Here is a 142,858-nt window from a genome sequence, read left to right as displayed (position 1 = left end):
TGCAGGGTTTTTATCATAAATGGGTGTTGAATTTTGTCAAAAGCTTTCTTTGCATCTATTGAGATGATCATATGGTTTTTCTCCTTCAGTTTGTTAATATGGTTTATCACATTGATAGATTTGCATATATTGAAGAATCCTTGCGTTCCTGGAATAAACCCCACTTGATCATGGTGTATGATCCTTTTAATGTGCTGTTGGATTCTGTTTGCTAGTATTCTGTTGAGGATTTTTGCATCTATGTTCATCAGTGATATTGGCCTGTAGTTTTCTTTCTTTGTGACATCCTTGCCTGGTTTTGGTATCAAGGTGATGGTGGCCTCGTAGAAGGAGTTTGGGAGTGGTCCTCCCTCTGCTATATTTTGGAAGAGTTTGAGAAGGATAGGTGTTAGCTCTTCTCTAAATGTTTGATAGAATTCGCCTGTGAAGCCATCTGGTCCTGGGCTTTTCTTTGTTGGAAGATTTTTAATCAGAGTTTCAATTTCAGTGCTTGTGATTGGTCTGTTCATATTTTCTATTTCTTCCTGATTCAGTCTTGGCAGGTTGTGCATTTCTAAGAATTTGTCCATTTCTTCCAGATTGTCCATTTTATTGGCATAGAGTTGCTTGTAGTAATCTCTCATGATCTCTTTTATTTCTGCAGTGTCAGTTGTTACCTCTCCTTTTTCATTTCTAATTCTATTGATTTGAGTCTTATCCCTTTTTTTCTTGATGAGTCTGGCTAGTGGTTTATCTATTTTGTTTATCTTCTCAAAGAACCAGCTTTTAGTTTTATTGATCTTTGCTATTGTTTCCTTCATTTCTTTTTCATTTATTTCTGATCTGATTTTTATGATTTCTTTCCTTCTGCTAGCTTTGGGGTTTTTTTGTTCTTCTTTCTCTAATTGCTTGAGGTGCAAGGTTAGGTTGTTTATTCGAGATGTTTCCTGCTTCTTAAGGTGGGCTTGTATTGCTATAAACTTCCCCCTTAGAACTGCTTTTGCTGCATCCCACAGGTTTTGGGTCGTTGTGTCTCCATTGTCATTTGTTTCTAGGTATTTTTTGAGTTCCTCTTTGATTTCTTCAGTGATCACTTCATTATTAAGTAGTGTATTGTTTAGCCTCCATGTGTTTGTATTTTTTACAGATCTTTTCCTGTAATTGATATCTAGTCTCATGGCGTTGTGGTCAGAAAAGATACTTGATACAATTTCAATTTTCTTAAATTTACCAAGGCTTGATTTGTGACCCAAGATATGATCTATCCTGGAGAATGTTCCATGAGCACTTGAGAAAAATGTGTATTCTCTTGTTTTTGGATGGAATGTCCTATAAATATCAATGAAGTCCATCTCGTTTAATGTATCATTTAAAGCTTGTGTTTCCTTATTTATTTTCATTTTGGATGATCTGTCCATTGGTGAAAGTGGGGTGTTAAAGTCCCCTACTATGAATGTGTTACTGTCGATTTCCCCTTTTATGGTTGTCAGTATTTGCCTTATGTATTGAGGTGCACCTATGTTGGGTGCATAAATATTTACAATTGTCATATCTTCCTCTTGGATCGATCCCTTGATCATTTTGTAGTGTCCTTCTTTGTCTCTTCTAATAGTCTTTGTTTTAAAGTCTATTTTGTCTGATATGAGAATTGCTACTCCAGCTTTCTTTTGGTTTCCATTTGCATGAAATACCTTTTTCCATCCCCTTACTTTCAGTCTGTATGTGTCTCTAGGTCTGAAGTGGGTCTCTTGTAGACAGCAAATATATGGGTCTTGTTTTTGTATCCATTCAGCCAATCTGTGTCTTTTGGTGGGAGCATTTAGTCCATTTACATTTAAGGTAATTATCGATATGTGTGTTCCTATTCCCATTTTCTTAATTGTCTTGGGTTCGTTATTGTAGGTCCTTTCCTTCTTTTGTGTTTCTTGCCTAGAGAAGTTCCTTTAGCAGTTGTTGTAGAGCTGGTTTGGTGGTGCTGAACTCTCTCAGCTTTTGCTTGTCTGTAAAGGTTTTAATTTCTCCATCAAATCTGAATGAGATCTTTGCTGGGTAGAGTAATCTTGGTTGCAGGTTTTTCTCCTTCAACACTTTCAATATGTCCTGCCACTCCCTTCTGGCTTGCAGAGTTTCTGCTGAAAGATCAGCTGTTAACCTTATGGGGATTCCCTTGTGTGTTATTTGTTGTTTTTCCCTTGCTGCTTTTAATATGTTTTCTTTGTATTTAATTTTTGACAGTTTGATTAATATGTGTCTTGGCGTATTTCTCCTTATATTTATCTTGTATGGGACTCTCTGTGCTTCCTGGACTTGATTAACTATTTCCTTTCCCATGTTAGGGAAGTTTTCAACTATAATCTCTTCAAATATTTTCTCAGTCCCTTTCTTTTTCTCTTCTTCTTCTGGAACCCCTATAATTCGAATGTTGGTGCGTTTAATGTTGTCCCAGAGGTCTCTGAGACTGTCCTCAGTTCTTTTCATTCTTTTTTCTTTATTCTGCTCTGCAGTAGTTATTTCCACTATTTTATCTTCCAGGTCACTTATCCGTTCTTCTGCCTCAGTTATTCTGCTATTGATCCCATCTAGAGTACTTTTAATTTCATTTATTGTGTTGTTCATCATTGCTTGTTTCATCTTTAGTTCTTCTAGGTCCTTGTTAACTGATTCTTGCAATTTGTCCATTCTATTGTCCATTCTATCTCCAAGATTTCGGATCAACCTTACTATCATTATTCTGAATTCTTTTTCAGGTAGACTGCCTATTTCCTCTTCATTTGTTAGGCCTGGTGGGTTTTTATCTTGCTCCTTCATCTGCTGTGTGTTTTTCTGTCTTTTCATTTTGCTTATCTTACTGTGTTTGGGGTCTCCTTTTTTTTTTTTGCAGGCTGAAGGTTCGTAGTTCCTGTTGTTTTTTGTGTCTGTCCCCAGTGGCTAATGTTGGTTCAGTGGGTTGTGTAGGCTTCCTGGTGGAGGGTACTAGTGCCTGTGTTCTGGTGTATGAGGCTGGATCTTGTCTTTCTGGTGGGCAGGTCCACGTCTGGTGGTGTGTTTTGGGGTGTCTGTAGACTTATTATGATTTTGGGCAGCCTCTCTGCTAATGGGTGGGGTTGTGTTCCTGTCTTGCTAGTTGTTTGGCATAGGATGTCCAGCACTGTAGCTTGCTGGTCGTTGAGTGAAGCTGGGTGCTGGCGTTGAGATGGAGATCTCTCGGAGGTTTTTGCTGTTTGATATTATGTGCAGCTGGGAGGCCTCTTGTGGACCAGTGTCGTGAAGTTGGCTCTCCCACCTCAGAGGCACAGCACTGAGTCCTGGCTGCAGCACCAAGAGCCTTTCATCCACACAGCTCCTTAATTTGGGATGATTCGTTGTCTATTCAGGTATTCCACAGATGCAGGGTACATCAAGTTGATTGTGGAGCTTTAATCCGCTGCTTCTGAGGCTGCTGGGAGAGATTTCCCTTTCTCTTCTTTGTTCTCACAGTTCCCAGGGGCTCAGCTTTGGATTTGGCCCCGCCTGTGCGTGTAGGTCGCCGGAGGGCGTCTGTTCTTTGCTCAGACAGGACGGGGTTAAAGGAGCCGCTGATTCGGAGGCTCTGGCTCACCCAGGCCGGGGGGTAGGGAGGGTCACGGAGTGCGGGGCGGGCCTGCAGCGGCAGAGGCCGGCGTGACGCTGCAGCCTGAGGCGCGCCGTGCGCTCTCCCGGGGGAGCCGTCCCCGGATCCCGGGACCCCGGCAGCGGCGGGCTGCACAGGCTCCCCGGAAGGGCGCGTGGCTAGTGACCTGCGCTCGCACACAGGCCTCCTGGCGGCGGCAGCAGCGGCCTTAGCGTCCCATGTCCGTCTCTGGGCTCCGCACTCCCAGCCGCGGCTCACGCCCGTCCCCGGAGCTCTCCCAAGCAGCGTTCCCAATCCCCGCTCCTCGTGCACCAGGAAACAAAGAGGGACGTAGAAGTCTCTTGCCTCTTCTGCAGGTCCAGACCCCCCCCCCGCGGACTCTCTCCCGGCCAGCTGCGGCGCACCAATGCCCTGCAGGCTGTGCTCACGCCGCCAACCTCAGTCCTCTCCCGGCACTCCGACAAAAGCCGGAGCCTCAGCTCCCAGTCCCGCCCGCCCCGGCGGGCGAGCAGACAAGCCTCTCGGCTGGTGAGTGCCGGTCGGCCCGATCCTCTGCGCTGGAATCTGTGCGCTTTGCCCTCCGCACCCCTGTTGCTGTGCTCTCCTCCGCGGCTCCCAAGCTCCCCCACTCCGCCTCCCGAAGTCTCCACCCGCGAAGGGGCTTCCTAGTGTGTGGACACTTTTCCTCCTTCACAGCTCTCTCCCGCTGGTACAGGACCCGTCCCTATCCTTTTGTCTCTGTTTAGTTTTTTCTTTTGCCCTAACCAGGTACGTGGGGGGTTCCTTGACTTTTGGGAGGTCTGAGGTCTTCTGCCAGCGTTCAGTAGGTGCTCCGTAGGAGTTGTTCCACGCGTAGATGTATTTCTGGTGTATCTGTGGAGAGGAAGGTGATCTCCGCTTCTTACTCTTCTGCCATCTTCCCCAGTTTTAGTTGTTAGGAATTTTTTAATGCAAATGATTTTAAACTCAGCTCAAATGGCTTAAGCAACCCACTCAGCGTGACTTTCAGTGAAGTTTGTTGATTTAGCAGCTCAGACATCATCACCAAGAACACTTGGTGCCTGGTCTTCTTTCCATCTCTTAGCTCTGCCTCCCATGGGGTCAGCCTTATCATCAGACTCCAGATGGCAGACACACCCCACATATACACAACAGCTTAAACTTTACTCTTATGGCAAAATGGCTGCTTCAATTCCAGGTCCCACATCCTTATCCTAAATTATCTATGGCAAAGAAAATACCAGTTCCCATAGCACATACCCTGGTCCTGGGACCTTTCTTTGTCCTAAAATGAGTCAACTGACTAAACCCAAATTAATAACTGTAACCAGGGGGAAGACTACACAGGTTGGCGTGGACCCATCAGAGCCTACTTTTTGAACTGTGTGTGGGATCAGTCCCACCCCAAAACCACACAGAAAGGGGATATGTTCAGGGCATATCAGAGGGAGAAGGAGAGGAGAGAGGAATGGTTATTCGAATGACAAACAACAAATTTCCACCACACCTGTCCTCCACACCTGAGTTCCTCTAGATAAAGGAATTCTTCCAGCAAGTCCACAGTTTCCAGAGCTATTCCAGAACTACATTTTACAAAACCACATGTCTCATTTTACTCCTTCAACTTAAGAGAAAAAAAATCCATAAAATCACAGCATATTTTATTCAACAAGTGCCCCAGAATCAGAGTCATGGTACCCGGGGTGTCCTCCTGGGTTGGCACAGGAGTGGGTTTTGTAGCAACAGCCATCACTGACGCAACACCATGTCACAGCCGTTTCGGGATGCATGTTCACTGGGCTGCAACCACTGCTAATCAAGCTTGGAGATTTAGTTACTGGCATTAGACACAGGGATGCGAGACAAAAGCCAGGCTAAGGGACAATATCCACAGATTGGCATGTGGATCATTTTCACTCAGTTTCCCTCCGTGGATGGATCAAAGTACTCTAAGCACAGCAATCAACCAGGAGAAAATTCCAAAACCTGCATCTGTCCATCCAGCTCCCAGCCTGGAGACAAGGTAAAAGACACCAAGGGAATTCCCAGCTTCCAGTAATATATAAAGCAACGAGATAAAAATGAGTGAACCACCATCTGCAGCCAATGTTACTGTTGTAACATTGAATGTTAGATTCAATAGAATTCAAATAGAATGTTACTGTTGTAACATCCCAAGTGCAAGGCAGTTAACCAACAGCAGTCTGCTGTACTCAAAACACGCCTGGGATTGGAGTTTGTAGACTTATATTTTACCAATTATTTTGCTACTTGGGTAATTCACTTGGTGTCTCTGAGACTCAATTTCCTCCTCTGTAAAATGGGAGCACTTTAATGAAGCTGATACATTTTGAAGTAGCTGTGTAATTCACAATTACCCCACCTAACTCTCCCCGATTTATAGAGGTGCCATTTTGTAAATGCTTCCCCAGCAGCTGTTTTCTATGAAAGTTACAGGTGATCGGACCAGGAGTAAAATCTGGCCAATACTGGGCCAAATACATTACTCTTCCTCATAATATTTAGAATTGGGCCCAAAAGGGAACGATTAAACTCCTTCAGAGTGGTGGGGCCAGTAATGCGGAACCTCATACTATTAGCAACCAGAGTCCACTTGTACTGACCAGCAGAGGAAGACGATCTATGCAAAAAGATTAAAAAGTAGACACACAAAGGGGCTGAGAGGGGACCATGAGACTACTTTCCAGGCCCTTCCAGCTATAGCCCTGCTCAAGAGTTCCATGGCAAATCCCATAATCTTAAATCAATCCTCCTAAATCCCCTTTTCTTCTTTAAGACATTTAAGTTGGTTTCTATTACTTGCAAGAAAATAGTTTTAATGAACTCATAATGTCTATCTCACTGGGTGGCTGTGAGAATTAAATGAGATAATAATGCCTTGTAAATGGAAGGTACTTACAAAAACTGGTAAGGACAATAAATACAGTGACTGACAAAGACACAGACCTGGACAAGTGTCCTGTTTTGCTAATGAAAAACAAATTATTTTGGAGAGAGGAATTTCTTGATATGGAAGGATGTTTAAGATGTATCATTACTCAATACTCTGTAATAACCTATATGGGAAAAGAATCTGAAAAAGAATAGATATATGTATACATATAACTAAATCACTTTGCTGTACACGTGGAACTAACACAACATTGTAAATCAAATATACTCCAATATAAAATTTTTTTAAATAAAATAAAATAAAAAGATGTATCAGTAAGCAGGTGATCAGGTTACCAACATAGACATTATTTATATCAGACGTTGGCAAAATTTTAGGGTAAAGGGGCAGACAGTAACTACTTTATGCTTTGGGGGCTGTACAATTCCTGTCACTACACTACTGTTACATCTAGGAAGCAGCCATAAATAGTATGCAAACAACTGAGTGTGGCTGTGTCCAAAAAGATTTTTTCATGGATGCTGAAATGTGAATTTCATATAACTTCACATGTCACAAAATAATATTCTGTTGATTTTTTTCAACCATTAAAAAATAAAGTGTAAAATATATTCTTTGTGCACTGTACATACACAAAAACACACACGACTTTGAAAGTCCTACTTCAATAAAAACAAAAATAAACAAATGGGACCTAATTAAACGCAAAAAAGCTCTTGCACATCAAAGGAAACAGTAAACAAAACGAAAAGACAACCCTCAGAATGGGAGAAAGTATTTGTGAACGATGTGACCAATAAGAGATTAGTCTCTAAAATTTACAAACAGCTCATGCAGCTCAATATCAAAAAAACAACCCAAACAAAAAATGGGCAGAAGACTTAGACATTTCTCCAAAGAAGACATACAAATGGCCAAGAGGGACATGAAAAGATGCTCAACATCACCAATTATTACAGAAATGCAAATGAAAACTAAAGTGAGATATCACCTTACACCAGTCAGCATAGCCATCATCAAAAAGTCTACAAACACAGCTTCCAGGAAGATGGCGGAAGCATAAGATGGGGAGATCACCTTCCTCCCCACAGATACACCAGAAATACATCTACACGTGGAACAACTCCTACAGAACACCCACTGAACGCTGGCAGAAGACCTCAGACCTCCCAAAAGGCAAGAAACCCCCCACGTACCTGGGTAGGCAAAAGAAAAAAGAAAGAACAAAGACAAAAGAATAGGGACGGGACCTGCACCAGTGGGAGGGAGCTGTGAAGGAGGAAAGGTTTCCACACACTAGGAAGCCCCTTCGCGGGCGGAGACTGCGGGTGGCGGAGGGGGAAGCTTCGGAGCCATGGAGGAGACCACAGCAACAGGGGCGCGGGGCGCAAAGCGGGGAGATTCCCGCACAGAGGATCGGTGCCGACCAGTACTAACCAGCCCAAGAGGCTTGTCTGCTCACCCGCCGGGGCAGGCAGGGCTGGAAGCTGAGGCTCGGGCTTCGGTTGGATCCCAGGGAGAGGACTGGGGTTGGCGGCGTGAACACAGCCTGCAGGGGGTTAGTGCGCCACTGCTGGCCGGGAGGGAGTCCAGGGAAAAGTCTGGAACTGCCGAAGAGGCAAGAGACTTTTTCTTCTTCTTTGTTTCCTGGTGCTCGAGGAGAGGGGATTAAGAACGCTGCTTAAAGGAGCTCCAGAGACTGGCACGAGCTGTGGCTAAAAGCGCGGACCCCAGAGACAGGCATGAGACGCTAAGGCTGCTGCTGCCACCAACAAGAAGCCTGTGTACGACCACAGGTCACTCTCCACACACCTCTTCCGGGGAGCCTGTGCAGTCCGCCACTGCCAGGGTCCCGGGATCCAGGGTCAACTCCCCCGGTAGAACACAAGGCGCGCCTCAGGCTGGTGCAACGTCACGCCGGCCTCTGCCACCGCAGGATCGCCCCGCACTCCGTGCCCCTCCCTCCCCCTGGCCTGAGTGAGCCAGAGCCCCCGAATCAGCGGCTCCTTTAACCCCATCCTGTCTGAGCGAAGAACAGACGCCCTCCAGCGACCTAAAAGCAGAGGCGGGGCCAAATCCAAAGCTGAGCCGCTGGGGCCTGTGAGAACAAAGAAGAGAAAGGGAAATCTCTCCCAGCAGCCTCAGAAGCAGCGGATTAAATCTCCACAATCTACCTGAAGTACCCTGCATCTGTGGAATACATGAATACACAACGAATCATCCCAAAATGAGGAGGTGGACTTTGGGAGCAACGATAAATATACTTTTTTTCCCTTTTTCTCTTTTTGTGAGTGTGTATCTGTATGCTTCTGTGTGAGATTTTGTCTATATAGCTTTGCTTCCACCATTTGTCCTACGTTTCTATCCGTCTGTTTTTTTTCTCTTAATAATTATTTTTCTATTTTAATAACTTTATTATATTTTATCTTACTTTATTTTATTTTACTTTATCTTCTTTCTTTCTTTTTTCCTTCCTTTCTCCCTCCCTCCCTCCCTCCTTTCTTTCTTTCTACTTCTACTAATTCTTTCTACTTTTTCTCCCTTTTATTCTGAGCCATGTGGATGAAAGGCTCTTGGTGCTGCAGCCAGGAGTCAGTGCTGTGCCTCTGAGGTGGGAGAGCCAACTTCAGGACACTGGTCAACAAGAGACCTCCCAGCTCCACATAATATCAAATGGTGAAAATCTCCCAGAGACCTCCATCTCAACACCAGCACCCAGCTTCACTCAACGACCAGCAAGCTACAGTGCTGGACACCCTATGCCAAACAACTAGCAAGACAGGAACAAAACCTCAACCATTAGCAGAGACGCTGCCTAAAATCATAGTAAGTCCACAGACACCCCTAAACACACCACCAGACGTGGACCTGCCCACCAGAAACACAAGATCCAGCCTCATCCACCAAAACACAAGCACTAGTTCCCTCCACCAGGAAGCCTATACAACCCACTGAACCAACTTTAGCCACTGGGGACAGACACAAAAAACAACGGGAACTGCGAACCTGCAGCCTGAAAAAAGGAGACGACAAACACAGTAAGAAAAGCAAAATGAGAAGACAGAAAAACACACATCAGATGAAGGAGCAAGATAAAAACCCACCAGACCTAACAAATGAAGAGGAAATAGGAAGTCTACCTGAAAAAGAATTCAGAATAATGATAGTAAAGATGATCCAAAATCTTGGAAATAGAATAGACAAAATGCAAGAAACATTTAACAAGGACCTAAAAGAAGTAAAGATGAAACAAACAACAATGAACAACACAATAAACGAAATGAAAAATACTCTAGAAGGGATCAATAGCAGAATAACTGAGGCAGAAGAACAGGTAAGTGACCTGGAAGATAAAATAGTGGAAATAACTACTGCACAGCAGAATAAAGAAAAAAGAATGAGAAGAACTGAGGACAGTTTCAGAGACATCTGGGACAACATTAAACTCACGAACATTCGAATTATAGGGGTCCCAGAAGAAGAAGAGAAAAAGAAAGGGACTAAGAAAATATTTGAAGAGATTATAGTTGAAAATTTCCCTAATATGGGAAAGGAAATAGTTATTCAAGTCCAGGAAGCACAGAGAGTCCCTTACAGGATAAATCCAAGGAGAAATACACCAAGACACATATTAATCAAGCTGTCAAAAATTAAATACAAAGAAAACATATTAAAAGCAGCAAGGGAAAAACAACAAATAACACACAAGGGAATCCCCATAAGGTTAACAGCTGATCTTTCAGCAGAAACTCTGCAAGCCACAAGGGAGTGGCAGGACATATTTAAAGTGATGAAGGAGAAAAACCTGCAACCAAGATTACTCTACCCAGCAAGGATCTCATTCAGATTTGATGGAGAAATTAAAACCTTTACAGACAAGCAAAAGCTGAGAGAGTTCAGCACCACCAAACCACCACTACAACAACTGCTAAAGGAACTTCTCCAGGCAAGAAACACAAGAAAAGGAAAAGACCTACAATAACGAACACAAAACAATTAAGAAAATGGGAATAGGACCATACATATCGATAATTACCTTAAATGTAAATGGATTAAATGCTCCCTCCAAAAGACACAAATTGGCTGAATGGATACAAAAACAAGACCCATATATCTGCTGTGTACAATAGACCCACTTCAGACCTAGAGACACATACAGAATGAAAGTAAGGGGATGGAAAAAGATATTTCATGCAAATGGAAACCAAAAGAAAGCTGGAGTAGCAACTTTCATATCAGACAAAATAGACTTAAAAATAAAGACTATTAGAAGAGACAAAGAAGGACACTACATAATGATCAAGGGATCGATCCAAGAAGATATAACAATTGTAAATATTTATGCACCCAACACAGGAGCACCTCAATACATAAGGCAAATACTAACAGCCATAAAAGCGGAAACTGACAGTAACATATTCATAGTAGGGGACTTTAACACCCCACTTTCACCCATGGACAGATCATCCAAAATGAAAATAAATAAGGAAACACAAGCTTTAAATGATTCATTAAACAAGATGGACTTGACTGATATTTATAGGACATTCCATCCAAAAACAACAGAATACACATTTTTCTCAAGTGCTCATGGAACATTCTCCAGGATAGATCATATCTTGGGTCACAAATCTAGCCTTGGTAAATTTAAGAACATTGAAATTGTATCAAGTATCATTTCCGACCACAGTGCTATGAGAGTAGATATCAACTGCAGGAAAACATCTGTAAAAAATACAAACACATGGAGGCTAAACAATACACTACTTAATAACGAAGTGATAACTGAAGAAATCAAAGAGGAAAACAAAAAACACCTAGAAACAAATGACAATGAAGACACGACGACCCAAAATCTATGGGATGCAGCAAAAGCAGTTCTAAGAGGGAAGTTTATAGCAATACAATCCTACCTTAAGAAACAGGAAACATCTCAAATAAACAACCTAACCTTGCACCTAAAGCAATTAGAGAAAGAAGATCAGAAAAACCCCAAAGTTAGCAGAAGGAAAGAAATCATAAAAATCAGATCAGAAATAAATGAAAAAGAAATGAAGGAAACGATAGCAAAGATCAATAAAACTAAAAGCTGGTTCTTTGAGAAGATAAACAAAATTGATAAACCATTAGCCAGACTCATCAAGAAAAAGAGGGAGAAGACTCAAATGAATAGAATTAGAAATGAAAACAGAGAAGTAACAACTGACACTGCAGAAATACAAAAGAACATGAGAGATTACTACAAGCAACTCTATGCCAATAAAATGGACAACTTGGAAGAAATGGACAAATTCTTAGAAATGCACAACCTGCCAAGACTGAATCAGGAAGAAATAGAAAATATGAACAGACCAGTCACAAGCACTGAAATTGAAACTGTGATTAAAAATCTTCCAACAAACAAAAGCCCAGGACCAGACGGCTTCACAGGCGAATTTTATCAAACATTTAGAGAAGAGCTAACACCTATCCTTCTCAAACTCTTCCAAAATATAGCAGAGGAGGAACACTCCCAAATTCCTTCTACGAGGCCACCATCACCTTGATACCAAAACCAGACACGGATGTCACAAAGAAAGAAAACTACAGGCCAATATCACTGATGAACATAGATGCAAAGATCCTCAACAGAACACTAGCAAACAGAAACCAACAGCACATTAAAAGGATCATACACCATGATCAAGTGGGGTTTATTCCAGGAACGCAAGGATTCTTCAATATACGCATATCAATCAACATGATACACCATATTAACAAATTGAAGGAGAAAAACCATATGATCATCTAAATAGAGGCAGAAAAAGCTTTCGACAAAATTCAACACCGATTTATGATTAATACCCTGCAGAAAGTAGGCATAGAGGGAACTTTCCTCAACATAATAAAGCCCGTATATGACAAACCCACAGCCAACATCATCCTCAATGGTGAAAAACTGAAAGCATTTCCTCTAAGATCAGGAACAAGACAAGGTTGCCCACTCCCACCACACTCATTCAACATAGTTTTGGAAGTTGTAGCCACAGCAATCAGAGAAGAAAAGGAAATAAAATGAATCCAAATCGGAAAAGAAGAAGTAAAGCTGTCACTCTTTGCAGATGACATGATACTATACATAGAGAATCCTAAAGATGCTACCAGAAAACTACTAGAGCTAATCAATGAATTTGGTAAAGTAGCAGGATACAAAATTAATGCACAGAAATCTCTGGCATTCCTATACACTAATGATGAAAAATCTGAAAGTGAAATCAAGAAAACACTCCCATTTACCATTGCAACAAAAAGAATAAAATATCTAGGAATAAACCTACCTAACAAGACAAAAGCCCTGTTGCAGAAAATTATAAGACACTGATGAAAGAAATTAAAGATGATACAAATAGATGGAGAGATATACCATGTTCTTGGACTGGAAGAATCAGCATTGTGAAAATGACTCTACTACCCAAAGCCATCTACAGATTCAATGCAATCCTTATCAAACTACCACTGGCATTTTTCACAGAACTAGAACAAAAAATTTCACAATTTGTATGGAAACACAAAAGACCCCGAATAGCCAAAGCAATCTTGAGCACGAAAAACGGAGCTGGAGGAATCAGGCTCCCTGACTTCAGACTATACTACAAAGCTACAGTAATCAAGATAGTATGGTAATGGCACAAAAACAGAAAGATAGATCAATGGAACAGGATAGAAAGCCCAGAGACAAACCCACACACATATGGTCACCTTATCTTTGATAAAGGAGGGAGGAATGTACAGTGGAGAAAGGACAGCCTCTTCAATGAGGGGTGCTGGGAAAACTGGACAGGTATATGTAAAAGTATGAGATTAGATCACTCCGTAACACCATACACAAAAATAAGCTCAAAATGGATTAAAGACCTAAATGTAAGGCCAGAAACTATCAAACTCTTAGAGGAAAATATAGGCAGGACACTCTACGACATAAATCACAGCAAGATCCTGTTTGACCCACTTCCTAGACAAATGGAAATAAAAAGAAAAATAAACACATGGGACCTAATGAAACTTAAAAGCTTTTGCACAGCAAAGGAAAACATAAACAAGACCAAAAGACAACCCTCAGAATGGGAGAAAATATTTGCAAATGAAGCAACTGACAAAGGATTAATCTCCAAAATTTACATGCAGCTCATGCAGCTTAATACCAAAACAACAAACAACCCAATCCAAAAATGGGCAGAAGACTTAAATAGACATTTCTCCAAAGAAGATATACAGATTGCCAACAAACACATGAAAGAATGCTCAAAATCACTAATTATTAGAGAAATGCAAATCAAAAGTACAATGAGCTATCATCTCACACCAGTCAGAATGGCCATCATCAGAAAATCTAGAAGCAATAAATGCTGGAGAGGGTGTGGAGAAAAGGGAACCCTCTTGCACTGTTGGTGGGAATGTAAATTGATACAGCGACTGTGGAAAACAGTATGGAGGTTCGTTAAAAAAGTACAAATAGAACTACCATATCACCCAGCAATCCCACTACTGGGCATATACCCTGAGAAAACCGTAATTCAAAAAGAGTCATGTACCAAAATGTTCATTGCAGCTCTATTTACAGTAGGCAGGGCATGGAAGCAACCTAAGTGTCCATCATCGGATGAATGGATAAAGAAGATGTGGCACATATATACAATGGAATATTACTCAGCCATTAAAAGAAACGAAATTGAGCTATTTGTAATGAGGTGGATAGACCTAGAGTCTGTCATACAGAGTGAAGTAAGTCAGAAAGAGAGAGACAAATACCATATGCTAACACATATATATGGAATTTAAGGGGAAAAAATGTCATGAAGAACCTCGGGGTAAGACAGGAATAAAGACACAGACCTAGTAGAGAATGGACTTTAGGATATGGGGAGGGGGAAGGGTAAGCTGTGACAAAGCGAGAGAGAGGCATGGACATATATACACTACCAAGCGTAAAATAGATAGGTAGTGGGAAGCAGCCGCATAGCACAGGGAGATCATCTTGGTGCTTTGTGACCGCCTGGAGGGGTGGGAATAGAGAGGGTGGGAGGGAGGGAGATGCAAGAGAGAAGAGATATGGAAACATATGTGTATATATATATATATAACTGATTCATTTTGTTGTAAAGCAGAAGCTAACACACCATTGTAAAGCAATTATACTCCTATAAAGATGTTAAAAAAAAAGTCTACAAACAATAAAAGCTGGAGAGGGTGTAGAGAAAAGACAACCCTCTTAAACTGTTGGTGGGAATATAAATTAGTCCAGTTACTATGGAGAACAGTACGGAGGTTCCTTAAGAAACCAAAAATACGGCTTCCCTGGCAGCGCACTGGTTGAGAGTCCACCTGCCAATGCAGGGGACATGGGATCGTGCCCCGGTCCAAGAAGATCCCACATGCTGCGGAGCAGCTAGGCCCGTGAGCCATGGCCGCTGAGCCTGCGCGTCTGGAGCCTGTGGTCCGCAACGGGACCTCTTACAACAGTAAGAGGCCTGCGTACCACAAAAAAAAAAAAAAAAAAAAAAAAAACTAAAAATAGAGGTTCCACATGATCCAGCAATGCTACTCCTGGACATATATCCAGAGAAAACCATAATTCGAAAAGATACACGCACCCCAATGTTCACTGCAGCACTATTTATAAGAGCTAGGACATGGCAGCAACCTGAACGTCCATCGACAGGGGAATGGATAAAGAAGATGCGGTACATATATACAATGGAATATTACCCAGCCATTAAAAAGAATTAATTAACGCCATTTGCAGCAACATGGATGGACCTGGAGATTATCATACTGAGTGAAATAAGTCAGACAGAGAAACACAAATATCATATGATAGCCCTTACATGCAGAATCTACAAAAAACCAAAATGATACAAATGAACTTATTTACAAAACAGGAAGAGATGCACAGACTTAGATAACAAATTTATGGTTACCAGGAGGGAAGGAGTGGGGAGAGATAGATGGAGAGTTTGGGACTGACATGTACACACTGCTATATTTAAAACAGATAAACAACAAGAACTTACTGTATAGCACAGGGAGCTCTGCTCAGTATTGTGTAATAGCCTATATGGGAAAAGAATTTGAAAAAGAATAGATACATGTATATGTATAACTTAATCATTTTGCTGTACACCTGAATCTAACACATCATTGTTTTTTGGTTTTTTGGGGGGGTTTTTTGGCTGTGTTAGGTCTTCACTGCTGCACGTGGGCTTTCTCTAGTTGCGGCAAGTGGGGGCTCCTCTTCATTGAGGTGCACAGGCTTCTCATTGCAGTGGCTTGTCTTATTGCAGATCATGGGCTCTAGGCACACGGGCTTCAGTAGTTGCAGCACACAGGCTCAGTAGTTGCAGCACGCGAACCCTAGAGCACATGGGCTTCAGTAGTTGCGCCACACGGGCTCTAGGGCACTCGGGCTTCAGTAGTTGTGGCACGTGGGCTCAGTAGTTGTGGCTCACGGGCTCTAGAGTGCAGGCTCAGTAGTTGTGGCACATGGGCTTAGTTGCTCCGCATCATGTGGGATCTTCCCGGACCAGGGCTCGAACCCGTGTCCCCTGCATTGGCAGATTCTTAACCACTGTGCCACAAGGGAAGTCCTAACACAACATTGTTAATCAACTATGCTCCAATATAAAATAAAAATTTAAAATAAAAGAAAGTACTACTTCAAGCTCTTAATAGAAAAAATGTTAACAGAATTTATTTTAAAGTGTTGAGTTTCAGGATTACTTATTTTCTTCTTTGTGATCACCTATATTTTCTATTTTTCTAGGATGGTCATACATTACTTATAAAATTAGTTTTAATTAAAAAATTTTTAAATGGAAAACAGAGTCATAAGATATAGTTCATGAAACATAGGTAAAGAAAGAGGCATGAGAATGGCAGGATTGGAGGCCCCTGGAGCCCTAGCACTCTCCCTGGGAGCTAGGCTGGATGCATGTCTCACCGTGAACCCTGATTACACTGCTGGGACAAAGCAGAGAATCCTGTCTGAAAGGAGCCTCCCACATCATCACAGAGTCACCTTACCAACCACACCAGCCTCAGCTATCCCGGCCTCCAGTTCTAGAAGTTATAGTAAGAACCCCACAGCCTCGAATCATAGTGGTTTCCAGAAGGAACAAAGCAAAAATTAATGGCATCACTCCTTCTTTTTGGTCCCAGATGACTGATAAGTAGTTGGTTTTGCTTATAGAAGGGAGATCTAGGGACCATCCACCTAAACTCTCAGCCCGGCCTGAATGCCTCCACATAGCAACCCTTCCCAGTTCTCAACTAGCCTCTGCCAATATGAACATCAAATGTTCAGAGGAAGCCAACATCTGTGCTTCACCTCCTATGTGCCAGGCACTGGGCTAGTCGCTAGTCAAAGGATGTGCTCCCTTCACCTAGAGCTGCAGGTCATGTTTTCTATGCCAGTGCTATTAGCCTTCTGTTTAATATATTTAACATAAAAGTAGCAAAAATAGTAATGGTGCTGTACTCCTGGTACCCACTATCTCATTTTAAATCTTCACTGTACCTGTGATGCATAATCACCCCAGTTGAGAAACTTAGGCTCAGAAAGGTGACCCTCAAGATCACCCAGCCAGTGACTGGCAAAGTCAGGATTCAATCACAGGACTGACTCCAAAGTGACCAAGCATATAAAGCATGTCCAGGGGCTTTGCATGCAGTTACTACTTGGAAACCTGTTGGAAATGCAGACTTTCAATCCCAACCCCCAGACCTGCTGATTCTGATTTTACATTTTGACACAATCCCCAGGTGAGTCTTGTTTCCCATAAAGTCACTGTCCTAAGAAATTTATTCTTAGGAAAAGAATAAATTCAAAGTAGAGATTCAAAGGAAAGGGAAGAAGGAAACAAGATGTATTATGCGTCCATGGGCCAGACATTGTGCCACTTTCATAAAATTCTTTTCCTTTTAATCACACAGTGACCCTGATTTCATACCCATTATACTTATAGCTCAAGGAAATTAAATCACTTGCCCAACATCCTCAGCCAGTGCAGGGCAGAGCCAGATTTGACCCCAAGGACCCCAACTCTGCTCTGTCTGCCTTTTTACTTTGTGTTGGGGTCTAAAGGGAGGTGAAGGACCATGTAGCCAACTTGCAAGAGGCTCGGTTAACCTTTGGGATTTGAGTTTACTGCTAATGTTGGAAAGAGGGTGATTTTCTAATAAGCTACTTTTAGGTGACAATCTCCCCCAGAAATGAGGTTTTGTCTTTTAACTTCTGTTAAATTGGGACGTGTAGTTTCCTTACAAAATGTGTCACAAAAATGCTAAAATGGAAGCCTTTGGAATTGACAAGTTCCTCATCTCTAATAAAAGTGGAAGCAGAAATTAGTCTCAGGGCAACGCCTAAGCCCACTGTCAGAGAAATGGATGGCTGCTAATGAACACTGAGGAATGTTGCATCTTCTCAGAACAAAGAAAGACCAAACAGTTATTCAAACCAAGTCAGAAAAAAAAAATAGGACTTGAGGGATGTTTTAGATCAATTGTTGTCCCTGATTCAAAAGATAAGGGGTAACTAAAACTACACAGAAGGAACAGAAAAGGCTGCCACAGGTCAGCAGAGGACAGAGTCCAGGAACGACAGCCTACACACGCTACACCACCCCCACTCCCCACCATACATCCTGTCTTCTTTTTGCCTGTTTTTGTTCAAGGCTGTATGTATTCCTTTCATCTCAAAAAGTGCCTGGCACATAGTAAACACCCAATAAATGGCTGGTGAAAAAAATAAACGAATGAATGATATGAAGGAGTGATTATTACATGTATCATATGTTGCCCCGGAAAATCTGAGGCATTCTCTTGGGGTATCTCCAAAGAATTCTGGGGGTCATGGGAGGTGGGGAGAATAGACCTGCAGCTCTCCCTCCCCACCTGCTCCCATCCAACAAGTACACCTTTGTTTTATATGTTGGGCTTCTAAATAAGATTTGACCAAAAAAAGAGTCTCATTACTAAAAGAGAAAAAATAAAAATTTCACAAACCCTGGTACAATAAAAACATATTAATCAAAAAAGAAAAAGATTCTAAGTCTTCTTATCATTATTAGCCATGTGACCTTGAACAAGTTGCTTAACTTTTCTGAGCCCCAGTTTCATCCTTTATAAAATAGTTTGATGAGTTTAGTTAGATTATTTCTAAGGTCCCTTCCAGCTCTAACATAATCTTATTTCATTTGTTTCATTACCATCCAATTTTTTTCTTTCTTCTTTGTATGTTTTCCGATCTGTTCTAATTTCTTTACAATGAGCATTTATTTTTGTTGTAGGGAGAAAAGATTTATTTTCAACCAGATAAATCAGACTAAAAAAAAAATCCCTCCCAAGTATTCCCTGCATTTGCTTTTTTTTTTTTTTTAACATCTTTATTGGGGTATAATTGCTTTACAATGGTGTGTTAGTTTCTGCTTTATAACAAAGTGCATCAGTTATATATATACATATGTCCCCATATGTCTTACCTCGTGCGTCTCCCTCCCTCCCACCTTCCCTATCCCAACCCTCTAGGTGGTCACAAACCACTGAGCTGATCTCCCTGTGCTATGCGGGCGCTTCCCACTAGCTATCTATTTTACGTTTGGTAGTGTATATATGTCTCACTTTGTCACAGCTTACCCTTCCCCCTCCCCGTATCCTCAAGTCCATTCTCTAGTAGGTCTATCTTTCTTCCCGTCTTACCCCTAGGCTCTTCATGACCGTTTTTTGTTTTTTTTTTTTTTTTAGATTCCATATATATGTGTTAGCATACGGTATTTGTTTTTCTCTTTCTGACTTATTTCACTCTGTATGACAGACTCCAGGTCTATCCACCTCACTACAAATAACTCAATTTCGTTCCTTTTTATGGCTGAGTAATATTCCATTGTATATATGTGCCACATCTTCTTTATCCATTCATCTGTTCATGGATACTTAGGTTGCTTCCATGTCCTGGCTATTGTAAATAGAGCTGCAATGAATATGCTGGTAACTGACTTTTTGAAATCTGGTTTTCTCAGGGTATATGCCCAGTAGTGGGACTGCTGGGTCGTATGGTAGTTCTATTTTTAGTTTTTTAAGGAACCTCCATACTGTTCTCCATAGTGGCTATATCAATTTACCTTCCCACCAACAGTGCAAGAGGGTTCCTTTTCTCCACACCCTCTCCAGCATTTACTGTTTCTAGATTTTTTGATGATGGCCATTCTGACGGTGTGAGATGATATCTCATTGTAGTTTTGATTTGCATTTCTCTAATGATTAATGATGTTGAGCATTCTTTCATGTGTTTGTTGGCAATCTGTATATCTTCTTTGGAGAAATGTCTATTTAGGTCTTCAGCCCATTTTTGGATTGGGTTGTTTGGTTTTTTGTTATTGAGCTGCATGAGCTGCTTGTATATTTTGGAGATTAATCCTTTGTCAGTTGCTTCATTTGCAAATAGCTTCTCCCACTCTGAGGGTTGTCTTTTTGTCTTGTTTATGTTTTCCTTTGCTGTGCAAAAGCTTTTAAGTTTCATTAGGTCCCATTTGTTTATTTTTGTTTTTATTTCCATTTCTCTAGGAGGTGGGTCAAAAAGGATCTTGCTGTGATTTATGTCCTAGAGTGTTCTGCCTATGTTTTCCTCTAAGAGTTTTATAGTGTCTGGTCTTATATTTAGGTCTTTAATCCATTTTGGGTTTATTTTTGTGTATGGTGTTAGGGAGTGTTCTAATTTCATTCTTTTACGTGTAGCTGTCCAGTTTTCCCAGCACCACTTATTGAAGAGGCTGTCTTTTCTCCACTGTATATTCTTGCCTCCTTTATCAAAGATAAGGTGACCATATGTTCATGGGTTTATCTCTGGGCTTTCTATCCTCTTCCACTGATCTGTATTTCTGTTTTTGTGCCAGTACCACACTGTCTTGATTACTGTAGCTTTGTAGTATAGTCTGAAGTCAGGGAGCCTGAGTCCTCCAGCTCCATTTTTCATTCTCAAGATTGCTTTGGCTATTCGGGTTCTTGGCGTTGAGATGGAGATCTCTGGGAGATTTTCGCCATCTGATATTATGTGGAGCTGAGAGGTCTCTTGTGGACCAGTGTCCTGAACTTGGCTCTCCCACCTCAGAGGCACAGCCCTAACACCTGGCTGGAGCACCAAGAGCCAATCATCCACACGGCTTGACAAGGCTGCCTGGCATCAGCTCCTTCTTGACCCTCCCAAGGACTGTCAGCTCCTGTTCAGTAGTGTCTTTGCCACCTTACTGTAAGCTCTACAAGGCAGATTCTATTTGGTCTTTTCACCCTGTATCGCTGGTACTTGGCATAAAGCCTGGTGCATCACAGACATCCAATAAATATCTAGAACCAAAGAGCTTTCTGACTAATAGCTTTCGATGTATATATGAATTTCAGCTCCAAAAAACACATCCTATCAGAGCCCCTGTGGATAGGTGTGTGGCACTTTGTAACTTGATCCTGCTTAAAAACTCAACCAGAGATCCATAACAGCTGGGGCCTCAAAAAACTTGGTGGCAGTCATCAGGAAAACTGTAGCTGTCTTTTTAGTATCCTCCTCAGGTTTCTCATGAGCAATGTCTGGCATCCCATTCAAGATCTGCCCTCTAGTTCCCAGCTCCAGGGCTCCGCATCCACTCAGTCCAGTCTCCACATAGAGCTTCCCCGGCTACCTGCATTTGCTTTTAACAAAAGCTAGAAGAGATGTTTTCCACGTTCTCGCCTGGGGAGAACAGAATTTAAAGTCATACTGTAAGGAGAGCTGGAGCCTTCAAAAGCAAGTGATGCTTAATCTGTTCTATTTCTGAAGCACAAATGAAACCAAACAAAAAAGGAAAATAAGCTACCGCTTCACCAGTGCCAAGTTTCCTCATGCATAAACAGAGAACTATCCAGAATATCAGCTTTCTCAGTCGGGTGGGGCAAATCCTCATGTGCTTTTGTGGAAAATTTCCCAGCAAACTGGCATCAAGGACACTGTCTACAGCTGCCTCCAGGTATGGCCAGAAAAATGCACAAAGGTAGTGAGATGCCATGAGCTATGCTGGGGCAAGTGCCTGTGTGGGAAAGTTGCCCTATCTCTGATCCCATGGAATAAATATAACTGACACCTCCCAAAATGACTACAAGACCATCCTGAGCAAAACTTCTGTAGAACAGGTTTGATTTTAGACCTCCAGTCGCCATGTTTTTGGTGTCTTCTCCTGGCCCAAGAATGCCCTTCCCCCCATCCCACCCACTGTGAATCTTAGTTCTCAGTTCTGCTTCCCCATGGATCTATCATTAATCCTCTCTCCCCCTTCCTCATTAATATCTTACTCCAGAAGGGACCGTAGCCACAATCATTCAAAAATAAAACGATGTGGCTTCCTGTCATCTCTCTCATCAGGAGCAGGGGGAGCTTCTGGGTCCATCTGAAATCTCACATCCGAACTGCCTCACTATGAAAGTACAAGACAGGACCTCTTTTTCTTCTTTAGCTACACACTCCCTCTAGCTGAGCCCACCCAATCCCCTGGTTTTAAATACCACATCTGCCTTCAATAGTAAATGGTAAAAAAAAAAAAAAAAAAGCTATGGTACATACAATGGAGTATATTCTGGGATAAAAAAGTAAATTAGCTATTAAGCCACAAATATACATGGTAGATTCTTAAATGCATATTGCTAAGTAAAAGAAGCTAGTCTGAAAAGGTTCCTACCGTATGATTTCAACTCTGTGACATTTTAGAAAGGCAAAACTAAAGAGACAGTGCAACTATCAATGGATGAGAGGGTTCAAGGGGAGGAAGGAAGAGCTGAGTTGGTGGAGCACAGGGCATTTTTAGGGCAGTGAAATTATTCTGTATGATTCTGTAATGATGGATACATGCTATTATACATTAGTAAAAAGCCATAGGACTGTAAAACACGAAGAGTAAATTATTCTAACTATGGAGTTTAATAATTATGTATCAATATTGGTTCATCAGTTGTAACTGCACTAACGTAAGATATTAGTAACAGGAGCAACCATGTGTGGAGGAGAGGCAAATGTGGAAACTCTAATTACTATATGTGCAACTTTTCTGTAAACCTAACACTTCTCTAAAAAATGAAGTCTGTTAAGAAAACTAGACTTAATAAATAAATAAATACCACAGAAGTATGGAGGACTTCTGTATCTCTCCTGGAAATCCGTATCATATAATCAAGTCTCCATTTGTCATTTCTATTTGCATATCTAATAGGAATCTTTACTACAATCAAAACAGAACTTTTTTTATTCGCCAGACAGTCTTCAGTTTTCTTCAAAGGAAATAGCATCACCACTTACTCGTTTACTCAAGCCAAAAATCTAGGAGTTATCTTTGGCTCTTTTACTTTCTTCATGCCCCACAATTCAGGTGCAGATCCAGGTAAATGTCTTGAAAAGAACCACAACAACCATTTCTTCTCCACTGCTCCTACCCTATCCTGAGTCATCATCATCTCTTGTCCAGACCGTTGCTATACCTCCCAACTGATCTCCCTGACTCCATTCTCCTTAAAATCGATTTCCCAAAGAACAGGCCGTTAAATGTTTTTTGAAACATAGATCCAAGCAAGTCACTCTCCTACTTAAAACCATCTAATGCTTCCCACACTTAGAATAAAATCCAAACTCCCTGCCCTAGCTTACAAAGCCCCACACGATCCGATGCTTGTCTTCCTCTCTGACCTCATTCTGCTCCCACTTTATCCACCACTATTCAGCAACACACACACTGGCCTATTTTCTGTACTTCCCACCCACCAATTTGGTTTCTGTTCTAAAGCCTTCAGGTGTTGCTATTCACTCTCCTGAAATATTCCTCCCCAGAACATTCCCATGGACGGCTTCCTCTTGTCATTTAGGTCTCAACAGGTAAATTTCTCTGCAGAGAAGTCCTCTTAACCACCAAACTAAAGTAGCCACCCCAGGGACTTAGCCGGTGGCACAGTGGTTAAAAATCTGCCTGCCAACACAGGGGACATGGGTTCAAGCCCTGGTCCAGGAAGATACCACATGCCGTGGAGCAACTAAGTCCATGTGCCACAACTACTGAGCCTGTGCTCTAGGGCCTGTGAGCCACAACTACTGAGCCCTTGAGCCATGACTACTGAAGCTGCATGCCTAGAGCCCATGCTCTGCAACAAGAGAAGCCACCACAATGGGAAGCCTGCACACCACAACGAAGAGCAGCCCCCGCTTGCCGCAACTAGAGAAAGCCCACACGCAGCAATGAAGACCCAATGCAGTCAAAAATAAATAAATAAAATAAATTTCTTAAAAAAAAAAAATAAAGTAGCCACGCTGTCCAGTATCATCACATCATTGTATTTTAATTATCTGCATAGCACTTATCATTGGTATTTTCTTATTTATTTGTTGGTATAAGTCTAAGATTTTTTTTCTAAGGCAAAACTCAAGAACTCTCCATTGTTCAACATAGTTCACTAATGTCCATTCAGTGTCTAGAACGCCTAGTACACAGTGGACTCTCAAGAAATATCTATTGAATGGATGCATAAATGAATAACCAAGGAGATAAAGCAAAGATTTTTACAATGAAAGGAGAGAAAACCATGAGGAAGCCTTCACAAGATGATGAAAAAATCATGGTGAGCTACCTTAGTCTTGACTCATTCCTGTCAGAGCCACATTGTTTTGGGTGGGGGGCCCCAGCAGGAAGATGCTTGGGAACCTCTTTCTCACTCAAGGGCAAGTCAAGATTTCTTCTTCTCTCTCCACATTTCTTATCATTTTATACTGACATAACATTTTGAAAGACATTCTGAAAACATAAAAAGGCAGCCCACAATACCATCATCATAGCAAAGCAATTCTTTCCACATATAAATATTTCTTTTGAGTTTTTATTCATAAGCAGATGTAGTTATCACAAAATTGCAACCGAAGAATATATACTATTTTACTGGGTTGCTTTTTAAACTCACTACTGTATCATAAACATCTGCTATGCTACTGAAGATCTGAATATTTCTGTAATATTAATAACAGCTACCATTTATTGAGAGTTTGCTATTTGCCAGGCATTGTTCAAAGCACTGGTATTATCTTGCTTTATCTGCACAATAAATTTTTAAGGTGGGTACTATTATTATTTTGTAGATTCCCCTGGTAGACAAAGCTCTTGCACATGCACATTACATGTATCAAAAACAAATTTCAGTATGAGACTGTTGATAATATTGACCGGCTACAACCCATATATCCATCAATAATGGAACACGAATAAACTAGGATGCATCAGGTCCGTGTATGCTATACTGCCACTAAAAATAATTACGCGGAAATATATAAGATGATATGGAAGAAATACTAAGAGAAAAAAGAATCAGAATGATATGTTTACTGTATGTGCAACTTATATGATCCCATTAATACTTATTTTAAAAGTATTGATCCCATTAATACTTATTTTAAAAAGCCATATGGAGCTAAGTAAAAGAAGATCGCATATTGTTTGATTCCACTTATGTGAAGTATCCAAACTACACAAATCCAATGACTGAAAATATATTAGTGGTTGTGCGAGGCTAGAGGAAGAGAGAGATGGCAAGTGACTATTAACCGCTATGGGGCTTCTTTTGGGGTGATAAAAATGATCTGGAAATAGTGGCAATGGTTATGTAACTTTGTGAAAATGCTGAAAACCACTACATTGTACACTTTAAAACAGTGGAATTTATGGCATGTGAATTGGGTTTCAATAAAGAATATATTTAAAAAGTAGCTGAAGAAAAAAGTTGTGTAATAGATAAGCATATGTATTTAAATATAAAGAAACAGGATGAAAGATGCACCCCAAAACTGCTGATAGTGATAGAAGGAAGGGCAGGTGGACATATGAAATAAGATAAAAGGAGGGGTTTCTATTCTGTCTCGTTCTACATCATTTGAATACGATTTGAATAATTTACAATGAAAATGTTTTAATTTATTACTTATTTAGTTTAAAATAATAAATTGTGCAATAAAAATAACAAAAAATTTTTAATTCAAATCACGTAAGTAAAATAGACAATGTTTGATTTTTGTTAGTCAACTCACCAAGGTATTAAGATCAACAGATATCTAAAAAACTAAAAACAGAACTAACATATGATCCAGCAATCCGACTCCTGGGCATATATCTAGAAAAAAACATAATTTGAAAAGATACATGCACCCCAATGTTCATTGCAGCACTATTTACAATAGTCAAGACATGGAAGCAACCTAAATGTCCATCGACAGAGGAATGGATAAAGAAGATGTGGTACATATATACAATGGAATATTAACCAGCCATTAAAGAAGAATGAAATAATGCCATTTGCAGCAACATGGATAGACCTGGAGATTATCATACTAGGTGAAGTAAGCCAGAGAAAGACAAATATCATATGATATCACTCATATGTGGAATCTAATTTTTAAAAAGTGATATAAATGAACTTATTTTCAAAACAGAAACAGACTCAGATTTTGAAAACAAACCTATGGTTACAAAAGGGCAAATGTGGTGGGGGAGGGATAAATTAGGAGCTGAAGATTAACATACACACACTACTATATATAAAACAGATAACAAACAAGGACCTACTGTACAGCACAGGGAACTCTACTCAATATTCCGTAGTAATATATGGGAAAAGAACCTGAAAAAGAATGACTATATGTATATGTATAATCGAATCACTAGGCTGTATACCTGACACTAACACAACATTGTAAATCAACTATACTCCAATAAAATTAATAATAAAAAAAAGATCAGCAGGTATCATATAAATGAGAGGATTTCAGAGAAATGTTTCTCCTCCTCAGTACATGTGGTCTTCAGAGGTTGAATATTTTCTTCTCCATGTTACAAAGAATGACTTTTTTGGACTCATAATGAATCTTAACATAATACTACATACACATACACACACATACACACATACACACACACACACACACACACACACACACACACACACACACACACACACCCCTACAGGTGCTGCCCCAACTCTCAAATAATCACACTGGACAGTACAGGTAAGAATAATTGAAGCTCATGTACAACAAAGAACAAACCTGACACTGCTATATTTTCTTACTTTTATTTCACCCAAGTACAAAATAAAATGCTCAAAATGCAACAGTGAGTAGTGGAAGCATTACTTACAGATTATATATGGCTGTCTACTTAGAAAAACCAACATAATCTAAAGACAAACTACTAGAAAAAAACCAGAGAGCTTAGCCATGTTGTTGATATATGATTGACCTACAAAAATCAACAGTATTTCTCAACATCAGCAATAGCCAATAGAAAATATAATAAGCAACAAACATATTAAATATCTAGGAATTCAGCTAAGCAACAAATCTCAATACCTCTCTAGAAAATAATTTTAAAATCCAATAAAGGACAAAGATGAGTGGAATAAATGGAAATTATAATAATTTTTAAAATGTAAATTTTCCCATAACTAATCTATAAATTCCCAAGAAAATTTCAACTTGAACACCTTTGAGAAAGTCATCATATTTACTCTAAAATTTACATGGAAGAAGAAAGGTCAATGCATATCTAAATCAACTATAAAACAGAAAATTAAAAAGCTGGCCACCATATATAAAGACACACAATAAAGCCATAATAGCAGAAAAATAGACCAATAGAACAGAATAAATATCTTAAAAACACAATCATGTGTATATGAACACCTCATATGAGAAAATGCAAATAAATATATTTGACAAAGTAAATATGATATAAATAAAAAGTAGAAGAGAACGGAGAGGGAAAATGAAAGGAGAATAATTTCACTGATGTTGCACAAATGTGGGATTTGACCTCCCAAATCCTTGCACTTGTAAAATTTGAAAATCTCATAAAGTTTTTATTAATTGAATTATAGGTATCAATATATCCCATATTACAAATTAAAACTGAGAAGTTATTTATTTACTTACAAATAACAATAATAAGCCTATTACACAGAAACATAAGCAACATTTTTATGAAAAACAATACTTTTCCCAAAAAATATAGTTAGAAGAGTGGCATCATTTCACATTTTTGCAAATCCCTTTAAGGTCTGGCTTAATAGAAGACACCTGAATTTTCATATGTGTTTCACACATTTCATTAGCTATCAAAGGGATAATATCATCACATATCATGTAGCCCCTGGAAAATGTTCATTTGCATTAATGACAGAGTGAGAGTGGAAAAGCAAAGTAAAGTCTTAGTATTATTATGAAAACAGTTTTGACATCACAGACCCTCTGAAAGGGTTTCAGGGGCCTCCAGTAGACCACACTTTGAGAACAACTGTTGTACAGATAAAAGGGAGGAGTCAAAGGATACATTAGAAACTGACATACCAGATAATAAAGGTTAGCTAAGAAAACAGTAGAGAAGGGCATTTAAAAAGGTATAAGTACAGAGCTTATCAACAGATACCTAATCCTAATTTTTTAAAAAAATGTTTTGTTATTAAAGACCAAAGCAAACATGTCACGTAGAGAAACAGAGAAAATTTAATAAGATGAGATAGTAATTATAATTAAAATAACATGACAGAGACCCAATATAACAAGTATATTAATAAATGTGAGTTAGCTTAACTCATCTTTTAACAGAAAAATATTTCCAAAATGACTCATAAAGAAATATCGAACCTTTGGTATACAAGAGCCACACCTGAAAAAAAAGTGATTCTGAAAGGCTAAACATATAAGGATGGATACAGGCACAACAGGCAAATGAAATCAATACGAAAGCAGTGTTTGCAATCCTGATATCAGTCAAAGTAGGATGCAAGCCCAAAACAAAAAAATATTAATGTGACAACAAGGGCACTACTAATGCTAAAAGCTGCAATTCAAAATAGAGCTATAATATTCAGAAGTGTCTATGCACCAAATAACAGAGCAATCATCTTCATAGAGCTGAAACTACAAGAGAAGCAAGTAGAAGTACACAAAAATACCCTGATAATGGACTTCAGCAAACTACTCTCATTATAACACAGGTGAAGTAGACAAAAAGTTAACAGGGCTATAGAACACCTAAACAACATTCTCAATAAAATAGATCTTATGGAAACATAGCAAACATTAAACCCTGATAACGAAATATATATTTTCCTCTCAAGCAGCACAGAACATTTACAAAATTGACCACTCAACTCTTAGGTCACAAAGAAAGCATCAGTAAGTCCTATGGAGAAGAAATATTACAAACCCACTCCCTAATTATAATGCAATAAAATAAGCAATACATTTTTCTCTTAAACAAATATTAAGTGAAAGAGGAAATACAGCTCCAAATTTCAAAAATATGATAATGAAACTACTACATATTAGAATTTATGGAATACATTCAAGCAGTAATCAGAAGAAAAAAACTGATTTATATGCTTATTGCAAACTAAAAATATATCTTTTTAGAGGGAACTCAGACATACTGAGGCCCTCCATGATATTCTGACGTTTACTCTCAAAAATTGTTTTTTAAAAGAACAGTAAAGTTAACCAAAATAAAGCACAAAGAAGAAAATAATAGATAAAAGTAAAAATTCATGTAGTAGATACCCAAAGCAATCTACAGATTCAATGCAAGCCCTATCAAACTACCAATGGCATTTTCACAGAACTAGAACAAAGCATTTCACAATTTGTATGGAAACACAAAAGACAAAGATAGCCAAAGCAATCTTGAAAAAGAAAAAAGGAGCTGGAGGAAACAGGCTCCCTGACTTCAGACTATTTACAAAGCTACAGTAATAACAACAGTATGGTACTGGCACAAAAACAGAAATATAGATCAATGGAACAGGATAGAAAACCCAGAGATAAACCCACGTACACATGGTCACCTTATATTTGATAAAGGAGGCAAGAATATATAGTGGAGAAAAGACAGCCTCTTCAATAAGTGGTGCTGGGAAAACTGGACAGCTACACGTAAAAGAATGAAATTAGAACACTCCCTAACACCATACACAAAAATAAACCCAAAATGGATTAAAGACCTAAATATAAGACCAGACACTATAAAACTCTTAGAGGAAAACATAGGCAGAACACTCTAGGACATAAATCACAGCAAGATCCTTTTTGACCCACCTCCTAGAGAAATGGAAATAAAAACAAAAATAAATGGGACCTAATGAAACTTAAAAGCTTTTGCACAGCAAAGGAAACCATAAACAAGACCAAAAGACAACCCTCAGAATGGGAGAAAATATTTGCAAATGAAGCAACTGACAAAGGATTAATCTCCAAAATATACAAGCAGCTCATGCAGCTCAATATCAAAAAACAAACAAACAACCCAATCCAAAAATGGGCAGAAGACCTAAATAGACATTTCTCCAAAGAAGATATACAGGTTGCCAACAAACACATGAAAGGATGCTCAACATCATTAATCATTAGAGAAAGGCAGATCAATACTACAATGAGGTATCACCTCACACCAGTCAGAATGGCCATCATCAAAAAATCTAGAAACAATAAATGCTGGAGAGGGTGTGGAGAAAAGGGAACACTCTTGCACTGTTGGTGGGAATGTAAATTGATACAGCCACTATGGAGAACAGTATGGAGGTTCCTTAAAAAACTAAAAATACAACTACCCTATGACCCAGCGATCCCACTACTGGGCATATACCCTGAGAAAACCATAATTCGAAAAGAGTCAGGTACCACATTGTTCATTGCAGCACTATTTACAATAGCCAGGACATGGAAGAAACCTAAGTGTCCATCAACAGATGAATGGATAAAGAAGATGTGGCAGATATATACAATGGAATATTACTCAGCCCTAAAAAGAAACGAAATTGAGTTATTTGTAGTGAGGTGGATGGACCTAGAGTCTGTCATACAGAGTGAAGTAAGTCAGAAAGAGAAAAACAAATACCGTATGCTAACACATATATATGGAATATAAAAAAAAAAAACACACAAAATTGTTCTGAAGAACCTAGGGGCAGGACAGGAATAAAGACGTAGATGTACAGAATGGACTTGAGGACACGGGGAGGGGGAAGGGTAAGCTGAGAGGAAGTGAGAGAGTGGCACTGACATATATACACTACCAAATGTAAAACAGATAGCTACTGGGATGCAGCTGCATAGCACAGGGAGATCAGCTCGGTGCTTTGTGATCACCTAGAGGGGTGGGACAGGGAGGGTGGGAGGGAGATGCAAGAGAGAGGGAATATGGGGATATATGTATACGTATAGCTGATTCACCTTGTTATACAGTAGCTACTAACACAACAATGTAAAGGAATTATACTCCAATAAAGATGTTAAAAATAAAATAAATTTAAAAGATAAAACCTTGCTGATCTTACAGACTTGTCACCCAGGACCTTTCATTACTGCCTCTGGCATCTGGAAAATGCAAATTGAGTATCATTTTTAAATAAAACAAGATGACAAATTAAAGTCCAGGCAGGTTCCTTTGCAATTACAACCTAACACTGCAACTGTTCCCAACTCCATTTTTAACATTGATTTTATCAAGCACCCTGGGTTAAACACTGCAGACAGCCTGGTTAGAGAAAGCTGTGGTTTATAGGTGCATCTGAACTGCCTCTGTTTAGGAGAAAACAGTATGTGAAAAATATTATATTGACAAATAAAATTTTCCTGACTAATGTTTTCTCTGAACAAAAGTGGAAATACAAAGGCCCCCCAAAACATTATAGTGAAAAATAATTTAAATTTTAATATTCAATAATTGCTCTTCCTACTTATGTTCTTCCTTCTCAACAACCAAGAGACATTTACTCAGCCCTCAAAATAATCTGTGATGCCCCTGAAGGCAAGGCTTACCCATTTTATATTACAAGACACTGGCAGACAAAGGCCATGCTGCTGGGAGGGAAGACCAACTCCGAGGGGCATGGGAATTCTGGGAGTTCCAGGGATTGGAGGTGGCCTACATCAGGGTTTCTCCAACTTTTCCAAAGAGGGACCTCTCCCCAGCAGAACAAGGCCCTGCAGTGTTTGAGGATGTACTAATTGCAAGTGCTTCTATCAGGCTGAGCATAAGTAATTATTATCCTTTGGTATTTCCATTATATTCAACCTAATATAACATCTGCTGCGTACAATGCAGCTTTCTAAGCAGCGTCCCAAGCAAAATGTCTTCTACGTCTCCTTTTTTAAAAATTAAGAATCCCGGGCTTCCCTGGTGGCGCAGTGGTTGAGAGTCCGCCTGCCGATGCAGGGGACACGGGTTCGTGCCCTGGTCCGGGAAGATCCCACATGCCGTGGAGCGGCTGGGCCCGTGAGCCATGGCTGCTGAGCCTGCACGTCCGGAGCCTTTGCTCCGCAACGGGAGAACCCACAGCAGTGAGAGGCCCGCATACTGCACAAAAAATAAATAAATAAATAAAAATTAAGAATCCATTCCAATCTTACCCTCTACGAAGTTATACATTTGTTTTAATAAAAATGTTTTCCCCACAAATCTTTGAGAAAAATGTTCTAAGAGGAACATTTTGCCCATCTATCTTGTGGCTTCACACCTCCCTCGCATAGACAGCCATACATTCCCGCTACAACTACATACCCTGCTTTGATTATAGCAGGTGATACCCCAGAAAGAGGTTTCAGAGGCAGATCGAGGGAAATAAATGCCTGGCTAGCACTTTGCTATTCCCCAATTCTTCTCTGCAAAATCTCTGCCTTTGATAAGGCCCAAAAACATTGTTAGCATTTATTTTTCCAGGAGGAAATGTACTCATACCACTTGATAGAACGATTAACACCTAAGGAAACAAGTTATAATACTAGTTCTAACTTCACACAGACAAAAAGACTACTTCCCATACTGGAATCGTTCTAATTGTATTCTGAGGCATAGTTTAATCCAATTTAAAACTGTAATTAAAAATCGTAGCCATCTAGTGCCTCAGATGTGACTCCAAGTTTTCCAAAGGCTTTAAATCCAATCATCAAGATACAAGAAGAACTGTACTGAACTTTTTTCCGCTGTACCTATGGATATGTTCAGAAATATTTTTTTTAAGACATGAATTAAGGCTCTAAACTTCCATGCTATATCCCCCAACTCTGAAATGTCACTTGGGAAAGAAACTTTCAGACAGTAAAGGTTTGCTGGTAGTCACCCTAATGAGTGACAGGTATGACCTTGTACATTTCTCCCCCTCCTTGCCCCAAATTCTGTTCCCATTTACAATAATGTTACGCGGGGGTAATTCATTCATTAAAATATTTCTGGCTACTTTTGTAAACCTCTTGTCCTGAGGACCAGGGGAATTTTTTTTGGACTGACTGACAAGAATGACTTTGGTTTTGACTACACTAACGACTACATCCTTAAACAAACACAAATAACAGAGGAGCTTCAGCCCAGAAAATAATTTCCCCTAAACTTCTAAAGAAACTGGCAATGGGATGATTTCAAAGTTTGGACAATTTAAGGACTTCTGAATTTAAGAAGACACCTAAACTCAAAATAGGAAAACAAAAACATACAACTGAACAGTTAGCATTTTCCTTTGTCATCGGATCTAAATGCTCATCCTGGCACCTACACAAAGAAGTAATGATTCCACCAGCAGCCTAACAGATGGCAGGCACAAAATGGCTCTAACCTTCTCTGAGAATGCCGCAGAAGAGCTCCATGAAGTTGAATTTAGCAGGATGGGGGCTGCTATTTTCTCCCCGTTACCTCCTGCACAGCATGGCTGTCCATAGCTCAGAGCACTACATCTTAAGGTCTGGAAGTACAGTTACTCAGTTTAACCCTTTCAGACAAGTAAGGGTCTTATTATGGAATCCTATTTCTGCATGGGATTCTGTTCCACCAAATACAACCCAAACTTTTGATCATAACAAAGCAGGCTGAGCATGGTGAAATATTTTTCGGCTCTCTTTTCTTCTATTAGCATTTAAGAGACAGTGGAGCACCTTTTTCTTAGACAGTGAATTATATTTTTCTTAAGGACTAGAGGCAAAACATTAGAAAAAAAGAGTTCTCATACTGCAAACTCTTTCTGCCAGCTAGCTTAAGGATAACCCCTTTTGGGAGAACAAACATTACTTCTGAAGTTGACAGAATTGCTGGCCATGGCATGAGGATCACCTGGGGAGCTTGATGCATTCCTGATGCAGAGGCTGCAGCCTAGAATCTCAGGGGGTGGGATCCAAGCATCAGTATTTCTGAAGCCCCTCAGGGGGTTCCTATTGGCAGTCGAGGAATGTAAGAAATACTGCATGTTAAAAATTAAATACTGCATTTTAAATGTCTGTCAATTGTTTCTGTAAGTTAATTTTTATTCCGAGTCCTCACCACACTGGGTTTGTCATTCTTAGGACTCTACCCCTCTATCTGCCTCAGTCTCTCCAAGGCTCATGTTAAGGTTCTGGCGTCTGCAGGATTAGCCAGAACTAGTTAGCATAACAACCCAGACATCAGGGAAACAAGACACTGATACTGCAGTCCTGAATTCAGGGACGTCCTCAGATCAGGCTGTAATAGAACAGTCTGAAAGTAAAAGACTTTTATGCCAGAAAATCCTGCACCCTGCAGTCATTGTGCACTGTGTGTGGCTCAGATGAGAAGGTGATCTCATGCAGGGCAGCTCCACCTTTCCGTATATAAGGCTGAGGCTGGAGAGAACCCGTTATCTTCCAAAAAGGGATGAGGTGCCCCCCACTAATTCAGACATGATTACACAACCGTTCAATCTGCTGGTGAGGCTCTGGGGCCATCAAGCTATACATTTTGTGCTAAGCTCTCCATTATGCTATGCCTCCTGTGCTATTTTCTGCATCCTTTAAGCAATCATGGTGTGATTTACCCAAGAGGTAAATGTGTCTGATCTTACCATCAATTGGTGCCCATTACTGCCCTCTGTCAGTACAATGAAGGTGCAAGCCTCTTGGAAACCCACTGGATCAAGTCAAAAGAGAAGACAAATCCTGCCTTTCTCTTGCATGCAGCAGGTACTCAGTAAGTGCTGGATGAACCAAGGACTCTACCCCTAAAGGCCCTCAGGCTCTAACAAAAGAAAGGCATCAATAGGGCTTGTGGACAAGGCACTCTGGAAAGCAGGCACAGAAATCCACTCGCATACATTCAAGTAAAAGGTGGACAAATAAAAGGATAAAGGCAAATCTCATGGAAACCAAGTACAGAAGGTATAGCTGAGCCTCACAAGCAGGTCAACAAGCAGTTGCTCTGTCTCTCCCTCCCCCTTTGGGACCCCATGACTTCACACCACTGTTTGTGCTTCATTTCTTCTTGCTCTGCATATCCTGGTCCTTTGCTCCATTAGCACATGGCCCATTCTGTCACCCAGTAAGAGCAGCTCCTGCTTAATTCTGGGAGAAATGTTAACGGCTCAACTTGGGGGAAGTGGGGAGCTAGCATCATCTGGCTGGTATAACACTCTTATCTGGGGCTGCTGAAAGGACTAGAATCACTACTACAAATGATAAACACAAGCTCTGCCAGGCGATGTGATACCCTCAAGAAATTAAAATTCACACATAAGTATTAGTTGTGACACCTTTATTTCAGAAGGACGGCAGGATTGAATTTCACAGGTATACAACTGATTTATAGCTCTAGATCACAGTAACGCTGAATCAAAAACACTTTATCCTGCACAGAAACTTGGCACAGAAATGTTCACTTGTAATCTACTTACGTTTCACATTATAAAACTGGACATATAAAAACACTAACACAGCTGGGGAGACAACAGCTTACAGATCTAAGTAAATCATTTGTAGCAATATCTCGGTTATCTTGAGGTCACAGATCAGACAACTGCAGTCGAGGATGAGGAAGTAAGTTAGAGGAAGTAGCAGAGCCACTAAAATAATGTCACCAAGTCAATGCAGCAACGTTCCTCCATTTCACTGCTGAAAAAAGCCTCCCAAAGACTGACTCAGCTCCTGTTTACTGTTACTTGACATACAGTATGCAATTACAGCAATTCCCAACTCCATAGAGTAAAGGAGAGCAAAGTTCCTAGAGACAGGCAGAGTGAAGGAAGAGAGAAACGACAGGGAACAGTGACGGAAAAGAAGAAACTATGAAAACCATGGCAAAACTCAAAGAGCAGAGCCATTCAGTGGAGGGGCTTTAACAAACCTAAATAGGACCTGAAAGAATTCAAAACATAAATGATGACTCTGAAATGATTTCATTATCTTCAGTAGATTCTGTTTGCAAAAGCAGGGAAATGTATACTAAATTAGGAGGAGGCTCAAGAGGGAGGCAATATGGGGATATATATATACGTAGAGCTGATTCACTTTGTTGTACAGCAGAAACTAACACAACATTGTAAAGCATTTATGCTTCAATGAAGATGTGAAAAAAAAAAAGAGCTCCGTGTAAATGGCAGAAATAGAGCAAAAAAGATGTGAAGCTTAAAAGAATAACCTTGAGTCAGCTATACCATGCACCCACGATGTCTGATAAATGGGATATTACTACACAGGTACTGCTTATAAAATACACAAAGCCATTTATATCAAAAGAATATAGCACCTTTTTATTCCCACGATTGAAACCATAAAAGCCCGTTCATGGTAAAAAGCACCTCAACCATGTAGGGATAGCCTCAGTCAGCTTCTCTGTGCATGAGAACTTTATATTATGTCCTGAGTGATCAGCTGTATTGATCAGTAGGCCCACCTGACTATAAACCCTTCTTAAATGATAGAAGACACAGAGGCCACAAACACCTCCCCTAAATCACTGTTTCTCAAAATCTGGTCTGCGAAACAGCACAACCAAGACTCCTGGTGAACTCGTTTTAAAATGCAGATCCCCGAGTCCCAAATGAAATTCCATGAATCAGAACCTGCAGTTGAGCCCTGGGAACCTGCAGTTGAGCCCACCTACCCAAGGATTTCTGGTACAAGTAGAAGCCTGGGAATCACTGTAATACATCCGCACCTTCCGTGTGTAGGTTCAGCAACCCAGTCAGGAGGAGACTGGTCAGATCTGTGAATTAACCCTTCCCACCCTTGTTCCTAATGCACCCAGTAAGGCTGTACTCCCGGGTTTGACATTTTATAGATAATCAAATTACATGTGGACTTCTAAATGTTTTATCACAGGAAGAAGATTCTGACACATAATAAAAATAAAGTTTAACAAGCCCTAACTAATTTTAAAAGGAGCATACGATTTCTAAGCCATATATGTGAAACCTGAAGTAATGGATGCCCGCGGGGGTGGGGGGTGGAAACTGAGGATAAGTGTCTGATGCAAGTTCAGAGGATTGCTTGGGAATGGGGAGGAAAATACATGTAAAAGCAGTCTTGGAGGAGAGGCAGAAAGCAGCTTACAACCAGAATAGGGAAACGCAAATCTCTTAAAAGTTGGCTGAGATGTTTAAGCTGGTCCTTAACACTCTTGAAGCAAAGGCTGGAAACTACTGGCAAACATGTTTTGTTTGGCAGGCACAATGTTTTAAACAATCCTGAATTCGTTGCCAACACATAAAAATTGGGTGATTTCTTTTTTTTAATACTATCTTTTCCTGGAAAATTGGAAATTGGAAGAACTAGAAAAACCAGCCACTTGGCAACACTGTGCTGGAGCCGGGCAGCAGCTGCCCACCTTTCACCACAGCCACGGTACTCCTGGGGTCTCCCCACTGGCCGCCAGCCTGCTGCACACATCACATCACCTGCCAGACCCCTGCAGGCATTTGCACTGGCCACGTCAGCTTCAAGGAATTAAGGCAAAAAATCAGCCTCTCTGTGCTTCACTCTAACAATAATTCTTACTACAAAGATACTTTCCTACCTTGGAGATGTGAAGAAAGGAATCAGATAATATCTGCAAATCACCCAGAACTGTAGTGTTCGCTGGCCATTGGAATCACCTAGGGAGCTTTAAAAAATACTGCTGACTGGGTTCCACCCCCAGAGAGTCTGACTTATTAGTCCCAGATGTAATAAAGTAGGCAGCAGGAGTGCAGAAAGCTCCCAGGTGGTTCTAATGGACAGTCAAGGTTGAGAACTGCTTTCACAGAATGCAAGTTGTTGAGTATGAAGGGTTACATTCATTCTTTCTTTTTTTTTTTTGGCTGTGCCAGGAGACTTGTGGGATCTCAGTTCCCCAACCAGGGATTGGACCCAGACCCTGGCAGTGAAAAGCTTGGAGTCCTAACCATCAGGCCACCAGGGAACTCCCAGAATTACGTTTATTCTAACGTCAACCTCCAAGTACAGATTTCTCGCCTCTCACCTCTGTGATAATTCACATCACCTTTTATTTGTGTAAATGCGCTCTTATTCCTAAAGCCTACCAACTGCCATTTACCAACTGGAAAAAGGTCAAAGTGTGTTCTGGTTTCTACCATTCATTTTCCCTCCAACACAACCGAAGAATGAAACACTAAGGAAATGAAGGGAAATTATCCTAAGACACAAAACTCAGGCAGCACAAACAGCTCAAATGCAATAAGAGGAGCTCACAGTGGCAGGCTTGTATTAAAGTTTAAAAAAAGATAAAGAAAAATAAATTTAAGAAAACAATTGCTTTGAAATTCATCATTCACTAAATGGAAAATTTTTCAAATATTAAAAACAATAATTTCCCCAGGACTTTCCAGTAATGGCCCAACTTGTTTTAACTTAAGAGAATGAATTCCAAATTATTGCCCCTCTTCAAGCTTTCTTTTAGGTAGCGTGCATTTACATTTTGGCTTCGGATCATGGGGAATACAAACTCCCGTCACCTAATTTTCAAACAATACTACTACATTACCTTACATTAGAAAAGTATATTTCCAAAATGGTTTCAAGTACTAATAATAGCTTCTATTTACTTCTGTGTACCAGGTAGCATGCGAGGCACTTTATCACATGATCTCCAATTGTTCCAACAGCCTCCTAAGGTTAACTCTATAATCCCATTTTATAAACCTAAAAAAGGAATCTAGGAAAGATCTTTAAGGAAGATTTTAAATTACATACGTAATCACCGAGCTGCTGCGTGGCCTGCTCAGACGCAAACCGGAGTCCTTCTGACTCCCAAACCTGTGCTTTTCATACCAAACAACCTTGTTTAACCATCACAAGTAGAAAGACCTGTGCCCAATTATCCCCATTTGCCCAATAAAAAACAGAGAGATCACATAATCTGCTCCACAGCCCAGAATGAATTAGAAGGAGCCGGTCTCCCCACTCCCCAGGTGCTTTTAAGGACCAATCACAGTTCATGTGTTATATTATAAAAGCTAGCTGACGGCAGGTATGTAGTACTGATGGGGAGAAATCAAATGCTCCTGATTTCTGAGAATCTTCAACATTACTGTGAATATGGCTTAACTTCAACACAGGTATGGTATATTCCTGTCTGTTCCAGGCCACCTAAGAATCAGGTATCAGGTTTAAGTCCTTTATTCGCCCCAGAATCCTCTCATGAATCCTATGAGCAACGACGGAGAGAACAGACAGGCAAGAGCAGCATTTTCCATGCCTCTGGCCCATCCTTGGCTGCCCCAACACCGCCACCAGGCACTCAGCAGGACATCCTGAAGAAGGGCAGACATCACCTTCTATGGGATTTTTCCTTTATTTGTAAAACCGTAGAGATTATGCCATAAGAATCAGCCAGAAGGTCTCAGCTCCACGAGAGCCGCTATCTGAGGTCGGCTCCCAGGGGGAGTGCATCATGTCATATCCCGGCAGAAAGGTTTCCTCTTCTGTAAGCTGCCAACACCGCATTCTTATACCTGTATTTCGAAAACTGTGTCTTTGGATGTGTTGTGTCCGAGAAAAGATTCTCGAGCAAAAGTAGACACAACACAGCTTCCCTGCAAGAGAAAGCAAACAGGCTTTATCACCTAATAAACATGTCTCAACAATCAGTACTTATTTGCCCTCTTTTCTGAAGCAACTCTTAAGAGTCACTTGAATTCTATCACTACGGATAATTCTTGAAGAAATTGCATTTCCGCCTCCTAATGATGTTCAAACGAAGCAAGCACCTCATTTTATTAATAAACTACCAACTGCCCAGAGGAGCTGGTTCAAAGGGGAGTTAAGATCTAGCTAAAATTAAGGTCTTACTCATTCCGATGTGAAAGAACTCTACTGTGTTTTCGAACCTCACCAATCCCGGTCTCCCAACCGCCAGCAGCAAGAACAAACAGATGTCAGAGCTACTTGTTTTCTTCAAAAATGACAGGAACTCAAAAATCTATCAGATGGATGTGTCAGCAGCAACACCCCAAGCCCACTGATTAGTGAGATTTATGCACCTCCATTTTGGCTCAGGACAAAATCCCTTTCTAAGCTTTTTAACTATCAAACGCCCACTCAGATATACAGGCCAGAGAGATCTAGGGAGCATCTTTAGTGTGAGGTGCCCTACACAATGTGGTCATGTTCTATGTGACTTTAAAGTATGCAAATTTGAAATGTGGTAGAATATAAAAATATTAAATAATGTCTCCTTAGGCACACGTGTGCAGGCCCGTTTTTTTAAAACATTAAGATGTTTTTTTAAAACATTAAGAACTGCAAAATTCCAAAGCTCAAAATTTGAGTACACTGTATACGGCACCTACGCTATTGCCACATCCCAGTGCTATCTTATCTGCTAAACAAAATGCCTATATTCCTACCCCATTCATGCACATGCATTGGAACTTTATGAAGCAATTTTAATGATCACTATTGCTGGTATCTTAACTTCCTTGTTGTGATTATTTTAATGCTTTTTTATGCCTTAAAATAATACCATCCAAGTGGTTATGTTGGCGCTAATGCAGAAAAAATAAACTCTTGCACTATTAACTTTGGAATAGAGGTTAAGATGTGATCAAATGCTACATTAAAAAAAGGCCAAACCACCACCACGAGGCCACCTGATGTTAATTTAGGCAAACTCTAATCCCAGGGAGAGACAACTTTTTCTTAAAGGACCAGACAGTAAATATTTTAGGCTTTGTAGGCTGTAAGATCTCTGTCACAGTTCTTCACTTTTCTGTTGTAGCTGGAACATAGCCAGGAACATAGGTGTTGTCTAATAAAACTTTATTTACAAATGGAGGCCACAGGCTAGATTTGGCCCCCAGGTTACAGTTGGCTGACCTCTGCTCTACAGCTATGGAGCTAATCCCCCCCACAGCCTTTTCTTTTAACGTAGCATTTTACTGCTCATAAAAGGTAGTTCCCCCATCTACAAACATTCTCCCACTTCCTGTAGATATAATTTTGAGAAAATAAAAAGTTCCATTAAAACAGGTGTATTTCAAACTTGCCAAACTTTGTAAAGTCAGTCAAGAAAATGAGCTAAAAGTAATAAGCTGGCAACAGCACTGCAGCAACAGCAATGCCTCAAAATGCTCCATATCATGTTTTTCGTGATGCTTACATAACTGTACATATGTGTCAAAACTTACCAAATCCTACATTGAAATTAGTCATTTTAACTGTGCACAGATGATACCTAAATGAAGCTGATTTTGAAAAAAGCTTCAAGTCTCAGCAATAGCCCCTAATTTGCAGTAATTATAGATCCAAGTGGTAAGAGTATACACCTCTTACTTCATGTTTGCTCCTGAGAAAACTGGTCATAAATTATGACAGTTCCAACTATGTAAATCCTTCGGGAACTCTGTTGCATTAAATGCACCTGTCCTGCACTAAACTAATAGTTATCCAGACCTCAACTATTTCACTTCAGCGAGGAGGAATTGGTTGCTTTTTAGAAACAATACAGGGTGGCACAGTGGTTAAGAATCCACTTGCCAATGCAGGGGACACAGGTTCGATACCTGGTCCGGGAAGATCCCACATGCCGTGGAGCAACTAAGCCCATGTGCCACAACTACTGAGCCTATGTGCCTCAACTATGGAAGTTTGTGCACCTAGAGCCCGTGCTCCACAACAAGAGAAGCGACAGCAATGGCAATGAGAAGCCCGGCACTGCAACCAAAGTAGAGCCCACTTGCCTCAACTAGAGAAGGCCCATGCACAGCAACGAAGACCCAACACAGCCAAAAATAAATAAAATACAATAAATTAAAATTAAGCCCTGAGTTCATGACTTAGCTCTCCACCACAGTAAAAGCAAAACAAAGAAACAAAACCATGGGTCATTTAAGACAGGAGGTAATACTTGTTTAGTTTCCTCTTTCCCATTAGCAACACTTTAAATCACAAACACAAGTTGATAATTTCAAATACAAGTTGTCGTTGAATCTCAACTCTTTTCTTTTCAGTCATCTTTGCTCCACTGTGGAGCCTGTCAACATTCAAGCAGGGGGAAGAAAAAAGGGCAAACAAGCAGAAGCAGAGATGCTAAAATCAGGGAAAGGCCCCACAAAGAAAATCATTCCTCCTCTGATTAATCTAAAGTCAATGGAATACGTGACAACACTTTCAAAACCCCAGCTATTAGCTTTCGCGGGGCTTGCGTTTCATCTGTCTCAAACTCAGAGATGAGAACTTATTTAAAGCAATCGTTCTCAAAGTGTGTTCCATGGATCAGCCTCACCAACATCACCTGGGAACTGGCTAGAAGCACAAATTCTCAGGCTCCCCTCCCTGCAGACCTAATGAATCAGAAATTCTGAGAGTGGGACTCACCAAGCTGTGTTTACCAAATTCTCCAGATGATTCTGATACTCACTAAAGTTTCCAAATCACTAATTTAAAGTCTGAAAACCAATGTACACTTGTAAGTGGAGTTTCCTCGCCCTCTCCTTTAACTTGGAGCTGACTGTAGACCCCACCCTGCAGGACAAGATGGGCTCTGTGCTCAAGTGCACAAGTACTAGTGGTGCTTGGTGAGCCCCACAGGAGGCTGGCCTGGAAAAACAGGGGGATATGGCCAAGTTCTTCTCCACAGCTCTTCCACGTACAGAGATGTGGGAGCACGCCACATTTAGATTCCATGCCAACATTTTTTGAGCACCTGCCATGTTCTGGGCTTGTGCTAAATGAAATTATCTTGCTTAGCCATTCCAATAATAAATAAATGTATTAGTATGTGTTATGTATACAGAGGCTTGATATTAATCAGAATGGAGTCAAACCCGCAAACAAGCAGAAACCTTTATAATTCTCCAATTCTCATTCACAGGCCTGGCCAGCATGCTTTGAATGCTGAGGTCCTCGTACACAAATATTCCTTGTGCTTCCCCTTTGGTTAACTGTTCTCAAACTTTATTGTATATCAAAATTAGAGACCAAGTTGCTTATACAAAACCATGTATACTCTAGTTTTAAGCCAACATAAGGAAACTTGAGGTAATTCTGAACTACCCACAACAATGTGTGCTCTACTCAAAGGTTTTACCTTCTCTCAGACGTTAAAAATCAAAGTCCAGTCAATCTTGTAAGACGCAAATCCACTATACAAATTTATTTTAGACTTTGAGTCTCTCAGATAATTTTGTTCCACCCTTTCCACCATGAAGACCATTGTCCTTGAGGCAGACAATAAAAACTTAAGGAATAAAAAAAGGAAGTAATTCCAAAATCCCCCTGCTTATCTGTTAACCCTACATCACTTGCCCTAAAAGTGCCATGTGCTACAGCACAAGTGCTATATTCTTCATCCTGTGCCGTGGCAGACATTGCTAATCAATCATAGCACTCTTACCCAGAGCTGGAGAGTTAGCTATTCTCAAGGCCTTGGAATCCTTCTCAATAGCATTTCAGGGAGCACCCCTGCCCCCAAATCGGGAGGAATATTCATGACTCGTAAAATGTCTGTATTTCACTGGCCAATCAACATGCCCCTGTCTTGTTTTCTTTTAAACAGTTGAAGCAGTTTAAAGCTGCTCCAAATACAATTTTAAACCCCTCCTTTCACTGTTCTCAGGACAATAAAATTAAGCTTCAGTTAATTCTGAACTGCAGTCTCTACAAACCTATGCCACCTTGAGGATGCTAATCATGGTGGATTGTGTTAAACAGTTTAAACAATTTGAGTGCAGTTGTAACCCAGGACGTAGTACAAAACTGCTTTGAAAATCAAAGAACCAAGTAAATAAAGGTACAGAACGGATAACAAAAACCTGTGAGGCAGCATCCCACGCATATAACGGGGAAACGTACAGCGTGAATAGCCCAGGGAGGCTGATGTATAATACTCAGGCTTATAAGCATGAAGACATGGCTTGAGTAAATCATTCTGATTTTGCTTTTGGTACTCACTGATGATTCTTTATTCAGCTAAGGGGGCACCACACTGTTCCTTTAACAGCATCTCCATTATTCTAATTCCCTATGGAGAGAAGAAAGAAAAATCAAAATGCCACATTTCAGGGACGAGCACTTTCACATTTATCACCCCCTTTCCCTTCAAGGAATCCAAGCCATGGCCATATATTCTTTTCAGAAAAGGCTCGTAGTCATACGTTACATTTTTATAAAATTCCACTCAGCAATTTCACATACATTATCTTCACATGGGCTCAGAACTACTCAGGGAAGCAGGCAGAGCAGAACTGTGAATCTTCCATTTTAAATCTAAGAAAGCCATCCAAGGGATGTGAAGAACTTCCTGAAAGTGGCCCAGTTACTGAGTGGCACTGCTAGAGCTGGAATGATCATGGTAATAGTTAATACTACAATAGTGACATTAAAAATCACAGATCACCATAACGAGTATAATGATAACGAAAAAGTCTGAAATCACTAACATGTGACACAGAGACACAAAGTGAGCAGACGATGTTGGAAAAATAATGCCGAAAGACTTGCCTGATGCAGCGTAGCCACAAACCTTGAGCTTGTAAAAAGTGCAATATCTGCGAAGTGTGCTAAAGCAAAGCATGATAAAACGAGGTATGCCTGTGCTCACTGAACACTTACAAATGTGCCAGGCTCACTGCTAAGGTCTGTATGTGCATTATCTGAGGTAGTGGGTGCAGGGTGCACCACGGAGATACCCCCAGGGCTCAGGCACTCCTCCCCCTTCTGCCAGCACCATAGACTGGCACACAGCTACCCTCAGCGAAAGGGAGATGCATTCCCTGAGGTCATGCCCCTCTGCAGAGGTGGCCCACATCTCACGGCTGGTGGGTATAGTGTAGAAAGGTCCAGCACCCGCCCACAATTCGGGACAACTCTGAACAGCATCCCATCGCCACAGTTCCCCACGGGATCAGCTGGGACCTACATCACAACTGCATCGCAGTTCAACGTCACCTTCTACCTAATCCTGCTTGCCTCGCTCCCTTACAAGAGTTGTTTCCGAGAGCCCTCTCCAGTGACCCTCCACATAAAAATGTCCATCTGAGTCTGTGTCCGAGAGCCGACTAGGACACCTTGTTTAATACACACAAAATCTATGAACAAGTACTATTCTTACCCCTGTTTTACTGATGAGAAAAACAGAAATTCAAAGAGAGTTAAGTAATTTTCCCAGCGTTATACAGCTATTAAGTTATAAAGCCAGGGAAGGAACAGACACTGAATTCTGGTTTCAAGGGCACCCCTTAACCTTGCAAGGCTCACTCCGTGACTGTATGTATCAAGCTGTTTGGACGCATCAAGTTGACTACCTACCCACCCCGGCCGGTCAAATTCTGCCCTGGAAGAAAGAGGAAGCAGATACTCCCTCTTTCCTCCTTCAAGGACAAGTTCTGTACCAGAGGCTGAACCTTCAGACGGAAAGGCAGGATTGTGATGTAATTATGAACTGGGGTGTTTAGGAACTCAAAGCTGGATTGTGGGGAATGGGACACGATGCTCTCAGGGACAGGAGTGTGGATAACAGGGAATAATAATGATCAACACTAACTTAAACTGCAGGTCCCCAGGCCCCGCACAGGAAGGCTTTGATTTCATAGGACTCAAGGAGGCCCCAGAGAGCTGTACCTTTAACAAGTACCAGCTGCTCGCCATGGTCAGGCCGGGCTGGGAGACACTGAGTGGACCTACAAGTGAAAGGCAGGGACTTCTTACCTGGGGTTTGTTCTGAGCCACGGGAGGGGGATGCACCTCGAGAAGACAATAAGATATATTGAGTACCAAAGTACACTGAACAAAATCTAACGTTTCCTTGAAGGTCCTTCAGATTCTAGCTGGCTGTCACCACAAATACTGCCACTAGCTGGAGAGGAGGAAGTATTAATTAAAGGATCTTGACAATGCCAAGGAGCACGGACTGTGGGGTGAGCCAAAACAGTAGACTGTAGGACCAGGAGCCCTGTTGTCAGAGTCAAGAGACCTGGGTTCTGGTCACAGCCCTGCCAATTATTCTGCTGGGTACCTTAGGCTAATCACTTTTACAAAGTTGTAGCTTAGACCAGAGAGCTAAGGGGCCTGGGAGGTTGACTGGATAGTGCAGGCACACACCAGAACTACTGGGGGAACCCACAAAAGCGAATACAGATTCCCAAGCCCTACCCAGACCCATTCAACCAGAACTTCGAGGGCTGGGGCACGGAATCTGCAAACATTCCTCATGTGGTTCTGAAGCACAACTAGCTCATATACTAGAATTTGTAAAAAGCAGCTGATACCACCTCTGCAAGCCTGGGAATTGAGGAAAAAATGGTCCTTAATCATTTGTGAAGATACAGTATATACTCTTGTACTCTTAGAGCTACTCACCTTTTTAAGAATTAGGGGGAAAAGGAGGGGTTGGGGGATGAAACAACCAGTGGAATGAAATTTAACTTAATTCTTAACCTAAGATCTGAATTGTGCTCACTTCTGCTCTCTCTCACTCAACCACAGAACAGTTAACAAATATTCATTGTGTACCTGCTATGCGCACTGGAGATTAAGTGAACAAACCTAAGTCCCTGCATTCATGGAACTTACAGACTAATAGATTTCATTCCCCTTGTCTCAACTTCTTTTGTTTGTTTCAACAAACCCCTGAGCAATAATTAAATGCCTTCCTTCTATTTTCAGGAAGAATAAAAATAGCCATGTTACGTCACAGTTGCAAGCTTCTTTTTGCACAGTGGGCCCATACGTCTTGTCGGTATGTCTTTAAAACCAGAAAAGCAGACTCCTTCCTTAGAAGTGAGCACAGGTGAGCTCTTCCCATCTGTCTAAATTAAGAACGCCACCATCTACTGAGCTGAGCGCTAACTGACATAAGTGAAGACGCTGGGGTTTGCCTTGGGAATTGAAAGACATTATTTATTGAATCAATTATGCTCAGACTGTGACAGTTGATTTTCTTTCCCTTTTCTCCCCCTCTCTCATACCTCTTTAGTCTTTTTAAGCAGAACAGTTAGAAACAGAAGGTGGAGAACAGGGGCAAACAGAGAGAGACCTATAAATGAATTAAAAACAAAAAACAAAAAACCTACCAGGGAGGCCAAGCCATTATTTAGTCTGTCTCTTTGGTAAGGAAGGACCAAATCAAAACCCAATTGACAGAGTCCTTTCGAATAGTTTCAATGCTTAAAATTCAACCCCTAAGAGATCAGGCTTAAAGGGGCTAAATTTACACCACTTATCACACAGTGACGCCTGAAATGCAGAACAAATATTACGTGGATCCACCTTTATAGATAGAGCTAAACTTAAAAGCTTTTTGGACTAACAAACCATAAACCAGCTTGATTTTATTATGTCCTTCCCCTCTGAGAAGTTTTTCTCCCTGTTACCAGGCCATCTTTTTGTATTTGCCAAGGTACAGACAAGGGAGTCCTCTCAGGCTCATTTCCCTGATACCAGGGCTGTGCTGGCCAGACACGTTCCCACAGAGGAGTCCCAGAGTCACGTCTTTCAGATTCAAAACACTTCACCAATTCCCCACTCCAGAAGTATCCGAAAAATAGCTGATTATTACAGAAAACGAAAAGCTTGCCTGAAGAGAAGGCAGAATAAGCTGGAACTAAATGTGGCTAGATCCAGATGCTATCTTTATTTTGTTATCAAACTGATGCTTCCTTAAGAAGCTCTGATTTACCTATGAGTCCCCAAAGAGGGCTGCATGAAGGGAGGACCTGCAGAAGCTGCTAGAAGATGAATGGTTTGAATAAGACCCAAGCCTGGTTATGAGTGTGACATACAGAGTGAGGGGAAGGTCCAAGCAGAGGAGAAGAGGGTAATATTAGACGTTATAAAAATTACAAAGTTCTTGGGGAGTTCCCTGGCCATCCAGTGGTTAGGACTCTGTGCTTCCACTGCCAGGGGCCTGGGTTCGATCCCTGGTTGCGGAACTAAGATCCCACAAGCTGTGCGGCACAGCCAAAAAAAAAAAAAAAAAAAAAAAAAATTACAAAGTTCTAAAGCACTTCTCAAAAGACACATATATAGGGAGCTCTTAACAAAAGAGAATTGCTCAGTTAGTTATCACAATGATAAAAGATTGGCCATAATTAGATGAAGAACAACGGTTTGTGTACTGAGTGTTTACCAGAAGCTAGGTACTGTGATAACCAGATTACGCACTGGAAGATCTCTCCTCCCGCCACTGAAAACAAGATTTCTTTTGGATCATGGCTTTGGAATAAGTACTGGAAACAGTATCCATGCCCACTGTGTGTGAAAGACTGCACTGCTGCTGTGAGGAGTGAGATGCATGTAAGACTCGATGCTTCTACTCAAGAGGGCATCATCGGTCTCTTGGGAGGAATTAGAGGAATGCAAAATAACTGAAAAACAACACAGCCTCTGAGAAACATTACCACGCTTGGGAAAAAAAAAAAGGTCAATGGAAGAAGGGAAGTAGAGACTGATCTTGCGTGAACGGAGGACCTGCAGAAGCTGCTAGAAGGTGAATGGTTTGTATAAGACCCAAGCCTGGTTATGAGTGTGACATACAGAGTGAGGGGAAGGTCCAAGCAGAGGGATTAACAAAAGGCATGGGGGTGGGAACATCAGTCCATGTGCAGTTAAGCGGACTGGATGCAGCAGGAGATGAGACTATTACACTTCCAATGTTTCCACTCCCCCGCAAACTCCCCACCTGCTCACACATACTCTTCCTCCCACCTTAGTTCTGCTCTTTCCTGGAAGAGACAACAGCACATAAAACATCTCACAAAAAGCCCTGTAATTATGCAACAACACTCTGAAAAGGTTTTAGGGTTGAGTCCAAGCTAGCTGTGAAACCTTGGGCACTTTACTTAAATTCTCCAACCTTCAACTGCCTCATCTTTGAATGGAGATAACATAGTAACATGGGTTTGTGCTAAGAATTTGTCAAAATAATGTCTGATCTGGTTACCACAGTACCTAGCCTCTGGTAAACACTCAGTAAATGGTTGTTCATCTAAGTCTCTTTCATGATCATCTAATCCCACTAGAATTCAAATCCCATAAGGCTAGGGGCCTCGTCGCTCTTGTTCAAGATGTAACCCCTAGGAAAACAATGCCCAGTACACAGAAGGCATGCAGTAAATGCTACTGAATGAACAAATGAATCAGTCAATCAACCCATCAATCATCAGCTTACAAGTCTACCACACTAGATGGTAAGGTGCTCGGAAACAGGGAACAGAAGTTACTTACGTTTGAATCCTTATTGTCTGGTGCAGAATCTGGCACAAAATACATGCTCATGTTGATGAATCATAAGACGGACCAACTGATACTTTTGAATGCCAGGCTGATGAGTGTGAATTTTGGAATTATAGTGCGATCTGCCCAGTAGTTGGCATCCTAGAAAGTGTGGTGAAAGGCCAGGATAACAGGGGCTGCCATGGGAAACGAGAAAAAACCAAACAAGGAAAGAATAAAGAATGAAAGATAAAAGGAAGGGAATACTGCGGAAAGAACTGACAGCAAAGCAGGGACTTAAAATGAGTCCTGAAGAATCCTGATTAGCCGAGAGGAGTTAGAAAGTGACATAATCTCAGATGCTGAAGTGTGCATTATAAAACCACTCACCTTTTGATAAAAAGGTACACATCGAGTTTACTTTAAAAATCTCACTTCCCTTTTGAATCTAAACTTTTTTCTTTCTCGGAATCTTTTCATTTACTTTATGTAGAATCATAACAGTATGAATAAATGGTAGAAAAAAGAAAATGTCGCTTCCCTGCTTCAACCCTTCAACAGTGTTCCACTGCTCTTAAAACATAAGGCTCTGTCTGATCTGCCTCTAGCCCACTTCAACCGCAGGGAGGGAAGAAGGGAGGAATCCGCATTTAGTTTTCTCATCAAAAGATAAGAGAGGGGCTCCCCTGGTGGCGCAGTGGTTAAGAGTCCGCCTGCTGATGCAGGGGACACGGGTTCGTGCCCCGGTCCGGGAAGATCCCACATGCTGTGGAGTGGCTGGGCCCATGAGCCATGGCCACTGGGCCTGCGCGTCCGGAACCTGTGCACCGCAATGGCAGAGGCCACAACAGTAAGAGGCCCACGTACGGCAAAAAAAAAAAAAAAAAAAAAAGGTAAGAGAAACACTGCTCAATGTTTCTCCAGGAAAAGATTCTTTGCCACAATAAAGTATCTTTTAATCTGATGCTGTCCAATTCTTTTATATTTAGGATTTCTCATCTATTAAACTAGGATAACACCAAACAACAGGAGTTCAAATGTACTGGCACATACTGTGTGTCAGGAACTGTGCTGAGTACTTCATCTGCACTGGCTTATTTTACCCTCCTATCTGCCTTAGAGAGTATTTTCTTCTTTTGGATGAGACCCAAGGCTCAGAGAAATTAAGCATCTGGACCAAAATCACATAATAACCAAGAGGTAGAGCCTTGATTTGACCCAAGGCAATCTGGATTAAGAATCCAGGATCCAGGATCTTACAACACTGGGGGCTGTAGGGTTTTAATGAGATTGCATGTGTGAAGACACCTAGTATGATGCTGGGTACACAGCAAGGGCTTTCCTTCCCTTCCCTATTGATTATGTTCAAAAAGCCTGATACATAAAGCAGGTATTTCAGCCCTACGCCCAAACTAAATGGCATGATTCTTAATATACAAATCAATATTTAATCGCATCTACAAATTATTTTAAATATAATGCTTTTCAAGTTAGGAATATCCTAACAGACTGTATGACTTCAATATAATTTTCCCACAGGGGCTAATAAACTATTGAGTAAGATTCACTTTTATTTTGATAAGTAACTCAAAATCTTTAGGTGTAACTGCAGAACATTAAACTGATACAGTAATTTAGATGTCTTTGCTTCACATTATAAAGCTTCCTCTCTCCTTAAGGAGAACATTTAATCTCACAGTTTGTAAAGGAAAAGAATATATTCCAAAATAATAAAATCTAAAAATTGGAAAGCACATTATATTATCTAGTCCAGACAGGAAACTCTCAGCAAAGAAATGAAAGTGGCCCATCCAAAGAAATGAAAGTGGCCCATATTTGTCCTGGGATCAAATATCACAATGGAAGATGACAAAGCCATTTCCCTATTGCCAATTTGCATATAAACCCTGATCTGACACGAACCTTTTGTTGGCTAAAAGGCATTTAGTCACTGGTCTCCCACCCTCCAGTGTGACTCAATAAGTCTATTTCCATTTTTAGTTTTTTTAAATGTGACTTGTATATAATTTCAGTTTTTCTGACTTAGACTTCATGCAAAGTATGGCTTGTTCATGTGTATCTGTTGGGTATAATTATCAGTAATTTTTTTAAACATCAAAGCCAGCCTCCCACGCAGTGCCACATCCACCCATGACATTTCTGACAACTGTGATCTTGCTTAGACACCTCCACGGATGGGATGCTTTATACTCATTCCCTCTGTCTCAGGCCTAACTTGTAAGACAATCTTCCTTACATTGAAGCAGCACTGGCTTGGTGCCTGGCACCAAAGGGTCCTAGTACCAAGTCCTGTACCAACTCTTATACTAGCAAACAAAAAAAACAACAAGGTTCCTATCAATTCCCTTTATTAGCCATTTTTTTCACTATTCATCAGATTTAAGCTCAGTCATAATTTCCCCTTGTTTCTTCCCTATTCTGAGAGAGAAAATGGTTAGCAGCATGCTTGTACATTTAATCAATGAATTGTCTCTAACAGAGTAAGTACATTCAACTGATGCCTAGACAATAAACAAATCCAATGGGTGCCCAGATAATTCTCTTTTTATCTTAAGTTCGTATATACCCTATCAGAGAGGGGACGGAGATTTAAAATCAGGTTGGGTTGACTCCAAAACAGCCTCATTATAACCGCTAAACATTTGTCTATCATGTCATAATGAAAAAATTAAGTTTTTGCCTATAATTTCCTTGCATTTTTCTTTTTAAATAATAGTAACAACTGGGACTTCCCTGGTGGTCCAGTGGGTAAGACTCCTCTCTCCCAATGCAGGGGGCCTGGGTTGGATCCCCAGGCGGGGAACTAGATCCCGCATGCCGCAACTAAGACCCGGCACAGCCAAATAAATAAATATTTTAAAAAACAGTAACAACTGATCATTTACTGTATGCCAAGTCGGCTCCTAAGCATTTTATGTATGTAACTCATTCACTCCTCACAAGTACTCTCTGAAATGGGTTCCTGTATTATCCTCATTTTACAGATGACAACAGTGAGACTCAGAAAATTAAACGGCTTGCCCAAGGTCACACAGCAGGTCAGTACAGGGTACGCTGCTTTCAGAGAGCACAAGAGCAAAAGAACATAAATGGCTCTGCTGCAAATATAATTTAAAACATTTACGTGCAGGTAATACCTACTCAAAAACATTTTATATAAAATGTTTTTTTTTTAATTCTGCTTAAAAACGGAACAAGTCTTTTTTGGGGGGAGTGCGGCAATTGTTTAAATTACGAAATATTTCAAACATATCAAGAAGTGCAAAGAGTAGAAAAACTAGTGGACTTTAACAAACATCAATGTCTTTAAAAGTAACAAAAGCTACATCCTCACCAAAGGCCAGTGACCAAGAAAATTTTTAATTATAGCCTTTAAATTCTTCTTAAACTGGGTATCAACAACTCAACTCTCAAAAACCCACCATTTTCCTTTACCAAGGAAATTCAGAAAAAAATAGTTTAGCCAGAATCTAAGAAAGCAAGCTAGACAAAGAATAAGGGGTCAAATCCCAGGCAGCAAATGGAATTCTGAGGATATTGAAAGTGACAAGGAATATCACTCCAACAAACCTGGGTTCATGAAATACAAGGCTTCTTTTCTCCTTAACAGGCAGACACCCCAGTGTCCTCCCCATCATCTGCTTGGGGCTCTACCTGGTGCCCCTAGTCTCACACAGTGTGGGCACACCAAGGGGTCCTTCAGCAAGAAATGAAGTTCTACCATAGAGTGGGGATACAGAATAAGAAATGACCACTGACAGAAGGGGTGAGAATGACCAAGAGGAACAGCTGGACACCTCGGAGAGCTCAAGGGGCATTTAATTAGCATGCTCCAGGGCGTAAGCACACAACTGAAGTTTAACTATTAGATGTACCTTCAAGAAATTAAATTAGCTTTGCAATTCAAGTTGCTCTGCCCAGAATTCTGTATTAATCCCTGGCCTTGTTGGTCAAACTAACAGCCTTAATTTTGCGCCAAGAGCCTAGCTGAATCCAAGCCCGATCCTACAACAGATTTGATCCACCAGAGATCTGTGACTAAAATACTCTTAGTCCACACAAGCTGTGGATGCAGCCCCTATCTTTCTGCTATTTCAATGCAGCCCAGCCAGAGCTGTTTCAGTTTTCAATTCTGTGTCCGCCTTAGGTTTACATGAGGTACGTGAAGATTTATGGTGGCCACGAATTCCTATTTTCTCATTGTCTCTGAATTTAGCACAACAAAGTACAAGAACGGGCCCAGAAAAGTAACAGACTGGTTGGAAATTCCATCCAGAACAGTCAGGAGAACATGGCTCCCAAATTTCCAAAGATTCCAGTCGGCTGTGAGCGTAAAAGAGCAACAGCAAAGCAAGTACAATACTGTACACTTTGAGTGTCTACTTCAAAGTCGTATGCGTACTAAGCTCTGTACACTGGCTGATGACACCGTGCAAGTAATTTAACCTCCGTGTGCCTCCACTTCCTCATCAGGGCCTGGCTCCTGGTAAGCACTCAATAAATTATAGCTACAACTATTATTACTGTAACTGGCTTTCTCCAAATTTTCTAGAAGAGTCTGCATTTACAGAAGACACGGACTGAAAACAAGCCAACATATCTATTACCAGGCACCAATACTCAGACATTTAAGAGATTTACAAATCTTTGTAATATGCGGTGTATTCAGCTCACGTGCATAGGATTTTAAAATGAAATTGGAACATCAGTACCACGTGCTTACTACCCTCTCTTGCTAATTAGTATTTTTTAAAAGCACGTGTCTGGGAATTCCCTGGCGGTTCAGTGGTTAGGACTTAGCGCTTTCACTGCCAAGGGCCCAGGTTCAATACCTGGTTGGGGAACTAAGATCCCACAAGCTGCGTGGCATGGCAAAAAAAAAATGTAAAAGTGTGTGTCTTATTTTTAAATATTTTGTTACCAGCACCTCAACCCTTGACCATCTACTTGTTACGTGAATTGTCTCTGATGGTCTTCGATCCATACTTAGCTTCAACTCCTGAATTTTTATGCAGACTTCAAGACTTTGTCAGACAAATTTAAAAATATTTTTTAACATCTTTTTCGGAGTATAATTGCTTTACAATGCTGTTAGTTTCTGCTGTATAACAAAGTGAATCACCCATATACATACACATGTCCCCACATCCCCTCCCTCTTGAGCCTCCCTCCCATCCTCCCTATCCCACCCCTCTAGGTCATCGCAAAGCACAGAGCAGATCTCCCTGTGCTATGCGGCTGCTTCCCACGAGCCAACTATTTTACATTCGGTAGTGCATGTACGTCGATGCTACTCTCACTTCGCCCCAGCTTCACCATCCCACCCCATGCCATCAAGTCCATTCTCTATGTCTACCTCTTTATCCCTGCCCTGCAACTAGGTTCATCAGTACCTTTTTTTTTTTTTTTTTTGGTTCCATATACTTGCATTAGCATATGGTATTTGTTTTTCTCTTTCTGACTTTCTTCACTCTGTATGACAGACTCTAGGTCCATCCACCTCACTACAAATAACTCAATTTCATTTCTTTTTATGGCTGAGTAATATTCCATTGTATATATGTACCATATCTTCTTTATCCATGCATCTGTCGATGGACATTTGGGTTGGTTCCATGTCCTGGCTATCGTAAATAGCGCTGCCATGAACATTGTGGTGCATGTCTCTTTTTGAATTATGGTTTTCTCAGGGTACATGTCCAGTAGTGGGATTGCTGGGTCATATGGTAGTTCTACTTTTAGTTTTTTAAGGAACCTCCATACTGTTTTCCATAGTGGTTGTATCAATTTACATTCCCACCAACAGTATAGGAGGGTTCCCTTTACATCACACCCATTCCAGCATTTATTGTTTCTAGCTATTTTGATAACGGCATTCTGATCGGTGTGAGGTGATACCTCATTGTAGTTTTGATTTGCATTTCTCTAATAATTAGTGATGTTGAGCATCTTTTCATGTGCCTCTTGGCCATCTATATGTCTTCCTCAGTGAAATGTCCATTTAGGTCTTCTGCCCATTTTTTTAACTGGATTGTTTGTTTTTTTGATATTGAGCTCCATGAGCTGTTTGTATATTTTGGAGATTAATCCTTTGTCTGTTGTTTCATTTGCAAATATTTTCTCCTATTCTGAGGGTTGTCTTTTTGTCTTAGTTATGGTTTCCTTTGCTGTACAAAAGCTTTGAAGTTTCATTAGGTCTCATTTGTTTATTTTTGTTTTTATTTCCATTTCTCTAGGAGGTGGGTCAAAACGGATCTTGCTGTGATTTATGTCCTAGAGTGTTCTGCCTACATTTTCCTCTATGAGTTTTATAGTGTCTGGCCTTACATTTAGGTCTTTAATCCATTTTGAGTTTCTTTTTGTGTATGGTGTTAGGGAGCGTTCTACTTTCATTCTTTTACATGTAGCTGTCCAGTTTTCCCAGCACCATTTATTGAAGACACTGTCTTTTCTCCATTGTATACTCTTGCCTCCTTTATCAAAAATAAGGTGACCATATGTGTGTGCGTTTATCTCTGGGTTTTCTATCCTGTTCCATTGATCTATATTTGTTTGTGTGCCAGTACCATGCTGTCTTGATTACTGTAGCTTTGTAGTCCAGGAGCCTGATTCCTCCAGCTCCGTTTTTCTTTCTCAAGATTGCTTTGGCTATTCGGGGTCTTTTGTGTTTCAATACAAATTGTGAAATTTTTTGTTCTAGTTCTGTGAAAAATGCCATTGGTAATTTGATAGGGATTGCACTGAATCTGTAGATTGCTTTGGATACTACAGTCACTTTCACAATGTTGATTCTTCCAATCCAAGAACATGGTGTATCTCTCCATCTGTTTGTATCATCTTTAATTTCTTTCATCAGTGTCTTATAGTTTTCTGCATACAGGTCTTTTGTCTCCTTAGGTAGGTTTATTCCTAAGTATTTTATTCTTTTTGTTGCAGTGGTAAATGGGAGTGTTTCCTTAATTTCTCTTTCAGATGTGCCATCATTAGTGTATAGGAATGCAAGAGATTTCTGTGCATTAATTTTGTATCTTGCAACTTTACCAAATTCATTGATTAGCTCTACTAGTTTTCTGGTAGCATCATTAGGATTCTCTATGTATAGTATCCTGTCATCTGCAAACAGTGACAGTTTTGCTTCTTTTCCGATTTGGATTCCTTTTCTTTTTCTTCTCTGATTGCTGTCACTAAAACTTCCAAAACTGTGTTGAATAACAGTGGTGAGAGTGGACAACCTTGTCTGGTTCCTGATCTTAGTGGAAATGGTTTCAGTTTTTCACCATTGAGAACGATGTTGGCTGTGGCTTCGTCATATATGACCTTTATTATGTTGAGGTACGTTCCCTCTATGCCTACGTTCTGGAGAGTTTTTTTTTTTTTTTTTAACATCTTTATTGGGGTATAATTGCTTTACAATGGTGTGTTAGTTTCTGCTTTATAACAAAGTGAATCGTCATACATAAACATATGTTCCCATATGTCTTCCCTGTTGCGTCTCCCTCCCTCCCACCCTCCCTATCCCACCCCTCCAGGCTGTCACAAAGCACCAAGCCAATATCCCTGTGCCATGCGGCTGCTTCCCACTAGCTATCTACCTTACTACGTTTGTTAGTGTGTATATGCCCATGACTCTCTCTCGCCCTGTCACAGCTCACCTTTCCCCCTCCCCATAACCTCAAGTCCGTTCTCTAGGAGGTCTGCGTCTTTATTCCTGCTTTACCCCTAGGTTCTTCATGACATTTTGTTTTCTTAAATTCCATATATATGTGTTAGCATACGGTATTTGTCTTTTTCTTTCTGACTTACTTCACTCTGTATGACAGACTCTAGGTCTATCCACCTCATTACAAATAGCTCAATTTCGTTTCTTTTTATGGCTGAGTAATATTCCATTGTATATATGTGCCACATCTTCTTTATCCATTCATCCGATGACGGGCACTTAGGTTGTTTCCATCTCCGGGCTATTGTAAATAGAGCTGCAATGAACATTTTGGTACATGACTCTTTTTGAATTTTGGTTTTCTCAGGGTATATGCCCAGTAGTGGGATTGCTGGGTCATATGGTAGTTCTATGTGTAGTTTTTTAAGGAACCTCCATACTGTTCTCCATAGTGGCTGAACCAATTCACATTCCCACCAGCAGTGCAAGAGTGTTCCCTTTTCTCCACACCCTCTCCAGCATTTATTGTTTCTAGATTTTTTGATGATGGCCATTCTGACTGGTGTGAGATGATATCTCATTGTAGTTTTGATTTGCATCTCTCTAATGATTAATGATGTTGAGCATTCTTTCATGTGTTTGTTGGCAGTCTGTATATCTTCTTTGGAGAAATGTCTATTTAGGTCTTCTGCCCATTTTTGGATTGGGTTGTTTGTTTTCTTGTTATTGAGCTGCATGAGCTGCTTGTAAATTTTGGAGATTAATCCTTTGTCGGTTGCTTCATTTGCAAATATTTTCTCCCATTCTGAGGGTTGTCTTTTGGTCCTGTTTATGGTTTCCTTTGCTGTGCAAAAGCTTTGAAGTTTCATTAGGTCCCATTTGTTTATTTTTGTTTTTATTTCCATTACTCTAGGAGGTGGGTCAGAAAGGATCTTGCTGTGATTTATGTCATAGAGTGTTCTGCCTATGTTTTACTCTAAGAGTTTGATAGTTTCTGGCCTTACATTTAGGTCTTTAATCCATTTTGAGCTTATTTTTGTGTATGGTGTTAGGGAGTGATCTAATCTCATACTTTTACATGTACCTGTCCAGTTTTCCCAGCACCACTTATTGAAGAGGCTGTCCTTTCTCCATTGTACATTACTGCCACCTTTATCAAAGATAAGGTGTCCATATATGCATGGGTTTATCTCTGGGCTTTCTATCCTGTTCCATTGATCTATCTTTCTGTTTTTGTGCCAGTACCATACCGTCTTGATAACTGTAGCTTTGTAGTATAGTCTGAAGTCAGGGAGCCTGATTCCTCCAGTTCCTTCTTTCGTTCTCAAGATTGCTTTGGCTATTCGGGGTCTTTTGTGTTTCCATACAAATTGTGAAATTTTTTGTTCTAGTTCTGTGAAAAATGCCAGTGGTAGTTTGATAGGGATTGCATTGAATCTATAGATTGCTTTGGGTAGTAGAGTCATTTTCACAATGTTGATTCTTCCAATCCAAGAACATGGTATATCTCTCCATCTATTTGTATCATCTTTAATTTCTTTCATCAGTGTCTTATAATTTTCTGCATACAGGTCTTTTGTCTCCTTAGGTAGGTTTATTCCTAGATATTTTATTCTTTTTGTTGCAATGGTAAATGGGAGTGTTTTCTTGATTTCACTTTCAGATTTTTCATCATTAGTATATAGGAATGCCAGAGATTTCTGTGTATTAATTTTGTATCCTGCCACTTTACCAAATTCATTGATTAGCTCTAGTAGTTTTCTGGTAGCATCTTTAGGGTTCTCTATGTATAGGATCATGTCATCTGCAAACAGTGACAGCTTTACTTCTTCTTTTCCGATTTGGATTCCTTTTATTTCCTTTTCTTCTCTGATTGCTGTGGCTAAAACTTCCAAAACAATGTTGAATAAGAGTGGTGAGAGTGGGCAACCTTGTCTTGTTCCTGATCTTAGTGGAAATGCTTTCAGTTTTTCACCATTGAGGATGATGTTTGCTGTGGGCTTGTCATATATGGCCTTTATTATGTTGAGGAAAGTTCCCTCTATGCCTACTTTCTGCAGGGTTTTTATCATAAATGGGTGTTGAATTTTGTCAAAAGCTTTCTCTGCATCTATTGAGATGATCATATGGTTTTTCTCCTTCAATTTGTTAATATGGTTTATCACATTGATAGATTTGCGTATATTGAAGAATCCTTGCATTCCTGGAATAAACCCCACTTGATCATGGTGTATGATCCTTTTAATGTGCTGTTGGATTCTGTTTGCTAGTATTTTGTTGAGGATTTTTGCATCTATGTTCATCAGTGATATTGGCCTGTAGTTTTCTTTCTTTGTGACATCCTTGTCTGGTTTTGGTATCAAGGTGATGGTGGCCTCGTAGAAGGAGTTTGGGAGTGGTCCTCCCTCTGCTATATTTTGGAAGAGTTTGAGAAGGATAGGTGTTAGCTCTTCTCTAAATGTTTGATAGAATTCGCCTGTAAAGCCATCTGGTCCTGGGCTTTTCTTTGTTGGAAGGTTTTTAATCACAGTTTCAATTTCAGTGCTTGTGATTGGTCTGTTCATATTTTCTATTTCTTCCTGATTCAGTCTTGGCAGGTTGTGCATTTCTAAGAATTTGTCCATTTCTTCCAGATTGTCCATTTTATTGGCATAGAGTTGCTTGTAGTAATCTCTCATGATCTCTTTTATCTCTGCAGTGTCAGTTGTTACCTCTCCTTTTTCATTTCTAATTCTATTGATTTGAGTCTTATCCCTTTTTTTCTTGATGAGTCTGGCTAGTGGTTTATCTATTTTGTTTATCTTCTCAAAGAACCAGCTTTTAGTTTTATTGATCTTTGCTATTGTTTCCTTCATTTCTTTTTCATTTATTTCTGATCTGATTTTTATGATTTCTTTCCTTCTGCTAGCTTTGGGGTTTTTTTGTTCTTCTTTCTCTAATTGCTTGAGGTGCAAGGTTAGGTTGTTTATTCGAGATGTTTCCTGCTTCTTAAGGTGGGCTTGTATTGCTATAAACTTCCCCCTTAGAACTGCTTTTGCTGCATCCCACAGGTTTTGGGTCGTTGTGTCTCCATTGTCATTTGTTTCTAGGTATTTTTTGATTTCCTCTTTGATTTCTTCAGTGATATCTTCATTATTAAGTAGTGTATTGTTTAGCCTCCATGTGTTTGTATTTTTTACAGATCTTTTCCTGTAATTGATATCTAGTCTCATGGCGTTGTGGTCAGAAAAGATACTTGATACAATTTCAATTTTCTTAAATTTACCAAGGCTTGATTTGTGACCTAAGATATGATCTATCCTGGAGAATGTTCCATGAGCACTTGAGAAAAATGTGTATTCTGTTGTTTTTGGATGGAGTGTCCTATAAATATCAATTAAGTCCATCTTGTTTAATGTATCATTTAAAGCTTGTGTTTCCTTATTTATTTTCACTTTGGATGATCTGTCCATGGGTGAAAGTGGGGTGTTTAAGTCCCCTACTATGAATGTGTTACTGTCGATTTCCCCTTTTATGGCTGTTAGTATTTGCCTTATGTATTGAGGTGCTCCTATGTTGGGTGCATAAATATTTACAATTGTTATATCTTCTTCTTGGATCGATCCCTTGATCATTATGTAGTGTCCTTCTTTGTCTCTTTTAATAGTCCTTATTTTAAAGTCTATTTTGTCTGATATGAGAATTGCTACTCCAGCTTTCTTTTGGCTTCCATTTGCATGGAATATCTTTTTCCATCCCCTTACTTTCAGTCTGTATGTGTCTCTAGGTCTGAAGTGGGTCTCTTGTAGACAGCATATATAAGGGTCTTGTTTTTGTATCCATTCAGCTAATCTGTGTCTTTTGGTGGGAGCATTTAGTCCATTTACATTTAAGGTAATTATCGATATGTATGTTCCTATTCCCATTTTCTAAATTGTTTTGGGTTCGTTATTATAGGTCTTTTCCTTCTCTTGTGTTTCTTGCCTAGAAAAGATCCTTTAGCATTTGTTGTAAAGCTGGTTTGGTGGTGCTGAACTCTCTCAGCTTTTGCTTGTCTGTAAAGGTTTTAATTTCTCCATCAAATCTGAATGAGATCCTTGCTGGGTAGAGTAGTCTTGGCTGCATGTTTTTCTCCTTCATCACTTTCAGTATGTCCTGCCACTCCCTTCTGGCTTGTAGGGTTTCTGCTGAGAGATCAGCTGTTAACCTTATGGGGATTCCCTTATGTGTTATTTGTTGTTTTTCCCTTGCTGCTTTTAATATACTTTCTTTGTATTTAATTTTTGACAGTTTGATTAATATGTGTCTTGGCGTATTTCTCCTTATATTTATCTTGTATGGGACTCTCTGTGCTTCCTGGACTTGATTAACTATTTCCTTTCCCATGTTAGGGAAGTTTTCAACTATAATCTCTTCAAATATTTTCTCAGTCCCTTTCTTTTTCTCTTCTTCTTCTGGAACCCCTATAATTCGAATGTTGGTGCGTTTAATGTTGTCCCAGAGGTCTCTGAGACTGTCCTCAGTTCTTTTCATTCTTTTTTCTTTATTCTGCTCTGCAGTAGTTATTTCCACTATTTTATCTTCCAGGTCACTTATCCGTTCTTCTGCCTCAGTTATTCTGCTATTGATCCCATCTAGAGTACTTTTAATTTCATTTATTGTGTTGTTCATCATTGCTTGTTTCATCTTTAGTTCTTCTAGGTCCTTGTTAACTGATTCTTGCATTTTGTCCAATCTATTGTCCATTCTATCTCCAAGATTTCGGATCAACCTTACTATCATTATTCTGAATTCTCTTTCAGGTAGACTGCCTATTTCCTCTTCATTTGTTAGGTCTGGTGCATTTTTATCTTGCTCCTTTATCTGCTGTGTGTTTTTCTGTCTTCTCATTTTGCTTATCTTACTGTGTTTGGGGTCTCCTTTTTGCAGGCTGCAGGTTCGTAGTTCCTCCTGTTTTTGATGTCTGTCTCCAGTGGCTAAGGTTGGTTCAGTGGGTTGTGTAGGCTTCCTAGTGGAGGGGACTAGTGCCTGTGTTGTGGTGGATGAGGCTGGATCTTGTCTCTCTAGTGGGCAGGTCCACATCTGGTGGTGTGTTTGGGGGTGTCTGTGGCCTTATTATGATTTTAGGCAGCCTCTCTGCTAAGGGGTGAGGTTGTGTTCCTGTTTTGCTAGTTGTTTGGCATAGGTTTTCCAGCACTGTGGCTTGCTGGTCGTTGAGTGAAGCTGGGTGCTGGTGTTAAGATGGAGGTCTCTGGGAGATTTTCGCCATTTGATATTATGTGGAGCTGGGAGGTCTCTTGTTGATCAGTGTCCTGAAGTTGGCTCTCCTACCTCAGAGGCAGAGCCCTGCCTCCTGGCTGGAGCACCAAAAGCTTTTCATCCACACGGCTCAGGATAAAAGGGAGAAAAAGTAGAGGGAATTAGTAGAAGTATGAGGAAAGAAAGAAGGAAAGGAGGGTAGGAAGGAAGGAAGAAAGAAAGAAAGAAGCAAAGAAGGAAAGAAGGCAAGAAGGAAAGAAAGGAGGGAGGGAGGGATGGGGGAAGGAAGGAAGGAGGGAAAGAAGGAAAAAAGACAGAAAGGAAGAAGATACAGTAAAAATAAAATAAAGTATAATAAAGTTATTGAATTAAAAAATTCTTATTTAGGAAAAAAAAAAAAGGGACGGAAAGAACCTTAGGACAAATGTTGGAAGCAAAGCTATACAGACAAAATCTTACACAGAAGCGTACACATACACCCTCACTAAAAGAGGTAAATGGGGAAAAATCCTAAATCTTGCTGTCAGAGACCACCTCCTCAATTTGGGATGATTCGTTGTCTAAAGGAGGGAAGGAAGGACGGAAAGAAAGAAAGAAAGAACGAAGGTAAAGTATAATATTGTTATTAAAATTAATTATTAAGAAAAAAAAACCATGGACGGATAGAACCCTAGGACAAATGGTGGAAGCAAGACTATACAGACAAGATCTCACACAGAAGCATACACAGACACCTTCACAAAAAGAGGAAAAGGGGAAAGAATCATAGATCTTGCTCCTAAAGTCCACTTCCTTAATTTGGGATGATCGGTTGTCTATTCAGGTATTCCATAGATGCAGGGTATATCAAGTTGATTGTGGAGCTTTAATCCGCTGCTCCTGAGGCTGCTGGGAGAGATTTCCCTTTCTCTTCTTTGTTCTTACAGCTCCCAGGGCTAAACTTTGGATTTGGCCCCGCTTCTGCGTGTAGGTCGCTGGAGGGCGTCTGTTTTTTGCTCAGACAGGATGGGGTTAAAAGAGCCGCTGATTGGGGGCTCTGGCGCACTCAGGCCGGCGGGGACGGAGGGGCACAGAGTGCGGGGCGGGCCTGCGGTGGCAAAGGCCGGCGTGACTTTGCACCAGCCTGAGGCGCGCTGTGCGCTGTCCCGGGGAAGTTGTCCCTGGATCCCGGGAACCTGGCAGTGGCGGGCTGCACAGGCTCCGCGGAAGAGGGGTGTGGAGAGTGACCTGTGCTCGCACACAGGCCCCTCGGTGGCGGCAGCAGCAGCCTTAACGTCTCCCGCCCGCCTCTGGGGTCCGCGCTTTTAGCCGCGGCTTGCGCCCGTCTCTGGATTCCGCGCTTTCAGCCGCGGCTCGCGCCCGTTCTGGAGAGTTTTTATCATAAATCGGTGTTGAATTTTGTCTAAAGCTTTTTCTGCACCTACTGAGATTATCATATGGGTTTTATCCTTCAGTTTGTTAATATGGTGTATCACATTAATTGATTTACGTATATTGAAGAATCCTTGCATTCCTGGGATAAACTCCACTTCATCCTGGTGTATGATCCTTTTAATGTGCTGTTGGATTCTGTTTGCTAGTATTCTGTTGAGGATTTCTGCATCTATATTCATCAGTGATATTGGCCTGTAGCTTTCTTTGTTTGTGACATCTTTGTCTGGTTTTAGTGTCAGGGTGATGGTGGCCTCATAGAATGAGTTGGGAGTGTTCCTCCCTCTGCTATATTTTGGAAGAATCTGAGAAGAATAGGTGTTAGCTCTTCTCTAAATGTTTGATAGAATTCGCCTGTGAAGCCACCTGGTTCTGGGCTTTTGTTTGCTGGAAGATTTTTAATTTTAATTAAAAATCTTGGTATTTACCCATTGGGGGAAAGCAGGGTGGTTTCGGAAAAAAGAAAAAAAAATCACACAATGTCAGAATTGAAAATGACCTCCTAGTCCAATCCCTGATTTTACAAAAAATGAGAGTGAAGTTGAGAATAACTAGTCCAAGCACCTAGGCCAGGAGAGTGCAGCCAAGGCAGGGCCAGAGCTCAGATTTCCTGATTCCTGGCCCCTGTGCTGCACAGTCCACTGTGCAGGGACATGGCTTCTGATCACTATGAAAATAATGACAGAGACTCATCTCAAGCTCAGGAAACCACTTTCTATCATTTCGGGAAAGAGCTTAACTTTCCAGGTTTCATCTAGTTTCATAGAAGATAATACCCCAGAATTTCAGCTGGCTGACTTAAGGGATTCCCAGAAGCTTTACCGCTGAGTATTCTATCACAACCATGATGAATTCAAATGAGCCATTGAGGGGTTTTGGATTCCTGAGTCTCACAGTCAAGGTAAAGGCATGGATTTAAACTTCGTGGAAGGAAGAAAAACTGTTATCAGTTGCAGAATACTCATTTTCACTAATATGTTTTCACTGCAAAGGTTGTATTTCTCGGGACTAAAAACTCTAGAGATAAGAGCAGGCTGAGACGAGTTGATGGGGAGTGATGGATATGCAAAAAGAGAGCAGCTACTATTACTTAACTGATCTAGAAACAAGTTGTTAAAAATCAGAATCCTGGTAATATTCTCATGGCATCTAATGAATAAACATCAAGTAAATCAATCTATCCGAGCACTCAAGAGTGGGATTAAAAAGTATTATCGACAGATTTAAATTGAAAGCTGGGAAATAAGAGGGACAGAACATATTTCATCAGTTCTTCAAGTGATTCAAGTAATGAAAAGAATCTTGAAAGAATTCACATAATCAAGCAGGAAATAGAAGTCTCTAATATATAGTCAGCAGAACATTACACTAGTGTTCTTTTTTTTTTTTTTCTTTGCGGTACGCGGGCCTCTCACTGTTGTGGCCTCTCCCATTGCGGAGCACAGGCTCCGGACGCACAGGCTCAGCAGCCATGGCTCACGGGCCCAGTCGCTCCGCGGCATGTGGGATCTTCCCGGACTGGGGCATGAACCCGTGTCCCCTGCATCGGCAGGCGGACTCTCAACCACTGTGCCACCAGGGAAGCCCTTACACTAGTGTTCCTATGTCATCTTTGTGAGTTTATTCTTTTGAATTACAGTTTTATTTGCTCTTTTCCTCTACCTTGGAATTATTACTGGGTTTTGAAATGTCCACTCTTTTTAGGGTTGTGACTGCGATGCCTATGTGGACACTATATAGTCAATTCATAGATAAGGAATTGAGCAGTTCAGGGCAACTAGCCCAAGGTAACACAATTAAAACCTTAGAGGAGGACTGAGGTCACACAACTAGTTAATGACAGAAGCATTAACTTCCACTGTCTTTGGAGTAAGAATCAGAAGGCTGGAGCTAACAACTTCATTTCTTCTTCACAACAATCCCATGAGGATGGACTAATTAGCCCTGCTTTCCTAGTGACAAATGCAAGTTCCTAAGAGGTTGTGGTTCATTCAAGTCATACAGCAAGAAAGCTGGTAATACCCAGAGCCAGCTGGTGGCGGAAGCTACAAATGGGCAGAATTCTTCTGGAAGCAAATTGGCGTTACACATCAAAGGTCTTTAAAATATGCACACTCGTTAGCCTAGGAAGTGATCAGAAATATACACAAATATTTACATTCATGGATTTACTATAATATTATCTATAATAGTGAAAAAATAGAAAACAACAATAAGAGCTATCATGCCAGTGGAATATTATGAAAGCATCAAAAATCATGTTTCCAAGGAATGTGTAATGGCACAGAAAAATGTTCACAGTATGTCCATAAATGACAAGGTCGGGCTAAATAAACAGAACAATTCCAATTTTGTTATTCAAAAAAAAAATACATATACATACATATGCAAACATACACAAGGACATATGGAAGGATCTATATCAAAATGTTAAATGTAGATACAACAAGTAATAAAATTATGGACCTAAAAAATGATTAGAAAAATAATTTTTAAAGAAACGAAACCTTACCCATACTGCTGCTATGTAAAATTTTTGTTTGGATAAATATTTAAAAGCCTATTTACTTAAAAAATATACTTCTGAGGCTTCCCTGGTGGCGCAGTGGTTGAGGGTCCGCCTGCCGATGCAGGGGACGCAGGTTTGTGCCCCCGTCCGGGAGGGTCCCACATGCCGCGGAGCGGCTGGGCCCGTGAGCCATGGCCGCTGAGCCTCCGTGTCTGGAGCCTGTGCTCCGCAACGGGAGAGGCCACAGCAGTGAGAGGCCTGCGTACAGCAAAAAAAAAAAAAAATATATATATATATATATATATATATATATATATTTCTTATTAGAGAATTTCTCTTAATACTAGTGATTATTTAAGTTTTTCTATGTGCCAGGCATATTTCATATATATGCCCTCACATAACCCTTAAAATAACCCTGTGAAAGATTATTATCACTCCATTTTAGAGGTGAGAGATTTGAGGGTCCAAGATGTGAGACGTGACATCTGGGAAATAAGAAAACCAGATCATGTACCAAGGGGCACTTCTCTAAAGCTTCACATTTGTTAAGCACACAGGCAAAACCTCGTTTCACACCGAATAATCTTTCTAAAGGCAGAACATACTAGGCTTTTAGTTCAGGAGTTGGCATGTGGAAAACGATTAATAGGATGTCTATAATTTGCTTCAAAGTATGTTAGCATGTGCAGCATAATGTTATGGTGCATGTGTTAGCTCAAGTTACACACCATGTAGTAAGTTGCCCTAATGTAGGCTTCACACTCCAGGCGGTGGCTATGAGCATTCTAATCAGCAATCTTCACTGTACAGAAACCTCAGTTATCTTCATCAGCAACCACCAGAGGCTTTGATAATTAGCATAAGTAATGTTAAAATAGTGAATTTTCACTGGCTTGCTAACTAGCATAATGGATATTAGAAATGGACTCTCATTACCTCAATTAGTAGAACTTAAGAGATGGGGATTAGCTCAAAATTCTAGAGTGACACTCATCCTTGCAATGAGGATTTGAGACTAGTTAGCAATGCCTTCACCTGCCAACTTTAGGGAAGGCACCCACAGTTTATGACTAAATAGTCCTGTAGCCAGACACTGGACAGAAGATTCTGGCTACCTGATGCTACTTGTAAAATAGCTGAATCTTGCCTTTGGAATATCATCAGCTCTGCCTGCAGAGAACGAAGCACCCAGAAGGACGGAGATGTAATCAAACTTACAGAACAGGAAGCTACTTTGGGTCTCCTTGTAAATGATTAACAAAGCATCTGTGTGTGTTGCAGAACTTTTTCATAAGCTGGTAGTGAGGTTATGAGGGTGCAGCTGACCCTCACCATTCCCAATAGGTACCAAAAAGACGTTAACAGCTGTACATACAACCTGGCATATACCCATCTGCTTAGGTCAGTACGACAGGCAATGCCGACACTGCTCCTAGTGTTCCTGACCTCTTGGTATTTATGCCCTTGTGTAACCCCTTCCCTTGACTGTGGGCTACACCTGGTGACTTGCTCCTCATGAACAGAACACAGAAAATAAAGGGATGTCACTGCTGTGATTAGGAAACAAAAAAACTATGGCTTTTGCCTTCCTTGCACCCTCTTGTCCTCCCTCTTGCTTGCTGCCATGTTGTGAGATGCCGTATAGAAAGGCCCACATGGCAAGGAACCAAGGGAGGCCGGCAGAATCCTACCAGCAACCACGTGAGCGTTTGGAACTGAATCCTCTCCATGGAGCCTTCAGATGAGATCGCAGCCCCAGCCAACAACTTGATTACATCCTTGTGCAACCATAAGGCTGAGCACCCAACTAAGTCATGCCAGACTCCTGACCCACAGAAACTGAGAGACAATGAACGTGTGCTGCTGCAAGCTGTGGAGTGTTGGGGTAGTCTGTTACACAGCAACAGAGAACTAATACAGTTAGCTTAAAAAAATGATGCAACAGATTCTTCCAATGCCCATTTGGACTACATATATAGTACCTGAATATACTACACTATATACATATAGCATATAGTGTGTATGTGTGTATATATCCGTATATCCACATACATGCATCCAGTATATATACACACACACAACATACATATATGTACACTAGTATACATATATATATACTAGTATATATACAAGAACAGTATCTTCTGTCTCAAAGAATTATCTTCCACTATTAAAATGGATTTCATAAGGCTCAAATAAGCACACACCCTATGGAAGCAGCATATTCAGATCTCTTTAGCCATAACATGTCTAGGCCAGACCTTCTTTAAAAAGATGCACAAGTTGTTTGACTTGCCCACATTGTTTCAGTGACAAATATTTCCCATGCTGTTGAATTCAATCTCTTTCTGCTTCAGCCTCCCAATCAACACAATAAGAATAATGATGGAACCAATAAGGGGGCCTTGCCAGGAGAGTGGCGGAAATAACAAATTATTTTATCACACATTGAAAATGTATTTCATAAACTTAAAAAAAAAATCTCTGTGTGAGTACATAATGAAGGCCCTGCATTTCCGCAGCATTTGTAGTCATCCCGAAGTACTCAGACAACTGGACTAAAAAAAGAACTCTTGCATGACAAGACTGTTATCACCCGTATTATCTCCTGCACCTCTCCCAGAAAAGTAAAATGTGGGATTTACAAGAACCACATGGGAGTTCACCAAATAGTTCTTTTGATTTTTGTTTGGAATTTGGGGGGTGGTAGGGGAGTGGGGGATGAACTGGTGATTGTTTTGTTTTGATCTGGAGAGACGGAGACAAAAACTACAAACGACAGTCACACCCAATGCAGTATAAAGCACGCTTTCTCAGTGGGGACAATACTGAAACCAGGTGACAATTTGTTCATGGAAGTGAAAAATATCTTGCGCTTTTTATGTATATAGCAAAGATATAATACAGTGTATAAACAGATAATTAGGATATTTATCATAATTATAGGATAATACTATAGGATATCAGTATTAACATTGGGTGGGGGGGACAATTAGGAAAAAAAGTCTACAAAGGATCCTTAGTTGGGGGGTGATAATGGAAAAAAGACTAAGCAACACTGGCCTGAGGGTTGCCTTCCCAGAATTGGGGAGCACCTGCAGAGCCATGTCTGCCCCAGGTAATATCCTGATCTCTGTTTCCTGTTCTGAGGATCCCTGAGGTTAGACTTGGCTGGCGTGGGTTACAACCAGCTCTGCTTCACAGTTGCTGGCCACTCCCCTAGGCTGCAGAAATGTGTATGAAGCCTTACATGTTTCCCAGATTTCCACCAATCTCTATTTTCCTTCAGATCTTCCTCTGTTTCCTTAGTCAGTTTTTTGAGGGCTTGCTTACCTGGAGGCATGGGTATCTGTATGTATATGGCAAAATATGTATTTGACAACTAGCATACTACTTGTCCACTGTATGAGAAAAATACACAGTAATGATACTGTCCGTTGCTGTCATGGACAAAGATAGACAGCTATCTCAAAAAGAAACTTTCAGGAAGTTTCCTTGAAAAATTAAACACAGGATTACCATATAATCCAGCAAAGAACTGAAAGCAGAGATTTAAACAGATATTTATTCACCTTTGTTCATAGTAGCAACGTTCTGTGTCAGAAAGGCCCCCGAATTGCAAGTCACCTCAAAGTGGTAAAGGGAAAAGAGAAAAGCAGTTGAACAAGCCCCCAGAGGAACAAAATCAGAAGTGATCCTGAAACAAGAGGGAAGGGGGCAGGGCACAACCTTTAAAAGAAAGACAGCCATAGGACATGACAAAAACTGGTGAGAACTAACTAGGTCCAAGATGGCAGAAGATTCGACTTGCAGTAGATTCTGAGCCTCAGGATACACTCACTGTAACACATCAGCACATTAAATGACAAACCCACAGGCGCCATGACAGTTCCAAGGCCAACCATAAAAGGTCAAAAAGTGGGCCATGGTCCAATTCCCCACTCCTTCCCCATAACAGCTGAAATACTCCTACCACTCATTAGCCTATGAAATTATCCACCCCCATAAACACTGACAAACCCCGTACCCTGGTCTCTCTCACCTTCTGAGACGGCCCACACTCTGTCTGTGGAGCGCGTTTCTCTCAAATAAATCCACTTCTTATCTATCACTTTGTCTCTCACTGAATTCTTTCTGTGACAAGAATCAAGAATCTGAGTTTCATTAAGTCCTGAGACCAGGTGTGCGATCTCAATTAAAAGACCGTGGGTTCAACGTTCATTGCAGCTCTATTTACAATAGCCAGGACATGGAAGCAACCTAACTGCCCATCGACAGATGAATGGATAAAGATGTGGCACATATATACAATGGAATATTACTCAGCCATAAAAAGAAACGAAATTGAGTTATTTGTAGTGAGGTGGATGGACCTAGAGTCTGTCATACAGAGTAAGTCAGAAAGAGAAAAACAAATACCATATGCTAACACATATATGTGGAATCTAAAAAAAAAAAAAAGGGTATGACGAACCTAGGGGCAGGACAAGAATAAAGACGCAGACGTAGAGAATGGACTTGAGGACATGGGGAGGGGGAAGGGTAAGCTGGGAAGAAGTAAGAGGGTGGCATGGACATATATACACTACCAAATGTAAAACAGATAGCTAGTGGGAAGCAGCCACATAGCACAGGGAGATCAGCTTAGTCCTTTGTGACCACCTAGAGGGGTGGACTAGGGAGGGTGGGAGGGAGATGCAAGAGGGAGGCGATATGGGGATATATGTATATGTATAACTGATTCACTTTGTTATACAGCAGAAACTAACACACCATTGTAAAGCAATTATACTCCAATAAAGATGTTAAAAAAATAAATAAATAAGAAGGCATTCCATAACATCTCAAGATTAGTCTCCTTCTCTCCCATGGTCACATAGGGCACAATTAAAATCATTAAAGTAGAATGCATATATCCAAAAAAAAAAAAAAAAAATGACCGTGGGTTCAAGTCCCAGTCTGAGTTGCACAGTTTCAATCTCACCTTGGGGGTCCACATCTAGAACTAGGTTTTAATTTATACACACAGATATATATATATGTACTTAGTGAGCACCTAGTTTTTCTTTTTCTGGGAAAAAAAACAGCTCCCACCTTCACCACTGTTACCATGACTATTAGCCTCAAGCTCTAACCTGCCCTCTTCCTGGAAGGAAGGGAAGTGTTATATTGTCTTACAGGAAACCGCCAGAACAGAAAAACAAGAGGCCACCAGAATTGGTTAGAACGAGTCAAATCCAAGAAGGTGGAAGACCTGACCTCCAGCAGACCCTGAGCCTCATTATATGCTCATGATAACAATATCATGCTGAATGACACACCTACCAGTGCCATGACAGGAAGTACCGGACCACAGAAGGAAGAAAAAGAAGTGGCACCCAGTTGCAGGAAGAACCCTGCCTTTTCCCAGAAAACCAATGCATACGCACCCACCACCACCATTAACCCTGCCTTTAAAAATCTCGCCTTGATCAACTCCCCACCCCCAGAAGTTGATTTGCGAACTAATTTCCTGCTTCTCCAGTCTCTGGCCATTGAACAAAATTTGTGCTGTTTCAGTCACAGCATCCTTTCATTATTGGCTGTCTGAATCCAAATGGAAAAAGAACCTTCGCCACCACCGAGGCAGGGGGCTTCTGCTGAGCTATGGTCCAACGATCAATCTGGTAACGTCCCCTCTAAAGAGCCTCAGGGATAAAGTTCTAAACTGAAAATAAAGTCACCTAAAACACTCTAATGATGACTTCTACAGAAACCACTTAATCAGGCTCAGCTGTGAAGGTTTATCAGGAAGTCAGGCTGATACCGGAAAACATCACCACTTGGGTAAAAGATAAAAGATACTTAAGCATGAGTGGCTCCTAAAATTGAAAAGCTAACTAATTAAACTAAGCCTCTTTAAAAAAAAAAAAAAAGTAAAGCCAGAAAAGGCAAAAGCTAGCAGGAAAAATATATTCTTCCTTCTGAGCATAAATAAGTGGGAATTCCGAGGAATCACTGGATTACTCACTTTAAAAATTTTGTCACTTAACGATTTCCAGATAAGTCACCAGAAACCAGCTGTGGACCTTGCTGTGCATTCTATTTCCTTTTTACTCATGTCCACGTTATGTACTGAGCACCGTCCTAGGTACTATGGTTGGGGGGACTGGGTGTAAGATGAATGAAACTGTCACTCTGTCATCAAGAGCCTAGTACTACTGTTAAGACCATGCCAGAAAACTTTAGGAGTATTTACCCATTCTACCACCCCTTTCCCTGGGAACTAACACCCTAACACTGATCCACGTAGTTGTGACATAGGATTAGCCATATTTACACAACCTGGCTTCACCCCTCCTGGCCATGTTTGACCTATGGAAGGCCACTGAGAGTTCCTTCCAGAGAATTTGGAAAGGAAGAAACAAGCAGTCTCTCTGTTGGCCAGAAATCTACATAACAGTACCCTTGGACTGCGGAGGCCCACGTGGCACTATACAGCCTGTGAAGCAGAGAAAGCCAGACTGCATAAGAAGAGAATAACGCCGATGTATATTCGTATGGACAAGTGCTAAAGAAGGAATACCACCTGGGTTCCTGGCAGCTCTCAGTTCCAGGGCAGACCATTCTGAAGCCTGCCAGCCTCACCACCCTTGTAGCTCTATATCAAGCTAGCCTAAGGTAGTTTCTGTTATTTGCAACCAAAGAGCCCTAATAAATACAGAGGGAGTAGGACCACAACACAAATTCATCTAAAGCACAACATGATGCTGAGTTGGCTAGCATTCTGCTTCATTCACCTGAACACATCTTGAACAGTGAGTGGCACAGTAAGTGATAAAAGATGGGGGTGTGAGTCCAGTCTCTACCCTTTGCCAGTCCTGTGACCTTGAGTAAATCCATTTAGCCCACACTCAACACAGTGCCTCCCACAAAGCGGGTACTCAAAATATATCTGCAAGAGGAAGGACTCTGGGCAAGCAGCCACCTACAGACTGGGTGCACTTACCTCTTCAAGACATTTCTCATCAATAAAATGGGAATAATAGTGTCTCTTTATGTATCTCACAGAATCAGAATGTACACAATCACTGTGTGTTTAAAAGTCACTAAAAGCTTCAGAATGATGGGCAGGTCAAACAGAGACCCACTCGGATTAAACAAACAATATTTATTTATCTAAAGCAAGGGCTGGCAAACTACAGCCCACAGGCCAAATCCAGCCACCACCTGTGTTTGTATGGTCCACAAGATAACAATGGTTTTTACAAATGAACATTGGCAACCAATTTGATGGTAGGGAATACTAATTTTTAACCCCAACTCAGGTAGATGTTATCTCCCCCCAAAAAAGAATTCCATTCTTTTAAGAATTATATGCTTAGTAGACTTTTATTGTAAAAACTATACTCAATTACTATTATTATAATTTTAATTTTGTCAATAAAAAATGTGTGCACATTTGGTTCTCTCTTGTTACAAAGCACCTATACAGTATCTTGATTTTGCCTATTGGCCCACAAAGTCTAACAAATTTACTATCTGGCTCTTTACAGAAAAACTTTGCCACTTTTAATCTAAACAATGTCCCTGGGAATTCCCTGGTGGTCCAGTGGTTAGGACTCTGACGTCCACTGCAAAGATTACAGTCCAATCCCTGGTTGGGGTACTAGGATCCTGCAAGCCACGCAGTGCACCCATAAATAAATAAATAAACAAACAATGTCCAAGAAGTCAACTCAGTCAGGGACATAGAACCAAAGTTATCTTCTCATCAGCACTATTATTTTTAGAGTGCAATTTTGCAGAAGATGGGGCTGTTTACAAATGCATATTTTGCCAGATAGCAGGGTAAACCCACAATAATGTCTGAGTAAGTGACAGTCACATCAGACCTTGCAGAAGCTCAACTATCCACTTCAAGCCCAGGCTTACACAGGCAGGGCCAGCCTGGCGATGTGCTCACCAGGGTCAGGAACACATCATCAATCTAGACAGTATGTCTATGGAGTACAGTAAAGTACCAAATATTCATCGATCACCCTCAGCCTCCCAGATTAACACACTGTGGTCGAGGTTCATTCTTGAACCTAGATCTGTAAAACAAGAACCAAGGTCTATTACCCATAAAATCTAAGGTCATAACGATAGTTCTTTAGACCAGCCATTAAGCCTGTCCCACAAAACAAAACTAGGTAACATGCATCATACCTGCGTAAACCCTGGAAATAAGTGATTATGTTCACCAACATAATTAATAACAATAATAATGACAAATAATTTTTAAATATAATAAATAAAACAAATACTAATAAAATAATTTTAAAATATTTTGGAACACCTATACTAGGCATATAAAGGTGCATAAGAAATGGACTTTCCTAGGCAAGAAAACAGGATATATGAGTCTCTTATGTAATACTATATAAAACAGATGAAAAAAAGAATAGCACTACTTAAAACACAGGGTTAACACAGGACCTTAGAACTTCAAGGTGGCCTCTGAATAACATTCATGGAAGCCTAAGCGCCCACAAGTATACAGCTTGAAAACCACAATAAAAGACAATCAGCAGCTCCAGAGCTCTGTGTCTTCTTTGTCCAGAATATCAGGACAACAATAACAGCTATTTCCAAGGTTTGCGAGCATTAAATGAATTGATGATTAAATATTCTTTTTAGTGAGTAGCACACGGTAAGCACTCCGTAAATATTAGCTATTAGTATCTTTTTTACTAAATAGCTGTCATCACATTGTATATACAGTAAATATAATTATTCATTCGGATTATTTCTCTTTATTAGACTATACGTATTCCCATATTGTCACATAGTCTTCATTGGCATGTTTTTAACTTAATGAGCCACAAATGGCACTTCAGTTTTACTTTGATTTGGATTTATGTAATAATTAGTGAGGGTAATTATCTTTGCATACATTTATTAATTGTATATTTTTCTTGTTTTGTCTGTTCATGAGCCTTGTTCAAGAACCCAGTGGGAATCTCCATGGTTTCTTAAAATTAACGTTGGTTCAAAGTGAAAAGAAGCTTACCTTCTGGGCACCCTGTCTTAAAAATGTGCTGGCAAAAGTTTCCAAAACGCAGTTGAGAAAACCAGCCCCTGTGATTGAAATCCTGCCTTTTTGAATGAACTCTGTCCTGCAAAAAACAAAAATATACATCTTTGTAACACAACGTTGTAAAGCAACTATACTCCAATAAAAATTAAAAAAAAAATATATATATATATACACACACACACACACACACACACACACGTTTGGTGTCATTGGTGTCACCTTTGGTGTCATTCTATATTTGAATATTTAAATTATAGGGATTTCCAACAGCATTATTACCACTTATAATCAACACAAAATAATATCCATAATAATTCAATAATTGCCTATTACAACAAAGATTTTATCAAAAGGAGACTTCCAGTTTATATAATATAAGCAACGTATTATATTCAAATTAAAGACTATTCATTTCAAGTTGCTAAGAAAGTAGATTTTAAAAGTTCTCATCACACACACAAACTGTAACTATGTGAGGTAATGGATGTGTTAAATAACCTTATTGTAATAATTATTTTACAATATATACATATATCAAATCATTACACTGTACATCTTAAACTCACACAATATTACATGTCACTTACATCTCAATAAAGCTGGAAAGAAGAGAAAACACATGGGTACATTATGCTGTTTATAAAAACTGCAGAAGACAGAATTTTTATTTATACCTAACAAATAATTCAATGATCAAACTGTAATAGTCAGGACAGTCAACAAACTTTAAGAATCTCTACCTGACCCAAAATAAATAAATTTAACTTATTCTAAGTAAATATATATATATATATATGTGTGTATTTATATATATATATTTCTCATTCCATGCTACAAAATGTCTTGTTAAAATTGAGTATGAGACAATAATCAGCTGTATGACCTCAGGTAAATTACTTAGATTCTCTTAACTCAGTTTCTTCCCATGAAAATTGGGAATAATTATAGTATCTTCCTTTTACAACTAGTGTCAGAAGTAAATGAATTAATACATACAACAGGAACATGAACAGTTCCTGACACAAAGTAAGGAACTTATTATATGTTAGCCACCATTACTAAAGAGAGAGAGACAGACAGAGACAGGAAAGAAGCCTGGAATGACTTCTTTAATCTTTGATTAGAAAAGGAGGTGAGACAGATTATATGTGCCACTAACCTATTTAAAGTTCTACCAATATTGGGACTTCCCTGGTGGCACAGTGGTTAAGAATCTGCCTGCCAGTGAAGGGGACACGGGTTTGAGCCCTGGTCCAGGAAGATCCCACATGCCATGGAGCAACTAAGCCTGTGTGCCACAACTACTGAGCCTACGCTCTAGAGCCCGCGAGCCACAACTACTGAAGCCCGTGTGCCACAACTACAGAAGCCCATGCACCTAGAGCCCATGCTCCATAACAAGAGAAGCCACCGCAATGAGAAGCCAGTGCACCGCAATGAAGAGTAGCCCCCACTCACTGCAACTAGAGAAAGCCCGCACACAGCAACGAAGACCCAACACAGCCAAAAATAAATAAATAAATACATTTATTAAAAATAAAAAAAGTTCTACCAATATTAATTATCTCCATTTCATAAAGCAAAGATTTGAATAACACTTGAGAGTGATGTCATAAAGATGGCAGGATAGGAAGCCCCAGGCCCTCATTCCCCCACAGAGACCCCAACTTATGGGCCAAGTTGCCTTTATGAGAAGTGCATAAACCAGCTAAGAGACTGCAGCACCCCAGGCAAGTACAAAGCCAAGCAGAGCCACATTGAAGTGAACAAAAATGTTTGCTGCATTTACCTGCCACAGTCCCCCATCCACCCAGCACAGGGCACCACAATCAGGAAAAAAACCCTGTCTCCTGGCTTCTCCTTGAAAGGAAAGAAAAGAGCAGAATGTACAGCTAACATTCTGACTTTACAGTGGGCTGTCCAAGGAACTGGTTTCTGTCTTGCCTGACTCAGAAGGCTGAAGGGAACAGCAGCATACTTTGGATGTCTAGGGGCTGCTAAGAAAAGCAAGCATGGTGGCTTGTTATAGCACCAAAGAATCTGCAGTACCACAAACAGACACCAGGGGGAGCAAGAGAATATGAGCTCTTGATAACAGGGGCAAACCTTCTAACTGGAAAATTACACACACAAGCCCCAAAGAGAAACATCCTCACAAAAGACATGAGGGCCACCCCCCCGCAAAATCTCTACCCAGGCTGATGGGTGAAGGTCTTCCCCTGCACAAAGCCAGTCTGCAGAGGTTGGGAGAGGTGGCTGTCTTTTCAAATGCCCAAGTCTCAACAAAAGATCACAAAGTAAACAAAGAAACAAGGAAACAAGGCCCAACCAAAATAACAAGATAAATCTCTGGAAACCAATCCTAAAGAAATAGAAATCTATTAATTACCTGACAAAGAATTCAAAATAACCACATGAAAGATGGTCAATGAGTTAAAAGAGAACAGAGGTAGACAACTAAATGAAATCAGGAAAATGAGGAATGAACAAAATAAGAATCTCAACAAAGAGACAGAAACTAATTTTAAGAAAAAAAAAAAAAAACAGTAATCCAGAAACGGAAGAATAAAATATAAAAACTGAAAAATTCACTAGAAGGGTTAAACACCAGATCTGATCAAGCAGCAGAAAGAATCAGTGAACTTGAAGACAAGTCATTTAAAATTACTGAGTCAGAGGAGAATGAAAAATGAAAAAGAAAAAAGAATGAAGAAAAGTTAAGATGGCCTAATGGACTTACAGGACATCATGAAGTGGTCAATGTGCACATAACGGGAGTGCCAGAAGGAGAGGAGAGAAAGAAAGAAGCAAAAAGCCTATTTGAAAAAATAATGGCAGAAAACTTCCCAAATTTGAGGAAGAAAATGGACATCCAAATTCAAGAAGCTCAATGATGCCAAAGAGGATAAATCCTAAAGAGACCCACATCAAGACTTTTATAATCAAATCATCAAGTCGCAGACAATGAGAGAGAATCTTGAAAGCAGCAAGAAAAAAAGCAACTTGTCACATACAAGGGAGCCCACATAAAATTTTCAGCGATTTCTCAGGAGAAACTTAGTAGTTCACAAAAAATTGGTATGATATATTCAAAGCGCTAAAGAAAAAAAAAACTGTAAACCAAGAATACTGTATTTGTTAAAACTATCCTTCAACAGTGAAGGTGAGCTCTTTGTTTCCTGGTACGTGAGGAGAGGGGATTAAGAGCACTGCTTAAAGGAGGTCCAGAGACGGGTGCAAGCTGCAGCTAACAGCGCAGAACCCAGAGACGGGCACGAGACGCTAAGGCTGCTGTTGCCGCCACCAAGAAGCCTGTGTGTGAGCACAGGTCACTATCCACACTCCCTTCCAGGGAGCCTGTGCAGCCCGCCACTGTCAGGGTCCCAGGATCCAGGGACAACTTCCCTGGGAGAACGCACGGCGTGCCTCAGGCTGGCGCAACGTCACACTGGCCTCTGCCGCCGCAGGCTCGCCCCACACTCCGTATCCCTCCCTCCGCCTGGCCTGAGTGAGCTGGAGCCCCTTTAACCCCGTCCTGTCTGAGCGAAGAACAGATGCCCTCCGGCAACCTACACGCAAAGGCGGGGCCAAATCCAAGGCTGAGCCCCTGTGAGCTGTACAATCAAAGAAGAGAAAGGGAAATCTCTCCCAACAGCCTCAGGAGCAGCGGATTAAATCTTCACAATCATCTTGATGTACCCTGCATCTGTGGAATTCCTGAATAGACAATGAATCATCCCACATTGAGGAGGTGGACTGTGAGAGCAAGATATACTATTTTTTCCCCTTTTCCTCTTTTTGAGAGTGTGTATGTATATGCTTCTGTGTGAGATTTTGTCTGTACAGCTTTGCTTTCAACATTTGTCCTAGGGTTTTTTCTGTCCATTTTTCTTTTGTCTTTTTTACTTTTTAAAAAACTTTTCTTAATAATTATCTTTTACTTTAATAACTTTATTTTATTTTACCTTACGTTATTTTATTTTGTTTTATCCTCTTTCTTTCTTTCTTTCTTTCTATTTTATCTCCCTTTTTTTCTGAGCCATGTGGATGAAAGGCTCTTGGTGCTGCAGCCAGGAGTCAGTGCTCTGCCTCTGAGGTTCGAGAGCCAACCTCAGGACATTGGTCCACAAGAGACCTCCCAACTCCACGTAATATCAAATGGTGAAAATCTCCCAGAGATCTGCATCTCAACACCAACACCCAGCTTCACTCAACGACCAGCAAGCTACAGTGCTGGACGTCCTATGCCAAACAACTAGCAAGACAGGAACAAAACCCCAACCATTAGCAGAGACGCTGCCTAAAATCATAGTAAGTCCACAGACACCCCAAAACACACCACCAGACGTGGACCTGCCCACCAGAAAGACAAGATCCAGCCTCAACCACCAAAACACAAGCACTAGTCCCCTCTACCAGGAAGCCTACACAACCCACTGAACCAACTTTAGCCACTGGGGACAGACACAAAACACAACGGGAACTACGAACCTGCAACCTGAAAAAAGGAGACGACAAACACAGTAAGATAAGCAAAATGAGAAGACAGAAAAACACACATCAGATGAAGGAGCAAGATAAAAACCCACCAGACCTAACAAATGAAGAGGAAATAGGAAGTCTACCTGAAAAAGAATTCAGAATCATGATAGTAAAGATGATCCAAAATCTTGGAAATAGAATAGACAAAATGCAAGAAACATTTAACAAGGACCTAGAAGAACTAAAGATGAAACAAGCAAAAATGAACAACACAATAAATGAAATTAAAAATACTCTAGATAGGATCAATAGCAGAATCACTGAGCCAGAAGAACAGATAAGTGACCTGGAAGATAAAATAGTGGAAATAACTACGGCAGAGCAGAATAAAGAAAAAAGAATGAAAAGAACTGAGGACAGTCTCAGAGATCTCTGGGAAAACATTAAACACACCAACATTCGAATTATAGGGGTTCCAGAAGAAGAAGAGAAAAAGAAAGGGACTGAGAAAATTTTTGAAGAGATTATAGTTGAAAACTTCCCTAATATGGGAAAGGAAATAGTTAATCAATTCCAGGAAGCACACAGAGTCCCATACAAGATAAATCCAAGGAGAAATACGCCAAGACACATATTAATCAAGCTGTCAAAAATTAAACAATTAAGAAAATGGGAATAGGAACATACATATCGATAATTACCTTAAATATAAAACGACTAAATGCTCCCACCAAAAGACACAGATTGGCTGAATGGATACAAAAACAAGACCCATATATATGCTGTCTACAAGAGATCCACTTCAGACCTAGGGACACATACAGACTGAAAGTAAGGGAATGGAAAAAGATATTCTATGCAAATGGAAACCAAAAGAAAGCTGGAGTAGCAATTCTCATATCAGACAAAATGCACTTTACAATAAAGACTATTAGAAGAGACAAAGAAGGACACTACATAATGATTAAGGGATTGATCCAAGAAGAATATATAACAATTGTAAATATTTATGCACCCAACATATGAGCACCTCAATACATAAGGCAAATACTAACAGCCATAAAAGCGGAAACTGACAGTAACATATTCATAGTAGGGGACTTTAACACCCCACTTTCACCAACGGACAGATCATCCAAAATGAAAATAAATAAGGAAACACAAGCCTTAAATGATACATTAAACATGATGGACTTAATTGATATTTATAGGACATTCCATCCAAAAATAACAGAATACACATTTTTCTCAAGTGCTCATGGAACATTCTACAGGATAGATCATATCTGGGTCACAAATCAAGCCTTGGTAAATTTAAGAAAATTGAAATTGTATCAAGTAACTTTTCCGACCACAACGCTATGAGACTAGATATCAATTACAGGAAAAGATCTGTAAAAAATACAAACACATGGAGGCTAAACAATACACTACTTAATAACGAAGTGATCACTGAAGAAATCAAGAAATAAAAAAATACGGAGAAACAAATGACAATGGAGACACGAGGACCCCAAACGTATGGTATGCAGCAAAAGCAGTTCTAAGAGAGAAGTTTATAGCAATACAATCCTACCTTAAGAAACAGGAAACACCTCGAATAAACAACCTAACCTTGTACCTAAACCAATTAGAGAAAGAAGAACAAAAGAACCTCAAAGTTAGCAGAAGGAAAGAAATCATAAAGATCAGATCAGAAATAAAACAGAAATGAAGGAAATGATAGCAAAGATCAATAAAACTAAAAGCTGGTTGTTTGAGAAGATAAACAAAATTGATAAACCATTAGCAAGACTCATCAAGAGAAAAAAGGAGACTCAAATCAATAGAATTAGAAATGAAAAAGGGGAAGTAAAAATTGACACTGCAGAAATACAAAGGATCGTGAAAGATTACTACAAGCAACTATATTCCAATAAAATGGACAGCCTGGAAGAAATGGACAAATTCTTAGAAACGCACAACCTGCCAAGACTAAATCAGGAACAAATAGAAAATATGAACAGACCAATCACAAGCACTGAAATTGAAACTGTGATTAAAAATCTTCCAACAAACAAAAGCCCAGAACCAGATGGCTTCACAGGCAAATTCTATCAAACATTTAGAGAAAAGCTAACTAACACCTTTCCTTCTCAAACTCTTCCAAAATATAGCAAAGGGAGGAACACTCCCAAACTCATTCTACAAGGCCACCATCACCTTGATACCAAAACCAGACAAGGATGTCACAAAGAAAGAAAACTACAGGCCAATATCACTGATGAACACAGATGCAAAAATCCTCAACAGAATACTAGCAAACAGAATCCAACAGCACATTAAAAGGATCATACACCATGATCAAGTGGGGTTTATTCCAGGAATGCAAGGATTCTTCAATATACGCAAATCAATCAATGTGATACACCATATTAACAAACTGAAGGAGAAAAACCATATGGTCATCTCAATAGATGCAGAGAAAGCTTTCGACCATATTCAACACCCATTTATGATAAAAAAAAAAAACCCTGCAGAAAGTAGGCATAGAGGGAACTTTCCTCAACATAATAAAGGCCATATATGACAAACCCACAGCCAACATCGTCCTCAATGGTGAAAAACTGAAAGCATTTCCACTAAAACCAGGAACAAAACAAGGCTGCCCACTCTCACCACTCTTATTCAACATAGTTTTGGAAGTTTTAGCCACAGCAATAAGAGAAGAAAAGGAAATAAAACGAATCCAAATCAGAAAAGAAGAAGTAAAGCTGTCACTGTTTCAGATGACATGATACTATACATAGAGAATCCTAAAGATGCTACCAGAAAACTACTAGAGCTAATCAATGAATTTGGTAAAGTAGCAGGATACAAAATTAATGCACAGAAATCTCTGGTATTCCTATACACTAATGAGGAAAAATCTGAAACTGAAATCAAGAAAACACTCCCATTTACCATTGCAACAAAAAGAATAAAATATCTAGGAATAAACCTACCTAAGGAGACAAAAGACCTGTATGCAGAAAATTATAAGACACTGATGAAAGAAGTTAAAAATGATACAAATAGATGGAGAGATATACCATGTTCTTGGATTGGAAGAACCAACATTGTGAAAATGACTCTACTACCCAAAGCAATCTACAGATTCAATGCAATCCCTATCAAACCAACACTGACATTTTTCACAGAACTAGAACAAAAACTTTCACAATTTGTAGGGAAACACAAAAGACCCCGATAGCCAAAGCAATCTTGAGTACGAAAAACGGAGCTGGAGGAATCAGGCTCCCTGACTTCAGACTATACTACAAAGCTACAGTAATCAAGACAGTATGGTACTGGCACAAAAACAGAAAGATAGATCAATGGAACAGGATAGAAAGCCCAGAGATAAACCCACACACATATGGTCACCTTATCTTTGATAAAGGAGGCAGGAATATACAGTGGAGAAAGGACAGCCTCTTCAATAAGTGGTGCTGGGAAAACTGGACAGATACATGTAAAAGTATGAGATTAGATCACTCCCTAACACCATACACAAAAATAAGCTCAAAATGGATTAAAGACCTAAATGTAAGGCCAGAAACTATCAAACTCTTAGAAGAAAACATAGGCAGAACACTCTATGACATAAATCACAGAAAGATCCTTTTTGACCCACCTCCTAGAAAAATGGAAATAAAAACAAAAATAAACAAACAGGACCTAATGAAACTTAAAAACTTTTGCACAGCAAAGGAAACCATAAACAAGACCAAAAGACAACCCTCAGAATGGGAGAAAATATTTGCAAATGAAGCAACCGACAAAGGATTAATCTCCAAAATTTACAAGCAGCTCATGCAGCTCAATAACAAAAAAACAAACAACCCAATCCAAAAATGGGCAGAAGACCTAAATAGACATTTCTCCAAAGAAGATATACAGACTGCCAACAAACACACGAAAGAATGCTCAACATCGTTAATCATTAGAGAAATGCAAATCAAAACTACAATGAGATATCATCTCACACCAGTCAGAATGGCCATCATCAAAAAATCTAGAAACAATAAATGCTGGAGAGGGTGTGGAGAAAAGGGAACACTCTTGCACTGCTGGTGGGAATGTGAATTGGTACAGCCAATATGGAGAACAGTATGGAGGTTCCTTAAAAAACTACAAATAGAACTACCATATGACCCAGGAATCCCACTACTGGGCATATACCCTGAGAAAACCATAATTCAAAAAGAGTCATGTACCAAAATGTTCATTGCAGCTCTATTCACAATAGCCCAGAGATGGAAACAACCTAAGTGTCCATCATCGGATGAATGGATAAAGAAGATGTGGCACATATATACAATGGAATATTACTCAGCCATAAAAAGAAACGAAATTGAGCTATTTGTAATGAGGTGGATGGACCCAGAGTCTGTCATACAGAGTGAAGTAAGTCAGAAAGCTAAAGACAAATACCATATGCTAACACATATATATGGAATTTAAGAAAAAAAAGTCATGAAGAACCTAGGGGTAAGACAGGAATAAAGACACAGACCTACTAGAGAATGGACTTGAGGATATGGGGAGGGGGAAGGGTAAGCTGGGACAAAGTGAGAGAGTGGCATGGACATATATACACTACCAAACGTAAAATAGATAGCTAGTGGGAAGCAGCCGCAAAGCACAGGGAGATCAGCTCGGTCCTCTGTGACCACCTAGAGGGGTGGGATAGGGAGGGTGGGAGGGAGGGAGACGCAGGAGGGCGGCAGACGCAGGAGGGAAGAGATATGGGAACATATGTATATGTATAACTGATTCACTTTGTTATAAAGCAGAAACTAACACACCACTGTAAAGCAATTATACTCCAATAAAAATGGAAAAATATAATAATGAAGATGAAATTAAGGCTTCCCAGATAAACAATGCTGAGGGAGTTCATCACCACAAGATACTGGACTTTGCCTCATTTATTCATTTGTTCAATACACACTGCCTGAGTGGCTACTATCTACTAAGCACCTTACTGGGTGCAAGAGCCCCACAGGGAAGGACAGTTTCTGTCCTCCAGGATCTCACTGACTAGTGGGAAAGACACATAGACAAGAGGGTGAATGTCACACCAGCAAATGCAGGCAAAGCATTCTACCAGAGGAAAACCACAAGGCCTCAGACAAGAAGGTGTGTGAAGGAGCAGAGAATGTCTGAAGAGCAGCCAGTTATCTGAAAATACCCAATACTTAGTAAGGGGCTTGATCAATTTTTTCCCATAAACATGACTAGAGTATAAGGTGGGTGTGGGAGATGTTAGGAGATAAGGCTGGAAGGACAGATGGAGACCAGATTGCAAATGGTATTCCCAGACTGAGGAGTTTAGACTTTACCCTGAAGGCAAGAAGGACTTCGCCCCTGAGGCCACCAAGTAACAGGTACAGATGAACAGTTACATGTGCACCATTGACTAAAAGGCTTGTTGCCATTCCTTAATGCTTTTAGATGACTTCCTCTCCCCCATTTTCGGCACAGTGCCTGCATTCAATGAGTTCAATGAGTATTTGTTAAATGGATAAATTAATATTAAATTTCTTTACAATCAAAAATATTCCGCAACAACAAAAAACTTCCCCTACCTTCTTATATCTCTAAGGAAAGGAAATGGAAGCCAAATCTCCCATAGGTGTACTTGGGTGTATTTGTACATGTATATATGAGCACATTCACTAACACTAAGAAATATATTGAGAAAACTATGAATTCAAAAAGCTGTGTTTTTGGTAAAAATAGCTACTATAACCTCTTAATTAGACCTTGTCTCTAATTCTCTAATAGCAGTAGCCTCTTCATTTAGATCATGCATATAGTGAAAGGAAGCCTTCAGAATACTTCTCTCTCCCTCACCCTCTCCTGTCTACCCTCTCCTCTCTCCCCTCTCCCCTTCCCCCCCCAACACAGTTATCTTAGCCAATATGACATAAACAGTCTAGGCAACTAGTCAGTCTAAGCAAAGCAGCTTCCACCTTGGACTTAAGCCTATTTTAAATGATTTGCTCATGTAAAACTATATCCTGGTGACACTAATCTTTCCTGTCTTTGTTCCAGATTAGTCAGAGTAGAAATTTACAGTGATTTTAATATTTCAGAATGAAAAGTTGAGCACTCTTACACTCTTAGGAGAAATGTACTCTTCAGTCTGCAAGGAAAACGTAGGTGAGGGATTAATAAAAGTCTCACATCATATTCTAACCAACATTTCTTTCTGCCACTTTTGGGAGAAGCAGGTGCTCAGAAAAGCACTCTCGGGCCTGGCCCACATATAAGAGAATAACAGGGCGGTAAAGCAGGGTCAGGCCCTTGCCATCAATGAGATGAGAGTTTATCCTACTATATTTTAAGACTGCCAGAGAAGGAACTGCTGTGCTTTCTCTCAATAACTCATTGACAAAGCACACCAGACATTTTCTACTTAAAACACATAGCTAACCTAAATCCCTCATGCTAGATAAGCCTCCATTTAAGTTCCTACACAAAACACAGCAGCTTACACAACAATTTACAGGTTTAATTTCAGCTCTTTTTTATTTTTATTTTTTAATTTCTTTGTTTATTTTTTGGGTGCATTGGGTTTTTCGTTGCTGGGTGCAGGCTTTCTCTAGTTATGGCGAGCAGGGGCTATTCTTCGTTGCACTGCGTGGGCTTCTCATTGCAGTGGCCTCTCTTGCTGCAGAGCATGGGCTCTAGGCACGCAGGCTTCAGTAGTCGTGGCACACAGGATCAGTACTTGTGGCTTGCGGGCTCCAGAGCGCAGGCTCAGCAGTTGTGGCACACGGGCCTAGCTGCTCCGCAGCATGTGGGATCCTCCCAGACCAGGGCTCGAACCCGTGTCCCCGGCATTGGCAGGCAGATTCTCAACCACTGCACCACCAGGGAAGTCCTCAGCTCTTTTTTTAAAAAAGAAAGAGAAAAAGATGGATGGATGGATGGATGGACGGACGGACAGACAGAAAAATGGACAGAGCTGAAATATGAACAGACTCTCCAGGCATGAGAATTACAGGTGTTATTTATTTACTTTGCTCTTTTTACTAGTTTCTGTAATAAAGATGTATTACTTGGCAATCACCAAAAAACATCACTAATAATCCCTGAGGATCATTTATATATAAATAAAAAGTTATTCTTTAAAAGGCCCTGTGCTACCAAGAACCATTTTCAGCAAAGGGACTTGCTAACTTTTTTTTAAATGTGTATCCTGCCACTTTTTTTAAATTTATTTTATTTTATTTTATTTATTTATTTTTGGCTACGTTGGGTCTTCATTGCTGCACATGGGCTTTCTTCTAGTTGCAGCGAGCAGGCTTCTCATTGCGGTAGCTTCTCTTTGTTGAGGAGCACGGCCTCTAAGTGTATGGGCTTCAGTAGCTGTGGTACACGGGCTCAGTAGTTGTGGCTTGAGAGATCTAGAGCACAGGATCAGTAGTTGTGGTGCACGAGCTTCGTTGCTCTGTGGCATGTGGGATCTTCCCAGACTAGGGCTCGAACCCATGTCCCCTGAATTGGCAGGTGGATTCTTTACCACTGCGCCAACAGGGAAGGCCCGGGACATGTTAACTCCGGACTTATCCTTCATTTAAAGTCTCATTAAATCACCTCTTGGCTTTCCTTTTCTCACACTATGTAATTCCATTTCTTTGTGTCTTTTTTTTTTTCCCCTCTCCCGTTGCAGAGCACAGGCTCCGGACGCACAGGCTCAGCGGCCATGGCTCACGGGCCCAGCCGCTCTGCGGCATGTGGGATCTTCCCAGACCGAGGCACGAACCCGCGTCCGCTGCATCAGCAGGCGGACTCTCAACCACTGCGCCACCAGGGAAGCCCGCCCCGTCAGCTTTCTAAGCACACCCTGATCTTGTCACTGTTCACTAAGGCACAGGGAATTAAACCCGCATGCTCAGTGGAGATTCACCCATACTGTTGCATGAACCTGTTGTTTGTTAGTTTTCATTGCTGCATACTGTTCTATTGCTTGAAAATACTCCATATTATTTATCCACTCTACTGAAGATGGACATTTAATGTGGACTCAGTTTGGGGCTACTAATAGTTCTGTAAAGTAAATATCTATAATGCATCCAGCTACATATGTGCACAAGTGTCTCTAGAGTGTCTAGTGGTCAAATATCTGGGTCACAGGACACGCACAGTTTCAACTTTTAAAAAATGCCGGGACTTCCCTGGTGGTCCAGTGGTTAAGACTCTGCACTTCCACTGCAGGGGGGCACAGGTTCGATCCCTGGTCAGGGAACTAATATCCGGCATACCATGCAGCATGGCCAAAAAAAAAAAAAGAAACCGGGGGAAAACATGCCAAATGTTTTTCTAAATGGTTGTACCTATATATTTTTTCTTCATTGAATCATTTCCAATTATAATGACTTAGCACATGGTAAGAAATCAATAATGCATTAGGGGCAGAAGGATGGAGAGAGGAGGGAGGGGAGGGGAGAAGCCAAAGAAGAGAAATTTGTGGTACATCTCAATACTTCTGTCAGGGAAATTGAACCAAATGTCTCAGAAGGTCACTTGCTAGTGTCAGTAGGGGGCAGCCTTCACCTGGCTGAGAGATAAGCCAGCACAGTATCTGGAAACGTGTTCAAAGAGGAGGCTCACTCACTCACATGGTGCCTATACCTGACTCACATCTATCGCTTTGTCCATGGGCGGACAGAATTCAACACAGAACACAATGGAATCATGACAGAGCGCACAGCTCAAAGCTAGGAACACCTTTGTGACAGTGAATGACAGCTTATACCATCAGTCTCCTACTCTGGGGTCATTTAAAAATGTGTTTCCTTCTGAATTTGGGGAAATAAAAAAGTTCAGAGGAAACATGGATCTGGAATTAATCCCCAGAGCACACAGCCACCAGCTCTGAATCCTCAAAACAGCAGTTTCCAGAAAGCAAAGCTCTTAATGAGATCCTGCCCCTGAATTAATGACTGGTTGGGTATGGCAAATCTTGCCCAATTGTTTTCACGATGGGAATTTAATTAAAGTGTCTTTGAGAAGGAAAGATGGTTCCACGGATATGCTTGTTGTGATGACATCTCAGTTCTAGTCAGGCTGTTTTCGGCATTCTCCTGTAACCACACAGAGGGGTGGCCCAAGGGACAGGCAGGGCCCAACACTGCTGCGGAGACTGCCCTGCCCATGCGTGCACTGCACCATGCCAGGACACGCGGTCCCTCCCCCCAGCTTACCAGACCCACTTACAGAACTGTGCTTCCTCAGAGACCTAATTCAATTTACAGGGTCCTCCGTCAGCGCTAAGCACTTTTTAGCCTTAACACGAACACACATAATTATACATGTCCTTCTTATATTTTATATATCTGTTTTAAATATATATATCTTTACAGGACATGATTAGGCATATGGTTCCTGGAGTCAGATGGCTTGGACTCACATCTCCTCTCTAACACGGAATGGGGACCCGCCCACGTAGGCAAGTTCCTGAAGCCCAGTCTCCTCTGTAAAACGGGGTTAATCACACCTACTCAAACTTTGTTCCAAAGGTGAATAAGGTAATAGGTGTGAAGCACTCAAGGTAATGTGCGTAAGCATTCGATACATGTTAGTTAATCATACTAACACTGGTAGTAATAATGCTATTTACCACTACCATCACTATGATTCCCATTTGCAGAAAGAAGGGCACAGTGTCTGGGAAGTTAAATGCCCACAGTACAAATCCAGCTCCAGTAAACTCCAAAGTATTTCCACTTCACTGGCATCTAGATGGCACTCAATCCCCATAAACTACTTGGCCAGGAGTCCCTTCCTCCCCATGCTGGCATTCAAGGCCCTCGGAGCTCCAGAACCCTCCATCTTTCCAGCCTTCCCTCCCTCCCTGCTATCACATGTCACACACCCAGCACAGCGGCCACAGAGACCAAACACCCTGCTGGTCTCTATAACCTTCACTCCTAAAGCCCTTTCCCTCTGAGCGGCTCTCCTTTAACCCACCCCAGGAACCACTGGGTTGCGGCCTAAATGATTAACCAGGAGCAGGAACAGGGAGTAAGTAAACGGTGGATCTCAGGAGCCTAGCAGTCCAATGTGGGTAAACATTACAGGGCAGGGTGGCTCAATCTCTTAAAACATAGCATTCATTCTCACAATCTATCTTATTAATAGCCTACCGTGCAGAAGCACTGTATTAAGTCTTTTATATACACATTTCAGTTAATTCTCACTATCTATCTTATGAGGTAGATAATGCTAACCTCATTTTACAGATGAAAAAACTGAGGTTCCGAGTGGCAAACTTGCTAAGGTCACCCAAAGTAACTGGTATGACCACTTTTTGAATTCATACAGGTAACATCAGCTCCTGTGTCCCTTCCCACAATCCTGCCTCCTAGAAATGTGCCTATTCAGTGCAAGCTTACTGGCATCCTAAGTGGTGGACAAAGCTTCAAAATACACAAGTCTGTGAACTGGTCCAACTGGAGGCTTGTCTTGGGATATCGGGCCCACCAGCACGTGCATCCCATTCAGGCTGGCTTCAAGGATGTATGTTCTACGGGGTGGCACAGGGCTCAGCTATCAGAAGGGCTACACACTCAGTTGAATGCTCCACTGTCCCTGTTTCAAAATTCTTATCTATTTATTTATTTATTTTTGCGGTACGCGGGCCTCTCACTGCTGTGGCCTCTCCCGTTGCGGAGCACAGGCTCCGGACGCGCAGGCTCAGCGGCCATGGCTCACGGGCCCAGCCACTCCATGGCATGTGGGATCTTCCAGGACTGGGACACGAACCCGTGTCCCCTGCATCGGCAGGCGGACTCTCAACCACTGCGCCACCAGGGAAGTCCTTCGCATATTTTTTAACAGGGACTCTGCATTTTCATTTTGCACTGGCTGCTGCAAATTATGTAGCTGTTCCTGATCCCATTTCAAACATAAGTCTATACAACACTGCCAACTGCCAGGTCCCTGGGAAGTTTTATGAGATGCTGAGGAATACATACTTCAGTTTAGCAATACCTAATAAAAGCCTCAAATATGTGCAAACCCTTGGACCCATAACGTCTACCTCTAACAATGGGTTCTGAGCAAAAAATCTTAGATGAGGGCATAGACTAGCCTACAAACATATTCATCACATCACTATCTATAATGCAATGCCCAATAATTAAACACACTTGAATAATTTTATCCAATAAATACATTTTTAAAAATCATTTTAAAATGACATATTCAATAAGGAAAGACAGTCCCAAATGCAATGTTAAATTGTAAAAGTCAGAATACCATGTACAGTATGATTCCGAGTCTGTCAAAATTCTGCCCAATGAGTAAATAAATTGTAGCAACTGCAGTACGCTCCTACCATGGAATGCTACGCAGCAATGGGAGAAGAACAAACTAAACTGCTGATACACACAAGATGAAGCTCCTAGACACGACGCCGAACAAAAAAACAACGACAACAAAAAACTGATACGACAGAATACATACTATACGATTCCATTCCATGTGAAGATCAACAAGAGACAAAACTAATCTATAAAGATGGATGTCAGAATACTGTTTCCTCTGGGGTCACTGCCTAGAAACAGCACTGACCTGAAGAGGGCATGAATATATTGTTTTTTCTTAAATGTATCTTGTAACTGTCCTACAATGAACATGTAATACTTGTGAAAAAAAGAGGAAACGTTCTTTTTAAACATGATAATAAAGAATACTTGGAACAAGACTCATCCAAACAGGACGTATGTGAGGGCCAGAAGGTTTTCCTACCTTCAGAAAAGAGGCTGTTGAGTCTTCCCAGAGCAGAGCAGAGAATAAAACAGAACAAGCTAGGAATTACCACTTAGATTCCTCTCAAGACGACACCTCTCTTGAGGTCAGACACGTAGGAAATGGAACAGCCTCCACCTCCAGCACAGAAAATGTCTCAAACTGTAGCTGTGAATTCAAACCAGGAAAACGAACTCAGCTGGTCAATTTTTTTCCCATCTCTTTGCTTAGCTACCAATACTAGCCTTGATTAAAAAGAGGGTGAACAGCTCCCAGGCGCTGACCTGCAACCTGATGGAGGAGGCAGACCCTTACACTGGGAGGACGGTCATCAGGCTCCTGGCTACTGTCCCAGGACCGTTAGGGTTTCTGCATGGCATCGATTCTTGGTTGGTAAAACATTCTAATTTTTAATACCCAAACTTTTTATTTACTAGAGATGGATGGAGGAAGAGAAGGAAAGGGGAGGGTGGAGGGGAGGGGAGGGAGAAAGTAGAAAGGAAAAAAAATAAGAGAAAGAGAGGAAGGAAGGAAGGAAGGAAGGGAGGGAGGGAGGGAGGAAGGAAGGGAGGAAGGGAGGGAGAGAGGGAGGAAGGAAGAGAGGAAGGAAGGGAGGGAGGGAGGGAGGAAGGAAGGGAGGAAGGGAGGGAGGGAGGGAGGGAGGAAGGGAGGGAGGAAGGGAGGGAGGGAGGGAGGGAGGGAGGAAGGGAGGAAGGAAGGAAGGGAGGAAGGAAGGAAGGGAGGAAGGGAGGAAGGGAGGGAGGGAGGGAGGGAGGGACGGAGGGAGGAAGGAAGGAAGGAAGGGAGGGAGGAAGGGAGGAAGGAAGGAAGGAAGGGAGGAAGGGAGGGAGGGAGGGAGGGAGGGAGGGAGGGAGGAAGGGAGGGAGAGAGGGAGGAAGGAAGAGAGGAAGGAAGGGAGGGAGGGAGGGAGGAAGGAAGGGAGGAAGGGAGGGAGGGAGGGAGGGAGGAAGGAAGGGAGGAAGGGAGGGAGGGAGGGAGGGAGGAAGGGAGGGAGGAAGGGAGGGAGGGAGGGAGGGAGGAAGGGAGGAAGGAAGGAAGGGAGGAAGGAAGGAAGGGAGGAAGGGAGGAAGGGAGGGAGGGAGGGAGGGAGGGAGGGACGGAGGGAGGAAGGAAGGAAGGAAGGGAGGGAGGAAGGGAGGAAGGAAGGAAGGGAGGAAGGGAGGGAGGGAGGGAGGGAGGGAGGGAAGGAAGGAAGGAAGGAAGGGAGGAAGGAAGGAAGGAAGGAAGGGAGGGAGGGAAGGAAGGAAGGAAGGGAGGAAGGAAGGGAGGAAGGAAGGAAGGAAGGGAGGGAGGGAGGGAAGGAAGGAAGGAAGGGAGGAAGGAAGGGAGGAAGGAAGGGAGGAAGGGAGGAAGGAAGGAAGGAAGGAAGGAAATTAAACTGGCTTCTCTGCTCCATAAGAGATTCCAGAAGAGTTAATCCAAATTTTGCTAAACTTTCCAGCAGGGTGTTTCTGCCAAGAAGTGTTTACTGTTTGCTGGAGAGTCAGATTATCAACTGGTCATGCTTTATAAGATTAACAGGAACTTTGCACAAAACAGAGCTCCAAAAGGGGTGACAGCTGTATGTCTGCTTTCCACTGTAACCACAGGATACTAATTAGTTATCGAGGGTTCCCAGATCTGGAGGCTCAACAGATTCACCGGGAAAACTTTAAATATATTGACTCCCAGGAGCCAGCCCAAGCCGACAAAAATAGAATCACCACAATGAACCCACACATTTAAACTCCCCCCAACCCTTCACTAATACACAACTGAAAACCAAAGGGCAAAGGAGGATGGGAGAGGAAAAAAAAAAAAAATCAATAGGCATTCACTAATATATTTCAAAAGCTCTTACTTGTAAATGGCACAGAATGCTCTCTTGGCTAAACATCATTGTTTCCAGTTCAATCATCACCTCCATTTTCAATAAAACAGCTTACTCCACTTGTCAAAGTTAGTTACCTTTAAGGAAACACGGCACTTTGAAAACAGCATTTATTCACCATTAGTTCCAACAACAACCTACATTATCTAGTGCTTTATACTCCCCAAGTGTAGGGCATTTATTATCTTATTAAATCTTCACACCACTCTGTGAGGGATCTCAGGCCAGCTTTATCCCTTCTCCCAGAGTCCAACAGCATGTAAGCGACCAAGCAGCGAAAACCAGCAGAGAAGTATCCATATTACTGGGTTCAAGAGTCCCTCTACACCAAACTTCCTACCAAATCCTATCAGACTTCCCCAATCTGCATGTGCCCTTTCTGCCAGTCCCCTTTTCAGCCCATAAGAAGCATAATCTGCTATTCATTCAACAAACGGCCACGAAGCCTCCTCTGTGAGCCCAGCACTGTGCCAGATGCAGGGGTGCAACAGGATGGAAAAGCAGAGAAGGCCCTGATTATATGGACACAAACGTTATCTTTGTAGGGCACTCTGACTGAGTGGAAAATAAGGCTCTTGCCCAGACAACTGCCATATTTACAGAAAAGGCACTGGTGCTCCGTGTTCTATAACTGGCAGTACGTTCTGCTAATTATCTCATCACCCACTAGTGCATGGGAAATGAAGGTCAATATAAGCACAGGGCATCCTGTTTGGGGATGAATACAGTGGGTTTTATTCAGGATATTAGATAACAACACCTTCAAGACCTTTATCATCATGATCGAGGCTTAGGAATCATTCCTAAGTAAAGTTGACAAAGCCAGAATATTTTAATACCTCAGTGAAAACAAGCTTGGAGGTCAACTAAAAAGGCTACTGCCAAATGCATGCAAGTCACCAAACTATCCAATTTGCTCCTGGGAAAAAAATACATCAGAGTACGGAAAAAACAAACACCAACAAAAAATGCCCAACCATTCGTCCCTCGAAACAGGCAAATAATACTATTTGTGAATCACCAAATGAATACTTGAGACTTGGGATGTTTTAATCCAGAAATTTAAAAATTAAAAATATTATATACCTTATTTAACAGAACAAAGAATATTCATGAGTCACTTCAGTGATGACGAAAACTTACTGAACTAAGAACAGCTGCTCATCCGAGTCATTTAATCTGTGTGTAAAGTTTGATTTTGGCTATTTTGTTTCTTTTACTATATTGCAGGTAGGATTTCTTTTGATATCTTATAAATGTTGAGTCAACATAACCAATGTTATTAACCCACATTCTACCAGGCTGAACATCTCCAAATCTCAGAAATAAGGTTGGCAAGCCTCAATGGATAAGCAGAAGCTCTTAGACACGGAAAGGTGAAGACATGAGCCATCATGATGCTCAGTGCTGAGTATGGGATTATGGTCTTGTCACTCAGAAGCAAAACCCAGCTCTGTGCCCTCATGAACAGCATGAGTCTCCAGTGACAGTGATAATTTAAATCCTGCTTCAAGATAACAGTTTTTATTTACCACCAAAACACACACAGTTATGGTGAAAGAGCAAAGCCCAAGAAAATACTTTTACAACATGATTATCTTTTAGAATTACATAACTTGGATACAGTAAACGTTATTAAAACCAAATCCAGTGCATATCAATTACATTCCCACATAGTACAATAAAAATCTATTTATTAGGACAGAACCAAGACTGATAGATAAATACATTTTAAAGTCTAGAAGCAGGAGGAGCTTCAAGATGGAGGAGTAAGATGTGGAGATCACCTTCCTCCCCACAGATACATCAGAAATACATCTACATGTGGAACAGCTCCTACAGAACACCTACTGAACGCTGGCAGAAGACCTCAGACCTCCCAAAAGGCAAGAAACTCCCCCACGTACCTGGGTAGGCAAAAGAAAAAAGAAAAAACAGACACAAAAGAATAGGGACGGGACCTGCACCAGTGGGAGGGAGCTGTGAAGGAGGAAAGGTTTCCACACAATAGGAAGCCCCTTCGCAGGCAGAGACTGCAGGTGGCGGAGAGGGGGAGCTTCAGAGCCGTGGAGGACAGCTCAGCAACAGGGGTGCGGGGGGCAAAGCGGAGAGATTCCCGCACAGAGGATCAGGGCCGACCGGCACTCACCAACCCGAGAGACTTGTCTGCTCACCCACGGGGGCGGGCGGGGCTGGGAGCTGAGGCTCGGGCTTCGGAGGTCAGATCTAAGGGAAAGAACTGGGGTTGGCTGCATGAACACAGAATGAAGGGGGCTAGTGCGTCACAACTAGCTGGGAGGGAGTCTGGGAAAAACTCTGGAACTGGCTAAGAGGCAAGAGACCATTGTTCCGGCATGCGAGAGGAAAGGGGATTCAGAGCACCGCCTAAACAAGCTCCAGGAACGGGCGCAAGCCGCGGCTATCAGAGTGGACCGCAGACACGGGCATGAAACACTAAGGCTGCTGCTGCCGCCACCAAGAAGCCTGTGTGCGAGCACAGGTCACTCTCCACACCCCCCTCCCGGTAGCCTGTGCAGCCCGCCACTGCCAGGGTCCCCTGATCCAGGGACAACTTCCCGGGAGAACGCACGGCGTGCCTCAGGCTGGTGCAATGTCACGCCGGCCTCTGCCGCCGCAGGCTTGCCCCGCACGCAGTGCCCCTCCCTCTACCCCGGCCTGAGTGAGCCAGAGCCCCCGAATCAGCTGCTCCTTTAACCCTGTCCTCTCTGAGCGAAGAACAGATGCTCTCAGGCAACCTACACACAGAGGCGGGGCCAAATCCAAAGGTGAACCCCAGGAGCTGGGCGAACAAAGAAGAGAAAGGGAAATCTCTCCCAGCAGCCTCAGGAGCAGCGGATTAAATCCCCACAATCAACTTGATGTACCCGGCAACTGTGGAATACCTGAATAGACAACGAATCATCCCAAATTGAGGAGGTGGACTTTGGGAGCAATGATATATATATTTTTTCCTTTTTCTCTTTTTGTGAGGGAAGCATATACATTATGCTTCTGTGTGTGATTTTGTCTGTACAGCTTTGCTTTTACCATTTGTCCTAGGGCTCTGTCTGTCCGTGTTTTTCTTTTTTTTTTTTGGATTTTTTCGTAGGATAGCTTTTAGTGCTTGTTATCATTGGTGGATTTGTTTTTTGGTTTGGTTGCTCTCTTCTTTCTTTCTCTTTTTTATGACTTTTCAACTTTTATTTTTAATAATTATTTTTTATTTTAATAACTTTATTTTATTTTACTCTCTTTCTTCTTTCTTCCTCCCTTCCTTCCTTCCTTCCTTCCTTCCTTCTTCCTTTTATTCTGAGCCATGTAGATGACAGGGTCTTGCTGCTCCGGCTGGGCGTCACACCTGTGCCCCTGAGGTAGGAGAGCCGAGTTCAGGACAGTGGGCCACCAGAGACCTCCCTGCTCCACGTAATATCAAACGGCGAAAATCTCCCAGAGATCGCCATCTCAACAGCAAGACCCAGCTCCACTCGACAACCAGCAAGCTACAGTGCTGGACATCCTATACCAAACAACTAGCAAGACAGGAACACAACCCCACCCATTAGCATAGAGGCTGCCTAAAAACATAATAAGGTCACAGACATCCCAAAACACACCACCGGACGCAGACCTGCCCACCAGAAAGACAAGACCCAGCCTCATCCACCAGAACACAGGCACCAGTCCCCTCCACCAGGAAGCCTACACAACCCACTGAACCAAACTTAGCCACTGGGGACAGACACCAAAAACAGCGGGAACTATGAACCTGCAGCCTGTGAAAAGGAAACCCCAAACACTAGTAAGTTAAGCAAAATGAGAAAAATGAGAAACACACAGCAGATGAAGGAGCAAGGTAAATACCCACCAGACCTAACAAATGAAGAGGAAATAGGCAGTCTACCTGAAACAGAATTCAGAGTAATGATAGTAAAGATGATCCAAAATCTTGGAAATAGAATGGAGAAAATATAAGAAACGTTTAAAAAGGACCTAGAAAAACTAAAGAGCAAACAAACAATGATGAACGACACAGTAAATACACTTAAAAATTCTTTAGAAGGAATCAATAGCAGAATAACTGAGGCTGGAGAATGGATAAGTGACCTGGAGGATAAATTAGTGGAAATAACTAGCGCAGAGAAGAATAAAGAAAAAAGAATGAAAAGAATTGAGGACAGTCTCAGAGACCTCTGGGACAACATTAAACACAACAAGATTCAAATTAAAGGGGTCCCAGAAGAAGAAGGGAAAAAGAAAGGGACTGAGAAAATATTTGAAGAGATTATAGTTGAAAACTTCCCTAATATGGGAAAGGAAATAGTTAATCAAGTCCAGGAAGCACAGAGTCCCATACAGGGATAAATCCAAGGAGAAACACACCAAAACACATTAATCAAGCTATCAAAAATTAAATACAAAGAAAAAATATTAAAAGCAGCAAGGGAAAAACAACAAATAACATACAAGGGAATCCCCATAAGGTTAACAGCTTACCTTTCAGCAGAAACTGCAAGCAAGAAGGGAGTGGCAGGACACATTTAAGGCGATGAAAGGGAAAAACTGACAACCAAGATTACTCTACCCAGCAAGGATCTCATTCAGATTTGATGGAGAAATTAAAAGCTTTACAGACAAGAAAAGCTAAGAGAATTCAGCACCTCCAAATCAGCTTTACAACAAATGCTAAAGGAACTTCTCTAGGCAGGAAACACAAGAGAAGGAAAAGACCTACAATAACAAACACAAAACAAGTAAATGGTAATAGGAACATACATATCAATAATTACCTTAAATGTAAATGGATTAAGTGGTCCAACCGAAAGACATAGACTGGCTGAATGGATACAAAAACAAGACCTGTATATATGCTGTCTACAAGAGACCCACTTCAGACCCAGGGACACATACAGACTGAAAGTGAGGGGATGGAAAAAGATATTCCATGCAAATGGAAATCAAAAGAAAGCTGGAGTAGCAATTCTCATATCAGAAAAATAGACTTTGTTACAAAGACTATTACAAGAGACAAAGAAGGACACTACATAATGATCAAGGGATCAAGCCAAGAATCAAGAAGAATAAATAACAATTGTAAATATTTATGCACCCAACATAGGAGCACCTCAATACATAAGGCAAATGCTAACAGCCATGAAAGGGGAAATCGACAGTAATGCAAGGCAGAAATCGACAGTAACATAATCATAGTAGGGGACGTTAACACCCCACTTTCACCAATGGACAGATCATCCAAAATGCAAATAAATAAGGAAACACAAGCTTTAAATGATATATTAAACAAGATGGACTTAACTGATATTTATAGGACATTCCATCCAAAAACAACAGAATACACTTTCTTCTCAAGTGCTCATGGAACATTCTCCAGGACAGATCATATCTTGGGTCACAAATCAAGCCTTGGTAAATTTAAGAAAACTGAGATCATATCATATGAAGTATCCTTTCCAACCACACACTATGACACTACATATCAATCACAGGAAAAAATCTGTAAAAAATACAAACACATGGAGGCTAAACAATACATTACTTAATAACCAAGAGATCACTGCAGAAATCCAAGAGGAAATCAAAAAATACCTAAAACAAATGACAATGAAAACACAATGACCCAAAACCTATGGGATGCAGCAAAGGCATTTCTAAGAGGGAAGTTTATAGCAACAGAATCCTACCTCAAGAAACAAGAAACATCTCAAATAAACAACCTAACTTTACACCTAAAGCAATTAGAGAAAGAAGAACAAAAAAACCCAAAGTTAGCAGAAGGAAGAAATCATAAAGATCACACCAGAAATAAATGAAAAAGAAATGAGGGAAACGAGAGCAAACATCAATAAAACTAAAATCTGGTTCTTTAAGAAGATAAACAAAATTGATAAACCATTAGCCTGACTCATCAAGAAAAAAAGGGAGAAGACTCAAATCAATAGAATTAGAAATGAAAAAGGAGAAGTAACAACTGACACTGCAGAAATACAAAGAATCGTGAAAGATTACTACAAGCAACTATATTCCAATAAAATGGACAGCCTGGAAGAAATGGACAAATTCTTAAAAAGTACAACCTTCCAAGACTGAACCAGGAAGAAATAGAAAATATAAACAGACCAATCACAAGCACTGAAATTGAAACTGTGATTAAAAATCTTCCAACAAACAAAACCCCAGGAACAGATGGCTTCACAAGTGAATTCTATCAAACATTTAGAGAAGAGCTAACACCTATCCTTCTCAAACTCTTCCAAAATATAGCAGAGGGAGGAACACTCCCAAACTCATTCTATGAGGCCACCATCAGCCTGATACCAAAACCAGACAAAGATGTCACAAAGAAAACTACAGGCCAATATCACTGACGAACATAGATGCAAAACTCGTCAACAAAATACTAGCAAACAGAATCCAACAGCACATTAAAAGGATCATACACCATGATCAAGTGGGGTTTATCTCAGGAATGCAAGGATTCTTCAATATACGCACATCAATCAATGTGATACACCATATTAACAAACTGAAGAATAAAAACCACATGATCATCTCAGTAGATACAGAAAAAGCTGTGGACAAAATTCAACACCCATTTATGATAAAAACCCTCCAGAAAGTAGGGATAGAGAGAACTTTCCTCAACATAATACAGGTCATAATGACAAACCCACAGCCAATATCATCTTCAATGGTGAAAAACTGAAACCATTTCCACTAAGATCAGGAACAGGACAAGGTTGCCCACTCTCACCACTATTTAACATTGTTTTGGAAGTTTTAGCCACAGCAATCAGAGAAGAAAAAGAAATAAAAGGAATCCAAATCAGAAAAGAAGAAGTAAAGCTGTCACTGTTCACAGATGACATGATACTATACATAGAAAATCCTAAAGATGCTACCAGAAAACTACTAGAGCTAATCAATGAATTTGGTAAAGTAGCAGGATACAAAATTAATGCATGTAAATCTCTTGCATTCCTATATATAAATGATGAAAAATCTGAAAGAGAAATTAAGAAAACACTCCCATTTACCATTGCAACAAAAAGAATAAAGTATCTAGGAATAAACCTACCTAAGGAGACAAAAGACCTGTATACAGAAAACTATAAGACACTGATGAAAGAAATTAAAGATGATACAAATAGATGGAGAGATATACCATGTTCCTGGATTGGAAGAATCAACACTGTGAAAATGACTCTACTACCCAAAGCAATCTACAGATTCAATGCAATCCCTATCAAACTAGCAATGGCATTTTTCACAGAACTAGAACAAAAAATTTCACAATTTGTATGGAAACACAAAAGACCCCGAATAGTCAAAGCAATCTTGAGAACGAAAAATGGAGCTGGAGGAGTCAGGCTCCCTGACTTCAGACTATACTACAAAGCTACAGTAATCAAGACAGTATGGTACTGGCACAAAAACAGAAATACAGATCAATGGAACAGGACAGAAAGCCCAGAGGTAAACTCACACACATACGGTCAACTTATTTTTGATTAAGGAGGCAAGAATATACAATGGAGAAAAGACAGCCTCTTCAATAACTGGTGCTGGGAAAACTGGACAGATACATGTAAAAGAATGAAATTAGAATGCTCCCTAACACCATACACAAAAATAAACTCAAAATGGATTAAAGACCTAAATATAAGGCCAGACACTGTAAAAGTCTTGGAGGAAAACACAGGCAGAACACTCTATGACATAAATCACAGAAAGATCCTTTTTGACCCACCTCCTAGAGAAATGGAAATAAAAACAAAAATAAACAAACGGGACCTAATGAAACTTAAAAACTTCTGCACAGCAAAGAAAACCATAAACAAGACGAAAAGACACCCCTCAAAATGTGAGAAGCTATTTGCAAATGAAGCAACTGACCAAGGATTAATCTACAAAATCTACAAGCAGCTCATGCAGCTCAATATCAACAAAACAAACAACCCAATCCAAAAATGGGCAGAAGACCTAAATAGATATTTCTTCAAAGAATATATACAGATTGCCAATAAACACATGAAAGAATGCTCAACATCATTAATCATTAGAGAAATGCAAATCAAAACTACAGTGAGATATTACCTCACACCAGTCAGAATGACCATCATCAAAAAATCTACAAACAATAAATGATGGAGAGGATGTGGAGAAAAGCGAACCCTCTTGCACTGTTGGTGGGAATGTAAATTGATACAGCCACTATGGAGAACAGTATGGAGGTTCCTTAAAAAACTAAAATAGAACTACCATATGACCCAGCAATCCCACTACTGGGCATATACCCTGAGAAAACCATAATACAAAAAGAGTCATGTACCAAAATGTTCACTGCAGCTCTATTTACAACAGCCAGGACATGGAAGCAACCTAAGTGTCCATCGACAGATGAATGGAAAAAGAAGATGTGGCACATATATACAATGGAATATTCCTCAGTCATAAAAAGAAACGAAATTGAGTTATTTATAGTGAGGTGGATGGACCTAGAGTCTGTCATACAGAGTGAAGCAAGTCAGAAAGAGAAAAACAAATACCCTATGCTAACACATATATATGGAATCTAAAAAAAAAAAAAAGTGGTCATGAAGAACCTAGAGGCAGGATGGGAATAAAGACACAGACCTACTAGCGAACAGACTTGAGGACACAGGGAGGGGGAAGGGTAAGCTGGGGCGAAGTGAGCGAGTGACATGGACATATATACACTACCAAATGTAAAACCGATAGCTAGTGGGAAGCAGCCGCATAGCACAGGGATATCAGCTCAGTGCTTTGTGACCTCCTAGATGGGTGGGATAGGGAGGGTGGGAGGGAGGGAGACACAAGAGGGAAGAGATATGGGGATATATGTGTATGTAGAGCTGATTCACTTTGTTATACAGCAGAAACTAACACACCATTGTAAAGCAATTATACTCCAATAAAGATGTTTAAAAATTTTTAAAAATTAAAATGTCTAGAAGCAAACACAGAAGAGTAAGAAATTAATACATTTATCTTGGAAAGTAATGTTTCAGAGGGCAGAAATCATGACTTTTCATTCTGAAAAATCTAAAATAGTGCACTCCTTTCCCCACTTCCAAGAGTAAATGCTTGTATCCTACTCTACATAATAAACAAAGCAGAGGACTTCCCTTGCAGTCCATTGGTTAAGACTCAGTGCTCCCAATGCAGGGGACTGGGGTTCGATCCCTGGTCAGGGAAGATCCCGCAGGCTACGTGGCACAGCAAAATACATAAATAAAGAAAGAAAAATAAAGCACGTTTCCCCGAGAGCTGACTTCTGATTTTTTTAATTTCAGATTAAGATTCATTTTTCTATTCTCTGCTTTGGCCCAAGTGTCCCAAAGCCATGCTGTGCCTCGCCCCCAGCGTCTCTGATTCTGGAAACCCAGTCAGTTCCTCAGAGCACTGCGTGGGTCAGTCCTGGGTCTACAGCGCATGTCAGTCCTGGGTCTACAGCAGCCCTGGTCATAGCAGGTGCCGAGAACCCCAAATCCAGGAGAATTCAATCCATGCCCTGCAGGCTATGCTCTCCAGCGCTTTGACCTCACTCTGGAACTAACAGAGAAGTGTTCCTACTCCCATGACTCTCGAACTGAAAAGCTCATACCCCCAGAGACGGTGAACCAGGGGAATGCAAAACCACAACGTGGAACATCTCCCTGTGGCGTGATGGAAATAACCATAAACACTGTTTCTGTATTAAAATAGCACATGCTTAGGATTAGAATCAAAAGTCATGTGAATTTTTAAGAAGATGAGGATGACAGCAACAGTAAGTCACGATGTTGAGCAATAACATTTATTGACAACTACGGGCAGGTGCTGCTCTAAGCTCTCTGCATGTACCAACTCATTTGATTCTCACAACAGCCCTCCAAGGTAGGGATATCATCCCCATCATACAGATGAGAACACTGAGGCTTAGAGAAGCGGAATAAATTGTGCCAGGGCATATAATTTTGGTTTCAGAGGTGGTTTCTAACCCCAGAATCTAGTCAGTTACTGTGACACAGGACAGGAGAGACCCTGCACGGGCCTGGAGGAGCCAGGCTGGCTGTGTAATGAAGTAGATCTGTATTTTGGACAATTGAGCTAGGTATGGAAAGACAAGAGACTGTGAGACTGCCTTAGTTCCTGGTTCCTGTCCCTTGGGAGGCCCGATGACTGGTACAGAGATATCCCTGTATTCACTTGCTGTAGCATTTATCACTTCCAAAGCATAACAAAGACAATGGGTACCATGTTGAAGAGGAAAACCAGTATGCAGTGGTCCTTCTTACTATACTCTAGTGGTGTTTGTGTCCAGGTGCCCATCCCTCTCCCATGCAGCCCATGTGTTTCAGAGGGAAGGGATCCCACCCCCAGCTCTAGGGGCAGATCCTGACTGGTGAGGGCCAGTCAGCCGGTATCAGCCTCTGATCACTCTTACTGGTCCACGAGGTACCAGGTGATTGAGGCTGATGCAAAGAGATTCAGGGAAAGGACTTTTCCCTCTTCGTTGGGATGGGTTCTCTCAATCTCACAGGTCTCTTTCCCTCACTAAATGAGGACAAGTATGTGTGCTACCCTAGTTGCTGCTGGCAGTCATGAACTAAACAGACTTGAAAAAAAAAATTGGATACACAGGGAAAGGTGGAGCCGAAAGAACAACTATGAAACTGTACCCCACTTGGTTATGAGATAATAGAGCTCCTTACTAAGAGGAAGGACAGCGTCATTGCCAGCAGCATAGATTCTGCAGCCAAACCACCTGGGGTTTGAATCTGACTCTGACACTTACTGGCCATCTTAGCTAGTGTAAGTTACTTAACTTCTCTAAGCCTCAAGTTGTAAAATGGGCATAATCATAGTTCCAACCTCATAGGGTTGCTATGAGAATTAAATGAATTTATATATATAAACTCATATATACACAAATACATAATACATACATATATCAAGCACTTAGAACAGAGGCTGGCACCTAGTAAACATAAATAAGTGATGGCTGGAATCACCTGAGTCAGGGTGTCTGTAATTTGCTGTGGAAGGTGGCCTGATGGGTATAGGAGAAGGGACAGAACTAGTATAGGAGGACGTCTCTGAGGCATGGAGTGCCAAGCTGGACTCTGGAAAATTTGAGATGACTGCAAAACATCACATCACTCTAGCTTCTGAAAAGGATGTAAACTCCATTCCATAAAAACTGCAGAGAAAAAATGTCCAATGAAGTTAATAAAGGAAGAAAGCACATTAGAAATACCCAGCTGTGTGATACACAGACAAAGACCGAAGGAGCTCTTGCCCAAGAAGGTGCCACAACTGCAGAGACGTCAGCAGAAAGCCAAAACTGGATCTAGTAAAGAGACACAGATCAAGGCTTGGCCAGATTCTACGGGAAACCCATTTCAGGCCATCCCTGCACTGAGCCGACGGGTCACGCACAGGGACAGAATGACATCTGGTTTCCCGTCACACATCCACACCTGCTAACCAACACACAGCTTGAAGGTCTAATTTTAGACTCAGCAGCCGTGACAGCATTTTTTTTTCTTTAAAAAAAGATTGTCCATATTTCCTCTTCTGGGTGCAGTGGATAGCCCTTACTCTCACATTCCCTGCAAAGGAGGGGAATGGAAATAATAATGGGTCCTTTCTTTCATGTCCCCCCAAGATTCCCCACTCATTTAGAATGTCCACCTAAAATGCCTTTCTAAATCCATGTCAAGACCTAAGAAAACATAAGTTTCCCAGAGCCTAAATCACAGCTGTCATTACATCATCCCCTGCTCAGAAACCTTTGTGTGACTGCTTGTTGCCAGAAGAACAAAACCCATTCTCCATAACCTGGAATCCAAAGCAACCTACAGCTTGAGATTCAGTCCATCCTTTAAAAATGTCCATATTCCTGTGTCACCACTTTGCTCAAGGTGGGGTCACATATTGGGTAAGTTATTTAACCTTAGCTTCAAAACACCTCAGGTGAAGGATCTAGCTTTGACCTTGACATAATAGGAGCCAATAAATACTGGCCTGCTGTGTCAATCATTAAAAAGAGAGTGTTTTGCAGAGGACAGGAACATAACAAACCAAAGAAAGGAAAAGGTGTAGTTGGTCGAACTTTTTTACAGAGGAATCTGGTAATATGCATCAAAATATAAAATGCACATAACCTTTGAATTGACCCAGAAATCCCACCTGTCCCATCGACCTTAAAAGGTCATTGAATAAGTGAGGAAATATGTAATCATAGGGATCTCATCACAGCATTCTTCATAATAGGGAAAAATTCAGAAACAATCTAAATGCCATTAGGATTGGACCAAGAAACTTATGTAAACAGACACTATTGTTAGATGATGAAAATTGCTTCTTTTTCCCTGAATTTAGTGTTTTTTACAAGATACATTTAACATTTTTTCCAAAATCAGAATGACTATTTAAAAAATAATTTTAAAAACACACAATGGAAAAAGGTCCTGCAGGACATTTTCTTGGATTCTCCAGGACAGTTATTATTTTACAAAGAACTGATGAAGGTTTAGTACTGCTTTTCAGACCAGCCGACAGCCCAGGTAGCTGATAAAATGAGGCTAAAATGAGGTATATGAAAGACTTCTGTGCTTTTTGCATAAAATCAGCCAATTCTGTCCTTTTACTACTTCTACAAAAAAAAGAAGAAAAAAAGCTCTATTCTTTACCCACAACTTTTATAGTTAATCCTAAACATCTATGTTCTATGTGAAGCTCTTGACATGTGGGAGACTAAGAAGAAAAAAGCTAGTGGGTGGTTCAGAGCAAGCCTACCTCAGACGATAATAAGACTTGGCATTCATACTCACCCAGTGTGCTGCTGGAACATTCTAGAATTATCACTATAGGACCAAAATTATGGGGAGCAGAAATGATTTGAACAAGTGATGGGGCTTCAGACGGATTTTAGATTTCTGATTTTTAGTTATTTGGGTTTGAGGGCTTTATTTCCCTTAAAATGACAGGTAAATAAAAATCTCAAACCATATAGAACAGAAAAACATACAGTAAATTATCCTCTGAAATCACAGTTCACAGCAATAATCACTATTAACATGTGGTGCTTGTTATAGTTTGCTTTTGTTTGTAAACCTATTTCAAAGGAATTAATCATTCTCACCCATTACACTGGCAAAAATAAAAAAGTATGTTAATATTAAGTCCTGGCAATATTGTAGGAAATGAGCTTTCATGTGCTGCTGCTGAGAGTGTAAATTAACTTATTAATATATTGGTGACAGAATCTGTATAAACTTAAAAGATGCATGTCCTGAGAACCAGCCACATAACTTTCTTTTATCGAGGAATAATTCATATACCATGAAATTCACCCCTTTAAGGTATACAGTTCAGTGGTCTTAGTATTTTCAGAGGTGTGCAACCATCAACGCTAGTTCCAGGATATTTTCATCACCCCAAAGAGAAATTCCATACCCATCAGCAGTTTACTCCCTCTTCTCCTGTCCTCCTTGCCCATAGCAACCACTAATCTACTTTCTGTCCCTACGGATCTGCCTGTTACGGACATTTCAAATCAACTGACTCAAACAATATATGGTCTTTTGTAACTGGCTTCTTTCGCTGAAAACAGTGTGTCCAAGCTTCATCCACATTGTAACATGAATCATTACTCCATTTCTTTTTATGGCTGAATAATATTCCATTGTATGGATATACCACATTTGGTTATATATTCATCTGATGAAGGACATTTGGCTTGTTTCCACATTCTGCCTATTACAAATAATGGGGCTATGAACATTCCTGCAAATTTTTGTGGATTTTTTCAATACAATGTAGAATTGCTGGGTCAAGTGGTAACTCTACATTTAACTGTTTGAGGCACTGAAAAACCGTTTTCCACAGCAGCTGCACCATTTACATTCCCACCAGCAGTGTACGAGGGTTCCAATTTCTCCACATCCTTTCCAACGCTTGTTACTGTGTCTCTTTTTTATTACAGCCATCCTGGCAGGTTTGAAGCGGTATCTCAATGTGGTTTCAATTTGCATTTTCCTAAACACTAAAGATGTTGAGCATCTTTTCATGTACTTATTGGTCATCTGTATACCTTTCTGGATAAATATCTACTCAAATGCCTTGCCCATTTATTAATTGGGTTGTCTTTTTATTACTGAGTTGTAACAGTCCTTTACATATGCTGGATACTAAACCCTTATCAGTTATACAGTTTGCAAATAGTTTCTCCCATTTGTTGGGCTGTCTTTTCACCTTCTTGACAGTGTCCTTTGAAGCACAAAAGTTTTTCATTTTGATGAAGTCAATTTTACCTATTTTTTTCTTTTGTTGCTTGGGCTTTTGGTGTCATATCTAAGAAACTACTGCCTTATCCAAGATCACATAGATTTACACCTATGTTTTTTCCTAAGAGTTTTATAGTCTTAACTCTTTCATTTAGTTCTTTGATCCATTTTGAGTTAATTTTGTATTTGGTGTGAGATAGAGGTCCATCTTCGTTCTTTTGAATGTGGATATGCAATTGTGCCAGCACCATTTGTTGAAAAGAATACTCTTTCCTCATGGAATTATCCTGGCATATAGCTCTTTAAAATCTACCTGAAGTGTTCTGTAGCTTGATTGTGGCAATGGTTACACAACTGTATATGTGTGTGTTTGCCAAAACTCATTGAATTGTACACTAAGAAGAATAAATTTTGTATGTAAATAATAACTCAATAAACCTGACAACTAAAAATTCTCCTTTAACATAATACTGTATGTCAACTATATTTCAATAATAAAATCAATTCTCCTTTAGAGAAACATTCACATATAGAATATACAAGGATCGTACGCTTCACAAATATTACAGTACTGCTTATATATATGAGTAACTAGAAACCATCTGAACATCTGTCCAAAAGGAAAAAAGCTAAATAGAATGTAGTATAATGATAGGATTGAACACTAGCAGCAGTTCAAAGGAATAAGCTAGATTTTACAGACATCAACTGGATAAAGTTTAGAAACATTCTACTAAACAAAAAAGATAAGTGCACAATGATTTACACAGAACGAAAGCATGTATGTAAAAAAGATAATCAAAACCATACTATACAGATTCTATGAGTATCTAGAGGTATCTCTTAAAGGTCTGGAAGAATACTCAATACACTGATAACACTCACTGCCTCTGGAGAAGGCAAAAAGGCACCAAATTGGATAGGACAGTCAGAAAGGAGTTGGGCTGTCATTTTTCCCCCAAAGGGAAATCTATTTACTGATTACTTGTGTGATTAAAAATTAATAGTATATAATTTATGTAAGTTGTAAACAGAGGTTATAAGTATGGAATCATAGCTTTTTAATATGCGTGCTCATTTGTGCTTCCCCGCACCCAACCTACATGCGCGTGCGCGCACACACACACACACACACACACAGGTGATCTTACCAATTTGGATTTTCTATACTTTCCCGGAAGACAGACTCTTCCTTCATGGATGCATATTGTGTCCACGTAAGGCAGTGACTCCTTATAGCCATGTTCCTTTCCTGAGGATTGAACCATGATTCCTCTTCTAACTGGACATTAGGTACCTTTAAAATGTTCACCTGTCCAAAAGACAGAAGATGGTTTTCTGAATTTAGGAGGAACAAGCTACATAAGGACTGTGTCCAGAGTTGCTTTTAGTCTTAGGGAGTTAAGAGGACAAGTGATCCTGATATACGGATGATGACTCACCAATGGCGGTTAAGTCCTTGATAATCAAACACACTATGACCTTACTAAATGTTGGTAAGGACATGCAAATGGCCCAGGATTTACACAGCCTGTATAGTCCCTGGCCTGATTCCCCTAACTGCTAAACACTAAGCAAAGTATCAGCCTCCTTCGTGTCTCCTCTAGGGCTGGTTATGGCCTTCTTAAATTGACAGATTCTAATTGGGCCCACTTATGGGCTCACATGCAGGACAGTATCAGATAAAATATTTTCTTCATTTTAAACTCTGCCCAATATCTAGAAATGTATGCTTTCCTAGGTGGAGGAAACATGCAAAGCTACAAAGGCAGAATTGTACAAGTCAGGGTGTTCTTAAATTATTTAAGAATGGAGATACAAGACAAAGTTGAATGCCTTTTTAAATAATAGATGCAAAGCATGTATACAGGGCAAAGGCAGGGTACACACTCTGGGGAAAAAGCCAGCAATAATTTGCTGCACATACTGCAACATATTATTATCTGGAAAATAAAAGAAAGTTCATTTTCATTGTCATATCAGCCTTCTTTCCACTAAAGAAAGCAACAGAGTCTTAATCCATGATAAGAAAGTGATGGAAGCTGCCATGTTTTCTACATACAGCACAGCAAAGCAATTTGCAAGCTAACCGGCAGGAGCCCCACTGGGTTTTATATCACACACAGGATCACTTCCAGGTTGAAAAGACGGAGACATTTTTAAAAGTACGCAGCAAGACACTCTCCTCTATTTCCTAATGATTCTAAAAGGACTCTTGTCAATAATCCCTCTACGGTTAAAGCAATGTGATTAAAAATTTCACTCACCTTTTTCCAACAATCACCAGAGTGCTCAAGGATTTCAAAGAGAGAAAACAATTTGCTATCATGAAGATTTCATCATCAATACCATTACTTTACAGAAACACACACAAAAAGACTTACAGAGGGTGCTGAAAACACTACTCTCAAAACCTGACAGTAAAATGGAAACTGAAGCTTTTCTTACTGACAGTAAAATGGAAACTGAAGCTTTTCTCTTCCTTACTGAAGTTAATACTTACCATCTGCCCGCTTCTGATCATTCTTACCTAAGAGTCATATCTAACCATGGACAGATTAGAAAAGATGGCCACTTCATGAAAAATGTCCAAAGTATCTTTTAAAATAATTGTTGCCCATCTCTATGTACACTAAGAGCCCTCCACAAAAGAGACAGAACAGACAGGAAAAAAACTCTCTCTGGTAGCACCTGTCAAAACTAAGGTTGGACAGGAGACAGATTTCTTCCTTAGAAGGGCTCTGAGGTAGGAGAACTGGGGCAGTTCTAACACTCCTTCACATCAGAAAATGCTATCTCTTTCCATGACTATTTGGAAAACACCCAACGTTACACCAAATCTGATTAAATTTTGAAATGAATTTACCTTCCTTAAAATTTCTGGAACCACATTTTGACAGACTGCAATCCTCTTTCTATAGATGATCCCTGTTGACACATCTAGAAACAGAAAATTTTTACACTCAAAAAAGAACTGATGGAAATGTATTCTTGTTTTAATGTCAATAAAACTTTTAATGTCAATCTCAATTTTCTATATGTAGAATTCCCAGAGAAAATATTTAACTCAAAACCCAGCATCCCTGACCACTTTTCTGGGCCAAATCCCTGCCAATATCTGTGAGCAAGGAATAAGGATAAAATAGCTAGCCACTCACACTGCACATTCTAAATTCAAGGACAAAAGAATCGTAAATCGTTCACTGCTCAGGACTATCAATGTCAACACTCCAATGGCCATGGCCAGTGAGCCCCCTGCTCAGCTCCAACGAAGAGAATGTTTTAACAAAACGATGGAGAATCTGATTCTGCCACCTTCTGCACCAAACGTGTTTTCAAGCACAGGTTTCTGGCTACAAATTTAAACTTTTTTTTTTTTTTTACATCTTTATTGGAGTATAATTGCTTTACAATGGTGTGTTAGTTTCTGCTTTATAACAAAGTGAATCAGTTATACATATACATATGTTCCCATATCTCTTCCCTCTTGCGTCTCCCTCCCTCCCACCCTCCCTATCCCACCCCTCCAGGCGGTCACAAAGCACCGAGCTGATCTCCCTGTGCTATGCGGCTGCTTCCCACTAGCTATCTACCTTACGTTTGGTAGTGTATATATGTCCATGCCTCTCTCGCTTTGTCACAGCTTACCCTTCCCACTCCCTGTATCCTCAAGTCCATTCTCTAGTAGGTCTGTGTCTTTATTCCTGTCTTATCCCTAGGTTCTTCATGACATTTTTTTTCTTAAATTCCATATATATGTGTTAGCATACCGTATTTGTCTTTCTCTTTCTGACTTACTTCACTCTGTATGACAGACTCTAGGTCCATCCACCTCACTACAAATAACTCAATTTCGTTTCTTTTTATGGCTGAGTAATATTCCATTGTATATATGTGCCACATCTTCTTTATCCATTCATCCGATGATGGACACTTAGCTTGTTTCCATCTCCGGGTTACTGTAAATAAAGCTGCAATGAACATTTTGGTACATGACTCTTTTTGAATAAACCTCTTATTAATTATATTGGGCATACTCTTCTCTCGTAGGGGAGCAGACCCCCTGTGGCTGGAACTATTCTGTTTTGGAAAGAAGTTTACAGAATAGCACTAGGGACATAAAAAAAAAACCACAATAAATGTGAGTTGAGAAAAAAAGGAAACCAAATCAGAGAAAAATATAAACTCTGAAGTGTTGTCTTTTGCTCTGAATTACTGTGACTCAGCATGTTCCTACAGTTTCTCAAAGCTCTGGCTATAACAGCCCTGAACCTTGGTGCAAACACCCTGAGTGCCCAGAAGTTGTTGGTAGGGTGAGAAATGGGTTCACCTCCTCTGCCTACTGGCATGCCTTTGGCCATCTCATCCAATGTCTGCAGTACACGTAGTGAAAATGGATGAGCCACTCTCGGAGGCAAAGATGCCCCTGTCAGTGCTAGAAATTATAATTAACCACTTAGAAATATGCACATTGTTCTATCATTTGATCTTCTCAACAACCTAAAGGCAGTTGGTTATTATTTTCCCATTTAACAGATGAAGAAATAGAGCCTCCAAGAAGTTAGTTCATGTAGACAGTCACAAAATCAGGACCTGAAATCAGACTTTTCTAATGCCATATAAAACCTTTCTCCTACGAGTGCAGGTACCTGAGAAAACGGCTTTTAATCATATTTACAGAGTTATGGAAGAGCAGGAAATACTCTCGCAAAGACAGTTCTCTCTTCACCAGAGAGAATGGCTCAGGGTCACGAAATGAACATCTCATACGTTTTCTCAGAAGGTTCAAGAGCATGGTAGACCGAGCCTGGGTGTCTTCAAAGGTTTACACATTGATGATGAGCATCATTATAGCTTCCTTCATTGCCAGCTCTCGAGTTCAAACACTGACAGTGAAAACGCTTCTACCGGAGATGTAAATGACAGAGAACAGGAAAGACTCCTACACTCCAGTCCAAGGATCAGTAAACATCTTCTGTAAAGCGCCAGATGGTAAATATTAATATTTTAGGTTTTGTGGGCCATACAGTCTCTGTTACCACAACTCTATTGTGATAAGGAAGTAAGCACAGATAATACATAAACAAATGGGCATAGCTGTGTGCCAATAAAACTTTATTTACAACAACAGGCAACACAAGCATAATTTGTCAAGCCCTACTCTAGTCAATACTGAACCATATTGTTAAGCAGTTTTGATTCCATAATCCAACCATTTTACAGTCACAGCTCATATACATGCTATTAGTAATATCTATTTTGCCATCTATAAAATGGTATACGAATATATCAAGAGACATAGCCATGTGACCTCATTGTTCTGAGGATTAAGTTAATAAAAGTAAGAGTGCCTGGCACACATTAAGTGTTCAAAAATGTAAACTGTCACAGCTGTCATCAATTCTTAATGGAGAAAGTGACAAGAGCATAAGGCAAGCCTTCTACTGCTGGAAATGCCGGGTGCTCTTTTCTGTCAGTCGCCTCGAATACAGAACTATACCTGTTAATATACCTGTTTAAAATATAACAGGCCAGGGCTTCCCTGGTGGCGCAGGGGACACGGGTTCGTGCCTGGTGGCGCAGGGGACATGGGTTCGTGCCCCAGTCCGGGAAGATCCCGCATGCCGCGGAGCAGCTGGGCCCGTGAGCCATGGCCTCTGAGCCTGCGTGTCCAGAGCCTGTGCTCCACAACGGGAGAGGCCACAACAGTGAGAGGCCCGCGTACCGCAAAAAAATATATATATATATAACAGGCCACACACACACACAAAGACACACATCTTTACAAAGATCAGTAGCACTTACCTTTTTTTTCCTCCACAATTTTTACAGAGATGACATTTTTATCCATGGGGTTTGGATACTAAATGAAAACACATAAAGAGAAATTACCATTCTTTTTTTTACCAAAGTGAATTACTTCACAGTAACCAGTTATTTGCAGAAACAGTAAATATTATCCAAGCAATCTCTAAGGCCAGTTTTCAATCAAGAGTCTTAATTTTACTAGTTTGGAATAGGTAAGTAGATGCTGTCATCAACTGGATCTGTATGAAATCAGGAGAAACCTTCTTTGGAGTCGACCTAGCTCTGGATGGAGACGGGGAGGTTAGGTTAAGCTAATTAATAAATAATACTATTAATATTGAAACAGCCTTATATAAATCAAGCGTGTTCTTTGTATGAGGCACTGTGTTGAATGCTTTACTTGCATGATCTTTTCTAAAATCAGCCTCTCTGTTGTGATTGGGTCATGGGATATCATTATCCCATCTTTCAGAAACTAAATGGAAACTAAATAAAATCAGAAAGCTTAGGGTCACCCAGCTGGTTAGTGGTAGAGCCACAAAATGAAATCAGGCCTAGTATCAATACATAGTGAATTCCTTCACTATTGTCCTTTACTATTGCCTGGTGGCTGGGTCAGCATCACAGGAATATAATCACAGAAGGAGTCTGTGCCAGGTGCTCAATAGTTTATTTATGTATATATGTGTATGGTGAGTCACTTTGCTGTACAGAAGAAACTGGCACAGCACTGTAAATCAACTATATTTCAATAAAGAAAAAAATACAAAAAAATAAGTTTATTTATTGATTAAATTCCCCTGAAACACAATTTCATGTTAATAAAAAGCTGAAAGGGCTTCCCTGGTGGCACAGTGGTTAAGAATCCGCCTGCCAGGGCTTCCCCAGTGGCGCAGTGGTTAGGAATCCGCCTGCCAATGCAGGGGACATGGGTTCAAGCCCTCGTTCAGGAAGATCCCACATGCTGCAGAGCAGCTAGGCCCGTGCGCCACAACTACTGAGCCTGCACTCTAGAGCCTGTGCGTCTAGAGCCGGTGCTCTGCGACAAGAGAGGCCACCGCAATGAGAGGCCCGCGCACGGCAATGACGAGTAGCCCCCGCTCATTGCAACTAAAAAGAAAGCCCACGAGCAGCAACGAAGACCCAACGCTGCCAAAAATAAATAAATTAATTAATAAGAAAGAAAAAAAAAAAGATCCACCTGCCAATGCAGGGGACATGGGTTTGAGCCCTGGTCCGGGAAGATCACACATGCCACGGAGCAACTAAGCCCGTGCGCCACAACTACTGAGCCCGCGTGCCTAGAGCCCGTGCTCCGCAACAAGAGAAGCCACCGCAATGAGAAGCCCGCGCGTGCACCACAACGAAGAGTAGCCCCTGCTCGCCACAACTAGAAAGGTTGCGCGCAGCAACGAAGACCCAACACAGCCAAAAATAAATTTATGGAAAAAAAAAACTGATAATAGCTACCATTTTTGTCCTAGGCAGTTTAATATATTATTTCAGTTTAATTCTCAAAACTATTCCATGAGTTACATTCTGGGTTTTTTTTTTTCCCTTTCACTTGTGAGAAATTAAGCTTGGATAAACTAAGTCATTTGCTCAAAATCCCCCAGTTAATGAGCATCAAGACTGTAATTCAGCCACAGATACTTTCTTTTACCTTCAAGGCCTGCCCACCTAACCTACCCTCAAACACCTCAGTCACTCAAACCCCACCCTTTGCACTGCTCAGATGCAAAAAGAGACTCAGACAGTAGAAGTCCTCAAAGCCAGAGGACAAGCAGGCTGCTGACCAGGCCTGCTGAGCGCCTGTCAGGCTCTATTCCCAGAGGTTTACTGCTTCATCACGCGATCTAATATGAAAGGAAAATCACAGGGAAGTCTTACCCAAAACACCGTAAGGTGCTGAGGGGGCGATGAGAGCAGCGAACAGGCTTGGTGGGGGGGGGGGGCAGGGGACAGGGCCCTCCACTTGGTAAGCTTGAGCTTTAAGCCTTCTGAACCCAGGAAATGGTCTACAAAACTCCGTGAGCAGGGCTCTTCCCCACCCCACGGCAGCTCTGTGTCTGCATGCATCAATTTGTATAAGAGGTTGACTGAGGGACTGATTTTTCAGGGAAAAGGATCCATCACTTTCACACATTGTTACAGATATCTGTGGCCCCAAAAGACCTGGGGTAAGAACACAGACTCTGCAAGAGCAGGAATTCTGTATCTCCACCAGCCAGCACAGTGTCTGGCACATAGCAGGCACTCAATGAATATTTGCCGAATGAATGAACAATCTGGAAGATAAACCTTGCTGACCTCCGGGACCAATGCGAAAACTAAACCTTACTCCCTTCGAGGACCAGGGGAACCAATCTATGAAGCGAACAGTGGGCTCAGTCCTTGGCATCCTCAACACCACATCACACCCCATGCCGTAAACTCTGCCAGTCACACTCCCATCCGGGCAGCTGCAATCTTGATAACAAATCAACAACTTGCCTTTTTGTTTGTTTGTTTGTGGCCACACGCTCGGCTTTTATGATCTTAGTTCCCCGACCAGGGATCAAACCCAGGCCCCAGCAGTGAAAGCACCAAGTCCTAACCACTGGACTGCCAAGGAATTTCCCAACATGGCTGTTTAAATATTTATGTATTCATTCATTCATGTTTGCTCCAGAAAAAAATGCTCAAAATTACAATGCTTGTTTTCTTGAAGTTTAACCTTCAGTATTTTTTTGAAGATAATGTCCATCACAGGGGGTCAGGTTTAGCTGTTCTGTCCCTCAGCAAGGGGGCTTCACTTACACAACACCCTTGAAGTGAGGGAGACATCTGAGACTCACACAGATGCCTTTAATTTTTATTGTGTGTGTATGTGTATAGAAATCAGAACTTTTATACTAAGGTAAAACGAGAGTATGAGAATATTGCCTCTACTACAGTTCTATTTTACTCATTTTATTATATTCATCAGTACATCCTGACTGACTGAATATTATAAATACACTGTAAGCTGTAGGAAGATGACTGAACTAAATTATGAAAGAGGTTGGAAACATAATCACCAGAGAAGGCAAATGATAAAAAGTTCCCAAGTTCTGATTACTTCACAAAGTTATCAGTGAAATTCCTAAAGATTATAAACTCAAATGCTTTACTCACGCTTTTATATAACTTTAGTATCTGCTTATTAGGGTGAAGGGTATCGATTTAAATAATAGTGACACTATTCTTCACTTAACAGTTTTCCGACTACCTAGGCACCGTTCCAGGCACTAAGGACAGAGTAATGAAACAAACAAAATTGTAGCCTCTTTGAGAGTTTACACGTTAGTCAGAAAAACAAAAAATAAAATATATAAGGCGAAAATAAATCAGACTAAGGGATAACAGGGGCTTGGGAAATCATGAAGAGGAACCATTGTAAAATACTTAAGGGTTACTCATTCGACAATTCTTGCAAATTACAAAGTAAAATGGAAGTTGCCTCAGCCAAACACAAGAAATCCTAAGCTATTCACTCCAGTAAACTCATTTGCAAGATTCAAGGCATTTTCCTATGCAACTACTTTTGGAGTTGAAGAGATGCGAGCCTCGAGTCTCCTTCCATACGAGAATGGAAAAAGAAATCAGAGGTTTATTTACAATAGCTAAATACCATGACATGAAAGGCATCTATTTTAACTTTTTTTAAAATAAAGATTTATTGTGCTGAGGCGCCCCCTACCTGGCATTACTCAAAATTTTCTGACACCATATTGTGGTAACTTGAATATTCATGATTGAATTCACAAAAATGTATCTGAAGTCAGCGAATAAGGGGTCGAGAGAGGGAAGGCTGCTCAGAGAGGGTCACCACCAGGAATGCCAACTGGGAAGACAGGAAGCAGGTGACCGGGTTTTTCTGGACACCTGTACAAACACAGTGTGACAGTGGGAAGGGTTAAGCTAGATCAGGATCAAGCCCATCAAAGACTTAATTGCACATCTACTTTGCCCATGCAGAGTGCTGTATTAGAGGTCACCATATGTATTATCTCATTTTGTCCTCCTCAAAATGAGTAAATCTCTTAACAAGTGTTAAGATAAGAAGTCTCCATGTTAAAAACATAATGGCATAAGACCTGCACACGAGCAGGGCAACCCTGGGATCTTCCGGTCCCCGCTCCACACTAGTGGCTTTCATGGAAGCAAAGTGGACTGATGACCCAAATATCTACCAAAAACCCTTGCCATCCTTGGACCTCAATCAGTGGACCACAAACTGCAGTGGCTAATAATTACTGCACAGGGCTCTGCACATTTGCCATACTTTCTGGGCGACACAAGGGATTTTTCAAGGTATATTTGAGTTCATTCTGAATTTACTTATAATTTTTACATTCTTCACAGAATGTATAAACTAATCCCTTCCCTTTCCCCAAGACATAAATGTGCTGCAAATATCACTGCTTACATTATATGTATGTAACAATCTAACAAGAGTAAAACATAGACTCTCCTACACTGTCATATACCTTGCTTTCATGTGTTTTACATATTAAAAGGCAAGAGGCCAAAAATTTCGAAATAATGGGTAAAAAACAAAATACACATTAAAACAAATACATAGCTATGAAGAGTGAGAGGTCAAGAAATAGAGTCCATCTAACTACAGGAATAACATTCAGTATATTTCTGGGAGTAGATCCATGAAGATAGGGTATATTTACGTTTCTTATTTACAGGGGGAAAATATAATAAGCTTTCATAAATCCGACTCTTAAGAGAGTAAGGAGTTATTAACATATCAACTTTCCAGGACTTCGGTGGTCCAGTGGTTAAGACTCCAAACTCCCTATGCAGGGGGCCAGGGTTCGATCCCTGGTCAGGGAACTAGATCCCGCATGCATGCCGCAACTACGACCTCGTGCAGCCAAATAAATAAATAATTAATATTTTAAAAAAAGAAAGGGGCTTCCCTTGTGGCGCAGTGGTTGAGAGTCCGCCTGCCGATGCAGGGGACACGGGTTCGTGCCCCGGTCTGGGAAGATCCCACATGCCGCAGAGCAGCTAGGCCGCCGAGCCTGCGCGTCCGGAGGCTGTGCTCTGCAACGGGAGAGGCCACAACAGTGAGAGGCCCGCGTACCGCAAAAAAAAAAAAAAAAAAAAAAGACACAACTTTCCAAAAAGCTCAGAAGTCTATGCCTGCCTTTTATAATACTCCCACCAAAAAAGTCAATGACCTCCAAAGAAGCCATTGTTTACCAACTTCCAACTGGCATTATCCAAGAGAGCATGAGGAAGCAGTTAAGCTGTTATATCTGTATTAGTCCTTCAAAGAAGGCCAAGGAGACCTAAAGTAAGTCTGGTATATTAACATATCAGTTTTATAAGCATTAAGGGAATCTCTGCTACCCAGGCTAATGCCAAACATGTACACACAAAGGGATGAAGCTGTTGAAAAGAGATATGGCATTTAACTACACAAAAAAATCACTGCGAGCTGTGCCAAATTCCCTTTATGAGCTACATACTATTGTCTATCTTAAAAGAAAAGCAAAGTTGACTTTATACCAAGACCAAATGATGAGTCAAAATGTCAAAGACTAAACACATTTAAGTCAACAGACATTTTGAATGGCTGTTCGTTGGCCTTCGCAGTAGGAGGATGAAGTAGAAGAAACAAAGGACAAGGAGGCAAGATGTGCAGACTGTGATGCTGCCATCTGTGAAGCCCGGGTGGTAGACCACCAGATGATCCTCAAAGGCCCTTCTGGTGGGACAAGTTATGATTCTAAACAAAGGCCAACCAACGTCACTTCACGCTCATTCATACCAAAATGTCCCAATAATTGGCAATGACATAATGAAGTTTATTAAAAAGAATCATTCATACAATTGTGACACCAAGGAAAATCCTCTTCCCTAAACATTAAATGCAGCACTATTTCCAATAGCCAAGACATGGAACCAACCTAAATGTCCATCGACAGATGAATGGATAAAGATGTGGCACATATATACAATGGAGTATTAGCCATAAAAAGAAAGGAAACTGATTTATTTGTAGTGAGGTGGATGGACCTAGAGTCTGTCATACAGAGTGAAGTAAGTCAGGAAGAGAAAAACAAATACTGTATGCTAACACATATACATGGAATCTTAAAAAAATAAATAAATAAATGATACTGATGAGCACAGCTGCAGGGCAGGAATAAAGACGTAGACATAGAGAATGCACTTGAGGACACAGGGGCAGGGAGGGGGAAGCTGGGGTAAAGTGAGAGTAGCATGGACATATGTACACTACTGAATGTAAAATAGATAGCTAGTGGGAAGCAGCAGCACAGCTCAGGAGATCAGCTCAGTGCTTTGCGATGACTTAGAGGGGTGGGACAAGGAGGATGGGAGGGAGGCTCAAGAAGGAGGGCATATGGGGACATATGTATGCGTATGGCTGATTCACTCTGGTGTGCAACAGAAACTAACACAGTATTGTAAAACAATTATATTCCAATAAAGATCTATTTTTTTTAAAAAATGCATACACAAACCCAATGCATTTAAAGTTACAAAGTCTACAAAGTAACTAATCAGTACTCTTGGAAAGCACCATGGTCCAGAAAGCACTAAGGAACTGAAGAGGAGACTAAGATACAACAACTAAATGTAATGTGGGATCCTGGATTGAATCCTAGACTAAAAAAAAATCGTATTAGTAAACAAGTGCCAAAATGTGAATAATGTTTATAGGACAGTTAACACGGTATCAGTGTTAATTCCCTGATTTTAAAAATTATATAGTGGTTTGAGGAAGTTAAGGACATGAATTTTCTGTCTGTTTTTGCAACATTTTGTAAGTCAAATTATTTCTAAATGAAAAGTTAAGAAATAAATGAAAGTAAAATAAAAGTCTGGGAAACAGAATGAGTTTTAGAATCTAAGAGACCTCAGTTGGAGCCCACCTATGGGAGTCTCTGGCAAATTATCTCAGTCAGTCACAGTTTTCTCATCTGTAAAATTAGAAAAACAAAAACAAAACAAAACAAAAAAGTCTACCTCAAAGAGCTGTTATAGGAATTCAAGGAAATAATTTTATGTAAAGTGTAACACCTGGCACCTTACTGGTTTTGCTACTAAAAAATGACTCAATATTTTTGAAAACTTACTTTCAAGACTTCAGTCTTTATCTTGTAACTTACTGTGGTGTCGTATTAAGTATACTATTAGTGTCCATTTGCAATTCAGATATATTTAAATGATTACTCAAAAATTACTAGAAGATATTTCTTATTTTCCTAGACTAGTAAAACCTCACAAGCTCATGCTTTACCATTGCAGAATTTGTAGAAGATACGACAAGGACTCCTTGACACATCCCTGCCCACTAGCATTAGGGAAAGCGCCACACTGGAGAAGAGAATAGAGAGAATACTTACTTTTAAAAAAGGCAACAAACTCTAAGTACTCTAAAAGCTCTTACAGATTTATAATTAAAACATGACTCTTGCGCCACACTGTATGTGTGATATGCCCCTGAGAAGGCACTTATCACAAAAATTAATTTATTTCCCTTTGTCCCCTTTGACAGTGAGCTCCTTGAGGCCAGGGCTATGTTTTATTTAGCTTTTCATCTCCCAAGGGCCAAATGATACACAGACCTATTGTGGATTTCTATTAGGAGAAATATAATGAATGTTTAACTACTATACTTTGATAGTTAAAATTTTCCTATCTTTCAGGCACTGATTAAGCCACAACCTCTACTAGGTAACTCACTAAGTATGCTTTAATATTATTTAAATGACATTTTAAAAATAAGTCATAATTCAGGGCTTCCCTGGTGGCGCAGTGGTTGAGAGTCCGCCTGCTGATGCAGGGGACACAGGTTCGTGTCCCGGTCCGGGAAGATCCCACATGCCATGGAGCGGCAGGGCCCGTGAGCCATGGCCACTGAGCCTGCGCATCTGGAGCCTGTGCTCCGCAACGGGAGAGCCCACAACAGTGAGAGGCCCGCGTACCACAAAAAAAAAAAAAAAAAAAAAAGTCATAATTCAAATATGCACCTTTATTCATGCTTACTCTCCCTTTAATTACTCCAAGTTAAAAAGATTTCTGCAGACTACTTCTCTCAGCTTTTTATTTTCAAGTTCATGGATTTACATGTCATAAATTATTTCTGTTAGTATTACTATAACGATTTTTAACAAGTACTTTAAAGGTACTTGTTTTAAACAAGTACTAAAGCACCTACTGTGTGGTGACATTAAACTATGTATATTGTATGCAACTGTGTGCATTATCCAACTTACTTTCTCCCAACAACTCCAGAAGATATTACTAATATTATGCAGATGATAAAACTGAGGCATAGAAAAATGAACTGACTTGCCCAAACTCACACAGCTAGAAGCACCCCGACACCTGGCTGATGTCAGAGCCCACGCTCTTCCTGTCTTCACCTTCTTCCCGTTGCACCTAATTTTCTAGTAGAATTGAGGATAGGAAGACAAAACTGAAGAAAGACTATTATAGTGTGAACAAAAAGATAAATAACCATTATGCTAACCCAGGCCTATCATTTTCAAATCACTTATTTTGGAAATACGGGTCCACTCCCAATATTTCAGGAGCTCTGTAGGGAGAGATGTTCCACACATGTGTCAGATATGCAAGGAAGAAAAAATAGGATCAGAAATGGAAACATTATTAATTACCCCATCAACTTTCTACTCTAAACAGAAACAGCCATTCATAAATCCCCTTTCTGAGTTTAAGGGTAAACATTCAAACCATTTTGTTCACAACATCAAGCTCCTGGCTAGAATGAATAAAATCCAAGGCCACTGTGTTGAAGCAAAGAAATTATTTTAATCTGTCCATTTGATTACAGTACCCAAAGTAAGGACATATTACTGAATCCACACGGGCTTCGGTCTGAAATTACATAAGGCTAAATCCTGAAGAGAGTATTTCACTCATTCATTCAATAAGGATTTGCTGAGTCCCTACTATGTTCCGGGATCTCTTTGGATACTTGAGATACATCAGGAACAGATGATAAAATCTCCACCCATGAAGCTTACACTCTATTCACAGTGACTCTTTTACCTACAGCATAACAAGAAAATCAACCTGAACAACTCTATGCTAAGAAAAACTGTAGCTTCTCTGGCCTCATTTAAGAATAAACAAGAAAAATCCAGGCCACATAATGGCCTTTTGTATGACTTTAAATTTCAGGTAGACAAAATTTAGGAAGTCTTTTAGGAAGAAATTTTTAGAAAATCTAGGAATCCAGCTCATGCAAGGCAAGCCCATTAAACGGACCCATGTTAGCTTCCAGAGATGAGTAAGCCTATCAGCTGCTATATCCATCTATGCAACAGTGTGTTCTCTTTGCAGATGGTTTTAAGTAGAAGGAAGGAAACAGCTATAAACGATGAGAACTAGAAAGCTAAGAGTCATTCAAAGAAAGAAACCAAAACACACTGTCAAGAGCACTGACACTGTAGTTCATGGAAAGTACAGTTTAGCATCTTATGAATAAACCATTTTGGTTTTCACAGCACTCCTCCATGAAGAGTTCAACGAGAAACATTGCACTCCACGAACAAAGAGTATTGTGGTGTTTGCTTTCAAGGTGCCACTTAGCTTTGAAAGCATGTAGCTAATATTTTGCATGTAGTATCCAACAGGCAGGTGTAAGAAGAGCAAACATTCCTCAGGTTTTAAAAATAGCAGGATATTATAACTTGGAAGGCAAGCCCTAACATACCAAAAGCCAGAGATCAGTAGACTCTATTTAAAATAGAACTTCCTCAGTGCTGTAGCACCTTCAAACATACCATTGTGCAAAATCAGATTAAATGCTTCCCAGAGATCCTATGATTGTCCCTTCTGCCAAGTGCTTTCCTTTGAATAAAAAAAAATACAAAAAGACTAAAAGAAAAATAAAAGGTATTTTGCCAAAAGGATCATTCTTACTACCTTATGCTTTAAAAGAAACATATGCTTGTCAAACTGTTACACATCTGATCCTCACAACAATCCTGGGAGACTGGTGGGGTACATAGCATATCACTTCACAGATAAGAAATTAAGACAGTAGGGTTGTCTCATAAGGTTGTGCATGTTGCTCACTGCACAAGGTTTTCCAGTCAAGCAGGCCATTGGGCACCTAGTAGAAGAAGGAGCACGTTTTTCTACATTGCATAAGTAGCCCCATACACCTCCCACTAGCCCCATTTACTGTGAGCTTATGGGTGTAGACCACCTAGATGATGCCCCTTTCTAATTTGCTCAAGGACACAGTATAGGCTGGTGAAAACTGTTTCCCAAGGCCACCTCAAAACTGCTTTTAATGAAGGAAGCACAATGATTGGGATCCAGGTCTACTGACTTCCAGTTCATGGCTTTAAATAATGTAAGGTGGGGACCTCCCTGGTGGTCCAGTGGTTAAGACTCCTCGCTTCTACTGCAGGGGGCACAGGTTTGATCCCTGGTCAGGGAACTAAGATCCCGCATGCCGCGCAGCCAAAAAAAAAAGAGAGAGAGAGAAAAGAAAAGAAAAAAGAATGAATAATGTAAAATAAGGTGAAAATTCTCAGAGCAACTGAATTTACTGACATCCTAGAGACAGTCACATAGCCCCATCCAGGGATCTCTGAAGGACTACCTTGTGAATAGAAAGAATGCAAGTGTAATGTCCATAGAGATAACACTGTCCCACCCCTAGACCTTTTCTGCAAATGTTCTCCTCCACTTACCCTAGCCTTACCTTCCAAAATGTCCTCTTCAGTTTTTACTTACTATGTGCCAGGCACTTTGCTAAGTATTGTATAAGAACTCTTCCAGGGCTTCCCTGGTGGCACAGTGGTTGAGAGTCCGCCTGCCAATGCAGGGGACGCGGGTTCGTGCCCCGGTCCAGGAAGATCCCACATGCCGCGGAGCGGCTGGGCCCGTGAGCCATGGCTGCTGTGCCTGCGCGTCCGGAGCCTGTGCTCCGCAACGGAAGAGGCCACAGCAGTGAGAGGCCCGCGTACCGCAGAAAAAAAAAAAAAACTCTTCCAGATCCTAACTGAACCCAGCTATAGAAGCGACCTCAGCTATAACACATGGCACCTAAAAACTGCCCACCTGAGCCCAGTCAACTCGTAGAAATGTGAGAATTAAAAGCTTTCCATCAAAAGCTTACCATTGGTTTAGGCCACTAAATCACTAGGGTGATCTGTTACACAGCAGATAACCAAAACAATGTATTTTCTCACCCTCGCACCTTCAAAGCTATACCCTTAGACCAGGCACAACCGGATGGAGATGAATAAACCCTGAGAGAAGACTGCAGGCAAAAGGAAACTGAGACTGGATAAAGAGCACACAGAGTAGAGTCTACAGCACTGTATTCCCTCAGTGATTAGCTGAGCGTCTATTATGTGCAAGGCAGCACAGCCTGGTGATTCGGGGGCGTGAGCTGAGAGTCAGATGTGTTGAAATCCTGGCTCTCCCACTTGCTAGCTGTGGGAACTTGGAATCTGAACCGCAGTTTCTCCAGACCATGGAATGGAAGTCAATCGTAACTAATTCCTGAAGCTGTAAAAACGATAATGTATGACAGCACTTCCTCCCCCGCCCCGCTGGCCTAGGAAACTCGTCTCACGTTTCAGCCATCACTTCACAAATGTCACTTTCTCGAGGAAGTCTTCCCTAATGCCACCCTCCGGGACTTCACAACACTGTGAACTTTCCCTGTGTAAATACACATCATCAGCTGGAGTTACGTGTTCACTTGTTAATCATTGATTAATGTCAGTCTCACCCACCAGAGACCATCAGCTCCATGAGAAGAGAGTCTGTCTGTGGTGCCCTACACCCAGCACGGAGCCTGGCACACAAAGTGTCTCTAAACACCTGCTGAATGAAAGAAAAGCATTTAGCCCAGAAGCTTGACACAGGCCAAGTACTCTCTAAATGAGAGCTTGGCACCGTGCTACGTGCTTCTTCAGGAGTGAGACCTACCCCGAGGAAGGTTAGAGTCTAATGAGGGAAAAGACACATGCAGTAGTAACTACCCAACACTGTAGAAGACGGTCACTGAGGCCCAAAGTGTCCCTCCAGCTCTGACAAGGCAGAGATTGCCTCCTGATGAGGACAATCCAGAAAGGCTCTCCAAAGGGGCAGTGACACTGGAGAATCCACACTCCAAAGTGCCAGCCCTAAAACAAAAATGGGGTGTTGGCTTTTTCTCTTTAGGGCCCAGAAGCCTAGCCTAAGGCAACGTCTACAGCACATCTGTAATTCATTTATTCATTCATCATTCATCAGACTTGTGCTGAGCACCTAGTAGGTACCAGGTACTACATACAGGAGATAATTAACAATATCAACCAGCTGACATTCCCCCGCCAAAAAGGCCTCCATGGCAACATCATGTTAACCAGGGTCCTACTCACTCCTTTGTGACCTGGGCCCCCAAGTACATCCTCTAATGGAGGTCAGGTCTTATCACTTAAAAAAATCCATCTCCCGGCTTCCAGGTGGCACACCGGGAGCACTGCCGGTGGCAGCTGTCCAAGGCAAATTACAATTCTTGCAAATCTTCCTCAAGATCGTGAAAGCCGAAAGAAGATCTGATACAACACTCATCTGTGGACAAAAAAATGTCACTTGCCATTTCAGGGAACCAACGATGTTGTGGCCATAAGTCCTTCAGCCTCTGCAGCCATCCCCAGCGGTGCACCCTGAGGGGATTCAGGACAGAGTAAAACAGGATACAGGTCCTAGATAGTTAAGGCACTTATCAAATGAATTTCAATGAGCCCAGACTCTTGCATTGTTCCATACACAGAAAAACACTAATTTCATTAACTTGAGATGTCCCGTTTTCTTTAATTAGCAGTAATCTTTGGATGGTCAACTATCCTTTTTTTTGTTTGAACTCCTATATATCCTGGCCCCTCCCTTACCTCCTCAGACCAGCCCCAAGGAGCTATCTCAGAGGCTGTATCCAGGCTTAAGTCCTCAGCAAGTCTGCCCAATAAAACATAATTCTCAACTTTTAGGTTGTGCATTTTTTTTAAGTGGACACATCTTAGATGCAGAAACTGAAGCCTAGAGAGAAAATGACCCTTGACCAAGGCCATCAAGTGAACTAACTAAAGGCAGAACCAGACTAGAAAGACATTTCCCATTCTACTGTTATGAGCCACAGTCCCAGGAGCAGCCCTTGAGATAAAGAGGGCCACTGAATATTGAGGCTAGGGTGTACAATTATAGTAGCATAAACAACAACAATATATTTTAAAGAACTTAGCAAGCATCAGTCACTGTGATAAGCACTTTACGGGAATTATTCCACTTGAATCCTCACAACTCCTGAGTTGTTACTATTATTTTTCCCATTTTACATATTACAAAACTAAGGCATGGGGACTGCCCAAAGTCCCAAGCTGTTAATGAAAGAGAAAGTGGTGAGGTGGTAGCTGACGTCTTCAACAGCCTCCACTAGCTTTGAAGGAGTCAATGATGTACTAGAGAGATCGAGAAGCCCCGTGCAGCCTCACCGGGGCTCCAGAACTTGGGTTCCCCGCGACTCTCCCTCCAGCTGGGGCAGGGTGTGAACGTGTTGCCGCGCACGGAGCCTTTCCCTCATCCTGGTGGGGGAGCTCTCAAGGAAATCCACCCCCGCCCTCGCCCAGCACATCCCAGAGGCGAAACCCGCAGTTGGAAGGGGAGACCGACCATGGGTGTGGACCTCCAAGCGGGCAGAGGGGTGCTGAGTGGAGGTGAGGGGAGCTGCGGGCGCCCACTGCCCGGAGCGCAGACCGCTGGGCCACCGGGGCAGCGCGGGAGAATGCGAGCCCCGGCCGAGACGGAGCTGGGTGAATACCTTTCGGAGGAAGCTGGCGACCACCTGCTCGAAGGGGTACTTGAACACCTCGTGCACGTCCACGGTGACTCCCATTCCGGCGCGCCTGCCACGCCTCCGCGAGCACACTGCTGCTGGAGCTCTGTACGTGCCGGGCCGCAGGCGTCCGCGCCAGAGTAGCCGAAGGGGCGTGGGAGTTTTTTTTCTCCTCCTTCTTCAAACTTTCTAAACTTTATTGTCCAGAGAACCAGACAGTCGGTCACGCCCCCGCCCCCTTCCGCCAGCGTCCAGTCGGGCGGCGGGCGCGGGAGGTGCCGGGGCCCCTGGCGGTATCGGCTGGAGGCGCCTGGAGCGGCCCGGCCCCGGCCCCGGCCCCGCCCTTCCCGCGCCGGCCACGCCTCGTCCTGGCCACGCCACGCCCCCGACCACGCCTATGGACCCAAGTATCCGCCCGGGAGCCGCGGCACAGTTCCTTGGAGGCTTGGACCTTGCCGCAGGGGCTTTTGTCATCACCTCTCCTGGAGCCTTAAGCCGCTATTGGCAGCACTAAAAAACAGTAATAATAAATACATAAACAACCCTCCCTCCAAGTTTAGGGATTGTAATATAAACCTCCTCGTGTTGCCGAGTCCTGTGTGACAAAGACCAACAACCGCATTACTCACACTACCCGGGCAGCGGCCTCTGAGGCTTTAGGTTGCATCTCAAGTACTTAAAAATTGCCCGTATCTGCATCTGACTCCGTAAGGAAATCCTACGCTCATGAAAGGTTAAACACCATGGAGCAAGCAAGTGAATCCATTAATCCGATCATTTATCCAACATGTTACTTCCTGAGCACCTACTATGTGCCAAGCACTGTGGTAGGCACTGGATTCTGCAGTAAGGAAAGCACAGTCCCTGCTGTCAGATGATTTAACACAAAATAGAAAAAGCAGCAGGATAATAGGTCAAAGTTACAGGCGGCATGATTTTAGCTCGGATAAATAAGGGAGGTCTTTGAAGTGGTGGCTTTTTCATTTATAAGTTTATAATCTCGCTAACACATAGTCATACTGGACTGGCAAAACCCTAGCCTTGGAAAAATCCAGCTCTCCACTTACTGCCTCACCCAAGCCACCGAAAGGGCCTGGAGGAAAACTATACACCCAGGCCTCTCTTTAGATTCATAACCACCAACCTCAAGGGGCCTTTTTAATGGTGCTTAGACAAAAACACTGCATTTCTCTAACCCACTTACTGTCCCAGGCTCCTCTCTCTTCAAACCTCCAACACCTCCCTCCCCAGCCTTATTCTCAGGTGATTACCTTGCTTCCTTTTTCCCTTAGTAAATAGGAAACATCTCTCTACCACACCTATCTACCCACCTGTCCAAATGCCCTGCCTTCTCTCCTGTTCTTGTGGACAAACTATTGCCACTTAGTTGAGGGCCAATCTCTCCACTTGTCCACCAAATCCAGGCATGGGCTGCAGATGGTTAACAAACAGCTCTCCTTTAAAAAACAAACCAAAACAAGGCCCTGATGTCTAATGGCTGCAATTTTTGTGGTGTAAATACTCCCACCACGGCCAATTTGAAATGACCAGCATGGTGTCATTTCCACCACCCACTCACGATAGACATAACTGCAAGAACACAGACCATGGTAAAGGTAGTAATGAAGTTAGGAAGGGAAGCTTTTTGGATATCTATTACCTTTTAAAATATTGTTTATTTAATAGTAAATTTATATAATTTAATATTTAATTACAGTTGTGTTTAACAACCAGCTGATGAGGTTCAGAACACAGTAGCCCAAAACATGCACCTTAGCATATAGGATATTTTAAGCTGAAGGAGTCTGAGAAAACAGCAGAAGCAGGAAGATCTCTCTGGCTGTCCCCCACCCTTCTCCCCTGAAGCAGGTCATAAGACCCTCTTCTAACAGGTGCCCCTCTATACCTGGAGGAAAGAAGCATCTTTATCTCCAGGAAGAAGGGTCACCAGGAAGAATCCGAACAAACAGGTCTTGCCAAGTTTCCCCCAGTTTGCTACACTTACCTCGTACCCTTTGTCCTATCATATTTCTCCACAACTGCCCACTCTTCATCAAACCTAGAATAAAAACACTTAGGTTTAACCATTTCTTCAGGTCTTCATTTCCTGATGAAGGCTCCCATGTCACTTATAAAACTTACAGGAAGTAAATGTGTATGCTTTTCTCCTGTTAATCTGTCTTTGTCAGTTTAATTTTCACATCTAGCCAGGGACTCTAAGAGGGTCAAGGAAAACTTTTTCCTCCCCTACACAGCTCTACCACATCCCTAAAAGTTCTTTGTCCTCTTTCTGGTTCAAGGACATCTCAAGCCATAACCACTCCCTCTTTTTTGAATCATCAGTTTTGCCTCTACTGGATCATTACAACCGGCATACAAGTACACTGTGATTTCTTCCATCTTAAAAAAAAAAAAAATCTACTCTTAATCCCATATCTTCTTCCAGCTCTATTTCAACTCTCGGCTCCATTTTTTTCTTATAATCTCTTGAACCCATTCCAGCCAGTTCAGGCCCCTGGCACTCCGCTGAACTTACTGCTGTCAAGGTCACCAAGGACCAAATTGCTAAACCCACTAGTTAATTCTTAATCCCCACCTTACTAAACCTATGGGCTGCATTACCTTGAAATACTGAACGAGAAGTGGGGTGGACAGTTAGGCACCAAAGCCATTACATGTTGAATGTATGTATAAAGCAACTCTACTATATCACCAACCCATCCTTACAGGAAAAGAACAAACATCAATGTCCCTGGGGAATTACACAGGCCTACAAAGGAGAGATAATTTACTTGTGGAGTTGATGGTGTCTCTAATCTGCCTCTGCCACCAGACAGCAGCTGGATACTGGGTGTGAAAGAGAAGCTCCTACCAGACTGGACCCTGTGCCCACACTCCACCCGGACCACCGATTTCTTCCAGAATGTAACCTTGGACAGCTGCTCACCCACTCCTGATTAACCAGCCACAAAAGGCCAAGGTTTTGTCCTGAAAGACTAAAGGACCCAGCACCTGTTGGCTCTACTTGGGCTGGCTGGCCAACTGCCTTGTGTAAGAACAAACACTACCTGCCCGTTCCAAGGACATCAGAGCACTCTGAAGGTGAAAAGGGGTGCCGGGCTTGACAAGGGAGGCCACCTCCAAGCAGTCTTGTGGCTCAGAATCACAGCCAGTTTGCACAACTTACTCACTGTGTCCCAAGGAAGAGAAAGGGGCTGTGAAACAAATTTCCTTTGCTTTGAAATTGAGTGGCTTAACCAGTCAGGGACTCGAGTTTGGAAATTTGGGGGCCAACCTCACAAGTTCATGACCTTATTTGACCTTTAAGATACCAGACTCATCTTTGTATCTTCAAGGCAAGGCCCAGTAGAAGAACATCCAATACATTTGGATGGAAAGAATGGATGATTGGCCCTTTATAAATACTGTGAGATTTAAGTGGATGGAGAGCTTCAGCCCTGACCTTCTCTCCTTGCCCTCTCACCTCTGTGCCTTTCTCACCCTCTTCATGCTGACCGTCTCTCTCTCACTGATCTTTTTTTTTAATAGGGTTTTTTGGGGGGTTTTTTTGTTTTTTTTGGGTTTTTTTTGTGGTATGCGGGCCTCTCACTGTTGTGGCCTCTCCCATTGCGGAGCACACGCTCCGGACGCACAGGCTCAGCGGCCATGGCTCACGGGCCCAGCCGCTCTCCAGCATGTGGGATCTTCCCGCACCGGGGCACGAACCCGTGTCCCCTGCATCGGCAGGCGGACTCTCAACCACTGCGCCACCAGGGAAGCCCTCACTGATCTTTTTTATCCAGTCTTGTAATTGTCTGTTTATGTGAATTCTCCATTGAACTGTGAGGTTGTCCAGACTGGAAAGAACTGTGTCTTATTCACTCTTCCCTATTCAGTGCTGAGTAGGAAAAACCTCAGTCCGCCTCTTGTGTTTCTTTTACTCTCACGTAACTACCACACTCACACTTCTGACACTAGATGCGTAGGGGTTTCCCTCACATCAGGCAATTCTGTGACACCTGGGTGTCACACTGGGTGTCCTCCAATTTAACACAATTCTGACACGATCTATCTGGAGATAGCTTCAGACCCCACAGGTTAAGGGCTCACTCCCACAAGACTGCCCCTCCCTTCAGATGTCAAGCCCATGTCAAGGTGATTACCTGATGGGCTATCAATCAGAGGTTCCCATGGTTCAATTAATTTGCTAGAGCAGCTTACAGAACTCAGGGAAACAGTTTACTTACTGTTTACCGGTTTATTATAAAAGGATATGACAAAGGTTAGAGATGAACATCCAGATGGAAGAGTTGCATAGGACTAGGTGGGAAGGGACGTCGAGCTTCCATGCCCTCTCCGGCCATCCCACTCCCCCAGCACCTCCACATGGTCAGCAACCTGGAAGCTCTCCAAGCCCCATACTTTGGGGATTTTTATGAAGCCTTCATCACACATAGGCAGGATCAATCATTAACTCCACTTCCAGCCCATTTCCCGTCTCTGGAGCATGGGGGATGTGGCTGAAAATTCCAAGTTTCTAATCCTGGTTTGGTCTTTCTGGTGATCAGCCCCCATCCAGCAGCCTAGCCAGAGTTGCCTCATTAGAAAAAAAGACACTCCTATCACCCAGAAATTTCCAAGGGATTTAGGAGCTTGGTGTCAGGAACAGAGTCAAAGACCAAATATTAGAAAAAAATATGCTCCTAGTGCTTTTATCACTTAGGATATGACAAGGGTTTTAGGAGCTCTGTGCCAGGAGGAGCTTAAGAGGTGGGAGAGGGGAGTGTAGGGGGGAGGGGGGCAGAGACCAATATATATTTTTTCTATTATTCTACAAGTGCCTAGCACATAGTATATATTGAATAAATTCATGAATGTACTTAACATAGAATATGACCTTGAGCGAGTTCCTTCCCGCCCCTGCACCTCAGTTTCACCATCAACAAAGTGACCACATGGGCCAATTTTATCTCTAAATTCCCTTCTAGCTCCCTGAGATTTCAGATATGGACTAGAGACTCAGGGCAGGCAACATGGATACAAGGGCACAAAGCAGAAATCTGCAGGGAAAACAAGGCAAAATCTCAGAACAAGTTCACAATGTCAGGGTAAGTTAGACCCATGGCCTCATTGAACCAGACTTCTCTTCCCCCAATTGACTAAGGATGACACTGAGGAGACAGAGTGTATGGTCAGGTCACTCAGAATAGCGGTTCTCTTGCTCTCCGTACATCCCCTGCTTTAACTACACCTACTCACATGACTGACCTTCCCTCTAAATCATAGAGCCTAATTGGTAAATGCCTACATACTTGCCCCTAGCCCCAACTAGTGACTGTTCTAATCTTTAGATCAGAACTATCTCCACTATGATAATTTATCAAAGGGGCGTGTCCCTCTGCTGGTTTCCCTGGTAACCTGACTTCAATTCCCTCTGCAACCGGTAACACATACACATTCCTCCCCAGCCAAAGACTTCTGTTATGCCCTGTCCTCCATCTACAGACGGTGGGGTGACAGTGGGGTATAGCTCCAGGTCCTTGCTTTAGACGTGTAAGCTCTCCCATCCATTAAACCGGTGATGTCTCTGTCCCTGACTCCGGGCTCTTTCTTCAGTCTTGAGGCTGGGCAAGTAAAGGGCTTGCAGGCCTGAGGGGTGCAGCTCAACACAAAGGAAGTTCAAGAATTTTAATCAGGCAGAGAAGAAACGTTCCAGGGCAAGGAGCCAGCTGGTCATCATACCATCCACGTGTTATAGAGAATCTAGAAGGCATTCAATTTCCAACACAGAGCAAAACAAATATGTAAAATATCTGGTATTACACAAGTATGTGTGCTAAGGAGAAAAAGTGGAGAAGAAGGATGATAAATGGGGGCAGGGCAGAAGGGAAGACTTCCCAGACAAAGTGACATTTAAGTAGAAGATTTGAAAGAAGAGAGGGAGCAAGTCATGTTCATACTTGAAGGATGATCATTCCAGGCAGAGGGAGTAGCAAGTTCAAAGGCCCTAAGACAGCGCTCCTTTGCCTGGTGTATTTGAGAACTGAGGCCAGTGTGGCTGGAGCAGAGTCCTGGGAGAAAAGGTCAAAAAAGTAATCAGGATGTAGGTCACATAGAGTCTTCTAGGCCATTGGTGAAGATTTTGGCTTTATCTCTGTGTGAAATGGGGAGTTACTGAAAACTTTGAGCTGGGGAGGGACATGGTAGGAACTATTGCTATCATGAAAATCCTGGTGGGTAAATTTTTATCAGCATGTTTCATTGCTTTTTTAGAAGAGAGTCCTTGAAGGGTAGTTACAGGGTAAAAAGATAGGACTTTTGTTTGAGGACCATTTTAACCCTGTCAACATCTTGATCTTAGACTTCCAGCCACCAGAACTGTAAGGAAATAAATTTCTTTCTTTATTTTTCTTGGCCATGCCACGCAGCCTGTGGGATCGTAGTTACCTGACCAGGGATTGAACCCGGGCCCTCGGCAGTGAGAGCACAGAGTCCTAACCCTGGACCTCCAGGGAATTCTCAGGAAATAAATTTAAATTGTCTGAGCCATGCAGTCTGTAGTACTTTGTTATGGCAACCCCAACAAACTAACACATCATCTTAATTTGCTCATCTGTTAAAATTCTTTTTCCAAATAAGGTATTCACAGGTGCTGGGCATTAGGACTTCAATACCTTTTAGAGGACAAAGGTATCAACCCACAACACCAGACACAAACAAGCAGAGATCAAAGATGAAAAGAGAGGCTGGTGGAACCAGATTTCCAGGTCTAGTCCCTGAATCCCATGAGCTGCCTGTTTCCTGCAGCTCCTTGGGTTTTCTGAGTTTCTCCGGAATCCTTCTAGTAAATCGCCTTTTCTGCTTAACTTAATTTGAGCTGAGTTTTCTAACACTTTCAACTGAGACTCCTGCCTAATATAAAGTGGGAGAAAAATTTAGCTGTTATGAGTTCATATGCCAGGAAAAAAAGAAAAGAGAAAAGAACCCCTTATTGCCTGCCAGGCCTTATTCCATCTGCAAATCAACCCAACTCTTGATACCTTTGAAAGTTGAGCTGCCTTTCACATTTATATTTTCAACTCTCTCTTTTTACTTTTTCCACCTTGATTGTTTAGAAATCCACTGAGAATTTTATTCATTTTGTTTGGTAAAACTGCATTCTTTAAGGCCAATTTACCTCATGATGTTCGTACAAAAGGGGAAATTTTCTTTGTAATAGCGGTAGCAATTAATGGCATGAATTATAAAAGAATCTAAGATATTTCCTGTCTGAGAAGACCAATTTTAAAAGACTGATCTCACACCAGACTGAAAACCAGAAATTACGGAAGGGCAGTTGTGGTCATAATACAGGGAACAATGATAATAAAACAAAAGGCACACATAGAGAATTTCAAAAGAAGTGTAACTTAGAAAGCTAAGGGGTAACATGTTCAGCCTCAATGAGAATAAGTTTACCAAGTCTTTTCCCTTCCCACCTATTTTTCTAGGGCAAGAAGGTGTGAGCAGTAAGGAACTGGAGGGCTGGAACTGTTGGAGGGGAAAGAGGCAACCATGAAGAGCCCCAGAGCAAAAGAAGAGTGAGTTTAGGGACAAATAACAAACTTAAGACAACTTAACTTTGCCTTGAGTTAGTTATTACTTTTCTCAAAGGACTATCTGATTGATGAGATCAGGCAGAAATATGAATGTCATCAGTCAATGACGTACAGGAGGATTGGGGGTGCTTTTGGAGATACAACCACCGGTAGTGAAGAATGCAAGATTAGGCAAAGAGATAATCTAACCCAAAATATGGTTCCAACTGAGTCTCAGCCAACCCTATAGGAGCAGAAGCTCTGGTTCTGGGTGAGTCCCACTGAGGCGAGGGGCTAGGGGAGGCAATTCCCTTGCAGTGCAGGACAATTCCCAGTGAGGAGCACGGCTTTCGGTTGGGGGTTGGAGGAAGCATAGGTCCTGAAGAGGGGATCAGGGTAGAGTACCACATCCATTATCATTCCTATCCACAGTATACAGATGAATAAACTGAACCTTGCAGAGGTTACCTCATCTGAAGGGAGTAGAATCCAGTCTCCCCAAATTTTTCTCTGCAGAGGTGTAAACTAATAGACACAAAGTCACTGGAAGAAAACTGGAATGATTTGAAGGCAGAACACAAAAGAGCGTTTAAAGGCATTCATAATTCTGAAGAAAGAATAAGCCAATCAAAAGAGGTATTGGTGACTCATGAAAGCATGAGAAAATAAAACTCGAGGTAAACATAAATATTAGAGAAAGTACCCCTAGAAATAGACGATTCATGCAAGGACTTTGAATAATTCTTTCCTCTTTGGAAAAAAATATTCTTTTCCTAGAACAGTCACATCAAGATTAACTTAAGTCGTCAAGCAACGGCCTTTGTTTGCTCGCCAAGAAGGCTGATCTTACCAGTAAGAGCATATCTAATTAATGTGGTAGTGATGTCTCAGAATAAAGCGGCTCCTGACTTTGCTTTTAGCTCCCCAAAAGCTTAAATGACTATTGAAGATGATATTATGCAGTGGTTGTGTGTACTTGGTTACCCCAAGTCTACCCCTAAAATACGGATGCTGTCTTAGAGATGAGATAAAAGAGATGCTGAGCATGCAAGTCAAAGGGTTAATTCCAGGGATGTAACACATTTACCAATGTCACATGTACCTAACATTATTCTTACTTGTGACCAGGCATTAGATTTGCTTTTCTTTCTTTTTTTTTTTTTTTTTTTTTTACTATAGTTGTTACCATTGTCATTACCTATGATGACTTGGAGGCTAGGCCGGGCTGTTTTTTCTGCATGAAGCAACATTCCAGTGAGGCTCTCAGTGTCTCTCTGGGACAACCGATTAAACAACAGTTTAAGGATGGGGAGATCATTCTGAGTCCTCCTAAGGTGCTAATTAGTCCATCAACATCTGCTTCCCTAACCTCAGAGCTGAAATAAAGAGGGAGCTTAAATGGCAATTTCTCTGGGCACAAACCTTAGAAGATTGACTCATCTACCATGACGTACGATACCAACCAGCCAAAAGATGCCCCATGACCTGGGAATGAATGAGGAACATCACAACTTATAATTAGAAACGATGGGGCTCCAGAAGGAAGGGTCAATCCAGACCTCCCCTCTAGCACTACTGGGACTAGATGGAACCCATGGTTTTATTGCTAAGGGAAAAGGCAATTAAACAAGAAAGAACTGGTCATGCTAGTTCCTGGGACAAGCATTTCTAGGATGCAGGAGGCTTATGTAAGGTGAATAAATAATTCTTCCTAGGTCTATTCACTACCCAGCCTTTCTGCTAGTATTTATTAAGCATCTTCTGTGCAGCTGGCACAGAACGTGTTAGAACATAAAGAAAAGTAAGATACAGTTCCCCCTTCGAAGGGTAGGCTGGGAATTGTTGGTCGTTTACTCTGCATTCATCCTGCCCTCTGTCTTCAGGATAGAACTCTGTTTTTCTTCAGGTGTTCACTCGACCCCTAGCTTCAGTGGTGGGCCTTACTGGCCTAGGAAAGATCTTCATTACCACTGATTGGCAGTAGAATGGGCATCTGACCCAGTCTGGACCTGTGAGACATAAAGAGAGGTTTACTGGGGCCACAGCCTTGGTTTGATGCCATCCCTGTGATGACAGGAAACAACAGATAGGAAATTCTAGGCCTTTTTTTCTTTTTTTTTGCCACACCGCACAGCTTGTGGGATCTTAGTTCCCTGACCAGAGATTGAACCCATGCCCCCTGCAATGGAAGCTTGGAGTCCTAACCACTGGACTGCCAGGGAATTCCCAGTCCTTTTTTTTTTTAATCTCGGCCTTAAAGTGAACACTATGGAACCCCTCACCAATTACCCCCAATTACACCACACTATTTTCATTGCCCCATACATGGGCTAACAAATCCACTTTGTAGTCCAAGCCAGTCTGAGCTGGCTTCTCTTACTTGCAACCTAGAGAATCCTAATTGGTAAAAAGCTGACAGTCCAAATTTAGCTCCCTTGGAGCAGTATTTTCTAAAAGCAAGCCATAGGATAAAGTACTTTGCTGGAACTCAATTGCATATTTCTCAAAGATGGGACTGGGTCTTACGTTTCTTTGTATCTCCGGCACCCTGCAAACACTAAGTGCTGAATCTTTCATGCAATTCAGATAAGGCGATGTATAAATAAGTTCTCTGATAGAGGAAATTGCTATTCAAATAAAATAATAAAGGAACTAAAGCACGAATACAAGCTTTTCGTAATAATAGGTAACATTTCTTGGGCACTTAATATGAGTCAGGCACTGTTCTTTGTGTAATTGCTTTGAGTAATTTGCATGTGTTTTATTTCATCCTCACCACAATAGCCAGGAACTGTTGTATCCACAGTTTACAGACAAAAAAGGTGAGGCCCAACACACCTACTCAGATACTTATAAGAAAGTTTGCTTAAGATGAAAATTCTCAGTAGTTAACTAATGACTAATAAAAAGAAAACCTTAAAGTCTCCATACTTCAACCAATAGGACTTACCTAAGCCAGTTCATAACAGGATTGTGTTTCATCTTCTTGACAGGATGAGAGGTTGAAAAATATAGATTTGCTTAGTTTTTTACAACACTTTAATATGCTATGTTGATTTATAGATTCTTGGAAACCCTTTTTTTTTTCATTTTGCTGCAGTCTAAAAGTTATTGTAGAAGCATTTGATAATCCATGCTATTACTGCAATCTGTTAGCTGTACTGTCTTACTAAAATGCAACTTCTTGGACTTCCCTGGTGGCGCAGTGGTTAAGAATCCGCCTGCCAATGCAGGGGACACGGGTTCGATCCCTGGTCCAGGAAGATCGCACGTGCTGCAGAGCAACTAAGCCTGTGTGCCACAACTACTGAGCCCGCACGCCGAGAACCCGGGCTCCGCAACAAGAGAAGCCACTGTGATGAGAAGCCCGCGCACCGCAACGAAGAGTAGCCCCTGCTTGCCACAACTGGAGAAAGCCCTTGCACAGCAACGAAGACCCAACGCAGCCAAAAATAAATAAATAAATAAAATTTAAAAAGAAAAAAGCATCTCCTTGTTAACCTAGACATACCAGGCCATGTATCTTTGAGCCAAAATCCCCAAAATTCTGTTCCATGTCTTTATCTTAAAATCTGTAAGTATCCAATGGGTAGTGTTTGCTGTTATTTCTTTCAATAAATATTTTTTGGGGAGCCATCACATACAGGCAGTTTTCCAGACACTGAGGAAACATCAATAAACAAAATAGATATACAGGTGACCCTTGAACAACACAGGTTTGAATTGCATGGGTCCACTTATAGGTGGAGTTTTTCCAATAAATTAGTATCTATATTTTCATTTTACAGATCTTTAAATCAGCTAAATATGGGGGAAAGTTTGTGTTCTATTAAGAGATCACAGTATGAGGAATCAAAAAAGTTAGGGCTTGAGTTCTGAGTGGTGAAAAATAAAAGATAAAGCATTCCCGTGAACAACTCATGTGAAGGGAAGAAACTGAATTGGAGGTTGAAAATGGGGAAGACGTGTTTTGAGGTTACGTCAGTGATCCAGGTAGGAGGTGATGTTGACTGGACTATGGTGATGGTATGGAATGTGGAAAAGAATGGAGAGATTCAAAATATATTTTAGAGATAGAAAATGATAGGAAATAATTTTTCTCTGCTAAGACCCCTTGCTTTCTCATTTTGACTTTATGTTTAACAGCCCAGGGGCAGCATTAAAAAAATAATGAACTGAGAGTTAGAAGACCCCAAATCCGAGGTTAAGTCAGTTAAGTAGGATGTGACTTTGGACAAGTCCTTTGCCTTTTCAGACCTTCACTTCTCATCTCTATAAAACAAGGGGGGAGTCAGGGTATCTCTATTGTTTCCTTTAAGCACTGTCATTCTATGGAGTCTGAACAGAGGAAACTACCATATCAAAATATTTGAATGGGATAAGTGTCCCCGACTCAATTAAGGAAATAAAGAATGAAAACTCAGAAGATTTTGCCATAGTATAGTCGCTTTGTGAATAGTGCAGGTAAAATAACACCCAGTGGCATAAGAAGGGCTGGAACCTTTTGATTATGATTTCATAATGATAGTTTATTTAACACAAGTATCTGAAAAATGACCCAGATGGCATATGTGCTACATTGTCAATATGACTCACTCTGATTTGGATTCAGACAGACTCTTCTACATTAAATATGTTCCTCCAAATGTAACAAATAAATTGAGATGCAGGGAAGGTACCCAAGAAATATTGGACAAGGTGAACTTCACAGGCACTTTATCGTAACACTGTTCACTATAGCAGCATTTCCCAAAAGTTGTACTTAGATGCTTTAACTCGATACATGGACAAACATGTATTTTTAGTAGTTATTTCCCCTGACTTTGTGTTTTATTTACAGAAATATCCATTAGCTTAATGTTCCCTGGCCCCTCTCTGCTCCCTTACTCATTCCTGCCTGATTGGTGAGTTTGGAGAAAAAACTAAGTATGGTAGCTCAGTCTTTCTCTCCTTACTGTTTGAATCTGTCTCCTTCAGAGAGGACAACTTCTGTGCTGTCCTTGGCTATGAGGAAAATGGGGCCACACTGCAGGTCAAGCCTGTCGGTGGATGTGTCTGTCCAAGCCTGGGGTCCACTCTAAGGGAGCCCGTAATCATCCAGCTCCTAAGCAACACCCCCAGTGCAGTCTTTATTAGTAATGAACCTCATATTTTGAGCTCTTTTTTCCTGATTTTTGTCTACCTTTCAGGTGGTGCTAAACTTGAGTGAGAAAGATGACATTTATTGAGTCGCCTCAAATTCCAACACTCACATCCATCTTAATAGATACTGGAAAAAATATATGGCCCATTAATGAAACCTTCTATTTCCACAGATATTATTGCCTAATATGAATATCATTCTTTTAAGGGGGTCACTTTAATGTTGATTAAACAAAAATATTAAGAAAACAATAATATAAATGATACAAAATTATAAACTTAGCAAATTTGTAGAAAAAAATTTAGGAATTATGTGACTGACAGAAGTTTGGGACTTATTGTACCAAAGAGCAGAATGTGATATAAAGCATGTCTTGGTCCCATTCAGGAGCTTCATCAGACCAAAAAGATTGTCAATTCAGGAGAAAGGCTTGTACTTGATGAAACCTTATATAATACAAGAAAAGTATGGAATAGCAGTACCGTAAGTTAAATTGGAAATACCAGTGTGAAATAATAACCTTAATAAGTATGTTTTCAGCTCTCAGTGACCCAGTAGCAACAGGAATGCATTCTTGCTCCCCACACATTTCCATGTGCATCCCCAGAGCCCAGCTCCTGGTCTTTAGAATTATTTCCTATTAAAAGAAAACAGAATCCTTTGGAAGGTAGCTAATTTCATGATTTATGATGGGAAAAAAAATTTCAGAACATCTCTCCAACATCCTATTGTTGTCAAAAAAGCAAGAGAGTTTTCAAGAATATTAGGGGCAGTGTATAAAGGATAAAGGAGTCAACATAAAGGGCCCCCCAGTGACCATACGGTGACAGTTTTTTAAATAAAATTACTATTATACAAATAGAGCAGATATAACACACACACACACACACACACACACAAGTCAAATGTTTGCCCAGGTCAAAAAATAGAACTTTGTCACCTATTCCATAAGCTCCTACCATGAACCTCATTCTGATCACACCCCCTTCCCCTTCCTCATATCCTCACTTTTATAATAATAACTTTCTTGTTTCTTGTTTTTTTGATTTTATCACCCAAATGTGCATCCTTAAACACTATAGTTTACTCTTGCCCATTTAAAAGAAGATGCATCTCTTAGGACGAAGTTACAATTTGAGCATCAAAAGCACCGTCACCATCATCATCACCATCACCATCACCATCATAATCATCATCATGGTTTACAGGACAAGATGAGTTTTGTGAAAGACCATGAATTCAAAATGACTCAAAATAGAAAAGTTATTATGAAGTTTGCCCGAAAGATTACTGTAATAGAATGTAGTGACTATAATAGATCATGTTTATTTTTTATTGATTTTAATAATTAAGAGGGTTTGATATTTCTTCTATGAATCTTGTATGTTTATAAAGCACAGTCATATGTCTACTTTATCTGTTAAGAATCAACACTGGACAGTGTAAGTCAAAAAGCCCCAGAAAATGTATATGCCAAGAACAAGAAGGACTATTCAGTTTGGGTGGGCACCCACAATAACCAACCAGAAAGGGGGTTCCACAGTGTTTGCCAGATGACCTACAGAGGAACACTAACTACACAGACTTAATCTCTCAACCCCTAGGAGATTAAATCTCAATGCTAATATGGGAGATGTAACTTTTTAATGCTAAGAGACAAAAATCAATATTTGAATATGACAAGATAATAGGTTATATATAACAATGGCCAAGTGATTTCTTTTTAATCAGAGATAAATACTAGGTTGCAAAATTAAAACCCTAGGCATAAGATAAGGCCTGAAATAGTCGCACTGGAATTAACAGGTGTAATTTAACTATAGAAAATTATAGTTAATTTTTATAGTTAAGCTTTCATAGAAAAGGTTAATATAGAAAGGTAGTTTGGGTTAGAATCACCTTGAGAGAAACAAACAAGTATAATCAAGAATTAGTCAGTCAATAAACCAAAGTTCTGCAATCTAGGCCATTCTGATAAGGTAATCTTTCTTCAGGATCTGCTAAGAATTTTATGACCCAAGGAAACGAATAAAAGTAATAATGCTGAAACTCTGAGGGTATCTAAAAACACATATAGAAAAACAAGAAGAGAAATAAGAAAGACATTAAACCTATGATATTGATGTTTTAGAGGAAATTTAAGTGTAACTATAACAATAAGTTCTGTAGCCTTTGTTTTATGTGTTTGTGAATTATGGTTTCAAAGTGTTTAAAAGGATCAGCTGTTCTAAATATATAATTACAGTTAGTTTAAACTGTTTAAAATGATATGCTTAATAAATCTGTAATCAATATTTAAAGGCCCCGAGAAAAAATTCATTTTCAGTTTGGGGTATTAGATTCATGAGTTTAATAAATTGAACATTAAACAAAGAACAAATGATTCTGTGTATTCCTTTCCATGGGAAAACCTTTTGGATTTAAATGATCTGTCAAAAACAAAACAAAACAAAACAAATGATCTGTCAATAAAGACCTAGAGAGAAGGTGGTCTTACATTGTGTTAATTATCTATCCCTATGTAACTAATGGTCCCCAAACTTACTGGCTTAAAACAACATTTATTATCTCGAAGTTCAGCATCCCACAAGCCAGAGATCTGGGCAGGGCTTAACTGGGTGGCTGTGGCCCCAGGTCCCTCACAAGGCTGAAATTAAGAGGTCAACTCTGGTTGAGTCTCAAGCTCACCTAGGGAAGGAGCCTCTTCCAAGCTCACACATGTGGTTGTCGGCAGGATTTAGTTCCTAGCGGTTGCTGGACTGAGGACCTCCATTCCTCCTTGGCTGTTGGCCACGAGCCACCCTCTGTTCGTGGCCATGTGACCTCTCTATAACGCAGCTCACAGCATGGTAGCTGGCTTCATCAGGTGAGAAAGCAAGAAAAGCCAGAGAAAGAGTCATAGTCTTTTATAATCTATTCTCAGAGATGGCATCCCATCATTTTTGCCATAGCCTACTGTTTGAAGCAAATCACTCAGTCCAGTTCACACTCAAGGGGATGATTGCACAGGATGATTACCAGAAGGTGGGGATCATTGGGAGCCATTTTAGAAGCTGTCTACAT

General features: G+C 41.1%; 1 protein-coding gene across 1 annotated transcript; it reads right to left on the bottom strand.

Moving 5' to 3' along the window:
• Positions 1 to 38,815: 38,815 nt before the first annotated feature.
• On the bottom strand, positions 38,816 to 127,202 carry PRELID2 (PRELI domain containing 2). The gene is made up of 7 exons (XM_082836006.1): positions 127,061 to 127,202; positions 113,194 to 113,251; positions 110,255 to 110,328; positions 108,540 to 108,700; positions 74,890 to 74,995; positions 43,735 to 43,804; positions 38,816 to 39,377 (listed from the first exon to the last, which is right to left on the bottom strand). The coding sequence occupies exons 1-6, from the start codon at positions 127,133 to 127,135 to the stop codon at positions 43,745 to 43,747; spliced, it is 534 nt and encodes a 177-aa protein (XP_082692132.1). The 5' UTR covers positions 127,136 to 127,202; the 3' UTR covers positions 38,816 to 39,377; positions 43,735 to 43,744.
• Between the last annotated feature and the right edge of the window lie 15,656 nt (positions 127,203 to 142,858).

This window comes from Leucopleurus acutus (genome assembly GCF_964270905.1).
Source record: "Leucopleurus acutus genome assembly, chromosome: 3".
Lineage (NCBI taxonomy): Eukaryota > Metazoa > Chordata > Mammalia > Artiodactyla > Delphinidae > Leucopleurus > Leucopleurus acutus.
Note: the sequence above shows the minus strand (reverse complement) of the source record. Positions and strands in the feature narration are given on the sequence as shown.

Bases quoted from the DNA above. Each gene is read 5' to 3' on its own strand.
- PRELID2 (XM_082836006.1), bottom strand. From the start codon at position 127,135: ATGGGAGTCACCGTGGACGTGCACGAGGTGTTCAAGTACCCCTTCGAG. The intron at 113,252-127,060 runs GTATTCACCCAG...GTTTTCATTTAG, and splicing joins TCGCCAGCTTCCTCCGAAAG to TATCCAAACCCCATGGATAA. The intron at 43,805-74,889 runs GTAAGCTTCTTT...TTCTCTCCATAG, and splicing joins TAAGACAGGGTGCCCAGAAG to GGAATTAGAATAATGGAGAT.